At 38.3% G+C, this 144,179-nt stretch overlaps 1 long non-coding RNA gene, 2 other non-coding genes and 1 pseudogene across 3 annotated transcripts; 1 reads left to right on the top strand and 3 right to left on the bottom strand.

Moving 5' to 3' along the window:
• Nucleotides 1-54,953: 54,953 nt before the first annotated feature.
• On the bottom strand, nt 54,954-103,487 carry LOC143434788 (uncharacterized). Its single transcript, XR_013104546.1, has 3 exons — nt 103,377-103,487; nt 73,983-74,013; nt 54,954-55,408 (listed from the first exon to the last, which is right to left on the bottom strand). It is a non-coding gene; the product is annotated as an uncharacterized LOC143434788 (long non-coding RNA).
• Nucleotides 103,488-105,969: 2,482 nt separating this feature from the next.
• On the top strand, nt 105,970-107,009 carry LOC117722268 (protein arginine N-methyltransferase 1 pseudogene; annotated as a pseudogene).
• A 12,909-nt stretch (nt 107,010-119,918) lies between these two features.
• LOC117722822 (U7 small nuclear RNA) lies at nt 119,919-119,980 on the bottom strand. Its single transcript, XR_004608588.1, has one exon. It is a non-coding gene; the product is annotated as a U7 small nuclear RNA (small nuclear RNA).
• Nucleotides 119,981-119,993: 13 nt separating this feature from the next.
• Nucleotides 119,994-120,056, bottom strand: LOC117722823 (U7 small nuclear RNA). Its single transcript, XR_004608589.1, has one exon. It is a non-coding gene; the product is annotated as a U7 small nuclear RNA (small nuclear RNA).
• Nucleotides 120,057-144,179: the final 24,123 nt, after the last annotated feature.

Genomic DNA, 144,179 nt, shown 5'->3' with positions numbered 1-144,179 from the left:
GCACAATCACGGTATAAGTAAAACTGGCTTAAAATTTAAAAAAAAATCTATGTAAGCAAGAAAATATTTGCTATCATATTTAATGCTTTGATATTTTTTATTCTATAATTTTTCTGTAAATATATTTTTTAGAAAATCCACTACTCACCATGTAGTTTTGAATATGTTTGCAATTCAAATTTTATCATCAATTTGTTCCTTATTATAATGCCATTGAATATGAAAATGTTATAATTTGGATGCATAATATAATACATGTACAGATTCTTCCCAGTGAGGACAAATACTTTCTTTCACAATTGGTGTTTTTTCATATTATAACACAGGTTGGAATGGAAGGCCTTTTGTGTCAGGTATTATGCACATTCACAACCCATTCCATAAAAACAAAACTATGTGGCTATCTCAAGAAATGTACCTGTTGGAGCACTACTGAGTATGAAAGAAAGAACAGCAAACCTAGTGGCAAGGAGCCTTTTCATGAGCATAGCGGAGCAATCAATAAAGCTCAAATTCCCCACTGGAGGTTGAAAACCAAAATAAAGAAAGCAAGCAATAAGGAGAACACAGAAGTATTTGTCCTGAGGTAGTAAAAAAATTTAAAGTACAACAAAAGTTCAGTAGAGTCCCTGGAACAAATTGATAGTCTATAGGTAAAACATTAGTTGAGATGACGCTGTTAAGAATGGTATAGGATATAGCTCTTTAAAGAATAACATTTCTCAAATGGCAAGCTCTTCATCTGACTTTCTAAATTGAATGTCATCTCACTTAGACCCAATGGATGAGTTTGTTTTATTTCTTCATTTATCCTTGCATCTCTACCACAAGTTCTTACCATCTGAGAGTGACGTGTTTCTATTCTTTATAAACTAAACAATAACATGACTATAATCTTCAAGTAGTTTAGAAGCATATGAAGTGATAATTTTATCATTGCCATACATAGTAATCTTTTTATTTATTTATTTTTTTATTAGATCTTTCATTTACACTTCAGATACCATCCCGTTTCCCCATCCCCCCCCCTTAGAAAACCCCTATCCCATGCCCCCTTTTCCTTTTTGCATTTATACATTTTTAAAGAAATGTTAATCATAGGCTTTATAAGTTTGGTATTGTTCAATCAGAGGTGTAACCCACTACCCAACCTAGATATATCAACTATCTTTGACTGGTGGAGATACAGATGTTCATACATAGTAATCTTAAACACTTACAAATTTAGAGTCTAAAAATAGTCTCATTGTAATAATATTGTAAATTTCTTTGATGACAAAAGACACTAATCTTTTTGTGTTTGCTGGTTATTTGCATTTCTTTTGGTGTGAAATAAGATTTCCTGTTGGTCCAGACTCAATTATTACTTATTCTTAACTAATGACAGAATTGTTTCCTTCTGACAGAATCAACCAGATTATATTTGAAACTTAAAGTGTTTGTTCTTGAGGATTGTCATATATATGATAGATTTATTTTTCCCTCTCCTTTTATCTGAATAGTTTGGGGGATAGAAAAAAAGCATGAATAAGTCTGTTATCATGGATTTGATCCCCAAGTGAACTAATTAGTGTCTTTATGTTCTATGGCCACTTAATGCACTTATTTTCAGGTCAGTTCATTAGAACAGTACCAGGGGAGGGAGGGAGGGTGATTTAATGCAAATCCTTCTTCACAGATAAAAGAGGAGAAGAAGCACAGTCAGAGATGGTGTAAAGGTGAGAGACCTGGAGCCCCGCTTATCCTCCCCTTTCTGTTCCTTCATTTTACCCCTATGGCACTTCCATCAAATCTTCAGTCTTCATGGAACACAATATGAGAGTTACAACACTTTGGAAGAATAGAGTCATTTTCGACATACGGATATTTGAGGATCTAATCTAGTTTGCTCTCACCATATCATTGTAGCTTCAATTCTCCTAGCACAATTTTGGCAGAAAAAAAAAAAAAAAAGAAAAACCACTTATACAAATGATGTAAATCATATTAGATCAGAAAAAGTAAAAGTAAACTTTAAAAATAATTTTAGCATTGGGGTGACGGGAAAGGGAATGAAAATTGACACTTGTCATCTGACAAGTCCATTAGAAAAACAGAGCACAGCCATTTTCAGATGTGAGCATCCTGTACTCTTCAACATTATAAGAAAGATCAACTGGCCTCAAAAGAATATCATTGTTCTCTCACTAAAATATGGCATTACTAATTAGGTGACATTATTAGAGTGATAGATCTCTCTGCCTGGTAAACAAAATGATATATTATTATCCATGCAGGAGACCTTTCTCCCTTGTCTCTATGACTTCTTCCTTTAGTCTTGCTCTAGTTTCATACTACTGACTTTCTAATCTTAATGTCACTCTCATTTACGCCTAATGAACAGGTTAGTTTGATTTCTTTATCTATCCTCTAGCTCTATGTCAAGTTCTTAGTGTTTGAGAGTAACTTGATTCTACTCTTTATAAATTGAATGAGCCAAATATATACCCCCCACACACAATCTTAAGTATGCATATTAGAGGGGTTTTTTTTGTCTTTGCTATAGTGTAAAGGATATGTAAGTTGCCTCTAATTAGTGACTTGGTGCATTTTTCCTTCTTCCTATTCATATAAAGATACTAGTAGCAGTACTAAACACATACATTTCTTGTGAAGATGAAAAGAAATAACACAATTTTAAAAGTAAAAACATTGAGGAATAACTGTGGATTAATAGATGGGAGTGATTATTATCAAAGTAAGTCCTCCACAGCATGCATGATGTTGCATACCTGTAATGATAACACTCAGGAGTGTAAGGGAGAGCTTGTGTTTGAGGCAGACAGGCTACACAGCAAAGCACTGCTTTTGAAAAGACAATAACACAAGACTAAAGGAAAGGAAGAGAAACAACAGTGGAGAAAAGGCCATTAAGATGGAGGGGCATTAAATGAGTCCCAAAACACTGAAATGGATTTGAGTCCCATTCTTGACTATTCAGAGAACTCTGAAAAAGGACCAGGATTATGGACAAATTAAATTGACTGGAGGCTTCTGTCTCTTCTCGTGACAGAGTAATCAATATCACTCCCACATTAACAATCAAAAAATAAAATAAAAATATTAGGTGTTGTAGTAGGTATTAAATAATTGTCTCAGCATTGATTCAGAGAAAAGAAATGAATGAAGTAAGACTGATCCTACCCATGTGTACTAGATTCCAACTTGGGATTTCTAAGTGATGACACCTGTCCTAAAGCAATATTACCCTTGTTTATGTTTGTGAGTGACCAGGCTGAATAAACAAACATTCTAGGATGCCAAAGTGTCCAGAACTTCCAGTAAAGCCAGAAAGCTTACAGACAAGCAGAATTCAAATTTTCAGTTAGGTTTCTGTCTCTAAACTGTGCATAAAAATTTGAGGAAGCCATTGAACCTGGAGAGGAGTCCCTAAACAAGAGCAGGGGTTCCTACAAGACCAGGATCATTCTCTTCATCTGCCAGTCACGATAATGAGATTTCCTGACACATGGACTGTGGCAGAAGGCTTCCTGGGGAGTGGAGCTACATTAACCAATCCTGTACCTTCTCACAGAGATTCCTAATAAGCTTCAAAGGATCGTACTTAGTTGCATTGTGGAACATATTTTACTTGGTAAAGTCATCAAAATAGCAAACCAGCACCAAAAAGTGTAAGATTCACAGTTCAGGTATCAATTAATAGGCATTCAAAGAGGCAGAAAATATGACTTGCAGAGAGATGACAACCCAACTAAAAGAAGCAATGTGTAAATAACACAGACTACAAAACCATACAAAGGTTTGAGAGACATAGAAATGTCTTTTATGTGGTACAGAAGGCAAAACACAGGTACATACTATTTGGAACAGGCGGCCCAAAGCAGAATGAGCTCATTCAGAAGCTAATGATCCCCCACTAACAGGAATATCACCAATAGGTTAGCTGGAGAAAAAATCATAAAAGCTATTTAGTAAGGGCAAGAGTTATAAGAAAATATCTATTGATGAGGAAATATCATGCAAAAGGATTTCTTTGAAATTATTATTCTAAAATTTATAAATGTAAATCAAGAGTTGAAATAAAAAAATGCCTTGTAGTGTGTTTAACACAACAAGAACACATCGCTGCAGGTAAAGAAATATTTAGGAAGAGGAAGATGTTGACATAAACAAAGGATGTGGGGGTAAGATGAAAGTAATGAAGGCATTAGATAAATGTATGTAGAAACTTGTTACAGAACACATTTGACAAAAGTTATGATGCAGGGGGATTAAGATATACATGTACATCATGGACATTAATATAGAACTTAGTACAAGATTAAGCAAAAGGTATAAAGTACAAATGATCACAAAACGGTCTACTTTAAAAATATATATATAATCTAACACAAAACTTGAGGCTAAGGGTATAAGTGATGGGAATAGAATAACGAACATACAAGCAAACATGAGATCTTGGCATTTTGTTCTTGTTTGGTTTTTCTTGTTGTTTTTGAGTCTTATTATGTATTCCAGACTGGCTTCTAGCTCATGGCCGCAGCCTTTTCCTCCAAGCCTCAGCCTCTGTATTGTTAGGATTAGGACTGCATGCTCACAACCACTCTCAGGTTGGTCTTGCTAATGTTGGTTCTAGAATATAGACCAGATTATGAAAATTCACTCTCCTTCACTGTTGTGGCATAATACACTTGCCTAGTTATATTAGGTAGAGGATAACTATTTAAGAATTCTGTCTTTGAGGCTGTAGAGTAGAAATTATGACATGCCATTAGAAAAAGTTAGGAGGGGGAGAAAAATAAAAGGAACAAATGTGTTATTCAAAAATTATATGTATTTTGAGAGCCCTCAAAGCATTGACAACAATTTAGAAATATTTTTTTTTAGTTTTACAAATCAGTATATGTAAATTCTAGACATCTGAACTACAGCAACTGAGCTAGGTCTGACTCAGTGGTCCCTAATGACATAGGTCAGTAGGTTCTCAGAGGCATGCTCTCCAGGGCTCAGGTGGAGTCTGTTTTCACTCATTCTGTTGACAGAATTCTCTGAGCCCAGCACACAAAGAGGCTTCAAGAGGACAGCAACTTCAGCAAATGCTTCATCTCATATGCCTTCTTTGCCCATTTTGCTTACAGTCAGGCATATCCTAAAGGTATGTGAACTTCCTTTTACAGAGCATTTACTGTGTGTCATAGAGCAGTCCCTTGGCACGAAAAAGGAATAACTAACTTATTTATTAGCATTTAAAGGAAACTTTTTGACAGTTATTTGAAACTTGATTGTACATGCTATTGAATTATGGCTATTTTCCCTTCTTTTTCTAACAATAAAGTTTATCCTACCAATTTTGGGGGGGGTAAATTAGATGCTAACAAAGTAGTGATTAAAATTGTCTCTCCGTTAGAGGGAATGAACTATTTTTCTTTTTGCATTGTTTCTCCTCAACATCCTATTCTTCTAAATTATAATGATTATTATAACTATCAAATATGAAGAATAGCCTAAAACATAGACATACCCCTAAATAACAAGCATAAAGAAGATGATGAGGTGTTACAGGTAATAAATTATAAATATATGTAGATAACAGATAATTGATAAAAATATAAGATAAATGGATACATTGTTACATATGGATGATTTGTAAATAGACTTTCAGATTTTTGTCAGATGTGAAAACTGACTATGACACAGCAAAGAATGGTTTGTTTATCTTAGCAGAAGTACTTCAAAAGTGATTATTTTATACATGTGGTTACCAATTCTTACTTAAATAGGTAAACCTTGAACAAAATTGTTTAAACAGTTGTAATAACAGCCTGATTTTGCTCTTGCGTATGCTGATAGAAAACTCTACATGTGAAAGAAAATTTAAAAACTTTGTCATTGACTACATTCTCAAATTATTTTGGTCGTTCAACTGTTAAATAACTTTATATTGTTAAAACACACATACTAAGGGGATGAAGAGAAGTCTCAGCAGTTAAGAGCACTTCCTGTTATTCGAAGGCACCTGAGTTTAGTGACCTGCACCCATGTTTAAGAGCTCACAACCATCTGTACTTCCGGTTCCAGGTGATCCAACACTAGCTTCTACTTTCTGTAGGCACATATTTGGCACACATATATATGCATACATACATAAAAATGAATCTAAATTCATATACATATATATACACATATATAATTTGTGTCCATTGAAAAGTAAATAAAGCCTATGAATCTAAGTATTACAGAAAAACATTAAGTGTCTTTTGGCACAAACTATGTAAGCCACCGATGCTTTTTTATCGTTTTATTTAAATGTATTATTTTAATGATAATAGTAATAATAATAATGTATGTGAGCTGTGGAGGTCAGAAGTCAATATTGAATGTGTTCCTTTTTGACTTTCTGTCTGTTCAGCTATTACATGGGTGGAACAGATACAAGTTGGGACCTCCCAACTAAGCAGCGGTCACTTCAGCAATGGAGTCAGTTTCTGAGAACCACCACCAAAACTATCTAAAAGCCATACATCCTCATCTCCAAGAAGCTGTCCTTCCACACTGTGGAGGAACTTTCTAGATTCATCCTTCTATATTGAATGCCATTGCAACCTATATATGTTCAAGACTCAGACTCAGTTGTTCCTTTCCTCATACTTTAAGAGTCAATTTGAGTCCCCACAAACTCTTCATTCTCTAAATGTTAGAGCTAGAAGAAATCAAGAATTCAGCCAAGTATGTGAAGTGGAGCAGGAGGACAATAAATGAGTATTTAATAGCTATTAATAAAATCATCTTATCCAGTCCCTTTATTTTACAAGGTCAGGAAAGTTGATTAACTTGCAGAAGCTCATATATGCAAAGACGGTCATGAAAATCTATTCTTAGGCTATGATTATTTCTTTGATTCACCTTTAACAACTTCACAAGTTTGTACAAAAGATTTTGATCAAGTAAATTCCCACTTCCCTCTAACTCCTTCAGGTCCCCTTTTAACCTCGTTATCAACCCCATGTACTATTTTCTTTACTCTCTGAGTCCATTCACGCCTGGCCATACATAGGTGACTGGGGGTCATCCACTGGTACGTTGAGTACCTAGCAAGAGTCCTTTGTAAAACTTCTGACTTTTCATACTCCAGGAGGTGTTAACCATTAAACTGCCTCAGTTGTGTGGAGGGTTTGTGAGGTCCTCCTCCATCATGCTGGAATTCTAGATGCCTTGAACTTTGTTACTCATTATGAGCTAATGTCTTACAAAGGGTAAGGTGTGCCTGTATTACAATTAAGATATTCAGCCTTGTTATTTGTGGTATGTGTCTGTGTGTCTGTGTGTGTCTGTGTCTGTATGTCTGTGTCTGTGTCTGTGTGTGTGTGTGTTAACAATGAACAGAATGGAAGATAAGCTAAGGGATATTTGACCAGGTCAACTAACAAGTCTTTCATGAGAAAATGGGTAACCTCCTCTATCTGGAAGGTTTACTTATATTTTTCCCAAGAGCATTAGGAAGAAGCAGAAGATGACAGGCACTAACAAAGAGGTATAAAGCTGAAGAAAACATATGTACAAAATGTGTATTACATAAGACAACAAAGTTAGCTGGTAGTATATGAACATGATTGATAAGGTGAAAATTGCAAAAGACATACTGACCTTGGTAATAAAAATAGACATATATACATATATTTATATACATATGTTTACATGCATATACACATGCATATATACATGAATATATATATATATATGCATACATGTATACACACATACATAGATATACATACATGTATACAAACCTATATAGCTATATAGATGCTGGGAGCCCACTCCTAACAAAAAGTGGCTATCATCTTTGCAGCCATCTTGGGCCATATATTTGCAGGTTGATACTTTTTTACCCTGACAAAAGACTTGTTTTTCTAACATGACTTTTTGCAAGCAGCCTACAACAGCTGAGTACACTGTGACTTGTTGTTTAATGTCCCCAGCTTCAAGGCACACATGATAAAGTATCTCTAGCTGCGCTCCCTTGCTTGTGCGTACATACCCATGATTTTCTTTCAATAAATGGAACTTGATCAAACACTCTGTCTTTGCTCCATTCTTAGCGTTTCTTGACCCTCCATCCCCTCTCTCTCTCTCTCTTGCAGGCCCCATTGACTGACCTGTGGGCCGGGTCAGATATACATCATATACATACATATACATAGAACTACACATATGTATATGTATATTCATTTCACTTCATTATTAATTTTTAATATCTAATCTGGTATCTCTACTTCTCAAAATTCCCCCTATATTTTATCATAAAATGTAGTTTTTTAGTAACAAAAATACTTAAAGATGTTTTTCAAATGTCTAGGTACCAAAACCAAAAGTAGAAACAAAGGGAGACTAAGAAAGATACTCTGAGGCTGAAAGTGAGTCACTCCACTTGTCGTTTTATCGGGACTAAGGTAATGTAGCAGAGATCGGTGTGCAACAACATACTCCTCTATCTTCCCTTCCCATAAATTAAACAGATGAAAAGTTAAAAAGTTAGATGAATTCCAAATCTTCAAAGGTAGTGAAGGTAAAAAGAACATGTTTTTTTGTTCTTTGCCTCTGGCCAAGAAGACTGCAGTCCCGCTGGCACAGGACTACCTACCTGGGAATATTTGACAATTTGAGCACCATTAGAGGCTGAGAAAACGTTCTATCTTCCTGAAAAAGAGATGTTATATTTCCAGCTGATTTTTGAGAAAAGCAGAGGTCTTGAGAAGGAAAAAAAATAGTGCACCGCAGGGGCGTTTAACAAGCTAGTCTAGTTCCCTACTCCTTTGCCACACTGTAAATGTGAACAGAGCAACACACGACATTAAAAAGCTCAGCAAGTCTCCAGATCCTCAGACTCTATGAAACTGGATGAAGCAGTTCTTAGCAGGATTTTAGTGACCTACAGTTCAGCCTCAACACAGGACAGTCCACAGTCAAACTAAGGTTATCAGACCACCACTGTGCCTGCCCAACAAGGGAAAGCAAAGTTATTCTGCAAGGTTCCCAGTTATCCTTGTTCAGAATATCCCTTCTTTGTTTTCTATGTAACTGATACATGGTTGTCAATAGCATAACCTCGAATTTAGAAAACATCATGTGTTGGGTCAATAAAACCATCTGCATGGTCAAAAGGACAGTAATATATATCAGCTAGCCAATAAAATAATAGGTATCAAAATTAACTTAAATTGCTTACAATTATTATGATTATGCAGGGAACTTTAAAACTGATCTATCCATCACAATAGAGTTGATTATTTTAAAAAGAAATATTAAAATATATGTTTTTTTTTATATTTCTCTGTCTGTGTGCATGTATCACAGCATGTATGTGTAAAGGCCAGAGGGCAATTTCAAGTTGCTTTTCTTCTTCCGCCGTTTGAGACTTGTGTCCCAGACTCAGACATGATGCGTAGCAGCAAACACTTTCACTGAGCCATCTTGCTGGCCCCAGACAAAAGTGATAAAATCCCAAATATGATTGTAATGAAGTTAGAAAGATAAAAATGAGTGTGCCGGAATCAAGAAGTATGTTTGAAATATATTAGAATCTCCAAATGCAAACAGCTTCAATGAGAATGAATCTAATACACATGCAAGTGGATGTTAATTCTCACCTTTTACCCTGCTTCAGACACGTTCCCCATTGTTATCTGCTGCAGCAAACTTGTCAGGCTGCAGACTTTTGAGGGTTCTCCTGTTTTTCTTTGCCTCCCTTCTCACCATGGGAATGATGGCACTGAAGGACTATCCACTAAGCCAAATCATCAGCCCCAAATTCACACCCTTTTTCTTCTTTGAAGAGACTCAAAAGAAGGTTAAATTGACTTCTCGATGGAAATATTAAACAAAAGCCAAATATCATTAAAATATTTGTACTCCACTTTTCTGTTTTGTGCAAACTATTAAAAATTCCCATTACCCCTCATGCTCAAGCCTTAATGTATGCACTTGTCTGTGTAATGTTAGGCCTAGAAGCCTGAAAAATATGAAGGAAACCAACTCCTCCTGTTGGATTTCTTTTTAACACTTTAAGTTCATGGAAAGAGAAAATACTCAGTGAAACTCCCAAAGCTGAAGGAGGAAGTCTTCGGCTTCCTTTGTAGATGCTGCTTTTTGATCATTCAGCCCAAGGTCTCTATTTACCTTTCAGATTCCTCTGCTCTTCCTCTATTTGTTTGCCTGCATAACTGAAGAAGGACAGCACAGCATCCTTAAGTTCTGAGGGTTAGTTCTTCAACATCATGTCTCCAGATCTCAAAGTGGTAACAATCGCCGCAGTCTCTTCACCCACTAGAACTATGTAGTGGAATTCATGTGTAATGGATTAAATCTAATGAATCCCCTATGCAGATATCTCCATTGTCTCAACTTCTTCCTGTCTTGATCTATTTTCTGAGAGACAAACCCAATTTGAGTATTCAAATGCCAAGCCTAATAGAAGGTCATGTTTACTACCTGTGTACTGGTGTATCATCCACATCCATCTGGTCAGTTAATAATTTAAGATCATTGCTTTCAGCAACTTGAACCTCAATTCCTTTGTTTCCCTAATTGGTAAAGTGCACAGATGTCACCGTTAGACTATTTTTGTCTGCTGACAATATTAAGTTTTGATGTTGAGCTCTACTGGCAAAATATATCCTTTGACAATTATCATTATGCTACTATTGATTAAAATGAAAGTTTCTACTATTACCTTACTAATATACTATGAAGAATAATAAGTTCTGGGAAGAAGAAAACAATGTGGCCATCGAAAAGAAAGAGAAGAGAATGTTGACTGCTTTTGAAAGAAGTCTTCCGAACTTACTGCTCTAGCATTTTTACCTTTCAGTTTTTTTCCATTAAATTTGTTTAAGAAAAGAAAAAAACCTTGGCCACTCCCACAAGTTCTGTACCACCTTTACCCCAGCATGTCTTGCAAGAAAGACAATTTGTAAGTCAAAGATGACACCCTGGGTGGGTGTCCCAGTTCCTCCCCTGGAAGTCTTGTCTGGTAACAGGAGATGGTTCCAGCTCCATAGTCCCCCTTTACTAGGAGTCACACTCATAGATTACAGAGGCTTTCCATTGCACCAGGATTCTACATTACCCTGGAAATGAACCCCAATTCCAGTTGCCTCTCCCAGTACTCTTTCTCCATCCTCCCACCTGATTCCTCCTGTTCCCATCTCCACTTGCCCCCAGTTCACCCTCTAAATCTACTCTATTTCTCCTTCCAAGAAAGATTCATGAATCCCTTTGAGCACCCCTTGTTACTTAGCCTGGCTGGGTCTGTGGATTGTAACATGATTATTCTTTACTTTATAGCTGATATCTTCTTATATGTGACTACATATCATGTTTGTCTTTCTGTGTCTGGGTTACCTCACTCAGGATGGTTTTGTTTTGCTTTTTAGTTCCTGCCATTCGCCAGCAAATTTCATAATGTCATTTTTTTAAAACAGCTGAGTAATGTTTCATTGTGTAAAGGAACCACAGTATCTTTATTTTTTCATTGTTCAAGGACATCCAGGTTGTTTCTAGTTTCTGGCTACTATGAATAAAGCTGCTAGGAACATAGTGAAACATGTGTCCTTGCCGTAGGATGGAGTGTGCTTTGGGTGTATGCCCAGAAGTGGTATAACTGGGTCTTGAAGTAGATCGAGTCCGTATTTTCTGAGAAACCACCATATTAATTTCCAAAGTGGCTGTAAAAGTTTTGACTCCCTTGCTCCACATTCTCACCAACATAAGCTATCATTTGTATTTTTGATCTTATTGATTCTGACAGGTGTAAGTGATATCTCAGAGCCATTTTGATTTGCATTTTTCTGATGGCTGATAATGTTGAACATTTTAAAGGCTCTCTCAGCCATTTGTTTGTTTATGTCTAGTTTCTTGAGTTCTTTATGTATTTTGGATATTAAACCTCTCTCGGATTTGCAGTTGGTGAAAAGAAAATTCCATCCTATAGGCTACTTTTATCCTATGAATGGTGGCCTTTGACTTATGGTTACATGGGGTATCATTTATTAATTGTCGATCTTGGTAACTGTGCTATCAGTTTTCTAATGAGGAAGTTATCTCCTGTGCCAATGCATTCAAGGCCATTCCTATATTCTCTTCTATCAGGTTCAGTGTATTTGTTTTTATGCTGAGGTCTTTAATCAATTTGGACTTGAGTTTTGTGTAAGATGATCAATAATGGTCTATTTACTCTAGTTACATTATTCTAAATGCAGACATCTGGTCCAACTTGAGACCCATGCAATGAGAAAAGGCCCACACAAGGCACTACCTGGATGGCCGGTAACCAGATACTATATAGCCCAGAGACTTAGTATTGAACCAAATAGGACTAGAAAAACCTCAACAAAATTATTCCTAATAATATCCTGCTGTATTCAAGGACAAGAGCCTAATTTTCATTAGAGAGGCTTCATCCAGCAACTGATAGGAACAGATGCAGAGTGCCATAGCTAAACATTAAGTACTGCTTAATAAATCCAAGGTAGGAAGGATTTTAGGAGGCAGAAGGGTCAAGAACAGCAAAAGAACGTAGTCTACAGAATTAGGGGTTCACGGAGGAGACTGAACTGACATAGGTCCTCTGCATATATGTTATGGTTGTGTAGCTTGGTGTTCTCGGGGAACGCCTATCAATGAGAGTGAGGCTGTCTCTGACTCCTTTGCTACTTTTAGGACATTTTTTCTCCCACTATGTTGCCTTGATATGAAGGGATTTCCAAGTCTTATTGTAACTTGTTATATCATATTTGGTTGATATTCCTGGAAAGCCTGCTCTTGTTTGAATGGAAACATAGGAATAGATTTAGCAGAGTGGGGGTATGCAGGGAAGGACTGGAAGGAGAAGACAGAGAGGAAACTGTAGTCAGGATGAGAGAAGGATAAAAATAAATTAATTTAAAAAAATAAAAAATGATTCCTTAGTGTCAAACATACTAGTATTTGGTTGGTTAAATAATTAACTGTTTCAAACAAGTTTACAGTGTCTCAAGAATATAAAATAAAGTTGCTAGAAACTGAAATTTGTCCAGGTAACACTTTTTTGTTGTTATCATAGCCTATTTCAAGCCTGACAAAATAATTTGGAATTATTTAATACTATATATTTATCATGCTATGTTATGTGTTATCATTTAAGTATGATAGGGTAAGCAAAAATGATATTTTAGCCCGTGCGTGTTACATTCTGTGATGCTTCTTCAAATCTCTTTCTGTGAGTCATCTTTGGTGTGTGGCAAACCTAAACTTTCTATACAATAGCCACTAACCAATTGTTTCAATCTCGCTTCCATCAATGTGCTTAAAAACCCTGACAAAAAGCAACTTAGTGAAGCGAAAGCTTCTTTTACTTCACAATTCCTGGTGTCATCCATCATTGTAAGGAAGTGAGAAGTTAAAACGTTAAGAACTGAAAACAGCTAGCCATATCTCAAGTCAAGAGTAGACAGAAAATGAATGCACATAGGCCTATTATTCAGATCATTTCCAATATTACATACTCTAGGACCCAAACTCAGAGAATGCTGCCACCCACAATGGCCTGGCTTCAATTATGTAATCAACATATAAGCCTATAACATGCCACAGTCTTTTATTGAATTAAGCTGAAATTTTAAACTAGCCGAGCTCTCAGGGATCATCCTCTCCCCATTTTTGCGCACTCTTTCAATGTCTTTCCAGAAAAGAAGATTCTGCTTTATGCTTTCCAGTGTGTTTTTCTGGTGCTAAAATTTCCCTTATGGTTCTCCCACATATCTCTGCTCTAGTGCTTTGGTAGAATCTTACTTTCCCCACAGTGTATGTATTCACAACCAACAGGAGTCCTGGAATATTCCTATGAATTTCAAGGGTGAAAATACAATCCCAGTCTCAGCTGTACTAGATTGCACACAGTCAATCTATGATGGCAATCATTCCAGTGGCCCAAAATAGGAAAGGCTAGTATCTTTTCATCCTTGGTTTGTTCCATCATGTTCTTCCTTCAGGAGAGAAATTGCTATACTTTTAACCATCTTATATCTCCTACTGAATTTTTCTTCACTTTTTTATGTACGTTCATCAACTTCCACCTTGTCTTTTCTCCTACTTTCAGCTTCTTGTACCATCCATAAACATCTTCTGTCTATAAACCATATAGCTCTTAAGGTACAAACTGAGATGTCGCTTGCTAATCTTACACTGCATGTCACAAGCTGAAGAGTAAATACTTCTGTTTTCAGTCATGATGTAGTGTTCTAATTCTTACATGAGAGTGGAGGCAAAGGGCTACGAATGCAGAATTTACAAGAAAGCACTAAATTTGAAAATGAGTATTTCCTTTTTTTAAAGGACAAATCCCTCTTTGTGGTGATCAAATGGGATAGAAATAGGGGAAGTATATACTTAGAGGGCAAGATGATATACATTTCCCGTGTCTCCAAAGTCAAAGTCACCTTCCAAATAAATGGCACATTTAAGGTATACAAAAACCAACCAAACAAAAATAAAACAAAATAAACAAAACTAAACAAACAAAAAATCCATGTCGTGTCATATTTTTAAATTTAAAGCCTTTATTATTCTTTTACATTCAATTTTTTTATTATTACTTTCATTTTTTATTTATTCACTTTACATTCTGCTCACTGCTCTTATTCTAGTCACTCCTTCTCACAGTCCTTTCTCCCATTCTCCTTCCCCTTCTTGTCTGAGCAGTTGGGGTACGCTGGGTATCCCCAACGCTGGCACATCAAGTCTCTGTGTGGATAGGCACATCTTCTCTCACTGAAACCAGCAAGACAGACCAGCTAGAAGAACTTATACCATATACAGGCAACAACTCTTGGGATAGCTCCTGCACATCTGCCACATATGTGTGGGTAACGTCAATTTGGGTTCCATGTCAGAATGACCTGATATTAATATATCAAATGATAGGATGTCTGGTGAAAAGGGAACACTTATTCATTACTGTGGCTATGCAAACTTCTATAGCCAATAAGGCAATCAGTGTGAAGTCTCCGTAAAAGGCTAAAACTAGGTTTACATGAAAATTTCATCATTCATGAGCATATAACCAAAATACTCATCCTACTACAGAGATACTTGTTCATCCAAGTTCATTGCTGCTCTGTTCATAATAGCCAGAAATTGGAAACAGGCTAGATGCCTATCAACTGATGAGTGGATAAAGTAGTACATTTCCACAATGAAATATTATTCAGCTGTTCATAAAAATCAATTTATGAAATTTGAAGGCAAATCAATTGAACTAGAAACACCTGTCCATAGCACGATAATGGAGAACAGAAAGACAAACATTTCATGCTTTCTCTTATATGTGGTTGTTAGCTTTTAATAAAGTTTAGGTAGATTTTTAAGAAACTAGGAGAAGAGGGGTTCTTCTAAGGAAGGGGAACTATGAGGTCATAAAAGGATAAAGATGAAATTAGAGTTGGATGATTAAATGGGGAAAGCATTGGAAGAGCAGAATTGAGAAGGAAACATGGCATAGGATAACTAACACTAAAGGCCTTTCTAAAATTCAAGCCACATGGAAACCTACCACTGTCCAAGCTTCTTAAAATGTAGAAATACATGAAAGGCGTTTAAATGAAGTCATCATATAACAGGGAGTATAATACCCTAATTAGACATTATATGCAAACTAGCAAAAACTACAATATCTAAAATGAGGTATTGGCCAAATGCTTATCATATTCAACTCCAACCACTATAGGATATTTCCAACCCTACTAGTTATCCTTGACAACCTAATGGTAAGATGCTCACCCACAGATGAAGACACCATGTAGTATGACTTCTAGCATGGAGAAACAGAGTTGATAATCAGCTAGAAGCTTCATCTATACTAGCTAGCATTCACAGTCCTAGAGCTATAGTCATGATATGCCTGAAAGATATTCTCCTGTTTCAAAAATTCAACCCTTTCATGAAGAATGATTGAAACATGTCCATGTGTATATATAAAAAATAATTTATTTTTATTCTGGTCCATCTAGCAGCATGTCTATCAACTAGGTACTTCCTAAAACTTTCCCTTTGGCAATCAACAAATAAAAATTAATTAATAAATGTCCATTGTTTTGCATTTTCTAATTATCAATTTTTAGAGGCATAAATGTTACTGATTGGTCAATAAATAAATAATCAAGTGACTTAGCAGTCTCTCCCATGAAAATGCTGATGAAATACATGTGCATAGAGAGGTCATTGGGGCCAGCTTTCTTTTTTGCAACTTTTAATCTCTGCTTCTATGGTATCTCTTTCGTTATTCAGCCTAGTTCTTCCAGTCTTTGTTCTTGCAGTAGCTTTCACATTCTTCCTCCAGGGAGTTTCCCTCTCAACTTTATAGCAACCCAATAGACTTGAGAAAATAAGGGGAAAAAAGAGGAAGAGGATTGTACCAATTCAAGAAGTAGTTATTCCAGAAAAGATGTCTGAAATTGTATGCTGTGACACTAGGTGTAATGAGGTCCCAGAAGGAAGTAGAAGGGTTATATATAAACATTGCCATATGTCTTCTTTTACATGTGAGTTACTTTTGTGGTATTGAAGAACTGCAGAATAGACTGTTACACATGCGGTTAGCCTTGAAGACACTAATGAATCCTCAGGTGGTGCTGAACACCTTCAACTTGTGCTCACTGAACTGCAGGGCAAATATGATAGCATGTGGCTGTCCATCGGTAGTTTAATGATTTGACTCGTCAAAACACTACTAAGGTTCTCACAGTCCATAGGCCTTCAAGGTAGACAATGGAAAGTAATCTGAAAGCCCTGGGAAATCCCAACAAGCTCTTGGCAAGGGCCTTAGACAGAGTTAACACACCAAAAAAAGTACACCTAAAAGTAATTTCTGAATGTTTACTTTTGGAACCACACAGAACATTAAAGGTGGGGGGAGGGTACGAGAATAACAAATTGAAATATGCCAAGCATGGTTTTGTATTATGATTCATATCAGTACATGAAGTCACATAGCTATAGATACAGATATATAGATATATTTACATACTCAATTCATAGAAAGTATTTATTAATTTTGCCTTCTGTGTGCTACAAAGATGTTACATTAAAATTCACTTGGGTTTTAAGCTAGGAAGGATGAAGTACCTAACTAGTTTGGGTGTTTAAGTAATCAATGCTGTGAGGCTGTAATTTAGAAATTATTTTCCATAAAATGTACTTAAGACTAGAAAGATGTAGATATATATGAACCTTGAATTAAATTTTTTGATTTAAAAATGAAAACTAGGCTATTGATTTGTATATGTAGCCCCATTGTGACTATGAAGGCAAATATATTAAAATCTGCCTACCATATTGTTTACCTTCAGTAAATGAGATGTTATTATTTTAATTTGTTTCACCTCTGAGTATTCAACAATTTTATTGTATAAATTTAAAAGTAATAGTGTCTGACATTCTTGATGCAAAGAGTATGCCACACACACAGACACACAAAAGAAACGTTTGGACTACTGTGTATAAAATAGCAGCACAATAACCTTGACATTGCATCTGTTGTGTACTGATATTCTATACTACAAAAGACCCTCCAATTCAAATCCAAATTAGGTCATATACATTTTGAGGTTCTGTGGCTATTTAAACTACCAGGGATTTTCACTCAAAAGACTTCTGTATTGTGTCAATAAGCATAATCTACACAGTGTAAAATCCCAGGGGGAAACACAACTGCAAACATTGCCCAGCTCAACTTAGCTTGAGTTAAAATGAGATCCATGTGGGAGGCAGTGCAACTTGGAACACTCACAAACAATACAGGGTGCATCTTTAATGCAAGGAAGGGCTCACTGGGAGCAGAAGGCATGAAAGCCTGAAACACCAAAACTGATGTTGGGAGCAAAGCTGCCCTGTGAAAATAGGAGCAGATTTGTGTTGCAGAAACATATCTAGGGAAGAGTACATCCCAATTTGCCCTTGAATTAAAACATGTTGATTGAGTGCATATCAGTGCTAGCTCTTAAATGCATTATCAGTTACATTTTAGGGTTCCTTATAAAGAATCTGTGACAGATTCTAACAACTGGATCCATCAATGTTGCATTCCAGAAATATTAATTAAATGTTTCCACCTTTTAGGAGGCTTCGCTAGATCCTGATTAGTCCTGACAGATCATTATTTTCAGCAGAAGATGGTCAAGATCCAGCAATGAGCCCTGAGATGCAATCAGGCACCAATGTATGCTGGAATTAATAATTATACTAAATTGGGTGCAATGAATAATTTATAGTGTAAATTCTCATGCAATTTACTATGGTAACCCAAAGGAAGAGTTTGGCTGTATTTTAACAAAGCAGGAGTTACCAGGAAAAGAACAGTAGATAATATACCAGAGAACACACTTAAGAAGGGAAAGACAGAGCTGATGAGGTACAAAAAGCTGAAAATACGAAATGCTCTCATCATTGTCATTATTAATTTACCTCCATTATTCCTTGGGAGGTACAAAGGCCTCAAACAGGCTGTAGAAAATTCACTCCTTACTCTTGAAAGGGTAACAAAGCCAAAAACAAAATAATAATGCAAGCCAAGGATGCTTTTCAATTCCCTAAGGTACTGGTGAGTGTGTTGGCTTGTTGGTTGTATTCTGAAAAACAGAATAAAAAAACATGTTCAAGGTCCTGCTTTTTCTCTGTTTTTTTTTCTTGATAGAAAAGATAAAATAGATCAGATATTATAGATGACTGGATCGCTGCAGAGAAGGGGATTCCTGAAGAAACTGTACCATGCATATAGTAAATATACAGCCATTTGCTTTCACCATATATTGAGCATGACTTTGTATAATGTATAATGTTTTTATCAATTATTAAAACAGCAGAAAAGAAAACTTAAGCAAGCTCTGAGAAATCTAGCAGTTTCACTTAGGTAGAAATTAGAAAGAATGATTCCTGATTAGTGCAGTGTCTAGAGTTTGTACAATGTTCCAGTGCCTCATTGTTATATACCAATATATAGTATGCATTTAATGATACATATTTAACATAGATAATTAGGTTCAATATTTTTTGTGAGTGTGCATGTATGTGCATGTTCATGCATGTGCAAGTGTACATGAGCACACGTGTGTGTGTGTGTGTGTGTGTGTGTGTGTGTGTGTGTGTGTATTCTGGGGACTACTTTGGGTGTCATTATTCCAGCAGCCTCCACAAGGTTTATTACTGATCTGAAACTCTGAAACTTGCCAACTATGTTAGGTGGCTGGACAGTGAGTTTCAGGGACTGGCCTATCTCTTCCTTGTCAGCCTTGGGATTGTAAGTGTGTACCATTTTGTCTAGAGTTTTCTTAACATACAGCCTATAGATAAGACTTGGGTACCCATGCTTGTAAGACAAACACACTATGCAATCATCTTCCGAGCCTAATGGTTTTTGAATTTTTCTTTACTTTTGCCCTTGAAAACTTTGCTATTAGATATTACTTAATAAAAATAAAATAATCACATATTTATAACTGATGTCTAACAACAGTATCCAGATTTGATATATGTATATATACATATATGATTTTTCATATTCATTGTTGTCTATACTATTTGTAACATTTCCTTTTGTACCCATTGTCTGATATCCAAGCCTAAAATAAACCACAGCATTTTGTTTTAAGAAATACTTCTTTTTGGTGGTAAGAACTCAAACAAATCAGAGCAGTTTGAAGATTTGGCAAGTGGGTTATTTAACTTCTGACTTCACACATAGGGATTCTGTTGCCAATCTTTGATGACTAGAAACAGCAAGCTATAGGCAAGCACCAAACACTAAGCTGAATATGTGAATCACTCGTGGCAAGTCTTCTTATCTGCACCAGAGGTCAGAAAATATGTAAACTATATAAATCTCCACAATAATGAAATTATGAACTTAGAAATTTTGAGAAATTGACCCATATTTCCATAGCAAGGGAGTTATAAGACCGAATTTAAATTCAGGTCAGTCTGCTCTCATACTTCACTGATAGTGATGTGCTCCCCTTACAGACTGAGGCAGGATAAGGCACTCTCTTATCTTTTTAGACTGTTCTCATACATACCAACATCCTTCCCATGGGATAACTAATGTCCTCAATTTAGAACAATATTTGTTTGACAGACAGTTTTCATCTAATGAAGACCAATTACTTCTGGGAGCTGTTATCATTCCCCTTTACCTTATTGTGCATCTAGGGGGTGAAGACAGCATTTGATATGATAAAGGAATAGAACACAAAGAAAAATAAAAAATAGGGTGAATTTTTTTTGGTGGTCTGATACAAAAATAAATTTTCCTAATTACCTATTCTCGTGCCCAATCCTCACCTTGGGATCAGTCTGGGTGACAGCTGAATGAGTATAAATCTTGAGTACCTTGAGTGCAGCTGCCTGGGGACACCCTAACTTCATTACTGATCATCAGAACATCTGAATTTCAAAGCAGTGGTCCAGCTTGGTGGTAAAAGTATCCCAATCAATGTCAATCCCTCCTAGTTTTTCTACAAGTAGCATTCTGTCAAAAAAAGTTGGTAAAAGAAAGTGGATTTCCTTTCTAAGTTGTTCCTCCTTTGGAGAAATAAGGTTCTGCATGTTTAGGGTCCCTGATTTCTAAACCTTCTCTTTTAAAGATTAAATCTCTAACTTAGTAATTATTTGATAAAACTTTGTAGCAATGATGATGATATCCATGGTACTATCTCTTAAGTATTATAGTCTTCACAGATGAAAGTAGAAAAGAATGCCACATATTTAAAATAAGACAATCCCACATAAATGTTGCCTCTTTATAGTTGACTAAATAAGGATATGCATTCACTTTTAAGGATTTCTATTCACAAAATCAGATGTGTTTTTAATCAGCCATAATCATTTCAATAAAAAAAAAAACCAGAAAATAGAAAATGATACTGACTTTTCTTCAAAAGTAATTGACTTAGCTGCTCTATGGCTTTCAAGGAAGATTATTAGTATAAACAATAAATCACCAATCTCACAGATGGAGAACAAGCCAGAGAATAGCTATCCAATCATATATTATGAAAAAAGATGGTTTTGCAACAGTTTTAACTATTCTGCAACAGATTGTGCCCTAAAGCAGTGAGTATCCTATACTCAAGAGGTTATTTCTCTCTTTTTTCCTAAGTAAATACATAAATTGACAGACACATATACACAGAAATTCATAATCATTCTATATCATTCCTAGGTTTGTGAAAACAGGGTTTTTGCTAAGGTTAGATAATAGAAAGTCAGTACAAAGCCAAAATCTATCATGGGTTGTTACCAGTTGAGAGCGTATACCACACAAAAGGCATCCTTACAAAAAGCTTGGTGGGGATGAGGTATAGAAAACAGTGCTGTCAGATTATGAAGATGGGGATGGGGCCAGATATCCTCAAGTTTTATTTCATATCCTGGCATTACATGAATTCTGTCCAGCAAATGTGTAGCTTTTCTGTCGGAAAATATTTAATAAAAAATGCACAATATTAAAAAAAAATCACTCAGGCAGAGTGATTTCTGTCTGAAATGAAAACTTCCTGATCCCATGAAGTTTCACAAGGGATTGAGGGTATAGCTATCTCATTTTTAAATAGCCTAAGCACTCATTTGTTCCTGTCACAAGGTTTTTTGGATATTTTTCTAAAACAGAGAGATAGAAACCCAGCGTATTTTATTCTTCTACTCCTAAGGGGTGACCTATTTGGGAAAAAGGACAACTCTTTCGTAAGCTTTCTCTTTACACTCTGAGAATACTCCTGTCTATCTCTGTGATACCCAAAGGCTGACAGGAAATTATGTCTTCCTTGGGAGCTTGAGAGGCTAGAGCTGGACTGTGCTATTTTGCTGGTGCTTATTCATTTCTGTCTTTCTTGATAAAGTTATGTGCTCAACCATTCAGTAAAAATAATAATCATATCTGTGTTAAAGACATAATGGTGAATGTTAAGTGATATTAATCTCAAAAACCGCATCCAAAGTGAGAGAGACAGAAAAATCACAGTCCTTCCAGCCCCTCTCTTAGAATATTTATCTGTAGGAAAACTGATGTGCCATCTCTTCTGAGACAAAGCAACACACAACAAAGACATTCTGGCATGGGTTAAAAAAGCTATCTTAAATCATAGAATATCCTGAACTGTGTTCATTTCTTCAATGGCTAACACTTTGGTCATCATAATGAAGATAGTTTTTAAACTTTAAGTATGAACTTAAGCAAAAAGAATGAAATCCAGATCACCTCGTCTTTGCTCAGGTTTTTAGGTTTATTTCCAATGAAAGCCCAAGAATGTTCTACTTGAACCATCTGCTTTGTTATGTCAGATTAAATATGATGATGTCTAGCATGTTCTTCTGTGCATTGTTACCTTAGAAACCTCGACAACTGGCACATGGTTGACAAGAGAAAGGTCTCACATTCTTGTGATTCTTCATCATAACTATTATATAAGTTTTTTCCTCATCATTTGATGAAATGTCTGCCAAATTTTTTAAGAAAGAAGAAGTTAATTTAGACTCACAATTTGAGGTTATAGTTGTTACTCATGGTGGGGAAGCCATGCCTTAAGGAACATGAGACCAACACTTTGTCTCCACAGTCAGGAAGCAAGAAGAAATGAATTCTGGTGCTCAGATGGCTTCCTTTCTGTTTCCTTTGTCATCAGAGACTCTAGCTCATAAGACAATGCCCACACTCAGGATAGACTGTTCTTCCTCAGATAGGCTTCTCTGGAAACACCTTCATAGATGTAACCTATAATGTGTCTCCTAGGTGATTCTAAATCCATTCATTTTGTCACTGACTATTAACCATAAAAGTTAAATGTTTGGATACCACCTTTCATCCTTAATACCTGACAGTATTTTGACAGACATATTACTAATTGGCGAATATATGAAGAAGTCTGTAAAAGGACAAACTTGAACTTGAAGAGGTAAAAGCCTCAAAGTTTTGAGAAATGACATAGAATTCATTAGGAAGGACCAAATTGGTGAAAATGCTGAGGTGTCACTGTCATCAGGAGGAAAAATCCACAGTCAATGCAATGAAGTCTAATGGTGACACAGATCTTCTGAGGCTTTAAAATAAATAACAAAAATGTGGAAATAAAAGCAGAATATGGGTAAACAAGTGATGGAGTATCACATAGACTTCAGAAAAAAAAAATGTTTTCTTCTCCTAGGCAATTATGAGCTATCAGCAAATGGGGGAAACCAAAGAATAGGTGTGAACCAACAGGCATCATTTCAATTCAGAACAGGATATGTTTATGTGGTTTCAAGGAACCTGGTTCTTCTTCAAAAGATTAAATACCTTAATTTTGCCTCTTAAAACCTAAGGGCTTTACACATACATACATATTATGGCATATAGATGAGTAACTAGATTATTGGTTAACATTTGAATTTCTTGTCTCTTTGCCTTTATCTTCTAACTGCTGAAATTCAAGGCGCATACCATCATGCCAGTTTTATGTGGTTCTGGGAATCAAATTCAAGCCTTTATGCATTGAGAAAAGCACTGTACCAACTGAATTATATCCCTAGCATCATCCTGAAGTTCCATGTCTATTAGGCACCAACATTGACAGAGCATAGGGGATGAAAGGGAGTTAACATTTTCAGTTGAAAAATGTTTACTAAATGCCAGGTCCCATGTTCTTCTATCCCAAATGCATCTGAATCTTCTGGAGTGGACTAGGATCATAATTTGTTTATCCCTGTCTCTCTCTTTTTTTTTTTATCTCATTTGCCCATCACATTAACTTTCTGCACATGTTGTAGAGCCAGACTGCCTTGGTGTGAAACCTAGTGCTCTTCCACTTACCATCCTCAGTTTCTTTGGCCATAAGTTGGGGGGAGTAATCAATGCTATCCCATAAGTTCTTATGAAGACTGGATAATCATTGTAGAACATACAACCCAGGGCCTCGCAGATAGAAGATGCCCAGTGAATGCAAATAAAGCATTTATTAATTTGAAAAATAAAAAATAGTAACTAAACCTTAACTCTATCCAATTGCTGAAAAATAGTATTCCAAATTTAATTTTTTAGTGCCGGAATAACAGAAAGCTAGAGAAAGAACTTATAGCATATTTTTAGTAAATTCCATTGCCTTCATTTGCAGTGAATCATAATAATTGAGGCTGTCATTATGTTTGACCCATAAAGAGTAACCTTGATGCTTATTTGTTATGTATTCAGTTTTGTCTGCCTTAACTCAATCTTAAATATTAATGGGAAGAAGAAAATCTACAAAATCCCTCAAGCTACACTGTAGGAGTCTGATGCATTATAGCTAGTGGCAATGAAAATAATCATCATTCCTGTGCTAATTTCTTAAGACAGCAACAAACACTGAGGCAAATAATTTAAAGAATGCTAGAAAGAAAATTGACAATTTGCATATGCAAAGCATGCAGCTTAGATTCTTGGAGACACCTTTCTGGAGTTAGCATATTTAACAATGTGGGACAAGTAAGCAGTGAAACACAGGGAAAGATTTCTTGGTTGGGTTGGGTAAGAATGGTGGTAATGTCAACAGTACCCAGCTAGAAAGCTCTTCAAAGCTAAGGCTGGTTTACTTAGGATTGGTGTGTCTAGTTTTTTAAAGGAAAGTCTTCACCAAAAGACATTTTAAATCCAGGTCTTTTCTCCATCAATTGCTAAATGAATAGCTTTAACCAACTTCTTGACTATTTCAAGGGAATGAAATGGTGCCTCTATTGTATAATCTTGAGAGAATTAATTCGTGTGATCTTTGAAAAGTGCTTAAATCATAATATGTGCTTAATATATATCAGCTCTTTTTATTTTGGCCACAGTAGAGCTGACTTAAAGGCATACCAATAGGTATTCATAATCGTCAGATAAAAGTTTAAATTGCTAGAATTTATGTTGAAAATGAAAAGCCAGAAGTGGCTCTAACATTGAGTAAGTGACATTTAAACAACCAATCAAATAATCTCATAATATTTATGGAAGGAACATCATAGAGCCATTATTTGAAGATCTATATTAAATTCTCATGGGTAGAAAAGAACAGAAAACTATACCCAATGTCCTCGATTGAATCCAGCATAGTACCTACACTGGCACGTGCATGTGCGCGCGCACACACACACACACACACACACACACACACACACAGAGAGAGAGAGAGAGAGAGAGAGAGAGAGAGAGAGAGAGAGAGAGAAAGAGAGAGAGCTGTTTATCTTTGTAATAATATTTACAAAAGAATGACTCTAGAAGAGTTATTACATATATTCAAAATATCACCAGAAAAGACTGAAGTAACTAAAGGATATTTTGCAACTTTCAGATAATTTCAATGATCATATTATAAATTTCTATAATCTAAATCAAATGTTTCTTTTATTTATTGATCAGAAAAAGAAAGGTAAAAAATAAAAATTTACCAAAGACAACTAGTGGATCCTTAAAAATCTCATAATCTTATCTCACAGATAGATAGAACTGGCACATCATGTAAGTAAAAATTAGAATTTAAAGACTATCATACTATGTTTTCATAAATATTAAAGACCATTTACACTAACCTTGTCTTTTCTCTTGCCATTCTACTCACAAGAACTAGGAAACTGAAACAACCCAGATATCCTTCAGTTGATAAGTTGATAATGAACATGTAGCATACATACACAGTGAAATACTATTTAGCCATAAAAATTGAAATCATGAAATGTGCAGAAAAATCGATAGAATTAAAAGATACACTGATTGATATAACCATGTCTCAAAGGGACAAACTCTGCTTGTTCTCTTTTACTTGTGGGTCCTAGCTGTGAATGTTACAATTGTATTATATAAGCTGAAGATGAGAAAGAAGCCAGAAAATGGACTGCGAGAAGAAAAAAAGGTGAGAGCAAGATTATAAGAAACACAATGAGGTGGGTAATGAGAATATTGGAGGTAGGTTAATTTAAGAGGAGGTAAGAAGGTTAATATAAGGAAAAAGGAATAGGAGACATAAATAAAAGGAAGAAGGTTTTAAATACCCATAGGGAAGGATATTCTTTTACTAGCTTAATACACATACACACACATGTGATATGTATACACATATATATGAGATATATAGATATATATCATAGATGATAGATGGAAGATAGGTAAAAAGAAATAAAGAAAGATAGGTAGATAGATAGATAGATAGATAGATAGATAGATAGATAGGACTGACTGAGGTCACATGGGATAATGGTGCTTCTCCAAAGAGCTATGCATTATCTAAAAAATGCCAATGTGAAGCATGGGAAACTTCCCATGGAGTTATTGGTCAAAGGAAAACTAGACTCTCCCAAAACAGCCCAGGATATTGTCATTGCCCTTGGATGCCTTTCTTATTTTGAAAACTTCTGCACGCACCATTCATTATGTTTTCTCCTCAGAAGGAACCTGATTAACCTACTGAGTTTTCCATCTGCCAATCTGATATCTGTATGAAGTGGGAGTTTTGCAACCAAATGTATAAAGTGAGGACATGACCACTCCAAGACATGGTTGAGGAGAAACATTTTGTTGTAGATATGAGGAAGAGCACAGTCAATGGTATCTGGAAGAGTACAGAACTGGGAGAGAAATAGGAGACTCACATGGAAAATAGGCTGAAATAGCTGGGAGTGGGGAAGCAATCAGAGGAGAGACCAAGAGAGAGTCAAGGTTCATTTTGATTTGCATTTCCCTAATGACTAAGGATGTTGAACGTTTCTTTGGGTGCTTTTCGGCCATTCGAGTTTCCTCAGCTGAGAATTCTCTGTTTAGCTCTGTTCCTCATTTTTTAATAGGGTTATTTGATTCACTGGAGTATAACTTCTTGAGTTCTTTGTGAATATTGGATATTATCTATCTGTCAGATGTAGGATTGGTAAAGATCTTTTCCCAATCTGTTGCAGTTTTGTCCTATTGACAGTGTCCTTTGCCTTACAGAAGCTTTGCAATTTTATGAGATCTCATTTATCAAATTTTGATCTTAGAGCTTAAGTCATTGGTGTTCTGTTCAGGAAATTTTCCACTGTGCCCATGTGTTTGAGGCTATTCCCCACTTTCTCTTCTATTAGATTCAGTGTATCTGGATTTATGTGGAGATCCTTGATCTACTTGATCTTGAGCTTTGTACAAGGAGATAAGAATGGATAAATTCTCACTCTTCTATATGTTGAGCACCAGTTGAATCATCACCATTTGCTGAAAATGTTGTCTGTTATCCCCTGAATGGTTTTAGCTCCTTTGTCAAAGATCAAGTGATCATAGGTGTGTGGGGTCATTTCTGGGTCTTCAATTCTATTCCATTGATCTACCCTGTCACTATACCATGTGGTTTTAATCACTATTGCTCTGTAGTGCAGCTTGAAGTCAGGGATGGTGATTCCCCCAGAAGGTCTTTTATTGTCGAGAATAGTTTTTGGTATCCTGGGTCTTTTGTTATTCAAAATGAATTTGAGAATTGCTCTTTCTAATCCTATGAAGAATTGAATTGGAATTTTGATGAGGATTGCATTGAATCTGTGATTCCACCAGTCAGAATGGCTAAGATCAAAAACTCAGGTGACAGCAGATGCTGGTGAGGATGTGGAGAAAGTGGAACACTCCTCCATTGTTGGTAGGATTGCAAGCTGGTACAACCAGTATGGAAAGCAGTCTGGCTGTTCCTCAGAAAATTAGACATAGTACTACCTGAGGACCCAGGTATACCACTCCTGGGCATATACCCAGAAGATGCTCCAAAATTTAATAAGGACACATGCTCTACTATGTTCATAACAGCCTTATTTATGATAGCCAGAAGCTGGAAACAATCCAGATGTCCCTTAACAGAGGAATGGATACAGGCAATGTGGTACATTTACAGAATGGGATACTACTCAGCTATTAAAAACAATGACAACATGAAATTCACAGGCAAATGGAAGGAACTTGAAATTATCATCCTGAGTGAGATAACCCAGTCACAAAGAACACTCATGGTATGTACTCAGTGATAAGTAGATATTAGTCCAAAAGCTCGGAATACCCAAGATACAAGTCACAGAACATATGAAGCTCAAGTAGAAGGAAGACCAAAGTGTAGATGTTTCAGTCCTTCTTAGAAGGGAGAAAAAATACTCACAAGAGAAAATCTGGAAACAAAATGTGGAGCAGAGACTGAAGGAAAGGTCATCCAGAGACTGCTCCACCTGGGAATCCATCCCACATACAGTGGCCAAAGGGGTTGCTACTGCAGATGCCAGGAAGTGCTTGCTGACAGGAGCCTGATATGGTTGTCTCCTGAGTCTCTGCCAGAACCTGACAAATACAGAGGCGGATGCTGTCAGCCAACCATAGGACTGAGTGCAGGTTCCTCGATGGAGGAGTTGGAGAAGGGTCTGAAGAGGCTGAGGAGGTTTGGAGCCCCAGCGAGACCTTCTGGAGCTCCCGGGAACTGGACCACCAACTAAAGAGTACACATGTAGGGACCCATGGCCTTATTGCACATCAGTGGGAGGAGTGGCCCTTGATCCTATGGGGGTTTGATGCCCCAGTGTAGGGTAATGACATGACATGAAGGAAGAAGTGGGTGGGATGGGGAGCACCATCATAGAGGCAGGGGAGGAGATGGGATACGGGGTTTCTGGAGGGGAGACCTGGAAAGGGGATAACATTTGAAATGTAAATAAAGAAAATATCCAGTAAAAGGAAAAAATGAATTTCAGTGTATACAGTGAGAGACAGACAGACAGAGACAGAGACAGAGACAGAGACAGAGACAGAGAGAGCCAAGAAAGCATATGGTCAAAATGGCAGCATTATATAGGGACAAGAAGATAGTGGAAGGGAAACCTATGAATGAGGTAAGTTTGGAATGGGGATGCAAATAGAAGGGAGATGAGCCAGGATGGCAGCATGGATTTTATTATAGGTACTTGAGATGCTGAGAGAGTTTGGAAGCCACTGTGTTCTTTAGTATTCCAATAGGCACAACAGTTAGCCATTTGTCCCAGTTTCTTTTGAAGCTGCCATTCCAGGCATGACAAAATCTCCTCGGTAACTCCTTCTGAGCTGACATTAGGGCATCTTTGTCAGGGTCTGGGAAGGCTAGAATGCTGCTCAAGGCCAGGAAGGAAAAGAGAAGAGCAGGCCCAGGATATGTAGGACCACCTGGGGCTAGTGAAGTGATGGCAGCTTTGAGCAGTCTGGAAGTGTTGGTTCACACTGGTACAAGCATGCAGGCTGAGGCTGGTTGGAATTTTGTCAGATGGATCTAGTTTACATATGGTTTCAGCAAGTCCACTGCTCATTCATTTTAATTTGGAGGTGTTTGCAGTCTTAAGTTGATTGCAAATCTGCCTGGACAGATAAGGAGTAGAGACAGGAAGATAGTTAAAGAGATTAGAGGGAATTCATCTTGTGTGTACACATGAAACTCCTCAGCCCATTTTCCTGGTTGTTGGGGAAAGCAGAGGAGCCCCAGAGCAAGGAGAGAGGGCCTTCTCATGGTTCTTGTAAGAGGTAAATCAAAGTCTCAACTCCCTGAAGGTTTCATAATTTTTTTTCAAGTTTACAAAAAAGATAAAAGTTTTATATGTGTTGGCATTAAGTGAATAAAGTGGGAAGTTAGGTACCAGATGTATAACGTGAGGACCACTCTAAGGTATGATTGAGTAGAAGGTTCTTGTAGATATGGGGAAAAGTACAGCCAGAGGCATCTGGAAGAGGCCAGAGTAGGCAGAGAAAGTAGAAGACATAATATAGCCAGCAGATCAAATTGATCCACAGAAGAGGAGAAAGGAGGAGCAAGAGATAAAGAGAAAAGAGAGGTAGCAAGGAAAACCAAGACAGACAGAGAGAGAGAGAGAGAGAGAGAGAGAGAGAGAGAGAGAGAGAGAGAGAGAGAGAAACCAAGAGAGACGTGACCAAAATGACATGGTTACATAGGAAATAGAAGCTAGCGGAAGGGAAGCCCATGAGCTAGAAAAGTTTAGGGTAGGATATGTGGGGTGAGAAGAGCTGAGAGTAGACAGATGACACCATGGTCCCTGTAATAGTTACATGTGATGATTAGAGATCGTGGAGACAAGCATGTTCTTTGTTTCACCAAAAGTCATCACTGTTAGACATTTGTTCCCAGACTTTTGTTCTGGACCTGACATTATCCAAGGAAAAAATAGCAATGATTCTTTCTCAGTTACCTCAGAGGACACAAACAAATGTGAAGTGGATATTTATAGTTGTTATGTTTTTGCTTTGCTGGAAGTTGAACCTACGATCATGGGCATGCTAAGCAAATACCCACCACTGACCTAAATTCATCAAGTCCTCTTTATTGTTTTTGAGATAGGATCTCTTAAATTTAACTCCCACCTGCCTAGCACCCTCAGGTGGTAGGAAAATGGGCATGTTCCATTATACCAGTTGTTCTTATCATTTGGCTTCTGGCTCTGAGGAAAAATCTACCGCAAAAATGAAGTCTTGAGAGTATAGACCATGTAAAACATCTACAGCAGAATCTGAAACCACTCCATCAATAATGGAAGAGCAATGGTATCTACATAATGGGTCAACAGCCATTTGAGAAAGGGGACCAGAAAGAAGGAAGAGGGCTAAAAGAATACTTTTTAATGCAATTATGTTGAAAAGTTTGACTATCATTTCTTCCTGTCTGTCACGGGAAAAAACTGCGAGAGACTGAAAATCACATGCAAAACTGAGAAGAATTGAATCTGAGGTGTCTGATTTTGATTTGGCTGGCCCATGCTGCTGTACAAAAATAGCCTGAGGCATTAATCTGTCAGGTCCATTATTATGCCTATTTCTGAGATTTATACATTGGTTTATAGTCACGATAGACATTTATTGAGTGCTGATCACCTGCCAGGCTTGGTGCTGCGCACCTCAGTAGTGATGGTCCCAACCCAGTGGGTTTTCAATCTAATAAGACAGGCAAGGCAATTAAGACACAGGCTCAAAGGCAGAGAATGACTAATGCATGCGGAGGAGAAGGAATGGTTTTCTTTGCCTTTTCTACACCTTGTGTAGCCTACTGTGGTGTCTTTGTTCAAGAAAGCTAAGGAAGTATTTTATAGACCAAGCAAGTGTGAAAATGGATGTCAGCTGCATGCTCAGATCACCTGCTCACTTTGGAATTTTTGACATTGATGCAAGTAGTAGATTTTCAGATGTTTTGCTGGTCCGATTCAATCAGTCATGTGAAATTTTACTTTCTTACCTTCTTTGTTTCTTCATAAGTCATTTTATTCTCCAGTAAACCATTCGTCTTTTTCTCTTTTTTCTTTTCTATTGTAATTATTTAAACCCTCACTACCAAATACTTCATTTTAACTCTTTCCTCTTTTTTAACTGCTGGCAGCAATTCCCTCTTCCCTGGAACCATATTGGAAGGCTCTTTATGTATTTAATGATGGGCTTAGTGAATAAACAGGTGTGGTCGCTGTCCTGGAATCACACAATAATTACCAACAGAAAATCCTAACTATTCATCTATTCATAACACACAGACACACACACACACAGACACACACACACATATATGTATATATATATATATATATATATATATATATAAAATAATTGTATAATATGTAATACATATATGTGCTAGAAATAACAACAATATGTGAATGAATATAATAATTTAAAAGTGTATACTAATTAAACTTTAAACTGAAATAAAATGTGACTGATAACAGAGCCATGGGAAGTTACATATTTTGTCTCATTGTGTGTATCACATTGCAGTCAAGCATTGACATCTGATGCCACATTTCCCATGGTTCTTTGTCCTTAACAGTGTAACCCAAAGCTCTAAAGTCATTCTTGCAGTAGTTTCCCTTCTTCAACATAATACTCACTAATAGTGACATGGGTCTTTCAATGTGTGAGCTTCTGCTTACAGAGGAAGCATTCTATTGTGGATGATGAGGTGAGCAACTCAGGGGCTAATGTGAGATGCATGAGTGGCAGATACTACTTGAAGACTGTCAGAGCCTCTTGAGACTTGTCCCATGTGGTGGTAATTAACTTTTAATGTAAGCCTGGAGGGCAAAACACTTAAGAGTTACCCAGTTTTCTCCAACGGAATAAATAGGTAAATGCTGACATGTGTTTATCAATAGCTGAAGCACTTAGAATAGATAACTATTGTTATGAGGAGAAAGAGCTTAACTTTCCATTCTATTCTTTCTATTTGTCTCTCTCTTACATTATAGTGAAATGGGTGTCTAATCATTAGAATGGTGTGAAATGAGGTCATAGTTTCAAAAGGTTAAGTGGAAACCAGCAGGTAGGAATCTGCTTGCTGCCATTCCCATTTGTGTGTTTAAAATAACAGAATCTCTTCCTCATTCTGGAAGTGGATCCAGAAGCTTCCTTTTTATTATATTGGGAGTAGAAGAAAATCACAGTGCAACCAATTTGCTACACCAATATTAGATGATAAATTCTGTTCTTGATTGGGTCCAGAACTTCCCTGACTCATTCATTGGTTTATTTCCAAGCTATGTCCATTTTATCAAGGATGCTAGGAAATAATTATTTCACAACTATGACAGAACCAAGGAAGCCCAGTCATAATCAATGCAATGAGTAAGGTACCTATTAAAAGATTATTTACTAGACAGTGTTGGATGTCGGGAAAATAAAGATCTGAGGTGAAGTTGGAATTGCAGATAAAGTAGTACTAACTATGTCCAACTAAAAGTACTACACCCATGGCACAATCTACAGGAGAGGATGGCCTCTGTGGATCTGTAGAGAATATCTAGTTTCCAGACTGGGACAACAGGTAAAATGCAGTCTTACTTATAGTGCAGAGAGAGAGACAAGCTGTGACTCACCAGGTCCCTCAGTCTGTCTGAGGGCAAATATTTGTTGAGAGTAGTGAGTCTGGGTTCTCTTCTGCCTCTGAGATCTTTGGCAAATCTCTTCCCTGATTTTAACCTGAGACTATAATATTGAGAAAAGGAAAATCTGGCATCGAGAAATAAGCAGTGCAAAGCCCTGCTGAGTTTGGAATTGACTGGACTGACCTGAGATGAAATAAAATGCAGAAAGCCAAAAGCCAATGATAGGGAGGAACAAACTTTTCTTCTCATAAACTCAGATGCCTTTTCTTTAAGGGTATTTGCATTACTTTTGTCAGTACTCAATTCCTGATTTTTTTTTTTTGCCTAAACCAAGCAACTCACTTTATACCACAATGCCTCTGATGTTGTCAACTGGCCATGGTTCTTTAGCAAGTAAATTTCATTTCAGGGCTAGTAGCACTGCACTATGGTATTCATTTGGTAACTGCTATTATAGAACATGGTGATTTTAAAATGTGGTTTAGAGTAACATCTGTAGTCAACACTTCTTTCTCTCTCTCTTCACTGTGCACCAACCAGCAAGACACTTCTCCCCAGGCCAATTGTCTCAGTCACTCTGTTTATTAAAGCAGCCTCTCTTTGAATAAGACTGATCACTACAGTAAGCCTATGTAGTATTCCCTGCTTCCATGTAAGTGGAACCACTGTTATGCTCTCTCCTGAAGGACATGTACTTGAGGTGATAGATATAGGAAGTAAACATATTTCTAATTGCATTACAGGTGGTATGGGAAAAGACTAGCTCCATTTCTACCCATCTATCTTGGAGCCATGGACTTAGTGAGAGAAGAAACAGTGTCCCACATTAGTCTCTAAGTCAGAATAAATATTTCTTATGTGAGAATATTTCTTTGATGGTGACAATGTGTTACATTCTAGGTGATACCATACTCAAACCTAAAATTATTTATCACCTTTATTGAAAATAGATCACAATACAGATGCAGATACTCACACCCAACCATCAGACTGAGACCAGGGACCCCAATGGAAGAGCTAGGGGAAGTACCTGAAGGATCTGAAGGGGATTGCAACTTCAGAGGAAGAACAATGTCAACTAACTGGACCAGCCAGAGCTCCCAGAGACTAAACCACTAACCAATGAGTATGCATGGAGGAATCTGTGGCTCCAGATATACATGTAGCAGAGGATAACCTTGTCAGACATTAATTGGAGGAGAGGCCCTTGGTCCTGTAGAGGTTTCATGTCCCAGCAAAGAAAGATGCTAGAGCAGTGAGGCAGAAGTGGGTGAGTGAGTGGAGGAGCACCCTCATAGAGGCAAACTGGAGTGGGGAGAGGGTGGATATGGGATAGGGGGTATGTGGAAGGGTAGCCAGGAAGGGGGTATTATTTGAAATGTAAACAAAATAAAATGATTAATAATATTAGAAATGAAAATAGATCTCCTTCTCATATAATATATCCTGATTATAATTTCCCCTCTCAACTTTCCCAGTTTCTCTCCCACCTCCTCTCCATTCCCCTCTGGATCCACTCCCTTTCCATGTCTTATTAGAAAATAACAGGCTTCTCTAATTATTTTCTAATTATTCTGGGAGATAACAACCAAGGACAAACTAAAATACAATAAGGTGAAGCAAAAACTACCATATCATACCGAAAATGGACACTGCGACTCAATAGAAGGAAAAGAGATCCCAGAACAGGCACAAGAGTCAGAGACCCCCTCACTCTCACATTCAGAAGTCCTATAAAAATACTAAGCTAAAACCTACAATGTACACTCAGAGGACCTGGTGCAGACCTTTGCAGGCCTGGTGCTCAGCATCTGCGAGCCCATATTTACCTTGCTGAGTTGATTCAAATGCCTTGTTCTCTTGATGTCCTCTTTCCCATCTGGCACCTAACATTCATCATCCCATCATTCTTGCAAAGTCATCAGAATTAAGTTGGTAGAAACTACCTTGCCAGGACAATTGAATTACAGAATCCCAGTTTATTCTAGTGTTTCATTGATTGTAAAGCAGCTCTTATTCAAAAATCAATGCGTGGAGCTCTAGAGTGAATATGCCACTCTGACTGTCCTCAGACAGGGATCTGTGGTTAGAGCTGATAAATCAAGAGGCAGAGTGAATTTTGTTCCCACAAAAGCAAAAATGTATCATAAACCAACCTGCATTTGATGGCAGCTTTTCTCCTTTGTGACAGAAAATCTATACCTATTACTTTTTCTGACTAAAAGGACTTACGAAAGATGATGGCTACAGTCTTGCATCTCCTTCCAATGCTTATTAGTTCCTTTTTTATATAAAGACTAATGGTCTGACACTTTCTCAATTTATGGGTAAATCTGTGAAAGTAAGTCATTAATAATTTCCACACTAGCACATTTTTTCAGTCACTTTCTTCATGAGCAACAGTTCCAATATTTCTTCTTCTAATGTCAACAAATGTGAAGATGATATTTTCATTTCGTTGTTCCTATGATAAAATGTCCCAACAAAAAAAGAAGCTCAAGAGGAAAGGGGGTGTGTTTCAGATTATATTCCATCATTGTGAGAAATCCAAGCTATGAACTTTAAAAAAAAACTCGTCATATCATATTAGTGATTAAAAGAAGAGAAAAGTGAGTGAAATTTTGTTTGCTTGCCTATGCTCAGCTCTGTTCACTCATACAATTCATGAACTCCTCTTAGAGGATTTTTGCTGTCCACTGTGGGATGGAACCTAACACATCGGTTAACTTGGTTAAGATAACATAGAGAGAGAGAGGGGCGGGCATATCAACACCTCATTGTAGACAATCTTTCATTGAAACTCTTTTTCCATGTAAATATAGGTTGTGTCCAGTTAAAGTTAACCAGTGATGGAAAACACTCACCTAACCATGAATATAAAGAACATTTCTACTTTTAAAATTACTTTTAGAGCTATGAACATAGTTCAATGGTACTTCATTTGTAGGACATTCAAGGACCCAAGTTCAATCTCATGTACTTCAAATACACACACACACACACACACACACACACAAACCACACAACACACCCTCTTTAAAATAAAAACACCTTTCAAAAACGTAGTAAAAGCTAAGGACTTTTCTCTACAGAGGAAAAATTCTTGAATTGAATAGAAAATAGTCAATAAGTTTACAGGATTTATAGATATATTGAATGTTATGGGTACAACTCTGAAAGTGGGATCCAGTATATAAAAGAAGAAATCCATTCATCTTTTAAGCCTCACTGTACAAATGGGTGCATTGTTTGAGATTAAGTTTTCAGATACCTCTGACACATAGCTTTCGTAAACAATGATATCTGTTTCACCTGTGGGAATTCTACAGACTCTAAAAAGATATAAGGAGTGACAATACACAAGCAGTTCCCAAAGAAATACAATGCAGTCATGACTTTTAAAATTATGAACACATTCCTACATTATGAGAAACCCTTTGTGACACTGAATTGAGAACAGAACAGAACAGCTACTTAACAAGGGTTCAGGCAAAAGAGAAAAAAATTGAAAACTCACTATTTATGTTCTTGGGTATGAATTAAGGTCATGTTTCTCAATGGAGCAGTAGTAGCAGTAAACCAGACATTTATTACAGGTAAAGATTTTTGAACCAACATGTGGTTGTAATTATTTAAAAAAAAACACAATGGCTTAAACATCACAAAAATTTCATGCTTCTATTTTCTTTTCTTTATTGTTATGGGATTTATCTGGTTTGTTTTTCACATGGCCCTTTTTGACACACAGTTTTGTAATTCCAAACAAACAGTTTGGAAATTCAGGTATGTGCCGACAAGCACACTTTTGTTATATTTTGAATATTCTTAAAACATCTTGTGCTAAAGGCCATTGAGATACAATTGTAAGGTCTCTGTTAGCTTATTAGTTTTGTGGCCAAAAACTTGATGAAAAAGTAAAGTGTAGACATAAAAGTCAGCCCAGCATTTCTCTGAACTGCTATACTTAGTTGTCAATTTTTTTCTAGTTTAAATTCTGTAATTTCATGTAGGAAATGGAATCATAAGAACTGTGCTAGCATAAGTAACTCACAAGCCACTTAGAAGTTACTTCATAATTACATTATATTCTTGCAACTCTCTACAAAATAAGTTGGTTATATGTTCCTAAAATTTCAAATGTCAATGACCAGGGACCTGCCTGAGGTTATACCACATACTGGTAGCTACACAGATCTGAGGTTTCAGACCCCAACATTCTGCTCTTCCACACCTACATACGAAGACTAAATGCACAGTAAATTATTGATTTGAAGCTATACTGCTACCTTAATGAGAAAAGTGAGTGTTATAAAATTTTATGGATTTAGTCATTCTGACCTAGTTTTTGGTATAATACCTTATACTTTTCTGACACTTCATTATGTTGAACGTGATATGAGACAATTTTCTCACTTGAGCCCAAGAGGCTCAGAAAGGAGACATGAGATTCTCCAAAGAGAAACTGGTCCAAGAAAATCAGTTGCATCATAGGACTGAGATTCAAGCAAGGATCTATCATCCACCTTGACATTATGCCCTAGACATTATTTAAAATGCCCATGCATATTAGTCACATGTTAAAAAAAATAATTTCATGTTAAAATTAAAGAAATAGCTTTGCTGATTCTATCTGCATTATATCATCAGCAAACTGAATGCGTTCCTCAAACTCTTTCATTACTAGTTAATTCATTCTTAAAATTGAGGCTATACCTAGGCACGGTGCGCCTATAAAATTCTGAAAACATAAAACATATATAAAATTCTGAAACAGTGGAGGCAAAGGAAGAATTGCAAAACTCGGGCCAGCATTAAGGTACATGTTAAGAACTTGCTTGAAGATAAAAGGCTGCCCATAATAAAGCTGGTAACAGTACCAGTGTTGTTACATATATGAATAGCCCATATTAACGTTGGTAACAGTACCAATGCTGTTACATGTCAGAATATGTCAAAGCAGTGGCAGTTCATAACAAAGGCTCAGCATTTGGGTTAGATACCCACTTGACTATATTTAGTTGATAGTCATTCAGTTTCCTTACCTAGAAAGTAAGAGCAAAACTTTTTATGATTTTCATAAGAATAAACATGGAATAAACATGTAAACATACAAAAAAGCAGTTGTACTATGCACTTTGTATGCATTTACTAAATATGTGTATTTTCTTGGTTTTCTGACATGCATGGTTTGTGAAAAATAAGAAACTATAATATATAAATGAATGCATTGATTACATATGAAATAAATAAATGATTGTGTGTATATATCTCTGTTTGTTTCCTATTGCTTTTCTAAACATCATGAACAAAGCAACTTAGAGGGAAAGCCTACTCTTAATTAACATTTCCACACTGTAATCATTATTGAGTCAAGGCCATCCTTGAGGGAAGTCAGGGCTGGAATTACATACAGCAGGATGCTGGAGGCCGGAGAGATGGCTTGGCAGTGAGCAGTAGTTGCTACTTTAGCAGAGAACCTAATTCAGTTCCGTGTGTGTGTGTGTGTGTGTGTTGGGTATGTGTACACACACATACACATACATACATAATAATCTTTCAAAGAAAATATACAATCTAATAAAGCTGTTGTTATCTAAGCTGGAATGATTTCTCCCACTGAATGTTAATAACACTGTGGTATATGCATGTCAGACTTAACTAATGGATCATAAAGATATCAGCATACATTTCATTTCAGCTGATATCATAATATTGTGTTAGCTTCTTGGGGGTGGAGACCGATTTAATCATTTCGTGATATTTAATCAAACTCATCATTTAATATTAAGATGAATAATTTGTTAACTTATCCTGTCAGAGTCATATGATGTGGATTAGTATACTGTACTAATATAATGTACTAAGAAATGGTAAATATAGAGGAATATTAAGCCAGTCTCAGTAACATTTTAGAAATTATACACTTATTTCTGCTATTTTAACCATTATTCTAACATCTATAAGTAATTTGAAATGAAGATACATTGCTTCATTTCTATGAGTGCTGGGATGAGAAGTGCAGCAACTTGCATACAGTAGTTTTATAGGTTAATTATTTTTTAAAAGACATATTTTGTCTTGTCATGTTTGAGTTTTGACCATAATAAGCATGTTTCAATGTAGCATATGTGGTACTTCCTAAAGATGGCTTTTATTTTGAATATAACCAACAATAAGAAGAAACACTTTTGCATAATGCAGTAATATATTTAATCAAAATATTTTCCCATAATAATGACCCACTACTGGAAAACATAAAGACAGTGAGAGACTCTGATACACTGGTCTGACATCAATTATCTTCATCAAACCTCTCTCCACAATGTTCAGGAATCAGTGCATAAGAGGAAATGCACAGGAGGAACAGCCTTGAGTGGTAGCTGACTTCAGGGAGCCAGCATCTTCCATACACAACAAGAATGATACACATATGAACTCATAGAGACAATGTCCCGCACAGACACAAACAAGATAAAATCCCAGCACTGTAAAAACATAGATACAAAATCTGATCCTTAACTGAAGAGCAATTTGCCCTTGATATCTTCTGGAAAAGGGATATTTGTTTGTCCAATGGGGTGTCACTGGACATATCAAGCACAATACAGAGCCTATACCCAGGAGTAGTTGGTCAATACAAAACATTTACCATGATTTTTTTTTTGGGGGGGGGGGGGTTCGTTTCATTTTGTTTTGCTTTGTTTTGTTTTTTGGCTATTATACTTTTTTGATCTTATTATTGTTATTGTTGTTCTGTTTGATTTTGATTTTTATGTTGTGATTTTTTTTTTATTTCTTTGAAACAAAATTGGAGGGCATGATGCTTGGTAGATGGGGAGGTGGTGGAGGATCTAGGAAGTGTTTGGGGAATAGGGTGAACATGATCAACATACAATGTATGAAGAGTGTTTTAAATTAAAGCAAGATTGAATTTTATGCCAAACCCCAAATCTTCTTAGCTCTGTGTAAAGCAATCATACATTATAGTAATTTGATTTTAAAATAATCTGTTTATGTTGTTTTTGGTTCATAGATTAATATTTTTTAACAACTCAATGCTGTTCCAATATCTGAAATATATCAGGTAACAAGGCATACAGACCCATAGCATGATTCATAGGTTGTTAGAATATCATCATATAGATCATCAGATTCTTTTTAATATCGCAGTCTGACATCATGGGAAGACCTACAAAATCAACTAACCTGGGCCCCGAGTGGCTCACAGAAACAGAAAAACCAACCAAAGAACATGCACAGTCTGGATCTAGATCCTGTACATAACTGTGGATGTGCAGTTGGTCTTCATGTGGGTCCTTTAAGAAATGGAGAGGGGGATGTCTCTGACTCTGTTGCCTGCCATTGGATTCCCTTCCCCTACTTGGACTGTCTGGTTGAGTCTCAGTGGGAGAGGATGTACTTAGTCCTTCTGGTACTAGATGTCCCTGATTGGTGTAGTACACAAGGGAGGGTTTTTCCTTCCCTGAGAAGAGGAGGGGGTAACAGGGTAAGAAACTTGTAAGGGAATGACTTGGAAAAGAGGAGGGAGGGGGGAGGGGCTGCAACTGGTAAGGTGAATAAAAAATTATAGAAAGAAAAATGCACAGGGGTCTGGAAATGTCAACAGTGTATGTAGAATTGAATTGTCATTCAGATGAACAGTTTTCATTTTATAACTTTATTTTTGGAAGAACTAAGGACAAAATAAAGCATCTTCATTTCTCATTGGCATCATATTTAAATGGATGTCTCCCTTCTGTCCCATCTTTTACACACATAATTAAATAAACATATTTGTGGATATACATAGATAACTGATAAGCTGTTAGGAAAGAAAAAAACTAACTGTAAGGTAAGTTAAATACAAATATCCCAATAGAAGAAGAACCCTAAAGACTTCTGGACACAGAAGTAGCTGGCATGTGTCATGATTTATAGATAATTCTTTGGAAAAGGAAGGCAGTTAGATAGATTTTTCTCCTAATTATAAGAAAAAAAATTTTCCTTAAAGTCCTCTACAATGATGGTAAAAGGCATGAGATTCTAGAGGATATATGTTTTGCATAAAAGGCACCTGGGCTCTATAGTATCACATGATCATCACCTAAGCATTACTGGATATACACAGAGTTGTTTAGTGTTTACTCAAATCTGTTCCTTAGGTTTTGAAATGATACCTTAAGTTAGTTGCTGCCCAGTTTCTGCTTGCTAAAATATTAAAATATTGAGAGATGAAAATACATTTTATTTTGGCAGCCAAAAGAAAGTTGTAGATAATAGAATTTAGATGCTGTTTCTTTCATAGGCTATTATTCATAAAGTGTGCTCCATATATAGCCACATGCCATTCCTTTAAAAGTAAAAATTAAAACAGAAAATAAGCTCTGCCTTCAAGTTAACTTTAACATTTCTGTACTGTTATTGGGAATGTATAGTTTAGATGCCACTACGTCACAAAATGTTACAAAATAAACCACTTTATCTAAGCCTTTCCCACATTAAATGAATGATAGAAACGTCATTGGCAGGGAATCCCTGTGAACATTCTACATTTATTTAGAAAGGGTACCTTAAGCAGTTTCAGATAAATGTGGTCGGGCTCTGCGATCTACTCCTGTACAATTTATAAGCATCTATAGTGGTATGAAGAACGGCTGGCTTCTGATTTGCAAAGCATATGCTCCTGTATCAAATAATGCTCCTTCTAGAACCCCAAAGGCATCAAGCATCCCGATCTGGCCACCCTATGGTGGGAATCACACCACAGATTGTTGTATTGCATTAAGACAACTCTGTCTCACTTCCTCTCATATGATTAAGAACACTCGTTGGCTTCCTTCCACACGCTGCTCCCATTCGCAGATGAGCATTAGAGAGAATTTGAAAATGGAAGGCCTTTATGTCTGCCATGAACAGGGTCAATTCGCTGTGGCAGCTATGAGCTAGTGACATAGACTTATATTGACACAACCCACTTTCCTGCAGCAGAATCACAAGGTGAAAGCACCCGGGGCTCTTCTGCCGTTTTCAATAAGATACGAATTTTTCTCTTCCTTGTATTAAGCAGAGATCTGTCATCTTGACTTGTACACTAAATGGTCCATTCTGACTGCCTTGTTTGTGTCCAATCCCAGCCAAGGATCCAGAAACATGTGTTAACATTTGGCATGTTTGGGGGCTAGTTGGAAGGGCCTGAGGCAAGACTCCCTGGTGCCTGCTGGAGGCTAGTCAATAATCATTAGCCCTTCAAGTGGAGAATGCCCAACATAAACTGTATTTATTTATTAAAAAAAAAAATCTTTAAGCCACAGGGAAAGCCATTTTAGAAAATGCAGTTTCTCAGCAGTAAGTAAATTATAATAAAGATGCATTTGTGGTGGAGTGAGAGACTGACAGAGGGGGCGCTGTTCTCAATAAAAAGAATAGGAACAGGAGGTCATCAAAATAAATGAGGATATGCATGGCAACACCAACCCATCTTTGTCTTTATGTTCTCCATAGTCAACATTGCAAGATCACCACTCAAAAGCAAAGGGTCCATTCAGAATGCTTTTCTTCTAGCATAGCACAAAGCATTGTGTTGGTGCAATTGACAAGTTAAACAAAATGCACATCTGATTATTACATTTTCTCTTACAACTTGAGACTGCTATTATTAATAAAAATAGAGAAAAAAAGAAAGAGACACAACCATCTCACAAATAGCATCTATATTTCATTTATATGCAGGACCTTCCCCCTTTATGTTAGTGGTGGAAAAAAATGAAGAATTGTATAAAGAGTTTATTATACAAAAAAGCCACATTTCTTCTTCTTAATTGTTTCTCTAAAATTGACATCCCTCTTTACATTTTAGTCTTCAATCCAACAGTACATTATGTAGAAGTCAAATAAATCTTGTAGTGAGTTCAGGAGCACATGGGATTCACCCATCCTTTAACTAAGCAAAGCTGTACAGATACCTACATTGAATAAATCAGTAATCTATCCTGTTGTATAGTGGAGATACTTACTAATGCAATCATTTTCTTAAAATGTATTTCCTTTAAAGTATATGGAGTTTTAGAAACTTCAAATCTTATGTCTTTATAAAAATTATGTTTTCACTAAATCCTTTATTTTAAAAGTATTTATTGTAGCTGGGGAGATATGTCAGTGGTTAGCTGTACTTACCATGACATCATGGTAACCTTAATAGGAAGGTTCAGATCTCTAACACCCATAAAAATGCTAAGTGACAGAGGGACTGGTGTCATACTTGTAATTTCAATGCCTGGGAGGTAAAAACAAGGAATTCTCAGAATAAGGTAGCTAGATTAGGTGACTGGGCTATTTCTGTGTTCAAATAAAAAAGTATACTTCAATATATGAGGTTCAATGCAATTGATGAACTCACTTGATATCAATTTCTGGCCTATACAAACACATACAGACACACAAACGTTGCACCCCAATACACAATACATTCTAGCTCAAATACACACACACACACACACACACACACACACACACACACCCCACACAACATTCTTGTTAACTTCAGCTTTCAACTTGATACAGCCTAGATACATCTGAAAGATGCTTAAATAGAGGATTGCCAAGAGCAAGTTGGCCTATGACAATCGAGAAGTTGTCTCAATTCATAATTGATGTTTATAATTGATGTTATACCCTTTTATGCATAGCACAATTCCATATATATTTCTATATAAGAAAACTAGCTGAACAAAAGGCAGTGAGGAACCCATAGAGTGAACCAGTCTATTGGTTCTGTTTTGAGCTCCTGGATAAACTCCTGCACTGACTTCTTCCAATAATAGATTGATATCAGTAAGCATAAGAAAAATAACACTTCATGGACCTAAGATAATTTTGATGAGAAATTCTTATCATAACAACAGAATGAAGCTAGAACATCACACACACACACACCTCACACACACCTCACACACATATTCACACAAAAACAATGAAAGAAAAATTGAAAGCATTTCCTAAAAAGTAAGGCTTTACTCATATCTAATGTGAGATGCTAACAAGAGGGAAATAATGTGATGAAGATACAGGAAATGTGTAGGGCTTATAAGGGTGTAAGACCTGAATAGACACAGGAATACGTAAAATTGCCACTAAGCTGAAGCTAAAGCTACAGTGAGGCCAGTCATTATTCATTTAAAAAAAAAAAAAAGAATACAGAAGCTATCTGGGAAGGAAATTCATAGTATTCTGAAGCCATGTCTGGCTGATGTAAACCAAGGAATTGAAAGATGGGACGATGCAAAGCAAAGCAGAAAGTATAGTTACCAGGACAAGGTAGTATGATTCGGAAGGCAAGGGTGTGGCAAAAACACAAGTCAACTCAGAAACTTTGTTCCTCCATTATCCTAACATTAGTAGTTAGGAAGTGTAAATCCGGTGAAAATAAAGAAAAACGTAGCAATCCAAACTTTGATGTAAATATTATTTCAAACCCAGTAACTGCCCCTTATACTGTTAAACTATTCAACTTCTCTCTAGACTCTTGGTTTTCCTTTTCTAAAAAACTATGAAAATCCAACTTAACATTCTAACTACCATATAATGAAATGATAGTGTATAGGTTAAGTAAATAAGTTATAGTGATTAGAGTTCAGTTGACATTCAGCAATGGATATATCAGGTATTATTAATTTGATCCTGGATTGTTACAAATGTACTCTATATTATTATCATTTATAGCACTTTATAGCTATCACAAAATAAGAAGGAATCTATTACACCACAACTGACATTTAAGGATACCTTTCTGTTTCATTTCCTCACTTTTCTTCATGTTGTTGAGACTATATATACTGGCAGTCACTGTTATTGTAGAGACATACATGTATTTAACATCATGGTCTATGACATTTAAAAGCACAATACAAGGATCATTCAACACAATAGTACTTCTAATCTTCTTGTTGGTATCAAAGAAAGCCACCATGTCTTACTTTTTTTTTTAAACAGGAGTTTTTAAAAAGATATACTACTCCATCCTAATTTAGAGCTAGCCTTTTTTAGAAAGAAAGAAGCAGTTTGATTGAATACATTGATTTAAAAAATACACAAAAAGTTCTAGTATGATTTATTTCATTTATCTTCTATTGAATTGTAGAAAGTATTATTTCAAAATGCATGATAAGTAAACTATACCTGGCTTCTTTTGGCACTACACTTTAACCTAATTTTATATTGATATTTCAAGTACACCTTTCTTCCATGGATATTTAGATTTCTCCTCCAATATAGTTTACATTTACAATGACCTTTCCTATTTAGGGACAAATTGCAAATACATAATAAAAGTATAATAAACATTTTCTTATTTACATGATGTTCTAACCAATCATCATTTCTAAATTTGAATGAATATTCCTCCCACAGTATAAAATTCAGCCTTTTCCTATAGCTCCTTTTAAACACACAACCATGCACACAGAGAGACTTCATATTTACACATGCACACATAGACTAAACTATATGAACTATGAAGCAATAAGTCAAAACCTTAACTCTACCTGGACCAATTAAAATGCTGACAGTGTGGATATGTTTTGTTGGTTTACTCTCTCATGAAATTTCAAGGAAAGACTAAACTGTAGCACATTTATAATTTAGTGGGTTTTTTTCCTCAGATTAGAAATTCTTTTCCCACATGTCAAGATAGGTTTGCTAATGGAACAAGAGGAAAAAGAGAGGATCTTCTCATGGGTACTAATCTGGTGACCTGCTACAGATAATGCCTCTTGAAATTTGTGGCATTTGTCTAAGAAAAACAACTATTTCTGGAAATAAGAGTGTGATAAAAGAGAGAAATACTAAAGATTTGAAACACACATCAAAACCCTTTAGTTGTACCAAGAGAGTACTTTTCTTTTGTAAAAGAAATTACACTAATTAAATTAAAATTCTCCAAAAGGTGAGAGAAGCAGAATGGGATAGGGAGATGGTTCTGTAGAGAAGATAATTGTTGGGAGAGTTGAGAACACAAGTTTGAGTTCCCAAAGCACAGGAAAAAAAATCTAGGTATGTCTGTATATGTCTATGACCCTTCAAAAGGAGGTCAGAGACAGGCAAATTCCAAGAGATCTCTAGCAGGCAACCTAGCAGATACGGTACAGATCTGGTACAGTAAAAGGTGCTGTATCAAGAAAATAAAGTTTAGAGTAATAAGAGACACTTAACATTCTACTTTGACTTATGTATACATGAGCATGGGTGTCTAAACTTTAAAAGGTACATGTAGACCATACAACATATATAAACAACACACACACATACACAGAGGTGGGGGAAGGGAGGGGGAGGAAAAGAGAGGGGAAGAGGGAGGGAGAGGGGGAGAGGGAGAGAGAGAGAGAGCATGTCCAGTATATAGAAAGAACTTAAGAAATTAAACTCCAGAGAAACAAATAACCCTATTAAAAACTGGGGTACAGAGATAAACAACGGATTTTCAACTGAGGAATACTGAATGGCTGAGAAGCACCTAAAGAAGTGCTCAACATCCTTAGTCATCAGGGAAATGCAAATCAAAACAACCCTGAGATTCCACCTCACACCAGTCAGAATAGCTAAGATCAAAAACTTCAGAAGACAGCAGATGCTGGTAAGGATGTGGAGAAAGAGGAACACTCCTCCATTGTTGGTGGGATTGCAAGATGGTACAACCACTCTGGAAATCAGTCTGATAGTTCCTCATAAAATTGAACATAGTATTACCTGAGAACCCAGCTATACCACTCCTAGGCATATACCCCCAAAATTCTCCAACAGATAACAAGGACACATGCTCCACTATGTTCATAGCAGCTTTCTATATAATAGCCAGAAGCTGTAAAGAATCCAGATTTTCTTCAACAGAGAAATGGATACAGAAAATGTGCTATATTTACATAGTGGAGTACTACTCAGCTATTAAAAACAATGAAATCATGAAATTCTTAGGCAAATAGATGGAACTAGAAAAAAAAATCAAAAACCATCATGCTAAGTGAGGTAACCCGATAATAAAAAAAACACACATGGTATGCACTTACTGATAAGTGGATATTAGCCCACATGCACAGAGTTCTCAAGATAAAATTCATAGATCACATGAAGTTCAAGAAGGTAGACCAAAGTGTGAGTGCTTTGGTCCTTATTAAAAGGGGGAACAAAATACTTATGGGAACTAATATGGAGACAAAGTGTGGAGCAGAGACTGAGGCAAAGGCAATCCAAAGACTGCCCCCCTACCTGAGTTTTCATCCCATATACAGTCACCAAATCCAGACACTATTGTGGATGCCAAGAACTGCATGCTGACAGGAGCCTGATATAGCTGTCTCTTGAAAGGCTCTGCCAGAGCCTGACAAATACAGAAGAGGATGCTTTCAGCCAACCACTGGACTGAGCATGGGATCCCCAATGTGGCCCCCAAAGAAGAAGTTAGAGAAAGGACTGAAGGAGCTGAAGGGGTTTGCAACCCTATAGAAAGAACAATAATGTCATCTAACCAGACCCCTCAAGAGCTCCCAGGGACTAAACCACCAACCAAGGAGTACACATGGAGGGACCCATGACTTAGCTGCATATGTAGCAGAAGATGGCCTTGTAGGGTATCAATGAGAAGAGAGGTCCTTGGGCCTGTGAAGGCTTGATGACCCAGAGTAGGGGAATTTGAGGGCAGGAAGATGGGCATAGGTGGGTGGGGGAAAACACTCTCATAGAAGCAGGGGTGGGGATATGGGATAGGGTGTTTCCAGAGGCAGGGAACCAGTAAAAGTGGTAACATTTTAAATGTAAAGAAAGAAAACACCCAATAAAAAAAATAAAAAAGTCACAGACACACAAAATACTCAAAGGATACCCAGAAATTCTGGAAGATGCATGAGAGAGATCTTCAAAAAAGACACAATCAATGTCTTCAAATTGAACATGCAAATATCTTATGGACAATGTTTGAGGAAGGCAAGAGTGTGAAACTAGAGTTTATGTTTAAATCCAAAATGATATTACTGCTCTTTGTAAATTTTGAGGTCTAGATCTAGACTAGTAAAGGTCTCAAAGTCCTCATAATGTCCTCAAGTTTTTAATTCTTCCCTAGATTGATATTATTGGTTTGGGGTTTTTTTGTTTGGTTGGTTGGTTGGTTTTGGATCTGAATAGTTTTTCTTCTGTTATATCGTGTCCCTTCAGATCTACACTGAAACACCTTTTCTTACTATAATCTATTCCTGGGAAGATAGTCTAATTATATTCCTCCAGGTGAGTTTTATCTCCTGCCTTTGCTGGGAAGAGTTTGCATATCAAAGATTTGAACAGATATTTTAGCTTTATTAGACTATTCACCATATATATGCTAAGACCTCAACTTACTTTTTGGTTTCTTCCTTCTGAAAATATTTGTGGAAACTTCCTTTGTGTTGTCATTCCCTGATTTTCTTAGATTGAGCCCAGAACCAATTATGAAGCATCCAAGAACTCTAAATACCCAATACTCTAAAGAAAGCAAAATCAGATTATTATTCAAATCAAATAAACCAAAGCAAAGATATTGATGTCTCTATTCTTATAATTAGTTATCTGATCAATAGACATTTCTTTCATTCTCTTGGTTTTCTGCCAGCCATAACCTCATGCAGTGACTCTGTTTTCTTGTTCTCACAAGAAAACCAGGAAATTAGCAGTGTGTGTATGTGTAAGCTACAAGAAAGTTATAATACCATTATCAATAAAGATTCTGTTGATGTCGGGAACACTGTGAGGAAATTTGTTCTTTAAGTCATTTCTTTCTATGTTCTTCAATAAAATAGAAATTTTCAGAGTTCGATAAACATTATAGTCATTGCAATGGCAGGCTCTTTTTGTTTTTTGTTTGTTTGTTTTTGTTTTGTTTTGTTTTGTTTTGTTGGAGACTACAAGTGATCATAGACAATAAATAAAAGAACAAATGTAAATCACTGTTCTAAGACAATTTTCAAAAATCCAAAAAGGAAGCTTATGTTTGTGGTATGTTGTTTATCAATCCCTGTTTAAATAGTTTGTTCATGGGCTTTGAATATTACAAATGCTTGCCTATTGCTTCTTACTTAATTGCGGTCCCTACATAACCTAAATGTCTCTTTGTAAAAATTAGAGAAAAGTGAAACATTTGCTTTTTGAAGTAACAATGTGAAGAAACTAACTTTGGTGAGAATGCGTTCAGACAATTAGTTCTTCTACATAAGTGAATTTAATAACTATGCTTCCTAGCAGTCAGTGACAATAAAAAATGGACAAGAATTTGGGAGGGTGATGTGGGGCTGTGGGATATGGGAGGAGTTAGGGGAGGAAGGTAGTTGGGTATGATCAATACACATAAAAACACTATATGAGACTCTCTAAGGTAAATTAAAACATTATACTATAACTGATAAAATATTCCTCTTGAGATTCTCAAAAAGAAAAAAAAGAAAAAAGAAAAGCCACCTCTACTCTAGGAAAAATGGACATGTGACTTGGTTATGTTGTTTGATTTAAACTTGGTGACAGATTCCAGCCTGAATGTCAGCTCCCAGTTGCTACATTTGCAAGGTACAGAAGCAGAGCCAAGTAAAAACGGCAAGAGTAGCTTAGATTTTGACTTTCTTCATGATTATCACAAGTTTCTTTTCTATGTCAGCTAACAAACTACCCATCTACCAATCAGTGTGAATCCCACTCTCAGAAAAAAAAAAAAAAAAAAAAAAAAAAAAAAAAAAAAAAACCTATAGTGCTTCTTTCTGTTATTATCCATTGTTCCTTTTTAATTATAATAAATTTTTATTCATTGACTGATGGTTATAATGTTCTATTTGCTAGATTATTATATGTTATATTTTATAATCGTTTGGGTTTTTCATTTACATGTCTCATATTCAGCCAAGAGTCTGAAAACATCTGTCTAGAGTGGGAATTGATTCCCAGACTGGGAACAGACATTAGGTGACAGGTCTACTCTAGACTACAGCAGGTATAGCCATAAGTTTGAGAGTATCCACTCATAAAAATTTTTGTGTTACTCTGAAATTTGATGCTATAGGTCATGCTGACTTCTTCATCTTGGTTTGCCCAGAATTTTGATACTCTGAAAAGTCTTCTTATATGTGAGGAAACTGTTCCATGAAATCTCATTCAATTTCCTCTGAACTCTCATTGTGACGACTTGGCATGATGCTGCAACCTTTAAGGTTTATCAATATATTATTCTACTAAGAATCTAATCAAAACACACTGAAAATGTGAAAGGTAACACATTTACCAAAATTTCTTGACCTATATCATGTTCTCTGATACTACACTAAAAGCTGGGACATTTCTTAAGCATGATACACAGGTAATATTTTCTTTCTCGTTTTATTTCATGCTGGTTTGGCCTGGAAGCCAAGTCAGTATAATGAGTATGATCTCTCCAATAGAAATAACAGTAATCTATACAAAAGGAAGCTTTAGGGCTCATAACCACAAAATTCTTAAACATGAAGCCATATTACTAATTTGGTCCTGAAAGGACAAGTATTCCAAGTTTAAATTGTTGGTAGAGAAGTTATTTATAGTGGAGTGTTCTAATACAAAAAATCAAGTTGATAAATGATTCATGGTAACTAAAATTATCAGTGTTTCAAGTGTTACTCAAAAATTCACCTAGAGTTGTTAATATATTCATGAGAAAAATGAAAATTCTTTTAAAGTTGTAACCAAAGTAGAATTAAACTGTTCAGCGTCATCTTAGGATGAGTATGAGAGCAGTCAGCTTTAGGAAGAACCCAGCAGCCTGAATGGCAGAACATAGAGTTTCATTTAAAACAGTGAAGCAGAGTTTCTCTTTGGGTTTACAGGAGGAATATTAAGAGTTAAAAAGGATGTGTACATGTATCTTCCTTTGTTGATGGTCTGTGAAATTCTGCTTTAGATCCACTGCACAATGATTTCTCCATCTTCCCATCCCCATGCACACATTCCTACTGGGGACCCAATATGTACAGGATCTGGAAGAGGTATTGCTCCAGTTTGTTTCTACTCCCATGATAATTTGCTTGTGTGTGTGTGTGTGTGTGTGTGTGTGTGTGTGATGCTTCCAAAGCATCAGTGTAGGGTTGAAGCTACAGCCCACCCACTGAGACAAAGTGTTCATTTCTTGACTGAGCATATGACTGACACTTGGAGAAACGTGCCAAGAAGCAAAAAGAGCTCTAAGCTTGGAAAAACAAAGAACTATTTAGCCTTGAGGGAAAAAAATCTTTCGAATAATAACACTTAAAATGGTATCTACTACATAAGATTCAAAGACAGGTAATACATAGTTACATCACCTTTCCATCTATTCTATCCTTTACAATTCGTTCATTCCTGCATTTATACCATCAAGCTAGATGTCAACATACTAAGCTTTTTGGGTCTTAGTGATTGGATGATGAAAAGAGATGAAGCTTGGTCTGATGAATATCACATACACAGAAGACATGCAAATCAAAATCCTCCTGTTTTATGTTAAATTTTAGATCAGTGGTTCTCAATGTGTGAGACATGACCCCCTTGGCAAATCTCTATCTTCAAAACCATTTACATTACAATTAAAAAGAGTAGAGAAATTGCAGCTATGAAATAACAATAAAAATAACTTAATGGTTGGGGGTCACCCCAACACGAAAAACTATATAGACCAGAGCACTGAAAAGACTGAGAACCACTGTTTTAGAGTATTACAGGTCCTGTCACAGACTTGAAGTATTTAAATCATTAAGACTCAGCCCTACCTTAACAGGTTGAGTCCTACCCACTGACTGCAGTAAGGAAAATAAGCCTTCAATAGCCATACTTGCTCAACTACCTAAATTATGTCTGCATCACTTCCTGTCATTGTTAAACACACTGGACTGTTGTAACTGGACTGTTGTAACTGAATGTCACAAGCCTATGGAGTCTCCTATGCTTTAGCTGTTAGATACACATATTTTCTCATTTAGAAGATAGATGAGAAAGAAAGAAACAAATACAATGAGAAGATAATTAAAGATAGTCATCTTAATATGAACAAAGGGCTCAAACGCATTGATAACGAGAAAATTAGCAGTAGGAAATTAAGTTCTGCAAGCATAATGGATTTTTAGAAAATCTGATGTTTAGACTGAAGTTGCCTCCATAGATAAAACTGACCTGAGAAAGGTGAGCAGGGACATTGTCCTGCTTAGAAGAAATGCCATGAGGAATGTATAAAAAGCCACGAGGAGTTAAATCATCTTGGGAATGAAAATTAGGCCAGTGTGGTTTAGGACAGGAAGCTAAGAAAAAGCAGTAAAAAAAAAAAAATGCTGAAACATGGGGCTCAGACCAGATCCTTCCAAGCCTTGTAGGCTATGACAATATTGTTCTGTACATTAATCTGTCAGGTTCTTATATATGGCTTTCCAGATAGAGAACAACCAATTAGATTGCAAAGGCCAAGTGAATACAGCCAAATATTACAAATAAGGCTAACAAAAGCTAAAATGTATACCCAATAATTCAATGGTGGCCATGTGTAACCACACAGTTGCAAGAAGGATTGAATCCTGTGAGGTCTCCTATGAAGAAAAGTATATAAATCTATGTAAAGGTTTTATCAATTTACTTATAAATTAGTAAATGTACTAATAAATTAGTAAATTTCTGACTTTTTCTAGAACATTATTAAAATGTCTATAAAACTGAAGTGCTTGTGCATCCACCTGTAGTAGCAGCAAGAAGAAATATACTCATTTGATCTAGGGACAAATCCATAAAGTAAAGTCTATAGATGAAAATGCACTGTATCTGAATGCATGCAACCATTCAACTTGAATATTTCTGTTAAACAATTAAAGTCAAACAAAGATAAGGTACTATCTTAGAGAATAAGAACACGTGTTGCTCTCAGAGGACTCAGCTTTAGTTCAAAGTACCTACTTGGCTCACCATAATCTATAACTTCTATTCCAGGGGATTCAGTACCTTCTTCTGATCCCTACACATATCAGACATGTCCATACTATACATATATAGGCAAAATACTTAACATAAAATAAAATATATATATTTAAAAAGTTAAAACCAGAAGAATTTTAGAATGGTTTTGGCAAGAAGATTCACTGTGTAAAGATTCTGTGGGTAAGCATGAAGACCTGAGTTTGGTCCCTAAAACCACATGGTAGAAGGAGAGAACCACTTCCTACAAGCTGTCCTCTGATCTCCACAAACATGCTGTAGAAATCACTCTCAAATAACAACAATTTTAATAATGTTTTTAAAGACCTTAGGAGCTGGGCAATAGTGTCACATATCTTTAATCTCAGAACTTAAGAGTCAGATGCAGAGGCAGATACCGGGAGAAGGGAGGAGGAGGAGAAGGAAGAGGAGAAGGGGGAGGAGGAGGAGGAAGAAGAGAAGTGGGAGGAGGGGGAGGAGGAGAAGGGGGAGGAGGAGAAGGGGAGGAGGAGGAGGAGGAGAGCAACAACAACAGAAGAAAGGAAGGGAGGGAGAGAAGGAAAGGAAAGGAAAGGAAAGGAAAGGAAAGGAAAGGAAAGGAAAGGAAAGGAAAGGAAAGGAAAAAGGAAAGGAAAAAGGAAAGGAAAAAGGAAAGGAAAAAGGAAAGGAAAAAGGAAAGGAAAAAGGAAAGGAAAAGGGAAGGGAAGAAGAAGGGAAGGGAAAAAGAAGGGAAAGGAAGAAGAAGAAGGGAAGGGAAGAAGAAGGGAAGGGAAGAGGGGAAGGGAAGAAGGGAAGGGAAGAAGGGAAGGGAAGGGATGAAGAAGGAGAGAGGCAGAGAAATAGGGAGACAGAGATAGAGACAAATAAAACATGCCCTTTAGCTAGTCTCTCACAGGTTTGTGAGGCAACCTTTACTTAAAACCAAACTCAGGATGGATTTGGTTTTAAAGTGGGAAGCATGGATTAAAGAGAAAAAGGAATAGTTTCAACTTGTATGGACCAGAAAATATTTTACTTTTGGTTCATCTCTAGGCAACTTATAGACAAATACATATTTAACTACATTTGTGAACTGTTATTACTATTTAGTGAGCAGAATTCTATTTTTTTTTTCAGTTCTCAGATCAATTCATTCAATTTCTTCTTGGAGATTAATCATCTTTTAGATTAACTGTAACCAATTCTTTAATGAGCATGTGCTTTTCTAGGTGCCCTCCCCTTGAAATCAGCTAGGTGGTGGTCAGGGAATGAAGATTAATTTTAATATTTGCCTTAGGGAAGCAATTCAGTAGGCAGATTCATCTTTAAATTCTAGGTCTTGCTAAACCAATTATGAAATATTAATGGCTTCCAGATTATCTCAAATCAAAAACTTGTTAACTACAGGATCATCCCATTTAAAAATAACTTCTTAAAAATAAATGAACTTTTGTCTTATTTATAGGATCACTGTATCTCTGAGATACAATAGAAATACTTCTGGATAGAATATGTATGTACTGTTTCTTTTTGAGTCACGCATGAAATTCAGTGAGCACATGCATAATAAAGGGTGTTCATCTAGACCAAATATGTATTAATTAATACTTTTTTCTTTTTCATTTATGTGCACTAAGATAGATTACACTGGCTGATATTTGTTGCATGTAAGTGCCAGTAAACAGAACTGTTAAACAATTTGGAAGTGATTGATCCAAAACAGAGTGTACCCATTTGATTTATTCACAAAGAAACCATATTGAAGACAAAAATAAAAATAAGAAAATACCTCAATATTCCAAGGACAACTATATTTTCAAGCTGTACTTTCAGAGAACATGAATGTAAACACCAAGTAATCTTTGGTCCATGTATGAACTACCTAATTATTGTATTTGCTTTTGTGGTTACAAAGTAAGACAATGACTTCAAGTTCTCATGTTTATTTTGAAAAGAGAAAATTTATTCAAATGATCTCAATGAACATTGGACAACAAATGCTTGCTGATGGTCATTTATTTGGAAATTTATAAAACAAACACAATATTAAAATTTTTCATGTGTCCTTAATATTCTCTTTATATGGATTCACTCCAAAAGCGTAGGTATTTTTACAGAATAATTCTATCAATTTATGATGTTAGCTTGATCTAGTAATTGCCAAATGCATCAGTAGCTAATTTACTCTTCACGACAAGTGTTTTTTTCTATATAAATTGAAGACAAGATTTCAGGAAGTGGTAGCAATGAATAGTTTATAACTGTTAGAGGGACTGTAGTCAGTGCTAAAAATAACTCGTTGAATTGATTTGTGTAAGACCCACTTTGAGATTTTATCCTTCTTCTTCTAAGAGTTAGGTGTGAATTATTCAATTCTTCATAGGCAATATTCACAATAAATATCTCAAAATGTTAACAGTTTAGACTTTGCTAGTATCTACTGTTAGTGTGAGTAGGGGTCTGTGGCTCTGGTTCTGCTCTGGAATAATAAGTGAGTTCCCTTCCAGTCAGTTATCTTCTTCATTCTGAGCAGTCCTTTTGTTTGACACATGTCTTCTTTTGTCTAAGTGAAAACATAAAATAGTTGTAAAATGTCAGATACTTCTTAAATGCCTTTGTATACACATGTGATACACACACACACACACACACATATATATATCCATACATGCATGTTTGTATGTGTATAATATATGTATTTCCATGTGATTCTATGTATGCACATGTTTGTATGTGCTCATTCCTATATTCCTGTATGTAAACTAAGGACTGACCTTAGATGGTTTCTGTAACTGATACCCACCACACACATACACACACAAACACATATAAATCAGTGTATTGGTGGTTTTCCTTCATGTGTATCTGTATATTATGTACATGTCTTGTACTCATAGAATTGAGGAAAGGGCGCCTTGTCCTCTGGAACAGAAATTAGAGACAGTGGTGAGCTGGCATGTGGGTGCTGAGAACCAAACTCTGGTCCTAGGGAAAAGCAAACATTGCTCCTAACTGCTAAGCAATGTTGGAAACCCTCTAACTTTTATTATTACTATTATTGTTATTACTATTATTATTACTATTAATTATTATTATTGTTGTTATTATTATTGTTATTATTATTATTATGAGACATAGCTTTTTACTGAGCATGGGACCAGTTAGGCTGGTATGGCTAACTGGTCAGCTCAAGAGGTGCACATGTCTCTGCTGTCACAGTACTGCAGTTATAGATATGCACCACTAAACTGTGTGGGGTGCTGTGGACGCAAACTCACGTTTATTTGACAGAGACTTTCCTGACTCCAAAACCATAAAAATCTTTTTTTAGTTTATGGCCACTAAACAAAATATAAGACCAACAACCATGTCAGAGAGACTCTGTATTCTCTCAGTGTATGTTACATAGAGGTGAATATGAATCAAAATTCACTTTTTTGTTAGGGGGAAGAAGGACAGAATAGTGTTAAGGAAGCTTTTACAGAACTGAGACTGAAATTTTTCACTGCATAAAGACATAATTTGAATGAGACACAAGTAAAAAATATTTATTTTAAAAAATCAGGAAAATTTGAAAACATTTTCTAAATGAAAAATAGTGAGAATTTAATCTCTTTAGACATATTACAGGAAAATGAGTATGGTGAAAGAACAAATCCTTACATCCCCATGATCTCTTAATCAATGCTTTGTAGAGAGAGAAGTGGAAATAAAATGAAAATACAGATGACAAGAACATTAGGTACATATGGCAATAAAGCTACAAGCATCAGCCATCCATTTGTTCTTTCTAACAAAGCTTTTCCTGTAGAGAGGGCATCAGTTTCTGAAAATATAACAAAGGAACCATTATCAAAGATAAAACAATATTTACATCCAATCAATGTGAGTAATTGTCCAGAAAGGACAATGAACCAATAAACTCTGAGAGTGAATCAATTCCATCTGAAACTGAGAATCAATCAAATGATTAGACCATCAGTGAATTGTTGGATATCTCAGCAGCCTAGAACCTCCTGCTCTAGAATGCAAATTTATACCAGATAATCGGATGGTCTTTTCAAGTAATGAGACCCAATCAATTAACAATTTACTAAAATAATGCTGCAGTCAATAGATGGTAGGGGATCTGAAAAGGCAGCCTTGAGATTGAAAATACTAGAAATGTGTTAGCCTCAAGCAGTTAACATATCTATTGTAGAAGGGACTTATATCATCTGAAAGGTTGTACTATTCATGGCAAGCTGTTGTATTGACTAGAAGACCTGGAGCTAATTTATGCCAGAGACACCCTCAAAGAAGCAAATTCAATGTTCTCTTGTAAAAAAAAAAAAAAAAAAAAAAAAAAAAAAGAAAGAAAGAAGAAAAGAAAAGAAAAAGAAAAAACAACAAAAAACAAACAAACAAACAAACAAAAACCTCTATGTTCCTTGGAAGGGTTGAGCATTCCAACACCTGGTTAGTTTATAGACATTTAAGTGCCCAAATCCCTGACTTCTAGCAATTACAAAGCTGAAATATGGCAGGCTTCATCACACCTGTGTCTGTTGATGAACAACAGAGTCAACACGAAAACCCTCTTTCAGCTGAAACATACTAAATCCTGTCCTTAATGAAGGTAAACTTTTAATAATTAACTTAGCTTTCTGTCTATGTTGATCAGATCATAAAAAAAAAAAAAAAATACCTGAAGCCTGGTTCAGAAAGTTGCTGGTTAAGACAGCAACTTGGTGGTTGTTCATTTTTACATTAGAAGTAAATGCTGTCTATAAAATGTCCCTGTCTACAACCTAAGAAGGTAAACACAGGTATTCAGACTAGTGCCTTGTGGAGATGGAAACAACTGTGACTCTCTATATGGGAAGAGAATAAAAAACAGGATATTTATGTGTGTGTTAGGGAGAAAACTTATAGGAAGTGTGGATGTGTGTACATATTTATATAATAATTTGGTTTATTTGATTTGATATCAGTTGTTAGTAACAAACCAAAAGCATGGTAAGGACAGGACTATTAGCCTTCTCCACTCGTTTTCTAACAATCATTTTGGGGGAAGGAATGGGTAATGTTCATGTACCACATAGAAATTATGAAAGCAATAAAGGCAGGTATCTGGCTATTCTTTTGCTTCAGGACCTTTTTTCTTCTATGGAATATGTCATCCCTTGAGTTGTGGGAGAGGACTGAATGGAGTAGATGATACACTTTGGCTTCCCATAAAGGTGGACCATGCTTCTAGCAAACCATGCACTCAACCAAATCCTCTCTGGAAAATAAAGATGATGACATACAAGAAGACAATTAGTGACTGAAAATCCAGCACATCTTCTGTGACTCATCTTTTCTGTATAAACTACATAAAATTTTCTGTTGAAACTGAATTTACTAAGAGGCACATAAAATTTTCTGCTGAAACTGAATTTACTAAGAGGCACACTAAACACACTCAGTAAGTAGATTGAAGGTTGTAGCATTCATGGATCTTCGAAGTGTACACAGTAGATGAGGTAGGATGTGATATGGTCAGAGGCCATACTTAAGAGATGTTATATAGAGGCATCCTAAATTGAAAATATTTATTCTCTAATTTCTTCTTTGCCAATGTAAAGCTAAGGGAAATTAGAATTTACTTAATTTGGGGGAGGATTTAGGAAAGAACCACAGACAGAATAAGCGAGTGCTGTGCCAGCTGCTTCACAGTGTAACTATCCGAATCTTTTAATCTCCAGCCACAGAGAGCTATGCCAAGTGTAGCAGCAAACTAAGACTCACAGGTAAGAATAAGTAAAACTGTAACAATATTTTTTTTCTATGAATGATATGCCGTCAGCACCCACCTTTGCCAATCAACATCTTCAAGCTAGAGTTTAGCAATTCAATGTTTATGAAAATAAAATATGTTCATGAGGAAACAGTTATTGATGCTATACTGTGGGATCCAAATATTGATATTGCTAATATTTGATGCTATAACCACCAGTTTTCATTTCTACTTAAATTCTGAAGCCAGGGTAATTTGTTAAAGTCATGAAAGTCAGTTTAAATGATAAATATTTTTCTAAATATAAGTTTCTTAAAAGGCACAAAGCAGTACATAGTCAGTTACCTGCAAATGAATCCTTTCTTCTTCCTTTCTCTTGATTGATTTGATTCAACTTCCTGATCCCACAAGAAGTACTATTCTTCTTATCCTGATCCTGCTCTTTTTTCTACTTCACAATACACTTCAAAGTATCATAAATACGTAAAGGAAAGTTAAGCTGTGTGCATTTTTTCTTATGACAGTATTAATACTAATGTTGGCCATTTATTGATTATTACTCATTTATTTCACATTGTGGTTTTTAGTTCATTACTCATAATTATTACAAAGTTCCACAAGAGGGCTACGGAGAGTCTAAAGCACAAATTAGCAAATTGAACAGATTATGCTATGTCAGGACAAAATATCTATCAGTTACTAAAGCAGTCAATGTTTCAATATAATTAAAATAGACCTTCATTTTTTCTTTTTATTTTTCTATTTTTGCTACAATTTTAGATCCAATGGTTTTTTTATAGTGCTTTTATTTATATTTTGGATTTTTTACATGATATATTCTTATCTTATACTTTCTTCTCCTTTTCCATGCTGGGTTTTGTCTAGTTTGAGGTCTTGCAGATTTTGTGCATGTTGCCACAGTTACTTGGAGTTCATAAAACATATTTGTCCTATTGTGTCTGGAAAATGTTCCCCTGAAGTCATTTACCACTCTTTGTCTTTTATCTGTCTGCTCTTTCTATCCTCAAAATCGCTAAGCCTTTCAGGTAGTACTGTGGTATAGACATCATATTTTAAATAGCTAATCACACCAACATATTTTTTCTGTGTACATTGTTCAGTTGAGTCTACTCAAGAAATTATCTGTTGCAATAAAAAGCATCCCTATGAATGTTGAGTAAGTCACTGATTTACTGGTATAACTATAAGTCAGTAGGAGCCATTTACTTGCTATGATCTTTTGGGAGAAAACTAGTAGTTTGTTTTCTCCTGGGTCTGTGACCTATCTAGATTTGGTTTATCCTTCATCCATATTTCCTCTGTGTCTGACAGCTTACTCAGCCTGCAGTGGATGCTGATATCATTTTATTTCTTGTGCAGGACTAGTGTTTTGAAGGGAGTCTCAGCCACTCACTCTGCTTCTCCCTATTCTAGATCTGAACATTATGAAACACAGTGGTATCACTATTGCTGAAAAGGACCTATTTACAAATGAACATTAAGAAGACTACAAGGATCTCATAACTGAGTCCTAGAACCATTTACCCCAAGATACTAGCAAGGCTGAGAAATAGCTGCATTCATCAACCTATCTTAGGGAGAGAATTCAAAATCAATGGAGAAGTATAGAAGGAAGGAAATACAACTCATAAACCTGGCTTTTACCCAGTATTTCCCATCAAGTATTTTCTTTATCTTCCCAGTTACAAAATAAATAACAAGACACAGGATTAGCCTACCATTTACAGAAATAAGAAACATCAAGAATAGGGAAGAAATGTTCCAAAATAATGTTATGTGGCATACATCAATAACTTAGATCTGAGCATTATCTTTACATTTAATAACAAAATATTGGATCAGCTTTATTCACCAATACTGATAAAAGAGCTCAGATTAGGAGGAGATGTTCACCACAGCACCGTGATTCACAGGAGAATAACTGTGAGAGAATAGAAAACATGTGTCCCAGTTTGTGAGTGAGGGGATTCTCACACAAATAAAACGTGGAAACAAATTTCACTGGCTACTTCAAAGGTTTAAAAATTAATGAATTCATCTAAAGAGATTATATAACATTTGTTTTGACTATTGACAGATAGTGCGTTTTAAGTTAATGAAATCCAAGAAATTTAAATTACATTTTGAACTACTTTAAAAATTAGAATAACAATAAGGAATTTTATTATAGAGATATATATCCATAGATATATGTATATATATATATATGTGTGTATATATATATACACATATATATCCATAGATATATGTGTATATATATATGTATCTATGGATATATATCCATATATCCATATATGGATATATATGCCATTATATTTCATTATGTTTTTCCCTATGCAAAATTTAAAAATTAGAATAACAATAATGAATTTTATTATGGATATATATATGCCATTATATTTCATTATATTTTTCCCTATACAAAATGCCCTTCTTCATCTCCCTCCCAAGTCTGTCTTGCTGATCCCCATGACAATAGTCCTCTTTTCTGCTTTCATATGTCATGAATTCCAGTACCTCTTTTCATTCCCTCATGAATTTATTTTCCTTCCTGTTTAAGGATGGTGTTTAGCTTTGATCCTAGTACTCGGAAAGCAGAGGCAAGCAGGTCTCTATGAGTTTGAGGCCAGCTTAAGCTATAGAGTGAGTTTCAGGACAACTAACATGACACAGTGAAACCCCGTTGCAGGATATTTGATCATACTTTAAACACCAAGATTGTGTTATTTACTAAAAATTAAAAAAAAAAAAAAAAAAAACAACTGTTTCTAGTTGTGGTATGGTCCAGCCATTAGCATATACATTCTCTGACTAAAATTTGGACAGACTCTTTTTTTTTTTTTTTTTCCGAGACAGGGTTTCTCTGTATAGCCCTGGCTGTCCTGGAACTCACTCTGTAGACCAGGCTGGCCTCGAACTCAGAAATCCTCCTGCCTCTGCCTCCCAAGTGCTGGGATTAAAGGCGTGTGCCACCACCGCCCGGCTGGACAGACTCTTAGTGCACACATTTAATCCCAAACAATGAAGGTAAAGTTAGTTTGTAGAAGAAAGCACCCATGTTTGAAAGTGGTGTCTAACTGGCAGGCAAAGTGAAATATAAAAAAAAAACATTTGACATAATAGTATTTGCCCAACTCTCCAGAGAAGAGAAAGGAAACAGAGACTACTAGTGGTTAAGGGATAACCACTGAGAAAAACAGGGAAGAGAGAGAGGAGGGAGAGAGGGAGAGAGACAGAGTGAGACAGAGCAATTGAGAGGAAGAGTGAGAGAGCAAGTGGGGCAGTATTTCTGGGACAGTTGTACACAGATGGGTTGCCTAGAGAGCACAAGCTAGACACAAGTAAGACAGAATTGGCCAGAAAATGAGAAGAAGCCAGAAAATTAGAAGAGATTGCTAGAGTCAGTTTGAGGCCAAGCAGAGAATTCAGAGACTGGGATAGAAGCTAGATTGAATCAGTCAGCTGGGAGAGAAGTTTGAGCTGCAAGAGCTGAGTTGAACCAGCCAGCCAGAATTCAGAAACAACAAGAAACGATGAGCTTATTCAGCAGTAAATCTTAGAGGCTGGAACATTTTTGGCCATAGATAAGACTATATGGAGCCTAGAAGCTTCCAGGACTAGGCCTAGGTTATTAGACTGAGGCAGGAAGCCTCCTCAGATGACAGCTATATCAGGAAAATAAAAGTTATTATTTCAAAACCCTGTCTCAAAACAACAACAAATCCTATTCTTCCCCCTTATGCTTCCTTTCTACACACAGACACACACTCAGACACAAACACAGACATGGGGAGGAGAGAGAGAGAGAGAGAGAGAGAGAGAGAGAGAGAGAGAGAGAATTGTCTTCTACAAAGTATGTAGCAAAATAGAAAAAAGAGAAATGCTAAAGTATGAGTCAGAGATTTAGGTAAATATTTTTTTGCATCAATTGTCTGTGCATCCCTGGAAGACATGAAGTTTTTCCGCCATGCCATTATATAGATAACAATTATAAGGAGCCAAACAGAAAGAGCTCTGACTGGGAACCATTCCTGTGTTCTTGGGGAAAATGCTGCATAGACCTCAGGGTAACTGGTTTCCCGAGGAGCATGCAGTGAGTCAATGGCAGAGCTAGGATTAGAATCCAGATGTTCTTGCTCTTAGTTCAGTTTATTCCTTTAAGTAATCTCTGTGGTCCCTTTAAGCTAAATTCTATGATTATAATGGGTACTTCTTCAGTACTTTTTATCCCTAAATATGATTAGAGCATATGTTTCTACTCTACCCATCACTCCACATTTCAAGAACAGAAGCAAACTCTCGGAGGGTGGCCATCATTCACTGTGCACAAAGAAGTACGCTGAGGCATTGAGAGAGCACATGCCATTCCTAATTTTCTGCTTTATAATATGCCTCTAAGAGCATATTTATTCTTGGAAGAAAGGGAGAGCTAACCTTAAACTGAACTCTGCATCGTATTTCAAGCTCTCTACCAATATGCAGTTAAAGATAGTACCTCTGTAAAACAAAACAAAACAAAAAAACCACTTGGCTTTCTTTGTGATATTCATTCAAGGTTTCATTTTAAGAAAAAAAGGACAAACTTCAAGGCAGTCAGTTTTATAAATGTTTGGATCATGATCTGATCTAGTCTCTAACAAATAAATGTTAGTGAATGCATGCTATCACTTTCAGCAAAATTGTAGAATGTCCTTTTAATCTATGTGCTAAATATATTTTTTCACTAATTTTCAAAGCTTACACAATATCAGTGTGGGTTTGTGTACTGTAACAAATTATTAACAATGTCCTGTTCCAATATATGAACTACATATTATCTCTTCACTTTTACACCCAGGAAGAATCTGTGAAAAGCAGCTGTCCTGAATCTTGAGGAAGAGCACATTTGTGTGTCTGTCACATAATTATTACTTATAAATTTCAACCAACCCTAAACATTATTTTTATAAAAAGAATGATTAAAGATCAGGAGGATAATTTTCTTCTGTTTTGTAAGTGTACCACACAAAAGTCACAGGAGCATCAACATAAGCTCTTTCAATGTTTCCTTTTCTTTTTCTTTTTTTTTTAATTTTGCTTTCTAGTGCAAGAGAAGCCTCAGAGGCTCACAGTGGTCAGCAACTTCTCACCTGGGCAAGATCAACTGCCTCTTCTAATCCTGGGCACAGGCTCCAGATTATACACTGGCATGTAACATCTCATGACAGGAGCCTGAGTTATCCAGTGCCTCTATGCCTCCCCTGTGGGGTCAGGGTTCCCCTTTCCCCTTTCAATTCAGTTCTCCTTGTTATCTGTGTAACACTTAGCAAAGGATAGCAGACTAAACCAAGTGTAGAGATAATGAAATATAAATTAGTAGGTTTTCTAGCCTTTATCCAAAGCCTTGTCAGAGTGCATTATCTGAAAGATGGAGTTCAGAGCAAGTCAGTGAAATTTCCCCTTATCAGAAACTGAGTGTGAAGTGTGGTAATGTTGCTAAGTGAAGAACAAAAATCTTTCTCTTTTGCATCCCATGACTGCTCCAGGCAACATTCTTGGAAACCTCTGACTAGGAAGAAACAGAAGACCCTGAGATATATACAGTGTGACAAGCCAGGAGGCTATGCTTCTCCAGTAACCATCCTATGAACGGCAGTCGCCTGTGGCAGTGACATTACCACACTTTGCTCAACTTCAGAAAGGGAAATTTAACTGACGACTGCTATGAATTGAAGCCACAGCCTAAACCAGATAATACACCCTGACAATACTGTCAGGCAAAAAAGGATGTGTTCCCATTGATTTCATCGCATTAGAGACATGTTACCCTGAGCAGTGCGTGTTCAAGGATATATTGTGCACACTGTGGGAATATCAAAGAGAATGCACACTGGTTTAGGCAGAAACAGGCCTCCAAGAGAGGAGACTCTCAGGAGTGGTCAGCCTGAAATATGCTACATTTGGCAAAGCAGCAAAAACAATAATATTGGTGCATTTTTAACTTGATGCACACTGGGTTTATTTTAGACAGGAAGTCAAATGTATAGTATCGTTGGCACAGGAAATTATTCTGCTTGCTAGCAAGGGGCAAATGTAAAGAGGAACCCAGCCACAAACTGATCTGCCCTGTTGGCCCTTCTGCAAAATATTCCACTGCAATGCTGCCACAAAGTTTTGTGGAAGTGAGCAACCAATTTGATTTGACTGAAGATTCATTCCACAAGATGGAGTGCATGATTGACCAAGAAAATGAGACTACATACTCTAGAAACCTAGGGTGGGGGAAGAAATTAGTAGGTTTTCTAGCCTTTATCCAAAGCCTTTGTCAGAGTGCATTATCTGAAAGATGGAGTTCAGAGCAAGTCAGTGAAATTTTTCCTTATCAGAGACTGAGTGTGAAGTGTGGTAATGTTGCTAAGTGAAGAACAAAAATCTTTCTCTTTTGTACTAGTATTCTTAAAAAAACAAACAAAACAAAACAAAAAAACAAACTACTACCAAAAAACAACAACAAAACTATAGAATAGCAATAAAATGACACCAATAACACACCACTATATATTGATTACTGCCTTGCTCAGCTATCATCAGAGAAGCTTCCTCCTGAAGCAGATGGGAACAAATACAGAGATTCACAGACAGACATTATGCAAAGTGAGAGACCTTGGAACATTCAGCCCTACATGGGGTATCTCCATCAAATCCTTCTCCATGGGACTCAATGAACCCCTAGAAAGAGGAGGCAGAAAGAATATGTCTTAGTCATTGTTCTAGTTCTGTGCAGAGCTGCTACAACCACAGCAGTTCTAAGCATTTAATTGGGGGCTTGCTTACAGATTCAGAGACTTTGTCCATTATCATCATGGCATGGTGTATGGTAGGCAGGCAGGTATGATGCTGGAAAAGTAGCTAAGGGAACACATCCTTATCCTTAGGCTGAGAGAGAACCATTGTGCTAGGTGTGAGCTTTCAAAAACCTCAAACCCTATACCCAGTGACAAATTTCCTTCTCCATCAAGACCACACATCCTAATCCTTGTAATCCTATAAAAGTTTTCCACTCCTTTGTAACTGAGTATTCAAATATATGATCCTATGGAGGACATTCTTATTCAAACAACCACAAAGTGTAAGTAAGAGCCAAAGGGGATAGAGGACACCAAGAAAAGAAAAATGAAACGCTCTATGTCTCCAAGAATGACATACACATGAATTCAGAGACAGAGACCCGTCTGTGCCAGATGGGATCCAAGAGCTTAAAGAACTGAATGCATTCACCAGAACCTGTCTCCAATCAATAACTTTGCAAATCAAAATTTTCTTCCAAGTGAATTTCACTGGGGTACCAAAGAGGGTAAACTACATGCTCAGCACTAGAAAGCCAACAGAAAAGAAACTCAATAGCATCTCTGGAGCTTTCTTGTCTCATAATGTCTTGTCAGGGCTTTTTAAAAATTACATACATATATAATTAATACACACACACACACACACACACACACACACACACACATATATATATATATATATATATATATATATATATATATATATATGCATATATAATTTAAATGTGTGTGTTTGGTTTGTTGTGTGAGTGGTGGGGCCGGGTTACTCATACATGCACACACACACACACACACACAAATGAAATCTCAGTGTGAAAACAAGTGTGTCTTTTGTCTTTGATTCATGTATCTTCTCTTGGGCTCCTTTCCTTCTGATTCCTTTGGCCAATTGTGATGTGTTAATTTTTGTTTTATCTTATATTTTATTTTATTATTATCCAATAGAAGCCTGTTTCTTTTGTAGTGAGAAACAGAAGTAGATCCATGTGGAAGAGGAGGGACAGAGGATCAGGGAGGATTAACCGTAGAGGGAGGAGAAACTGAAATCGGGATATATTGGGGAAGAAAAATATCTACTTTCCCTTGCTTTTGTTTTGTTTGGTTTTTGTTTGTTTGCTTTTGTTTGTTTTCTCAAGACAGAGTTTCTCTGTGTAGCCCTGGCTGTCCTGGAAGTTACTCTGTAGACCAGGCTGGCCTTGAACTCAGAGATACATCCACCTTTGCCTCCTGATAGCTGGAATTAAAGGCATATGTCATTACCTTCTCACAAAGAACTTCTCATACTTGACCTGTAATGGAATTGAGCCTTGGAGTTATTAACACCACACTGTTCTCCACTGAACTGACTGGACACCTTCTTTTTTCAACAAAAGGGAAAAATAGGTATTGTAACCTTTCTGGGATTAACTGAATTAAGTTCTTTATTTACTTTAAAGATTCCCTTTCACATATGTATTTTTTAATAGAGTGGAAGTGGTAAAGCTAACAAGGGGAGGAGAAGATGAAGAAAGGGAAAATACACTGTTAAAAGCAATCTACGCCTCCAGGAAATGTTTGTAGAAATAGTTTTTTTAAGTACTTTTATAGCATTTTACAAATGAGGACATGTATTTTCACTATAATAGATCATCAGTACTTTGTACATTATCACTCATATATCACTCATTATCACTCATATAAAGCAATGTCTATGTTTTATATATTTGGCAAAAACATAAAACATTAACACAACATCACAAAGGGAAAAATACAAAAATTGCATGATTTATTTCTTAAGAAGTCATAGAGATTATTTCAAAGCATGATTTCAATATCCCATGAATATATGTTCTCAGAAGAGCAAAGAAAGAAATGGAATAGAAGAGAAATATGATTATATTCTTACAAGGTCAAAAAATGTTAATTCCAGAACATCATAAGATGCAAGTTCACAAATCCAATGCACTGATACTTTCACTCAAAGGCAAGTGTTAAACAATCACTATTTCAGTCTTGCTAGACTTTCCTGTCCCATGTCTTTTATCTTAAATTCTTCCATATACTAGTGTGAATGAGCATTTACCTCTCCTATCACTCTTATCCCAGTACTTCCCACTTCTGAGTACTTTTTGTCTGAATAGTCTGAATTTTGAACTTCTATAGCTCACCTTTAGATCTTTAATGGCATGATAATGAAATGACTATAATCTGCTATATAAAAGGGCAAATGGCCCACTGACCAAGGATACTGGAAGGAATAGGACATCAGTTTCTCTTTGATATTTTGGCCCATTTTTCCTTACCATTTGTGCTGCTTTAAAAAAAAAAAAATCAATTTTCCACATTTATCTCTTTGTTCAGTATTGAAAACCTAACATTGTTCTTTTTCATATTCTTGCCTGCTTTTTCTTTTATGTGCTTTGATTTCTAAATTTTTGAGTGCGTTGTCTCTGTAGTTAACACTGTATCGATCTTTCTTAAAAACTCTGTGTGTGCATTTTTAAACATTTGGAGTGTGGCTTATATTAGAGTTTCTTTTTATGCCTTTTCTCCCAGGCTTTATATTGTTTCCTCGCACCTCCAGACTTTTAACAAATTCGTTTCTACAAGTGGTTTGAAATTTTCAGTTCTACACAAATGAGGACATTTGCCACTAACTTTGAGCCAGCAGATTAGAATGTTAAGTCACACACTAAGACCTTCCTCCTCATCTCCAGTCTGCCATTCCCTGTAACCACATTCCTGTGAAGATGAAATTTTGTTCTCACTTCTCATTTTCGACCTTTGGATTGTACCTAAGCAGGGGACAACACTTTTATATGATATTGTCTAGTGGTTGGCTATTTCAGGAGTGGAGTGACAAACAGGTAAATTGAGCCCTGTCCTACTCTCTGCCTTCCATGAGCTCTCTAGTCCTCCTGCCATGCAATGATGCCAGAATTAACAACACCAAGCATGATCACCATGCTCTTGGGCTTCCCAGTCTACTTGACTGTATCGAATGCTTTTGCTTACACACTACCTTATCTGTTGTGTTCTTTGTACAGAAAATAGTTCAGGACAATAATGAAGCTAACCCTATAGACAAATGGCCAAGTTGGTTACTCATTTCAAAAACTGTGACCACCAAACCACAACCTGACACAGTTGATTCCATGATTTCTCCTCTCCTCGAAAACAAAAATCTCCTCTAGCTTCAAAGGAGTTTTCAACTGTAGCTTATGCAAGCACCTCAAAGAGTTAGTGCGGCCATGCCTTTCCTAAGTGTTTGACTGCAAGCACCAGGGCTTTGACTCCTCTCCTCAATTAAAATAAAAATAATTTTAAAACAAACGACTTGTAAACAGCAGAAAAAAAAAAACATTAGTTGTTCCAAAGACAATAGACATATTAATAATATAAATACCTATAATTTAAATACTTAAGACTCAAGGCACCAGAGACAATTGGATACGAGACTTCATTTGCGGTTGTTGTTTTTTTTTTTTTTTTTTTTTTTTTTTTCATGTTCCTTGACAGTTTGTAGATGGTGCTAGAACCAGGGCAAGGGAGATGTGGGGGCTTCAGGCCCTAGCCAGGTAACTAGCTATGAGAAGACAATTACTGTAGTGTCCTAAAGGACTCTAAACCAGGCCTGTATTCAGCTAATTTCACACTTCAGCCATAAAGCAGTAGCCGCATGGTGCTCAAAGCAGAGGTCAGAGATTCAGTTCTTTTCTTTGCTGCTCACTGCCTCCCTTGGCTTTCTTCCATTAAGTGAAACCAACGAAGTTACAAAAAGAAGAATGGGGGAATGTGTTATTTTGCCTTTCACTGAACCATAACAGGGGAAAATTTCAAACAAAAATCAATATAAACTTGCTTCTATCTGTAAAATCATCCATTTGTTGCTAATCAGCCTGTAGGATCAACTTAGAAAGGTGTCAGGAATTTAGTAGGTTACATAATTTCCATATAGGAAATAATAACCGTAATAGGGATGCCCTATTGACAAACAACTTTCCTTACTTGGTTTAATAAGAACAGTGGTGGAAGCAAACTCCTCAATTTGTTCTATCTGTTATATATCTGTTGTTGTCTTTCCCGCCTCCTCCCCCCCTTTTTCTTTTCCACAGATCAACAAGATAAACCTAACTGCCTAGCTACAGCAAAAGGATGAAAGGAGCTCCTTTGTGAACTGAAGTTTCAGTTGAGATGCCTTATACTGGCTGATGTTCTGAAATTAGCATGAAACAGCACCAGAGGAAACAGAGGGATTCTTCCCTGTTGTACAAAGGACCCTGTGAACTTTCCAAATGCCTGAGATCTCATTACTGACAGCGGGTTTTTTTTGCCCTCCAAGTTTTCACATAGTGACCTATGGCTTCCACCGGAGCCAAGATGCAGATTTTCTCTCTAGTGAAATAGCATGAACAGAGTGAAGAGCATCGTCTTTAAGGAAGCAAGCTGTGCACCACCGACATAATTAGGAGAGCCGGCTAGCTAGGAGAGCAGTGGCCATCTAATGAGCTAGCGAGGATAAGGTGGAAAATGAGAGTATGGTTATGTCGCAGAAGCACTGTTTGAGTTTTCCTTTAGGTAGGCTCAAAACAAAAATATTAAGCCTGCTGAAACCCTTCCAGAGTTTGGGGATTAAAAGCTCTAAGGAAGCTTATGCCACTGTGGAAAGGGAAGAGAGAGGAGCAGCTGCCGTCAGTAGCTAGTTCTGATTATTGCTCTTTTGACCCACATTCACTTCACAAAGCAGCATCAGTGTCAGCAGGAAAGAGTCTCAGAAAATATTTTTAATGATTTCAGTAGAGAACACAGGATTTTAGGCAGGCCATGTGCTATATCTTCACCAAAGTTCAAGAAAGAGTTTTGAAACAAGGATCTAATTTCAAAGGAGAAGCCATCACAAGAACCAGGACTCTGAAGTCAGTGTTTGGTAAAGCTTCCCTAATCATGCAGGAATCCCATAGCAACTGTGAGAATGTGGGCATCTAACAAAACGTCTTTGACTTTCCAGTTCTTTATCGACATAAAGATAATAGTAGTAATTCCTGTTCCAAATAAATGTTTTGTGAAAGCTAGATATAATAATGCATGCAAAACAGTTTTGTATTGGCTAATAACAATAAATGATGACTATCTTTGTTAATAACAGTCTAAATGCCTAAAGTAGGCAGTAAGAGAAATATTTAAGAAAACAAATCTTTTGATTTATTGGATATGCATGGAACAGAAATGGGAAGTAAAGACTTTTTGCTAGATTTGGTCCTAGAAGGCAAGTAGATAAAATCCTAAGTCAAATAGAGAGTATCACACATTGAATGGGCAAGATGATGAAGAGTTAAAGTTAGGGAATCTGGAATTCCTAGTTTATTCCAAAGCAGAACAACCAAGATCCTAATCTAAGAATGGAAATTACTAACAAAGGAGGCAAAAAAAAAAAAAAAAAAAAAGGAAAGGGGGAAAAATGCTGTCAGAACATGTATAGTATCTGGTGATTTTAGTAATATGAAAACAGGGGTTGGTGCTAAAAATGAAAGAAACGTCAGTTAACAGAAAAATAAAAAATAAAAAGAGCCACCAGAACTACTTGAGAAAGAAGAGAAATCAAATCTGGGGAAACAAAGAGTTCATATGTAGAAGCCTTGCTAGTATAGAAAGGGTTTCCTGTTGATGAATAGATTTTCTTTGACTCTTAGGAGTAGATTTGAAGTCTAGTTCATTGGTACAAGTCTGTAATCTCAGCATTTGAGAGGCTGGGATTGGAGGATTGCCATGATTTTTCAGCCAACACAGGCTATATGATGAGATTCTGTCCCAAACAAACAAATAAGAAACCAAAAACAAGTGAAATTAAGTGGCTAAAGAAAGGAGCATGTAATATCTAAAGATACCAAGGAAAAGAAGCAATGACTTAGACAGTTCTCTGAGTCACTCTACACAGGGGCTAAGACCTAGACTGTGTATTTCTTTTTATTTTATTCTCTGAGAATAATTGTGCCTCCTGCACTTGGATGTCCCTGTTTTCATGCATCTAAGCATCTGCCTGACTGTACGCAAAACAACCTTCATTATTCTCTTTCTCTGAGTCTTAATCCTGTGCTAGATGCAGGAGATAGCAAACTAAGTTCTCCAGTATAATCCCAAACATTGTATTTGCTTCTGCTCTACCAGGGAGTTTCTCATTTAACCTTAAACATTCATTTATGGTAGACACTTTTACAAAGATCAATGTAACAATGCCTAACCATAAGAGTATCTAGTTCCAGAATTTATTCCTAACCTTCACAAGTATCTTCTCTCTCTCCCTCTCTCTATAGATATAGATATAGATGTAAATAGATATAGATATAGATATAGATATAGATATAGTAGAGATAGAGATAGAGACAGAGATAGAGACAGAGATAGAGATAGAGATATAGAACATGTATAGTATCTGGTGATTTTAGTAATATGAAAACAGGGGGTGCTAAAAATGAAAGAAACATCAGTTAACAGAAAAAAGAAAGAGCCACCAGAACTCTTTCTTTTTTCAGAACCAGTATTACACACACACACACAAATATATATATATATATATATATATATATATATATATATATATATATATATATAATTGATAAGCAATACTACATGAGATATTTTTACTAGCAATGCATGTACATGTATGGGCATTCATTCAGAGCATATGTGTGTAAGTATGGATTATGTATTTATGTCTAGTTAATTGTAAGCTCCTTAGAGACAGAAAATTTAGCAGCTATTCACTGAGTTTTATTATGCTTCTTCTAATAACTTTGCCTCACCTGAAGATTTAATTTGGGGATATCGCAGATGCAAATTCTTTCATCCTTTAGGACATCCCTCTTCTCAATGATTTTCTGGTCTCCTGGCTTCTATGGAGCCTTCATATTAAGCACATGGAGCTATATATTCAAAATTAGCATTCACCTATGGCAGTCCAAATACTGAGAAACCTCTACACTGATTCCCATGAGACCTCTACCAATCTACACTCTTTCCAGATGTTCACATAATCTCAGCAGCACCTGATGTCTGCTGATTGATAATAATCATTATGAATGGAGTAAGATAGAATTTAAAAGTATATGACTTGAGCCTTTCTCTTTCATCTTTCAATATAACTTTCTTGTTCTGTATATTTAATATCTTAACTACAATTATAATGTGGAGTGTTTCTTTTCTAATCCTATGTAGTACCCCGTCTCTTCTCATTTTAGAAAATTTTCTTCTATGATTTTATTGAAAATATTTTCTATACTCTTGGCAAGGGATTCTTCTTATATATCTATAACAAATAATTTTCTTACCACAATGTTCACAATCTTGTATGTTTAACTTATACATTTAAACTTTGCAATTGTCTTTAACTGAATCATCTCATTTCTCTACATAGTCTGTCACCTACATGATCCATTCTATTGATGAGGCTTCCCACTGTGATTTTTATTTAATTTTGTATTTTTTCCTTTTCAGTATACTTTCAATTTAGTTTGTTCTAATTAGTTTTCTTTGATGAATCCTATTTTCACATCACGAGATGGTTTCTTTATTTTACCTAGCTGTTTGATTTTTTTATAGACCATTCAGAAGATTATCTATGTCTCTTTGAAATTGTTCACTCTTTAATACATGTCATCTTTGAGAATTTTAACACATTTATAATCATTCTTTAAAATTCTCTCTTTAGAATTTTTTTTCAAAGTCCCGTCATTACCATAATTGCCCCGAGTGTTAAAAAAAAAAAAAAAAAATGTGTCCTAGAGGCAAGAAGCCTGGGTCCACATATCTGTTTAGGTCCATTGTGGAAGTATGCATGGGAAACAGAATGTTAAAGAACATTTTACCTTTTCCTTGTCAGAATCCAGTCTTAGCGGGGTGCTAGATATGTATCCCAGAGCCAGGATGTGTGTGTGTGTGTGTGTGTGTGTGTGTGTGTGTGTGTGTGTGTGTGTTAGTATGTATGAACCTCAGCACATTTGAGTGACAAACATCAGGGATTTTATTCTTTACCTCCACCATGCAAGTCTGAAATTAAACTCAAGCATCAAGTTTGCCTTAAAGCACCTCTAACCCCTTAACCCATTGTCCCATGTGTTTAACTTCCAGACATTCCATTGACAGATTGAACATTAGAAGATTATGTGAACACAAGGAGGATTCTGTGTAAATTCTAAACTACAATCCATTATAAATATAAATAGAAATTTTGGTATCTGCCATGTTAAGATTAGTGTAGCATGAGCTAGCCAACTATAACTATAGACAGTAATTATAGAAATTAAATCATTAAATGTCTAAAGATGGTCCAGAACTAATGATGGTAACTTAAAACATCATATCTATCAAAACAAAGTGGAAGATAAATTCATACAATCTATGACAGCTACAAACAGAATAATGATAGAAAAATCAAAATCTGAATGAATGTAGACAAACTTAGCCTTGCCTAAATTTCTAGGGAAAACAGTAAATGGTACAACCAGCCTGAAAAACAGTTTAAAAGTTCCTTCAAAACCTCAACAAAAACTTACCATATTCTCTAGCAATTCCACACCAAGAAAGCTAAAAGGGGAAAACAAAAACACACATCAACACATAGACTTACTAATCATATCAACATTATCTACAGAAAGCCCAATTTAGAAATATCAACAATCTATAATTTAGTAGATAAAGCAAATATAAACTGTAAATTGAAGAAATATTTAGAGAAATAACTATGCTATCCATACACGAATGAACATACATACACACATCATGCTATGTAGTTCAGGTCAAAAGCAACAAATAAATATATATTATATATTTATATATGTATATAAATATATTATATAATTCTACTTGTGTGATATTCCATCCTAATATGCAAATTTATAGAAATTATGAATCTAACTGATACATTACTAATTTAATTTTTATATTTCCCCTTTTTATTGAAAATAGTGCAATGTACCCTGATTATAATTTACCCCCTCCACTTTTTCTCCACCTCCCTTCCTATCTGGCTATACTCCCTTTCTGTCTCTTATTAGAAAATACCAGGCATCTAATTGATAACAACAGAGTAAAAGAAAATATCATAAAATGAAACAAAAACCATCACATTGAAGTTGGAAGAGGCAAACTAACAGAAGGAAAGAAGCCCAAGAGAAGACAAAAGAATCAGAAAATTCATTTACACCCAGAAGTCCCTTAAACATACTAAACTAATAACTGTGCACAAATGACCTGGTGCACTCATTCAAGCCCTGTAATTGCTGCCCCACTCTCTGTGAATTCCTATATAAGCTTTGTTCAATTGAGTTAAAGGGCCTTCTTCTTTTTCTGTCCTCCATCCCTCTGGTTATTACATTCTTTCTGCCCCCTCATCCATGGTTCCCTGATCTGTGAGGCAAGGATCTTAATATCTTAATGTCAGCATCTCATTTAGAGCTGTGCATTTTAAGATTCTCTCTCTCTCTCTCTCTCTCTCTCTCTCTCTCTCTCTCTCTCTCTCTCTCTCTCTCTCTCTCTCTCTGTGTGTGTGTGTGTGTGTGTGTGTATAGATCTTTGTATTTGTTCCCATCTGCTTCAGAGACATTTTTCTGATGTCTGGCACTGATCTATCACTGGAAGCCATTTTATTACTTTAAAAAAATACTCAATTTACATCCCAATATCAGCCCCCTCCTTCCAGTAGGTAGCCCCTCATACAGATCATCTCCCCATTCCCCCACTTCTCTTCTGAGAATGGGGAGGCCCCTCTCTGTATCAACCCCCACCCCCGCCCGCATCAAACGTGTGCTTGCTCTTTTGTTGGTGGTTCAGTCTCTGGGAGCCCCCAAGCGTTTAGTTTAGCTTATTCTGTTGATCTTTCTATAGAGTCCTTGTCATCTTTGGTTCCCTGAGTCTGTTCACCAACTCTTTCACAAGATTCCCAAACTCCATCTAATATTTGGCTGTTGGTCTCTGCATCTCTTTACATTGTATGCTGGGTGGAGCCTCTTAGAAGACAGTTATGCCAGGATCCTGTCTGCATGCAGAACAGAATATCACTAATAGTGTCACGAATTTTTTCTTGACCATGACACGGCTCTCAATTTGGGCCAGTCATTGGTTGGCCATCCCTCAGTTTCTGCTCTATCTTTGTCCCTGCACTTCTTGTTGGTAGGGCACATTTTGGGTCGAATGTTGTGTGGATGGCTTGCTATTTTTATCCTTCTACTGGAGATCCTATCTGGCTACAGGAAGTGGTTACTTCAGGATCCAAATCTCTCACCTCTAGGAGTCTCAGCTAGAGTTTACCCCAGAGACAACCTGTATCTGTATCACTATTTCTTAAGAACAGTAGAATTTCCTTTTACCTTCAGTCTCTGGGCTAGTCTGACACTTGATCACTCAATGTTACGTTTGGGTTCCGTCTTGTGGAGTGAGATCTAACTCAAGTCCGACATTGTTTAGTTACTCCCATAAGTTTTGTGGCACCATTGCTTTAGCACATCTTGCAGGACAACATTGGTAAATAAAAGGGTTTGGGGTTGGCTTGATGTTTATGTTTCTCTTTGGAAAACTTACAGAGTACCTTCCTTTACCAAAGTCACTGGTACATAAGGGTGAAGGCTTTATGTAGGCACCAGCTTGACATCTCCATGTTCAATGACTTGTGTGAGTGTTGCCTTCAGTAAAGGGCCCTTGCTCTCAGTTTGTTGAAAGCAACATATGTAGTGGGTTTGGCTTAATGGTACTTATATTATGTTAATTTGTGTCCCCAAAATTGTATGAGAGTCCACAAGTAAGATACCTAGAAACCCTGACACTAATTGGTTCTGATTAGTAAATAAAGTTGCTAGTAGCCAGTGGCTGGGCAGGACAGACAGATGTGGGACTTTTAGGATTCTTGGCCTAGGGAGAAGGAGAGTGAGAAGGAGATCGGCTATGCTGGAAGAAGGAGTGAAAAGATGCCATACCTGAGAAGGTGCAAAACAGAAAGCAAAGCTGCCATGTAGGAGCCAGGGGATATGGGCCAAAGAGGACTGCACAAATAGTTCCAGGGCGGCAAAGATGGAATATAGGATTTAATAAGGAATAACTCAGGAATATTGGAGGGAGATAGATTAGCCATGTGGAAGATAGGAAGTGGCTCATTCACAAGGTATATAAAAATATATAGACTGTGTCTGTGTCACTCAGGAACCCAGAACATTGGGCCTGGTAGCAAGGAAGGCTGCTGCCACTGGAATCTATGTAAGTATTTAATTGGGCACTACTACAAACATATTGACTTGACATCACCCTAGGTTTTTTGTGGATTTGCATGGGACTCTTTTGGCCAAAAATTTAATTGGATGTAACCCAGTCCTTGTACTAAAAGCATTGGTTGGGACTTAGTCTCCCGCATTATTTGGAGACATCATTCTGATTGCCTTCATATGGCACAGGAAGTATCCACTAAACTAGGTTTCCATACCACCGGTCAAATGCCCTTCCATTCTGGCCATCTTCACCCACATTACCTCTCTCAACCTCATCTCCTTTCTCTCTCCTCACCTGATTCTTCCTATCCTGTCTCCCACCACAATGCCCAGTCTACCCATATAATCCATTCTATTTCTTCTTCCCAGAGAGTTCTTCTCATCCTTTCCCTTATACCTAACCTCTCTGGGCCTATGGATTCTAGCTTGGTTATCATTTGCTTAATGGTTGAAATTCATACATAAGTTAATACAAACCATAATTATCTTTATGGGTCTAGGTTAAGAAATGCTATATAAGAGTCAGAACTAATCATAAACACACCTGAAAAATAACTTTACAACTAATAGAAACATTCTAATACTCTGAAAATACGAAACTAGCTGAATTAGTCTGAAAAAAAAAAAAAAAAAAAGAGTACTAAAATCCAAAACTGTGGTGAGTGGATACTATATCACACCTACGACATTTAAGTAAAATTGTGAAATGAAATCTTGATCCAGCACTTGAGAGGCTGAGAGCGGATGATTGAATGTTCAAGAATAGTTTGTGCTAAATAGAAAGACCCTGTTTAAAAGAAAAAATGATAAAAGAAACTAAAACATATCATAGAAATGGCAGTTCTGAAACACTGAGAGTGTTACTTATGCTGAGTTTTAATTTTACAGAGAGAGAAAGAGAACAACCACATTGGTAGAAAATAGAACAACCACATATGTAAAAATCTGTCATTTCTTTTACTTCCTAAAACATTCATTTAATTGGAAATGATTTTCAATTTGAAAAACAGGATAAAGACAAACTAATGATCAAAGCAACATGTGGCCTGCAAAGTAAGAAAAATAAGGATGATGAATTTAAGAAATCTATGAAAAAATACAACTTTAGGACTGTTCTGTCCAACCACATTAAATAATATATAAAGATCAAGTACCATGGGGATTGAAGAAAATATATTGGTGTTGGCAGTTGGACTCTAATTATTGAAGTTCAACTCAAGAAAGTAAAAAAAAATAATAATAATAAAGATAAAAGCATAAAAATAATTAAAGGGAAAATGTAGAGTTGTAAATTAAGGAGCTAGGGCTTAGTGGAAAACAGATTTATTATGAAGTTTAAGATTTAAATTTCTCTTAAAGAGAATAAAGAAAAATAACATAACAACAGACACAGAGAAATAATACATTCGTCAATATTCAAGAATAGAGAATTATATTATTAGTAATAGCAATAAAATCTAATATTATAGAAAAATATAAATTTTCAAAACAGACTGAAGATAGTATTTAAAAAACTATAGTTGTCATGTAAAACATGTAAAATTTTTCAGTTGCCTTTAAAATTATCATGGGCTAAGGTTATGCCGTTAGAATATTTAAGCGAATCTTACAAAGAAACTATGATTTTGAGCCTCAATAAACTAATTTTTCAAATTAAGATGGACTAGTATTCAATACAGTTATTACAAGGATTTAACCAAATGGCATTTATGTCTGAGGCAAGAGAGCTGACTCTGCCCATAAAAGTACTTGCTGAAAATTCATGGAAACTTAGGTTCAAGTCCCAGCATCCATGTTGTAAAAAATTAAAAAACAAGTTGGCCAAGGCTATGAGTGCACCTGAAACCTCAGCCCTTTTTGGTAAGTGGGCAGATATAGGAAATCTCTGGAGACTTTTGGACACCAGCTTATTTTCATATTCAGTGAGGAACCCTGCCTCAAAGGATAAGAGGAGATTAAAGAAGAAGGAAATTCAGTATTTCCAGGCATGTGTATTGCAAACACACATAAACATATACATGAGCATATACACTGGCTTATGATATAATTCCCGCCCAACACACACACACACACACACACACACACACACACACACACACACACAAACACATCTTTTCAGGTCAATAGGAATCTAGGTAGTGCCATTATATGGTCATTTGTTGAAAGGTACTTGTATTATATTAATATTGCTTATATTAATATAACATAAATGTATATGATAGGATTGATGCATGATTACTCATCTTAGTCAAATGATTGTGATTATTTTTAATTTAAAACATTTTTATAATGTAAGGGTTCCAACCTTTTAAAAAACAATATTTGAATTTAGACAATTGGTATGAGGCTATGTCATGCCATCAAAATAAATGGTTAGAAACTTAAATTACTTGTTATGGAAGCTTCAATTTTAGTGCATTTGGTAGTATTCAAGGACAAATAAGTTTATTCTGAAAAATCTAATCTCAAATATCTCTACTACTCTGTAATTTTGTAGCCTTAAGAAGTTATGCAAGGTACTTAAAAATGCGTACAAGTCTGATTTAAAGCTCCAATGGCAAATAAATTATAGAAAAATTCAATAAGTATCAAAATTTCATTCATGATTAGAACACTGAACAAATAAACCAAAATCCCTGACTGATTTGAGTGTTAAGTTTAAAGCAGGATAATGCATAAGTGTCCTCCTAATTTATCTGTATTAATCAAATCAACTTTAGGAAATAATCAGAATCGTGTTTAGAAAGCTTATGGAAAACAAATGAACAAGAACAAATCAAAATTCACAGAAGGGACTCTCCAATCACAAAGTTGAAGAAATTATTAAAAACAAATGTCGAAATAATGAGAACTATTGAGACACAAAAGTTTCATGCTTAACTTTATCAGCAACTCCAGAAAAAGTTTTGTATCTAATGAGGCAGGAATTCCTCTGATACTTGCAGGGACTTCCAACTTAGTACCCATGTTCACAGTAAAGCAGGGTGTGCTGTGTTTGTTTCATATAAATTTCTTGATAATGATGGTTATAAACTAAGAGAAATTACAGCTAATCTAGAGTTAATCTTCAGAAAGAGACCCATAGAGTTTTGCTACTGTTTAGCATTAATTCAGGAAGATGAGGGTCAGAATAAAATAGGTCTTAATATATACAAAATTTACTGTTAAGGAGAGACATCTACTAGAAACCCCAGCTGAAGCACTCACTAGCTCTGTGGCTCCACATTTTAGTCAATTCCTTAGAGACTTTATCCCTTTGTTCTCAAAATAAGGAAGATATCTTTCTCAGGACCTGGCTATTGAATATATAGTCCTCAGATCTCTCTAGTCACTCCACACGTAAAGTTAGATATATGTATTTCCACATTGTGAATAAAACAAAAATAAAAAAGTGTGCTTATATTTCCAAGTACCAGTGTTCCTAAACGTGTTATTATGAAGTGATTATTCATAAAAAATATACTGTGGACTGTTTAAATTCTTTTCAAATGACTGTTTTATCTCAACAAATATGAACAAGCACTATTTCCTGAGATGAAAAACGCATTGTGTCTGCAAATTTACATATGTGTGTGTGTTTGTGTGTGTGTTTGATCATAAAAGAGAACACCAGCTCTTCTTTACTTTTCAAATGCCTTCAAATTTGATATTTTCAAGCGCAGAGTCAAGGAATATGCTAGCTATTTAGGGAAATTCAATACATTACTACATAAATCTCAGGTTTCCATACACTGGATTTCTTTAAATACTATATGAAACATGTGGCCTCTTAAAATAACAAAAGAGTCAAATACCAAAATGCCTTGAACTTGAAGGAAGACCAGTATTAGCTGAAGCACTGAGTTCCTGTCAGGGATTTAGAGACCATCAGGAGTACTGGATAAATTAACCTTCTTTTCTCATATGTGAGTTCTTGCATTTAGTAAGTCAGATTTTGTCTAGGTCAAGTTCCTTAGCATAACTTCACAGAATGTACAAAGGAAAGGAAAAAAAAAAATAGAAGCCTATTTTGTATTTATGCACCCAAAAAGGTCCTCAACATATTTGTTCTTTATAATTCAAATGTGCAATGCAAAACATAGCTGAAGATGATGGTTGCTATCTTCATGCAAGTTTGCTCTCCTTCATTGTCCTGAACTCTAATTTGGATGCCTGCTAAATTTGATCTTGCCATTATTTAACTGCTCGGAGCATATTTATTATGATTTTAGTGCATCAATTTGTTTCATTTCCCTTTTCAAGCCAGGCTTGAAAATCAAACCAGAATTAATTAATGTTTTAGAGATGTCAGTGTGATCAAATATGGGAAGAGAGGGGAAGTCAATAAAATCTGACAATATTTATAAATAGGGAGAAGTGGGTAAATAGTAGAGAAATAATAAAGACAGACACATCCATCCCTGTTCCATATGTTGTATATCACCTCTAGCAATTTCCCACACTGCAGTCTAAGATGGTGGTAAGCACTGGGTTTCCTCAGAGACCACAGATCTTCACTGGTTCTCACCTCTCCTTCACCAGACCACATTTAGAAAAACAGAAGCATTCAACGGCAACCAAAGGCTCACTTGGACTGCCTGTTTCTTCTCCTCCAGGCCTGATGTCTAGGCAGATTTTTTCCCTAGCCTATGGAAATGTTTTAGCATTAACTTGATAATGGTTTCTTTTCACACTCTCCTACTATAAAAGGAATTCACAGAAATTGGTGGGTGTTATCAGTGACATTTTCATGGGTGTTGAGAAATGAAGATTACAATAAATTTCACACGAAGTTCTCCAACGTATTTAGCTCACTGAGTGTTTCACATTAGGAACAGTCTAACTCTGTCAACTAAAAACATTTTAAATTTCTTTATCTTAAGCTCTAGACTCAAATCTTTATACTGATGCTGTGACCATATACTTTAACATTGGTTTTTTTTATATGCAAACTGTACATCGTACCCACTAATACCCATATGCTTGGTGGCTAATCCTAATGTCTGCATGTCATATATCCTTATAATACATAATATAAATATTTAAGTAGTAGAAATGTGTATACCAAGACACATTAGTGTTGTACATTTAAACATTTACATACTGGGTCTTCCTTTGTACAGCCAGCAGAGGTGACTGGCACACATGGTCCCTGGAGTCCCATTGTCTATATTTGGCTCCCAAATCTCAGGAGCCAGCTTCCCTGTGGAAACATTTAAGGAGGGTCCCAAAACTAACCAGGTTGGAACCTGCCCAACCACCCATCCAAGTTGGATCTGCCTACCACCCCAGCTAGTCTGCTAGGGACAGCCAGGAGAGGTGAAATGTCACATGAGATTACTGGGGCCACCATGTCTAGGTCTGATCTGACTTCCTGATCTGGAGGAGCCCTGCGGGATCCTGGGAGTGTCCTGTTCCCCTGTGGGAGCCTTTGGGGGCCTTAAAACTAACCACATTGTAACCCTGCCCCACTATCCACCCTAGTTGGATCATCCCACTACACCAGCTGCATCTGACTGGGACATAACCTGCAGAGTAGGGTCCACTCAGACTCATGAAAAAAATGAAAAATATATGTGAACATGAATACTAATCATTATAGGAACATGCACTATTGGCCCTAAGTCAATCCATTAAAACAGGGCAAGTGAGAGGGGTACCATAGCAATGGCAGCAGGGAGTTAGGAGAAGGCTTGGGTTCTGCAGATTCCATCTGATATCAGATGGGTTACACTGTCATGCAGCTGCCCAAATGCACTTCTCACTTACTTCTGTGAGATGAGTTCTGTGCCCCCCAATCTGGTGTTGAACCTCAAAATAAAACAATACAAACTGAATCTAATAGAAGAGAAAATGGGAAACAGTCTTGAATACATTGGCACAGGAGGAGAACGATGGTCATGTTTGTTTCTTTACATGTATGTTTGTAGACTATATGTTTGGAGTGCCCACAGAGGCCAGAAAAGGGTACTGGATCCTTTTGTTCTAGAGTGACAGATGATTGTTAATCATGTGAGTTCTGGAGATTGAGCTCATGTACTATTAAAGAACAGCTAATGATCTTAACCACTGAGCAGTCTTTCCAGCCCAATCTTGCACATTCAGATTCAGTTGTTTTGTCCAACATGAATGTCTCTTAAAAGATAATTTATGTACTTCTCTTTAAAGCCTGAGGGAATGCTTGTCATACCCTTACTGACTATTTAGGATATTCAGGTGGACCCAGTGTATATTGTGAGAATATAAAGCCTAAATGAATTATTGTGGAAAATCAGGAACTTCTTGAAATTTAAGATCCAGAAATTCCCATCAGGTGGAGCAAGTCTATTAGTCACTTCACAGTGGCATAAACAATAAAAACTTTATTTTCTCACAGTTCTAAAGGATGAAAGGCTAAGATCAAATATCAACATTGTTGAATTCCTATAAGTAAGGGCTCTCTATGTCACCAGTCAGATTCTTCTGGTTTCTTACACAGAGAGAGATGAGTAGGAGAGAGTAGTAATTTCATAAAGTCAGTAATCCCATCTTGAAGGTCCCATCTTTATGACATCACTGGGAACTAATTATCAACCAAATGTTCCATCTACCAAGTTCACCATCCTGAGAATGAAAGGTTCAACACCAGTTTGGGGGGCACAGAACTCATCTCACAAGAATAAGTTAGAAGTGTGTTGCCGGCGCCCGTAATCAGCTTGAAGAAGTTAAAGAAGAGTCAGCGCCCCTATTCCCTGGGCTTGGGGACTAAGGTGGTTAATATTGGTCTGTCTTTCTAGGGAAAAGTAGTGGTTTTGTTGGAACAGGGAGGATCAGCTAGGACTCATTGCATAGCCATAACCTATTGGTAGAAATCTGTATAATTAATATCAAGATGAAGGTATAATTTCTTAAATGGTACAAAATTTACTTTGATTTCAAATTTAAAGTTTTCATTGGTATGAGTTTCTTATTGATATAAAAGTGAGATGAATATTGATACTCTCATGGGCATTGTGCATGTATAACACATTTAGGAATACAAGGCTTCTTTAACTTTTTTTAACTGATTTGGGATGGTTAGCCTATGAGTTAAGGGACTATAGCAAATTCATGGCTTTGAGTTTATTGTTAGGGTGTTTTCCATATTTTATTTAGAAATAGCTGAGAGGAATTAACATACAACAGTTACCTTACATGGATAGTTGGTTTTCAAAACGTCAGAAGTCCATAGAATTGACATTACAAATATTTCTATATTAATGTTCATTTTGATTAGAGACCTGTCTGCTCCTGACAGCTTCCTGTCATGGATTCTAAGAAGAAATTGAGCATCCTTGGAGTTACACCAGTTGTGCGGTGACAGCCACTAGGCAAGAATTGCCTCTTTCCATCTACAGACAAATTACTGTCCAGAAAAGGACACACTTGCAGAATAGTCAACTAATTATATCTGCCTAGACAGAGTAATCAGCCCTTAATAATTCTGCATCACTGATGTCTGTCAGATGATTCTGAGCCAGAAGGCTGAAGATTTGATGCTCCAACGTTCGGTAGTATAGGGGCTTTCCAGGTGTTCAGCGGTCTCTATAAATTGGCTGTTTTAGAAGCTATGCTTAGTGCTTCCCATAATTTCAGTTAACTCAGTCATTCTGGATTTCTGACGGGGGTGAAGACCTATAGTCTCATAGCCAATCCTGGCTATTTACTTTGAGAGAACAGATCTGAATGGATGGTTTTCAGCTGACATTCATTCTAAAGCCAAGAAAAAAGCCAGGTTCAAAACTAAGTGCTTTATTTAGGCCAGATGACAGAGGTTCTGGTTAGTTCAACAAAATGATGGACTGGGTATTAGGACTATCTTGTACCTCACCGGTACAATTAGGAATAACTATGCTCTAATTGCATTTTGAGAGAAAAGTTTTATTTTAACAGGAAGGGTGAAGCTAGGTGATGAGAGAGAGAAAGAAAGAGAAAAAGGGGGGGGCATGGAGGCAGATGTTCATTTGTCTCCACCAGTCAAAAATAGTTTATATATCTAGGTTGGGTGTTGGGTTACACTTCTGATTGAGCATTACCAAACTTATAAAGCCTTTGATTAACATTTTTAAAAAATGTATAAACGCAAAAAGGAGGAGGGGGAATAGGATAGGCTTTCTAGGGAGGGGAAATAGGGAAAGGGGATGGCATCTGAAATGTAAATAAAATATAAAATAAATAAATAAATAAATAAATAAACAAATAAATAAACAAAAATAAATAAATAAATATTCAGAAGAAGAAGAAGAAGAAGAAGAAGAAGAAGAAGAAGAAGAAGAAGAAGAAGAGTGTTGCTGGACAGTGGTGGTGCATGCCTTTAATCCCAGCACTTGGGAAGCAGAGGCAGGCGGATTTCTGAGTTCAAGGACAGCCTGGACTACAGAGTGAGTTCCAGTACAACCAGGGCTACACAGAGAAACCCTGTCTCAAAAAAAAAACCAAACCAAAACAAACAAACAAACAAACAAAAAAGTGTGTTTGGGTAGTTGCAATATTAGATGGAATCTGCAGAACCCAAGATTTCTCCCAACTTCCTGTTGCTGTCCTGTGACATTTACTATGCCCATTTTACCTGGATAAGCCAGGGTTAATAGTGTATGTTGCTGCAATGGTTAGTATTCTTGTTCACCTTTTTCTCTCTGTATTCATGAATCTGGGGTCCTTCTAAGTTTTGGAATCTCTCACTTTGTAATTTACACTTAAGAAGCTTACTTTTCAGTTTGATAGTCTATGTCTTTTTATTGGAGAATTGAATCCACTGATATTAAGGGATATTAAGGAAAAATGATTGTTGCTTCCTGTTATTTTTTTTATTAGAGGTGGAATTATGTTTGTGTAACTATCTTCTTTTGGGGTTGTTGGAAGACTACTTTCTTGCTTTTTCTAGGTTGTAGTTTCCCTCCTTGTGTTGGAGTTTTCCATCCATTATCCTTTGAAGTGCTAGATTTGTGGGAAGATATTGTGTAAATTTGGTTTTGTCATGGAATATCTTGGTTTCTCCATCAATAGTGACTGAGAGTTTTGCTGGGTATAGTAGTCTGGGCTGGCATTTGTGATCTCTTAGGGTCTGTATAATATCAGTCCAGGATCTTCTGGCTTTTATAGTCTCTGGTGAGAAGTCAGGTGTAATTCTTATAGGTCTGCCTTTATATGTTACTTTGCCTTTTGCCCTTACTGCTTTTAGTATCTTTTCTTTGTTTTGTATATTTGATGTTTTGATTATTATGTGACAGGAGGTATTTTATCATCCTGAGTGAGGTAACCCAATCACAAAAGAACACACATGGTATTTACTCACTGATAAGTGGATATTAGCCCAAAAGCTTGAAATAGCCAAAATTCAACTCATAGACCACATGAAGCTCATGAAGAAGGAAGACCAAGTGTGGATGCCTTGGTCCTACTTGGAAACAGTGACAGAATGCTCAAGGAAGCAAATATGGAGACAAAGTGTGGGACAGAAACTCAAGGAGGGACCGTCTGGATACCATTCTACCTTGGTATCCATCCCATGTCACCAAAGATAGACGCTGATATGGATGTCAGGAAGTACATGCTGACAGGAACCTGATGTAGCTGTCTCCTGGGAAGTCTGCCAGAGTCTGACATATCTAGAGGCAGATGCTTGCAGCTACCCATTGATCTGATCAAGGGTTCCCAATGGAGAAGTTAGAGGACTGAAGGAGCTGAAAGGGTTGGTGGACCTAAGAGGAGAGTAACAGTGCCAACCCACCATAGCTCCCCAGGGTCTAAACTACCAGCCTGGCAGTACATAGGGAGGGATCCATGACTCCAGCTGTATACTTAGGGGAGGATGGCCTTGTCGGGCATGGGTGGGAGAGGAGATCCCTGGTCCCATGAAGGTAGAACACTGAGTGGAGAGGAATTCGAGGGTGAGGAGGGGGAGTGGGGGATAAGTGGGGGCACACCCTTGTGGAGGCAGGAGGAGGGGGGATGGGATAGGGGGTTCCTAGGTGGTTGGGGAATGGGATGAGGGGATAATATCTGAAATGTAAACATAATATTCAATAAAAATATGAAAAAAGCTTACTTTTCAAATATGCATGCAAATCAATACCCAGAACACTACATAGAAAGGGAAACAAGAGAAAATGTTATGGATGACTATGAAATGGTCTAATTTAAGCCCATTACCCTTGATATTTACTCAAAGTTATGACTCCTTCATGCTATACCTGTTTACATTAGATCCTATCCACAGGAAAACCCCAGCCATCTTTTAAACTGCCTTCCAAGTCTGAAATATATCTGATTTATTTTTGTAAGTTTCTCATCCTAATAATCCTAACAGGCTATTTGAAATGAGGATAAACTATCAGGCACAGCTTTCCTATGTCATATTAATATCCATTATATATCAATGTTGATTTCTTTTGACAAGATTTTTTTATTAAAAGAGTTTGAATCCTTCCAGTCTGCACCTGTCCCTGGAGCAGCCATAAGGCTTTAGCTCTGCACCCAATTGCCCAAAACCCAGAGGAGGCTGGACTCCCAGGAGTTCTAAAACTTCCAGGAGTGTAGGTGAGTAGGCCACAACTCTGCCCCCAAACAGGGAGTAATTCAGGACCTGCAGGACCCAGGAACTCCCTCAAGGCCATTGGCATGAGACCCTTCCTGTCTGCACCTGGGCCTGGAGCAGCCATAAGGCTTCAGCTGTGCACCCAATTCCCTAAAATCCAGAGGAGGCTGGACTACCCGGATCTCTAACACATAAGAACACAGAATAATAGGATCATAGGATCTCAGGAGCTTGGCCACACCAGGATTTCAGGATCCCAGAAGCATCCTGACTCCCAAGAGCTATCACAACCAGGGTCTCAGGATCACAGGATCACAGAGACAGCTGGACTTTGAGGAGTTCTGACACAACCAAGATAACAGGACAGACAGGCTCCAGTCAGAGATAGTGAGTGAAGGTAGCACTAGAAATAACCAGATGGTGAAATGCAAGCACAAGAACATAAGCAACAGAAACCAAGGTTACTTGACATCATCAGACCCGTGTTCTCCCACCATAGCAAGACCTGAATACCCGATGATACCAGAAAAGCAAGATTCAGATATAAAATCACTTCTCATGATAATGATAGAACACTTTAAGAAGGACATAAATAAAGTCTTCAAAGAAATACAAGAGAAGCCCTCCTCCAGTCTGAGGCCTGCGGGTGAGTGCACCCCAGATTCTGCCAGACACATTCTGGGGGATCCATAGAACCCATAGCCAGCTCTAGCACGCCCCTTCCGCTGCTCGCCCCTCCTCGGGTCTGAGGCCTGCGGGTGAGTGCACCCCGGATTCCGCCAGACACATTCTGGGGGATCCACAGATCCCGCAACCAGCTTTAGGTAGGAAAACCCACATACTACCCTGAGCTCATAGCTGGGTGCCCTGAGTGCTCAGAATCCAGCAGATACCCCTCCCCCCCCCCCGCACCCATGCTGGCTAGCACCCCCCTTTTGCCCATCTCCCGGGTCTGAGGCCCGGACCAGACCTCTACCAGGTCTGCAGTTGTGTGGACCCCGGATCCTGCCTGAGACATACTGGAAGGTCCACTCAACCCAGAGCCACAGAGGAACAACTGAACTCAGAGTGTCAGACAACATATCCTGAGATATACAAGAGGAGACACTGCACCCAGAACAGCAGACATCTAGCTGGACTGCTACCTTGGAGGCACCATACCCTGAGGCATCCTAGAGATACCACTGTAATCAGGGCAGCTGGAAAAAATCACAGAGACATCTGGACTCCTAGAAGACCAAACACAAGCGAGACAACTGGAAAGACAGGCTTCAATCAGAGACAGAAGTACAGGTAGCACTAGAATTAACCAGATGGCAAAAGGCAGGCACAAGAACGTAAGCAACAGAAACCAAAGTTACATGGCATCATCAGAACCCAGTTCCCCCATCATAGCAAGCCCTGAACACCCCATCACACCAGAAAAGCAGGAATCAGAATTAAAATCACTTCTCATGATGATGATAGAGGACTTTAAGAAAGACATAAATAACACTCTCAAAGAACAGATAGAAACCCTTAGAGAGGAAACACAAAAATCCCTTAAGGAATTGCAAGAAAATGCAACCAAACAGGAGAAGAAATTAAACAAAACCATGCAGGATCTAAAAATGGAAGTAGAAACAATAAAGAAATCACAAAGGGAGAACACCCTGGAGATAGAAAACTTAAAAAAACGATCAGGAGTCATAGACCCAAGTATTACCAACAGAATACAAGAGATGGAAGAGAGAATCTCATGTGCAGAAGATACCATGGAAAACATTGACACAACTGTCAAAGAAAATGCAAAATACAAAAAGCTACTAACCCAAAATATACAAGAAATCCAAGACACAATGAGAAGGCCAAACCTAAGGATAATAGGAATAGATGAGGGGGAAGACCCCCAACTTAAAGGACCAGTAAATATCCTCAACAAAATTATAGAGGAAAACTTCCCTAACCTAAAGAAAGAGATGTCCATAAATATACAAGAAGCCTACAGAACTCCAAATAGTTTAGACCAGAAAAGAAATACTTCCCGCCACATAATAGTCAAAACATCAAATGTACAAAACAAAGAAAAAATACTAACAGCAGTAAGGGAAAAAGGCAAAGTAACATATAAAGGCAGACCTATAAGAATTACACCAGACTTCTCACCAGAGACCATAAAAGCCAGAAGATCCTGGACCAATATCATACAGACCATAAAAGAACATAAATGTCAGCCCAGACTACTATACCCAGCAAAACTGTCAATCATTATTGATGAAGAAACCAAAATATTCCATGACAAATCCAAATTTACACAGTATCTCAACACAAACCCAGCACTTCAAAGGATAATTGGTGGAAAACTCCATCACAAGGAGGGAAACTACAACCTAGAAAAAGCAGGAAAGTAATCTTCCAAAAACTGTAAAAGAAGGTAGCTACACAAACATATCTCCACTGCCAATAACAAAAATAACAGGAAACAACACTCATTTTTTCCTTAATATCTCTTAATATCAATGGACTCAATTCTCCAGTAAAAAGACATAGACTATCAGACCGGATACATAAACAGGATCCAACATTTTGCTGCATACAGGAAACGCACCTTTGTGAAAAAGACAGACACTACCTCAGAGTAAAAGATTGGAAAACAATCTTCCAAGCAAATGGTCCCAAGAAACAAGCTGGAGTAGCGATTCTAATATCAAATAAAATCAGTTTTCAACCAGAAGTAATCAAAAAAGATAAAGAAGGACACTTCATATTCATGAAAGGAAAAATGTACCAAGAGGAACTTGCAATTCTCAACATCTATGCCCCAAATTTAAGGGCACCCACATACATAAAAGACACTTTACTAAAACTTAAAGCATACATTGCACCCTACACAATAATAGTGGGAGATTTCAACACCCCACTCTCAGCTATGGACAGATCATGGAAACAGAAACTAAATCGAGACACAATGAAACTAACAGAAGTTATGAACCAATTGGACTTAACTGACATCTATAGAACATTTCATCCTAAAACAAAAGAATATACCTTCTTCTCAGCACCTCATGGTACCTTCTCGAAAATAGACCATATAATTGGTCACAAAACAGGCCTCAACAGATACAAAAAGATTGAAATAATCCCCAGTACCTTATCAGACCACCATGGATTAAGACTTGTCTTTGACATGGACAAAAACAACAGAAAACCGACATTCACTTGGCAACTGAACAATGCTCAACTCAATGATGACTTGGTCAAGGAAGAAATTAAGAAAGAAATTAAAGACTTTTTAGATTTAAATGAAAATGAGGACACATCATATCAAAACATGTGGGACTCATTGAAAGCAGTACTAAGAGGAAAAATCATAGCTCTAAGTGCTCACAAAAAGAAAGTAGAAAGAGCATACATTAACAACTTGACAGCAAACCTGAAAGCATTAGAACAAAAAGAAGGTAGTATACCCAAGAGGAGTAGACGGCAGGAAATAATCAAACTCAGGGCTGAAATCAACCAAGTCGAAACAAAAAGAACTATACAAAATATCAACAAAACCAGGAGCTGGTTCTTCGAGAAAATCAACAAGATAGACAAACCCTTAGCGAGACTAACCAAAGGTCACAGAGACAGCATTCAAATTAATAAAATCAGAACTGAAAAGGGAGACATAACAACAGAAACAGAGGAAATTAAAAAAATTATCAGATCCTACTACAAAGGAATTAGAAAATTAGAAAATCTGGAGGAAATGGACAATTTTCTAGATAGATACCAGGTACCAAAGTTAAACGAGGAGCAGATAAACCATCTAAACAGTCCCATAATGCCTAAAGAAATAGACACAGTCATTAAAAATCTTCCCACCAAAAAATGTCCGGGGCCAGATGGTTTCAGTGCAGAATTCTTTCAGACCTTCAAGGAAGACCTAATACCAATCCTCTTCAAGCTATTCCATCGAATAGAAACAGAAGGAACACTACCCAATTCATTCTATGAAGCTACCATTACACTATTACCTAAACCACAGAAAGACCCAACAAAGAAAGAGAACTACAGACCAATCTCTCTTATGAATATTGATGCAAAAATACTCAATAAAATTCTCGCAAACCGAATCCAACAACACATCAAAACAATTATCCATCAAGATCAAGTAGGCTTTATCCCAGGAATGCAGGGATGGTTCAATATTCGGAAATCCATCAATGTAATCCACTACATAAATAAACTCAAAGAGAAAAACCACATGGTCATCTCACTAGACACTGAGAAAGCATTTGACAAAATTCAACATCCCTTCATGTTAAAAGTCTTGGAAAGATCAGGAATACAAGGCCCATATCTAAACATAGTAAAAGCAATATACAGCAAGCCAGTAGCCAACATCAAACTAAATGGAGAGAAACTTGAAGCAATCCCACTAAGATCAGGGACTAGGCAAGGATGCCCACTCTCACCTTACCTATTCAATATAGTACTGGAAGTCCTAGCTAGAGCAATTAGACAACAAAAGGAAGTCAAAGGGATACAGATAGGAAAGGAAGAAGTCAAAATTTCACTATTTGCAGATGATATGATAGTATACTTAAGTGAACCTAAAACTTCCACCAGAGAACTCCTAAACCTGATAAACAACTTTAGCAATGTGGCTGGATATAAAATCAACTCAAACAAATCAGTAGCCTTCCTCTATTCAAAGGATAAACAGGCAGAGAAAGAAATCAGGGAAATGACACCTTTCACAATAGCCACGAATAAAATAAATTATCTTGGAGTGAATCTAACAAAGCAAGTGAAAGATCTGTATGACAAGAACCTCAAGTCTCTGAAGAAAGAAATTGAAGAAGATCTCAGAAGATGGAAAGATCTCCCATGCTCCTGGATTGGCAGGATTAATTTAGTAAAAATGGCTATCCTGCCAAAAGCAATCTACAGATTCAATGCAATACCCATCAAAATTCCAAATCAATTCTTCATAGAGATAGAAAGAGCAATTTACAAATTCATTTGGAATAACAAAAAACCTAGGATAGCGAGAACTATTCTCAACAATAAAGGAACCTCTGGGGGAATCACCATTCCGGACCTCAAACTGTACTACAGAGCAGTAGTGATAAAAACTGCTTGGTATTGGTACAGAGACAGACAGGACGATCAATGGAACAGAATTGAAGACCCAGAAATGAACCCCCATACCTATGGTCACTTGATCTTTGACAAGGGAGCTAAATTCATCCAGTGGAAAAAGGACAGCATTTTCAACAAGTGGTGCTGGCTCAACTGGAGGCCAACATGTAGAAGAATGCAAATTAATCCATTCTTATCCCCTTGCACAAAGCTCAACTCCAAGTGGATAAAGGACCTTCACATAAAGCCAGGTACACTGAAACTATTAGAAGAGAAGTTGGGGAAGACCCTCGAATACCTAGGCACAGAGGAAAAGTTCCTGAACAGAACACCAATGGCTTATGCTCTAAGATCAAGAATCGACAAATGGGACCTCATCAAATTGCAAAGCTTCTGTAAGGCAAAGGACACTGTCAACAAGACAAAACGGCAACCAACAGATTGGGAAAAGATCATTACCAATCCTACATCCGATAGGGGGCTAATATCGAATATTTACAAAGAACTCAAGAAATTAGATGCCAAACAACAAAATAACCCCATTAAAAAATGGGGTACAGAGCTAAACAAAGAATTCTCAACTGAGGAAACTCGAATGGCCGAGAAGCACCTTAAGAAATGCTCAACATCCTTAGTCATCAGGGAAATGCAAATCAAAACAACACTGAGATACCACCTCACACCAGTCAGAATGGCTAAGATCAAAAACTCAGGTGATAGTAGATGCTGGCGAGGATGTGAAGAAAGAGGAACACTCCTGCATTGTTGGTGGGGTTGCAAGCTGGTACAACCACTTTGGAAGTCAGTCTGGCGGTTCCTCAGAAAATTGGACATAGCACTACCTGAGGACCCAGCTATACCACTTCTGGGCATATACCCAGAAAATGCCCCAACAAATAACAAAGACATATGCTCCACTATGTTCATAGCAGCCCTATTTATAATTGCCAGAAGCTGGAAAGAACCCAGATGCCCTTCAACAGAGGAATGGATACAAAAAATGTGGTACATTTACACAATGGAATATTACTCAGCTATTAAAAATAATGAATTCGAGAAATTCTTAGGTAAATGGATGGAACTAGAAAATATCATCCTGAGTAAGGTAACCCAATCACAAAAGAACACACATGGTATTTATTCACTGATAAGCGGAGATTAGCCCAAAAATTTGAAACAACAAAGATTCAACTACCAGACGACATGAAGCTCATGAAGAAGAAAGAACAAGTGAGGATGCCTAGGTCTTTCTTAGAAGGAGTAACTAAATACCCAAGGGAGCAAATATGGAGACAAAGTGTGGGTCAGAATCTGAAGGGGGGGTTGTAGGGAGACCATTCCATCTGGGTATTCATTCCATGGGCAGTCATCAAAAATAGACGCTGATAGGGATGTCAGGATGGGAAAGCTGACAGCAGCCTGATAAGGCTGTCTCCTTATAGGTCTCCCAGAGTCTGACATACCCAGAGACAGATACCCACAGCTATCCATTAATCCAATCAAAGGTTCCCAATGGAGGAGCTAGAGAGTAAATTGAAGGAACCTGAAGGGCTGGTGGCCCGGTGAGGAGAGCAATAATACCAACCAGCCAGAGCTCCCCAGGGTCTAAACCACCAGCCTAGGAGCACATATAGAGAGACACATGACTCCAGCAGTATATGTAGGGGAGGATGGCCTTGTTGGACATAGGTGGGAGACAAGGTCAATGGTACCTTGAAGGCTGAGCACTGGGGGGGGGGGGGTGGCGGGGGGAATCTGAGGGTGGGGAGGGGGCTGGGGGTAGGTGGATAAACACCTTCATAGAAGCAGGAGGAGGGGGGATGGGATAAGGGGTTCCTGGGTGGTGGGGGAAATATGGTATGGGGATAAAATTTGAAATGTAAATATTATATCCAATAAAAGAGGGGAAAAAATAGAAAAGCGAGTAGAACCAACAATCTTAATAAAATGTCAGCCCTCTTAAAAAAAAAAAAAAACTATCCTGATACTAAAATTTGTTTTGAGAATTGTATATTGCAGAATGATCAGCCTTGGTGTATCTACTCAACAAGCAAGCTGGGCAGACATGCTCAAACCTCTGAGGTCCGGGAATTCCATCTGGAGGCAGCGAAGACACAGCATCAGAGGATTGTCAATGTGCTCTCCCCCCAACTCCTCTTCTAATATCTCAACGCCCATAATCAGCTTGAAGAAGCTAATGAAGAGTCAGCGCCCCTATTCCCTGGGCTAGGGGACTAAGGTGGTAAATGTTGGGCTGTCTCTCTAGGGAAAAGTAGTGGTTTTGTCAGAATAGAGAGAATTAGCTAGGGTTTATTGCATAGCCATAACCTATTAGTAGAAATCTGTATAATTAATATCAAGATGAAGATATAAATTCTTAAATGGCACCAATTTACTTTGTTTACAAATTTTAAGGTTTTCATTGGCATGAGCTTCTTAATGATATAAGAGTGAGACAAATATTGCTACTCTCATAGGCATTGTACCAGTATAACACATTTAGGAATACAAAGCTTAGACCCAGTCCTTCTTTAACTCTTTTTAACTGATTTGAGATGGTCAGCCTGTGAGTTAAGGGACTATAGCAAATTCATGACTTGGAGTTTATTATAAGGGTATTCTCTATGTTTTATGTAGAAATAGCTGAGTGGAGTTAACAGGCAACAGTCCAGATTACCTTACATGGATAGCTGGCTTTCAAAACATCAGAAATCCTTAGAATTGACATGACAAACATTTTAGTATTAATGTTCATTTTCATTAGAGACCTGTCTGCTCCAGACAGCTTCCTATGTTAAATTCTAAGAAGAAATTGAGCATCCTTGGAGTTACTCCAGTTGTGGTGAGACAGCCACTAGGCAAGAATTGCCACTTTCCTTCTACAGACAAATTACTGTCCAGAAAAGGACACACTTGCAGAATAGTCGACTGATTATATCTGCCTAGACAGAGTAATCAGCCCTTAATAATTCTGCAGCACTAAGGTCTGTCAGAAGATCCTGGACCAGAAGGCAGAAGAACAGATGCTCCAACGTTTTGAAGTAGAGCGAGTGTCCAGGTGGTCAGAGGTCTCTATAAATTGGCTAAATTTTAGAAACTACAATTTGTGCTTCCCACAATCATAGTTAACTCAGTCATTCTGGATTTCTGATGGGGTTGAAAACAAATAGCTATTGACCTTAAGAGAAAAGATTTGAGTGGATGGTCGTCAGCTGACATTCATCCTAAAGCCAGGTTCAGAACTAAATGTTCTAGTTAGAATAGATGACAGAGGAGCTGGTTAGTCAACAAAAGGACGGACTGGGTATTAGGACTATCCTGTACCTCACTGGTACAAATTGGCATAATTATGCTCTAATTGTATTTTGAGAGAAAAGTTTCATTTTAACAGGAAGGGTGATGTGTAGGAGGAGATAAGGTAGGAGGAGTACTGAGAGGAAGAAAAGGAGTAAGAAGAGGAGAAGAAGAAGGAGAGGAGAAGCTAGGTGATGAAAGAGAGAAAGAGGAGGGAGACAGGGAGGCAGATATTCATGTATCTCCACCAGTCAAAGATAGTTGTTATATCTAGGTTGGTCAGTGGGTTACACCTCTGATTGAACAATTCCAAACTTATAAAGCCTATGATTAACATTCTTTTTAAAAAAATGTATAAATGCAAAAAGGAAAAGGGGGCATGGGATATGGGTTTCCTAAGGGGGTGGGGGGGAATGGGGATAGGGGATGCCATCTGAAGTGTAAATAAAATATCTAATAAAAAAAAAAAAAGAAATACAAGAGAACACATGTAAACAGGCAAAAGCCCTTAAAGGGGAAACACAAAAATACCTTAAAGAATTACAAGAAAACACAACCAAACAGGTGAAGGAATTGAACAAAGTGATATAGGACATAAAAATAGAAGTAGAAACAATAAAGAAATCACAAAGGTAGATTACCCAGGAGATAGAAAACCTAGGAAAGAGATCAGGAGACATGGGTGCAAGCATCACTAACAGAATACAAGAGGAAAAGAGAATCTCAGGTTCAGAAGATACCATAGAAAACAGTGACACAACGGGCAAAGAAGAAAAAAAAAAAAAAAAACCCTAACCCAAAACATCCAGGAAATACAGGACACGATGAGAAGACCAAAGGATTATAAGTGATTATAAGTGAAGATACCCAAATTAAAAAGCCAGTAAATATCTTCAACAAAATTATAGAAGAAAACTTCCCTAACCTTTGAAAGAGATGACTATCAACATACAAGAAGCCTACAGAATTCCAAATAGACTAGATCAGAAAAGAAATTTCCCCTGTCACATAATAATCAAAACACCAAATGCACAAACAAAAAAAAAAAAGAATATTAAAAGGAGTAAGGGAAAAGGGTAAAGTAACATATAAAAGCAGACCTATTCGAATTACACCAGAACTTCCCATTATATGACTATAAAAGCCAGAAGATTCTGAACAGATGACATACAGACCCTACGAGAACACAAATGCCAGCCCAGGCTACTATACCCAGCAAAACTCTCAATTACCATAGATGGAGAAAGCAAGATATTCCATGACAAAACCAAATTCACACAATATCTTTCCACAAATCCAGCCCTATAAAAGATAATAGAGGGAACCCACCAACACAAGGAAGGAAATTATACCCTAGAAAAATCAAGAAAGTCATCTTCTAACAAATCCAAAAGAAAATAGCCACACAAACATAACTCCAACTTTAATAACAAAAATAGCAGGAAGCAACAATCACTTCTCCTTAATATCTTTTAACAACAATGGACTCAATTCTCCAATAAAAACACATAGACTAATGGACTGGATACGTAAACAGGACCCAACATTTTGCTGTGTACAGGAAACATACCTCAGTGACAAAGACACTACCTCAGAATAAATAGCTGAAAAACAAGTTTTTCAAGCAAATGGTCCCAAGAAACAAGCTGAAGTAGCCAATCTAATATTGAATAAAATTGACTTTCAACCAGAAGTTATCAAGAAAGTTGAGAATAGACACTTCGTACTCATCAAAGGAAGAATCAACCAAGATAAAATCTCAGTTCTGAACATCTATGCACCAAATGCAGGGGCACCCACATTCATAAAAGAAACTTTATTAAAACTCAAAGCACACATTGCATCTCACACAATAATAGTGGGAGACTTCAACACCCCACTCTCAACAATGGACAGATCATGGAAACAGAAAGTAAACAGAGACACAGTAAAACTAAGAGAAGTTATAAACCAAATGGATTTAGCAGATATTTATAGAAATTTCATCCAAAAACAAAAGAATGTATCTTCTTCTCAGCACCTCATAGTACCATCTCCAAAACTGACCACATAATTGGTCACAAAACAGGCCTAAACATATAAAAGAAAATTGAAATGATCCCATGCATCCTATCAGATCACCACAAACTAAGGCTAGTCTTCAATGATGATAAAATCAATGGGAAGTCCACATACAAGTGGAAACTGAACAATGCTCTACTCAATGATAACTTGGTCAAGGACAAAATAAAGAAAGAAATTAAAGACTTTTTAGAGCCTAATGAAAATGAGGGCACATCATACCAAAACTTTGTGTTGGACATATGAAAGCAGTTTTAAGAGGAAATCTCATGGCTCTAAGTGCCTACAAAACAAAAACAAACTGAAGTGAGCATACACTAGCAGCTTGACAGCACACGTGAAAGCTCTAGAACAAAAAGAAGCAAATGTACCCAAGAAGGGTAAACTGTAGGAAATAATCAAACTCAGGGCTAAAATCAAGTGGAAACAAAAAGAACTATACAAAGAATCAACAAAACTAGGAGCTGGTTCTTTGAGAAAATCAACAAGATAGATAAAACCTTAGCCAGGCTAACCAGAGAGCAGAAAGACAGTATTCAAATTAATAAAATCGGAACTGAAAAGGGAGACATGACAACAGAAACACTAAGGAAATTCAAGCAACATTCTTTCTCAGAAAGTGTGTCTTAAGTCAGAATCTATATCCTCTGCAATGTGGATATTAACATTAAGAGGTCTTGTCTTTTATGCCAATCCTAATGATATCATGCAGAAGGGCATTCCAGTAGCAAATTACAAAAAAAAAAAAAAAAGTTAAAAAAAAAGTAAAAACAAAATGGCAGCAGACACTACAAATACTGACCTAAGATGAAAACCTTTGAAACAGAGTTTCAGCTATCCATAAAAGCGTTTACTTAAATATAATATACTTTGTTTTTTAAATTCTATTAAAACTACTTTTACAAATAAGAGTTTTCTTTCAAACATTGACACATTTTTCTCATTGGAATTGGTGAAGAGAACTTTCTAAGAAGTGAATGAGTGAAGACTTTGAATGGGTGGGCAACTCAGAAATTGGCTGCAATGAAGCAAATTACAATAACTTCAATAACAGGTTTATTACCAGATGAACAAAAATAATAAGTTGTTCTCTGCCTTATTAATCAGTATTGTATGTACATAAGAGAACATATTGTGAAATTCTACACAAAAAGACAAATTGAACTGTTTTCCTTAGTAAGTCAGTTATACATCTCACATGCTTTTTTCCCCCCCACCCTGTTAAATATCTACTCCTGCCCCTGTCATTTCACATCTGGTATTCTAAAAACCCATTCCTTACCACCTGTCTTAGCATTCTCTTCAATCTGTCCAAAATGTTACAGCTAAAAATCATCTTTCAAATATCTTCTTTAACTATGTCACTTTTTTCCTAAAGAACACTTTTCAGTGTTATCTTAGGTTTTAAAGCAACATTTTAGTTATGTCTTGTCAGCTTTCGATAAAATGACTTGACCTAAAAGCAAATGTGTTTAATTTTTTTTTTCATAGATAACAATTCATTGGGCAAGGCAAATTAAAACAAATCAAACTAACAATATATTGTGCATATTCATATCTTTTGAAACAAATCGAAGAATGGCTGGTGAAATGAATCAGTATATAATGAGACACAGCACCAATCCTGATGACCTGAGTTTGATTGCCAGGACTCACAGGGTAAAAACAGAACTAATGTATGCAACTTGTCCTATGACCTCAACAAGGACTTTGTGGCATACAAGCACCTACCTGCATAAATACAAGTGCAACATAGTAAGTAAATAAATCAACAAATAAATATAATAACATTTTCTATAAACTTTTATCTCATTTATTGGTTGCCTTCTACCCTCTGTTAAATGTTATTCTTATTTTAAGCTGAAAAAAAGTCACAGTGTGCAAGCACTTTGGAAGACAATTTGTCAGTTTTTCAGGAAATTGGGAATAGTTCTAACGTAATACCTAGCTACACCACTCCTGGGCATACACGCATAAGGTGCTTGACAACACAAAAAGAACAATTGTTCCACTATGTAATAGCCAGAAATTATTATAAAAAACCTTGATGTCCCTCAACTGAAGAATGGATACAGAAAATGTGGTATCAGAAACGATGACATCATGAAATTTCTGGCAAAAAATATGGGACTAGAAAATACCATCCTGAGTGAGGTAACCTGGTGATAAACAGGGAGCAGAATGTAAGGCACTGTCCAGCCAATGACTGACCCAGTTTGAGTCTCATGCCATGAGAGAGAGTCAACCCCTGACACTTAATAATATTCTGCTATGCTTACAGACAGGAGCCTAGCATAACTGCCATTTGAGTGGCTAAACCCAGGAGCTTATGAAAACAGATGCAGAGACCCACAGACAAACATTAGGTGTATCTTGGGGGATATTGTGAAGAAGAGAAGGATTTAAAGAACCAGAAATGTTAAGGACTCCACAATAAAACCTACTGAATCAACTATCCTGGGCACATGGATGCTCACAGAGACTGAACCACCAATCAGAGAGTATGAATGAGATAAACCTAGTCCCCCTACACATACATAAGAGATATCCAGCTTGTTCCTCGTGTGAGACCTCTAACAGCAGAAGCAGGAGCTATCTCTGTTACCTGCCTTTGGATCCCTTGCCTCTAACTAAACAGTTTTGCCTATTCTCAATAGAGAAGATGTACCCAGTCTTCCTATTCCTTGGTATCAAGGTGGGTTGATATTCATTGTAGGCTTCCTCTTCTCTGAGGAGAAAGGGAGTGGGTATAGGGGGAAGTGAGGAGAGAGGGAGGGAGGCACAGCTGTGATTGGGATGTAAAATAAATTAATTAATTAATGAAAAGGAAAGGGAAGGGAAAGGAAGGGAAGGGGAGGGGAGGGGAGGGGCAGGGGAGGGGAGGGGAGGGGAGGGGAGGGGAAGGAAAGGAAAGAAGGAAAGGAAAGGAAAGAAAAGGAAAGGAAAGGAAAGGAAAGGAAAGGAAAGGAAAGGAAAGGAAAGGAAAGGAAAGGAAAGGAAAGGAAAGGAGACACAGTTTGACAATCTGAAAGAAAATTATTCAGGATAGAAATGATCACCAGAATTACTCTCCTCAATAATTAGTACTGTGCATTTTCCAGTAAGATATAATGGTGTTCTGAACATACTACAAATACCATAAAACCAGCTGAGCTATATTTTTCTAGTACATCTCACACTGAGCCCAGGAAATTAAATAAATCAATATTATTAATTTTCTCAGGAATGTATCATTCTTTATTAGAACTAATGATTAGGACACAGGGAGTCTGCTAGACATTATGTAAGTATTATGACATAGAAATATTTATTTCTTGAATTTAATATCCTGGCTACAGCCTTTCTTCCATATCCCATTCTTTTGTCTCACCTGCAAACACAGAGCAATCTCTCCCTGGATACAAGCTAGAACTATGACTAAAATCAGGTAGGTGATTTTCTTTCTTCCCACCCTTCAGTCTAATTTCCCCAGTCCTATGCCCAGCTTTGTAGCTGACCAACTGCTATGCCCGTTCCTTCTTCTCTACCCACATTCTGAAGAGACTAGGCGTATTCTCTTAGAATCTTCCTTCCTCATCCCATCCTTTGAGCTCAGCACCGACGTCCAAGGTATTCTCTCCCTGGAAATCTGCTGGTCAAACTGGACAATAAATCAAATAAATGATCTTCACTATCCTTCCCATCCTCTAATACCAATTCCCCAGACTTATTTTCAGCTTTGTAGCAAAATACCTACAGGGGTATGTCTCCCCTTTCTTCTTCCATTCTCTAAGGAATCCACAAATCCTTATGAAAAAAAATAGATATTTTTTCACTTCTGTGGACTCTTACAGCTTCCATCTTTCTAACACATCTCAATATCTGCTTGTCAGCTCCCAATACCTAAGAACAAGATCTACCTGAGACCTCCAGTAGCCACAACTGACAAGGACTCAAAAGTAGTTTCTACAAGACAGTGCACATCTACCATATGTTCCTAAGTTCAGAGAAGGCAAATGAAACCAAGCAAGAAAACATCCATCCAACAATGACACTACCAGATGTCAATACCTTGAATTCAATTGTCCAAAACACAAATGCCTAGATACTAACATAAAAACACACACAATAAAAGCCACAATAATATGTGTCTACTTGAGCCTGCAACCATACAAGACTATAATCTGAGAACTGCAACATAGCTGAAGCAAAATTTAAGGACTTCAAACTATTATGAATATGCTCAGAGACCAAGAACATGTGAAGAAGATATGAATTAAAAAATCACATCAAAAGGATATAAATAAACTCATTAATGAAATTTATGAAAGCATAAACACTGGGATGATATGAAAAAACTGCTCAAGAGATAAAAATGTGAAAATGGAATTAATATAGAACTAATTTTCTTTATGAACTTAGACGCAAAATGTCTCAATAAAATACTTGCAAACCAAACTTAAGAACGCATAAAAAATATTATGGTCAAATATTATGGAAGGCTTCATCCCAGGAGTTCAGGGATGGCTCAACATATGTTAATTGGTAAATGTAATCTACCAAATAAAGGAACAGAAATACAAAAATCACATGATCATATGAACTCTTAGCTCCTCTAGCCTCCAGATCTGCCTGCAGGATGCCATGCTTCCCAACATGACTAGAGCAGACTAAACCTCTAAAACTGTAAGCCAGCCCCAGTGAAATGTTTTCCCTTTTGAAGAGTCGCCATGGTAATGCTGTCGTTTCACAACATTAACCCACACACTAATACAAAAATCGATATTAGGAACTGGGATGTTGCTGTGATAGACCTGACTATGCTATTGTTTGGAGAAATATGGATTTTGGAACATTAAGTTAGGAAAGCAGTGAAATGTGTTAAGTTCTGCCTAATGAGTCATACCAGTAGAAGCAATGGAAGACAATGGTGATGAAAAATTCATACTATCAAAGCCATGCAATTTATTCTTATGCAATGTAACAACAAATACAGTTTTGTTTAAAATGTATGATGCAAGAATTTGGTAGAGCCTTTCTTGATAAATGAGCATAAAATCAATCTTTGATTATGAAAACTCCATTCTACCCATTTCTCATTACCTAAATGCACACTAAATAATATGATCTGAATAATAAGATTAGATAGAGGATTTTCCAAGTGTGGTTTTAAGGAGTCTAATTTTTGATGGGCTCAATATCCATTTGGAACATATGGGTTCATTATTTTAATCCAAATTTGTCTTTTTCGAGTTTAAATAAATTGGCTTTGAAACATGAATTTAGAAAGGCAAAAAAGACTAATTAAAGAGCATCCTAAGATTTCTCGCCCCTGGAGAAACATATGGATGTTATTTAAAATCAATTCAGGGAGAAAAAGAAAAAGACAGGTTGAAATTTCTTAAGTCAGGCATGTCTTTGCAGTACCACACACAGTGTGATTATCTGATGTGCCTCAGATGTAAATCACTCTAACAATACATTCACTGGCTAGAGGCTGTCAGCAAATAAATGGAGTTTTTAAGAAGGCACTGGAAAGTTCCCAGGTCCAAGTAACTGGGAATACTCAAGAATAGGGAAAAACAAACAGTAACAATGTAGAATTTAGCCAAAAATCCAACGAGTACCTTCTGCAGTGAGAAATCCTATCATTTACACCATTAAAGTCTCGACCAACCCCCCCCTTCTTACTATATACATCACTACAATCTACATACCTGCTTCATCCCAAAGTTATTATGCTGAACTCCAGATGATAGTGCTATGAAATGAAGGAGAATTTCGGGGAGCAATTAGGTCCTCAGGTCAGAGTTTTCACGAACAATATTAGGGTCTCTGTAAAAAGAGAGGGTGGTTTATTTTCCTCTCTAATACATGGAACACAGTGCAAAAACATAAGTCTATGAGGATGGCAAGTCATTGCCACGGATGCTGCCTCATACTAATGTTGGCATCCATAGCCTTTCTAACAGAATAAATGCATTTCTCCTTTTTTTATAATGCCCAGGGTGTATATCATTCATCTAGAATAGCCTAAAGAGACTCAAACAATCATAGTGAGTACTTATGACAACATCCAGAAGGTCTCACGGCTCATAATAGTGCTTGCTTTTGATTGGAGATTCTTGTTGAGTAAGAGGATAATCTTACTGTGATCTCTGTTTATATATGAGAAGTGATGTAAATGCTGCAATAATCTCTTAATGAAAAATATTAAAATCCATATTAACGTTTGAAACTGTCTTAAAAATCTCCCTCCCCCCAAGTTCTTTGCCTCTTTTGCTCCAATTTTGCTCAGATTTGTGTTCTCTCAGATTTCCATAAAGCGCATCCTCCCATAACATTTAATGCCACCTGCTAATATATTAGAAGCTGAGTATTTCTGTATGTCATTTGATTCAGTTTATGCAAATTGATCATGACATCTTCAAGGCAGTGCTGGTTGGAACATCATAGTTTTCCTCTCCCACCAAAGTATTTTGGAAGTAGATGCTCTGAAATGATATAGTGACTCCATACTCATCATGAGACAGGAGTCTACCCTTCCATTACAGTATCAAGGGTATCTCATAAACTAAGGTGGCTGCAAAAACTCCAACCATTCACACTTGCAAACTACTAACCTGGAAAAAATGAAATGTCCAGAATAATGTTTGTTCCTTCCCTTTTGTATATGTATTGTAAACCATATACAAAACTTTTAGGTTAAAAGGGCAAGCATGGGCTAGAGGGATGGCTTAGCACATAAAAGTGCTTGCTGTGCAATCATGAGGGCTGACTTCTCATTCCAGCACCCAAATAACAAGCAGGACATCCAATACAAATAGCTCTATCCATGGGAGATCCAGCAGCTATTTCTGCCCTTCGTGGGTTTATACATGCACATACGACATGATATACACATGTGCACATGTATACTCACAATATACAGGAAGTACAGACATAAATAAAATAAGGCACATAATTAAGAAGTCTTCACCTGCATTTTATTTGTTAGTCATAATTAAGTAACCCAGTTCCCCCTAGTTTCTGGTTAAAAATGTATAATCGAATTTGAACAATAATATTTCCAGGCTGAAAATTATGGTTTTGACACTAGAAAGGAAAGAATGAGTGGCTAATGAAAGAGTGAGGTGCAATATACCACTTCATCTTAATATTATTCTGTCAGTATTCTGTGCGTGTTGTCTTTTTCTCATAAATAAAATTGGCTAAGAAATTGAATACTACATCTTTATTACACAAACTCTTTAGAAGTAGGGACTCTCCTTGTATGTTCATTCTTTGTCGGCTTTCTGAAAACCACACCTGCATTGTTCTGGGAACTTTCTCCTCTGTCAGTCTGAGCCACATATTTTGCTGAAATCTACCTTCAATTCCAGGGCTCAGTGTATCTCTTGCTGGTGTCATAATATGTAAGTAATTCATGTCTTACTGGAGCAGACTTTATCCAACAGAACACAAAGACTCTCAACAGAGGTTTCAGGATAGAGGGGAAAACATCTTGATAACATAGCCTTGTAACCTATGGGCAATGGGGCAGATGTTCTAAGCATTAAGTTTATATATACAGTGAGATACTGCTTCAGGTACACACAACAGAATCTGTCCTAATTGGTTAAATAGAAATTTACATGAATTTATAATAGAATTTACAATCTACATACAAAGTAGTTAGAAGAGCTGTAGACATCAGATGTCTCAGTATTTAGAAATGTTTCCCAGGATAACTCAGGGTATCTGACCCATAAGATGCTGCTTTCTCTCTTAAGAGAAAGCCACGTGTAGTGGTTAGTTTCTGTGAATGTGACATGGGCTAGGGTCTTCTGGGAAGAGGGAGCATGAATTGAGGAATTTTCTCTACTGGACTGGTCTGTGGGCATATCTAAGAGGCATTTTGTTAATTATTGATTGATATGGGAAGTCCCAGATAACTGTGAGTAGTGCCACTCCTGGGCAAGTGGTCCTAGGTTGTATAAAAAAGCAAGCTGAGCAAGCCATGTGAAGTTAGCATTAAGCAGTGATTCTCCATTGCTTTTGTTTGAGTTCCTGCCACCAGCTTCCTGCTTGAGTTCTGAATTTCTCAATTATGGATTATGACATACTCTATGCCTCTACTTAACCTTTATGAAAAGTAGAAAGCATATTGGCTAGGTAATCACACATTACAAGCATATGATTGTCTTCCCTATATTTTCTCATACATCAAGTTGAGATTTCCTTTACAGAATTGTATCTGAGAAAAGAGAAAGGTGGGGGGACTGTCTCAGAGGCCAGAGTTCTTCGGTGAAGATGGTGGCAGTGGAGGCCATGATCTGAATCATGGAGGTTTCCTGTGGCCAAGCAGAAAGTATTGAGAAGCTCAACGCTGAAGACATGACATCCAAAGACTACTATTTTGACTCCTATGCTCACTTTGGTATCCACAAGAAGATGCTAAAGGATGAGGTGCTTACCCTCAGATACCACAACTCCATGTTTCACAGTTACCATCTCTTCCATGACAAGGGATGCTAGATGGTGTCTCAGGCACTGGCATTCTCTGCACGTTTGCTGCCATGGCAGGGGCTGGCAAGTTTATTGGGATTGAGTGTTCCAGTGTCTCCAATTATGCTGTAAAGATTATCAAAGCCAACAAGTTAAACCATGTGGTGGCCATCATCAGGTGCAAGGTGGAGGAGGTGGAGCTGCCTGTGGAGAAGGTAGACATCATCATCAGCAAGTGGATGGGTTACTGCCTCTTCTATGAGTTCATGCTCAACACCATGCTGCATGCTTGTGACAAGTGGCTGCCACCCAATGGCCTCATCTTCCCAGACCGTGCCATTCTGTATGTGACAGCCATTGAGGACCGGCAGTATAAAGACTACAAGATCCACTGGTGGGAGAATGTATATGGTTTTGATAAGTCCTTCAATAAAGATGGGGCCATCAAGGAGCACCTGGTAGATGTGGTGAACCAAAAACAGCTGGTCACCAATACCTGCCTCATAAAGAAGATGGATATCTACACAGTCAAGGTGGAGGACCTGACCCTCACGTCCCCCTTTTGCTTGCAAGTGAAGAGTAATGACTATGTGCATGCACTGGTGGTGCACTTCAACAATGAGTTTACTGGATGCCACAAGAGGACTGCCTTCTCTACTAGTTCTGAGTCCCTGTACACACACTGGAAGCAGACTGTGTTCTACATGCAGGATTACCTAACAGTGAAGACTGGTGCAGAATGAGGCCTCATTAGAATGAAGCTTAACGCCAAGACTAATCATGACTTGGACTTTACCCTTTACCTACACTTCAAGGGTCAACTGTGCAAGCTCTCTTGTTCCACCAACTACTGGATGCACTGAGGAGGTGCCAGGATGGCCCTCTTGCAGAAGAAAACACAGGGACCAGGCTTGGGGAATGGGAGAGTATATCATGACTGTGTTTTTCATAACTTATGTTTTTATATGATTACATTTATGCCAATAAATTCTCAGCTGACCATGCTTTTTTCAAAAAAAGAAAGAAATTCTATCTGAGCTAGAAGTATTTTAGACTTATATCTGGACACTACGTGACTTAAGAGAGCAGGGGACTTATTTCCCTGGAGACAATGACTGCTGCATACACCATTATGTGATCAAATATATGGAAGAAGTGTTTCCCGGGAATACAGGTGAGAAAGTTTCCCTCTCTTTTGTGGAACAGGTATTGTTAGCCACGTTATACATACTCCGTTTTTCCCAACAGTAAATGGGGTGATTTTCTTTCATTTTGGGATCCCTGAAAAACCTGACTTTAGATTCAAAAGTGACATATGATTAAAAACAGTGAGTTGTGCCTAAATCCTTGCAGAAACTCACTCAAACAATTTTTTTCTAGGCTTGCTTATAATTGTATATTTCAAATACTCATGTTTATATATCATTTAAACTATTTTTATAGAGGAAAATTCTACCACTTATGTCCCTAGAAAGGAAAAGGTGAAGTGTAACTGTGGGGAGAAATCTTTTCAAATATTTTCACACTGTGAGCCTATTATAAGTGCAAGAAGATTAAAGATACAACATAAAGGTGTGTATTTAAATGACTACAAATAACTATTTAACTAGATCTGCCTAGGGATATCACTAGTCCCCAAATGATCAAAGGCTATTGCTACAGGCAAGGTCCAAAACCACCTGCTTCTGTAAAGAACCTCAGATGACAGCACTGATTTTATACGCATATATTGCTACCTCTTGAAACAGTGATTTAAAAATATATATCAACACTCACAGAAGGCAAACAGATTAAGAGTTAAGTCTGATTCTACCAACACATTGTTTTGCCTTGTATAGAAATGTGATAATTTTTTAGACCTTTTAATTTGACATTATCTGCAGGAAGAACAAAATTTAAATTGTTGGAAATCAAAGGATCATCTTTCCACTCACAAAGGAAAACCCCAAGAGAGTATTGTCCCCTATTAACTCATTCAGCTACTAGATTAGAATGTACCAAGAACAACTTGTGAGCATGAGACCTACAACACATTCAGAAAACATAAGAGTTTGTTACATTATCATTAACTTTGTTTTAGACTTATTTGCCCCAGAGGAACAGAGGCTAGGTATACAGGACAAAGACATGAAATAGAGGAAGAGGGAGAAGGAGGAGAGAACAAGGGAGAGAAGAGAAGAGGGGCAAGGGAGAGGGCAAAGGAGTTTTTTGTTGAGTCCAGGGAACTGTCTCTGAATAGAGAGGAAACAAACATGACACATAGGAAAATGGCAGTTTACAAAGGCAAAAGAGGAAACCCTGTGTTAGGATGAGGTTTAATTTTGATTGGACAAGTGCTTTTGATTTCTGCACTTCAATACTTTGATAGCAGGACCTAGGTAGTATAAGCATCAGAAAATAACTGATGGGAGACCTGGATCCAGATAGGATGCAAAACCAAATAGCATTTATTTTACAGAAATAACCAGCATTCTCCAAAATGGTGACCCCAGAAAAAGGCACACAGACTTTCTTATAGGAACAAGGTGAATTCTCTAAAAGAATTAGGTAATCTCTAATGTGACTGGTAGTAGCCAAAGCAGTGACATTAGCATAACTTTGATTGACTACTATGCTAGTTATGCTATATTTAGAGAGTGGTTAGGTAATCTAAAATTTCATTGGTGGGTGCTGGGGAGGTCAAAAGGGCCAGATGGTCAGTGGTCTTCATTCCTATGTCATGAACATTAAACTACAGGATAAGATAAGACTGTCTAGCACTGATGGCCCATCCTGGAATAATATATTTTTCCATTATTGTGGTTATCTCCACAAGAATTATTCTTGTGAGTCTTCTTTTGGAGGGGACTTTAACCCTTTGACCTTGTTTCTCGATTTTGTGGTCTGTTCTTGGAGCTGGTCCCTTATGACTGAATTTCTGGGACTTATGTTCCTGGAGCAGGTGACTTATGGCCTTCTTTTCAAAATCAGACCTGGCCCTTAAATAGAGACAAACTGGGTTCATGTCATCCTTTCATTAGTCAAACTGAGGAGGTGGGGGTGGTCAAATAAGGGAATAAGGTTTGGTGGCTAGCTCTAAGAATGTAATCTAACAGTTTTTAGCAAGGCAGAAGGAATAGAAGAGAAGGGCAAGGCCTGCCAGAATCATGTTTACCGTGCTGTGCTCAGGCTGCCTAGAGTCCCTTCATTTGTTAACTTTCCAGTTCCCCAAAGCAAATTCAAGTATGTCATTTTATTTCTCATATCTACCTGAAGTTCTTTTCATGAGATGACAGCACCAAGTAGCTATTGAAAGAGTTTTGAAGCAACTAGGAATCCTGGAGATTCAAGGACCAAGGATTCTTCAAAGACATGCAAAGGACTGCATGCAAGACATTTGGTAGGTGGTGGGGTGTGAATGGCCACCTTTGGGCAGGAAAGAGAGAGAGAGAGAGAGAGACAGAGACAGAGACAGAGACAGAGACAGAGACAGGTAGCAGTATATTTCCCCCACTACATTTTACAATAAAGTCGGTAATTTGGGAGGAGCTAATGTGGGAGGAGTAAGGAGAGGAAGAAGAGGAGGAAAAGGAAGAGCTAGGAAGGAGCAGAGATATAGAAACCATGGAGAGCCACACATGTATCGAGAGAAGTCCTGGGTAACAACTTATATCTAGGTTAGTTAACTGGGTAACACCTCCAATTTTGTGGGCATCTTGCTATTTGAGCATTACCAAATATATAAAACCTTTGGATAATCTTTAAGCATTAGAGTCTTATTTCTACTAGGTATCACATAGATGGCAGGATGCTCTGGGCTCAGCCAAGCATTATGGAGACAGTATAGTAGACTGGCAGAACCATCTCCCATGCTGGTGTCTCATGGGTGCCGGCATGAGCCACAGTCAGAGTTGAGCAGTGGTGGGATGGTGGAAGCACATCACTGCTCTTGGCCTCAGCTCTTGCCTAGTAGGGAATGTGGTGACCCCGTAACAACAGAGAGAGAGAGAGAGAGAGAGAGAGAGAGAGAGAGAGAGAGAGAGAGCGAGACCATGCTAACACAGAAAGGGGGATATGGAGCATGTACATACATGACTGTGGAAACATATTGTCTTAGAGTTTTACTGCTGTGATCAGACACCATGACCAAGGCAACTTTTATAAGGACAACATTTAATTGGGGCTTGCTTACAAGTTCAGAAGTTTAATCCATTATCACCAAGGCCGGAGCATGGCAGCATCCAGGCAGGCAGGAGGAGCTGAGAGTTCTACATCTTCATCTGAAGGCAAATAGGAGAAGACTGGCACCTACATGGTTAGGAGGAGGGTCTCATTGCCCACACCCATATGACACACTTCCTCCAGCAAGGCCAAACTTCCTAATAGGGCCAGTCCCTGGGCCAAGCATTTTCAAACCACCATAAGTATCAAATTAGTGAGGCTATGTCACATTGGCTTTTCATAATGAAGTCTTATATTGGCCTCTAATGATGACAGTTGAAGCCTGAGTGAGGAAGCACCTGGTTCTGGAATGTGAGCAGTTATAGCATTCTTCCCTTTTGTTTGTTATTAAAAACAAAAAAAAAAAAATGGGAAGGGATGATGGGTGAGGTAGGAGTGAGAGTGCCATGCTCTTTAAGCTGCTTCCTGCTGTCTGGGGTTATCAGCATCTTTAGGGACCCAAGAGAGGTAGAATGCTGGCCAAAGCTGGGAAGAGCAAGCTGTTTTACTCATGGTCCATTCTCAGCATGACGATACTTGACTAGTGAAGTACAGACAGCACTGGAACAGTTTTTGGTCTCTAACTAACTGGAAATCTGCTGCCACAAATACATATTAGAGACAGAACATAAAGTTAAGGAGTTTAGGGGAATTTTTATTCTTAGGTGTACATTTGAAATTTGGGGCCCATGGTTCTAGTAGTTGGAGAAGGAGAGTCACAAGACCTGGGAAATTAAAGGAAGATCTCATCTTAAGTATGTGGGGAGATTTAGGCTATTGATTCATAGGAGGACTTCTCTGTGGTCCACTTGACTTGTCCGAGGAAGATTCAAGTTGATTTGGTGAAGCTTAAAAGAAAGAAAATTTTTATGTTATAATAGTTTTAGATATGTTAGCCTTACCACTATTTGTAATCTGTACTAAAAACCATGCTGTAAAAAAGGCAGTAGACTCATGCCTTTGAATCACAGTAAAAGCTTGGGGACCCAAAGATGAATTTGGGTTCAAAGCATGAACATTCTTTCCTCTATCCAGAAGACTAGGTGAATATAGATTAGACAGATTACTTTAGCACAATAAGAAGCACTTTAAATCCATACTTAGAAGACAACCAAAGAAAATTTGAAACCTCAAGCTTATGCTTATAATAGCAGTATTTACCAAGCTAGATTAATAGTTTGCCAGAACTCCATTGATGAATGTTGAAACTCTGAACTTTTGAAGTCTTAATAAAACAGCAGAGAGAAAAAAAACAGAAACATTTTTTTATTTTTACATATACCTTAAACCACTTTCCTATATGTTTACAAGTTGCATTTACATACCTTAAACACTTCCTTAGACTTTTACAATTTACTTAAACTTCCACATCCTCAGACCTTTGTAATTTGTATTTATATGCCTTGGAACCTTTTCTTAGACCCTAAGAACATACATAAACTTTAAATCAGTCATTTATTATAAGTAAATAAATCCAGTCATTTATTATAAGACACAGAAGGTAAATTGCTGACAGCAGACATTGTAAAAACAAGTTTCTTTAAATAAAACAATAGTGAAAAGTTACTTTGAAATCTGTTTTGTGAAATTATCTCTTTTCTGAGTCAAGTTACACATTAAACCATTTCTCTTTCTTTTGGAGCTTTCCAGTGACTTTTGAGGCCTGATGTTTACTCATGAAGGGAACTGAGAAGTCAGATAAGGCCTTGGTGGAGGAGCTGGTGGGCTTGCTGCTATTAAACTGGCACATTTACCATTCACCAACTCATCAATACAGTCAGAGACTTGAGAAGGATAAATTTCATCACAGTAAGTTGTAATTATATATCAAGTACCCCCTGAATCTATTAAAGATGACAAAGACTTACTGACTACCTAGAAAACCACCCTAGGTTCCTCTGTGCTAATTTGGATTTTGTTGGGGGAAGAAGTCCCAGAGCAGCATCAGTCTTTAGTCACCAAGCCCAGATCTTCCAGACATTTCTATGGAGGAGGATCTTGGGAGACTGTACTACCTTGTCTAGGCAAAGCAGAGCAATCAACTCCCCAGTATCCTGCTTGTCCACAGTTAAGACAGGGTTCTGGCCACATGTAACATGAAGGGTAGTTTTTACTTCGTGTCCAGCTTTGCCACATTTAAAGCAAGGTCCTGGGGGACAGTTAAGTGCCCCATCATCTTCGTTGGGGAAGATCTTAGAGCTGCCGCTAGGCGCTGGCACTTCTCTCTATCACAGAAAAATTTCTGTCTTCCCCTGCTCTTCCCTTCCATTAAACACCTGAAATTCCACATTCAACATATCTCTGTAAAGTTCTGAGGAGCATCATCTGTAAAGTATATGTAAGCTAAACAGAGTTGCTTGTTTTTAGTTACTCATTTTCGGCTTAACTTTGAAAACATGCAGGAGGAAAAATAAAGCTCATTCCAGTATTTAATCACATTAGGAGTTAGCATGACTTATAGGATAGGTCTGAACACTTTTTAAAGATTAAAGAATTTGACCGTTTATAAAGTCACTGGCTATTAACTTGTTTCTTAATTATCTTTAACAGTATACAATCACTTAGTAGTTTTTGTAAGATTACCACTTCACATTTCATCCTTGTGAGGTTTAGCCTTTAAAAAGTAACAATTCTTAAGTGAAACTCTTTCAGTTTCAAATGAAAATTTTAATCATAAATACAGTCCATAGGGAGACTCAGAACTTTGTGATGTCAAATTAAAATTTTAATCATAAATACAGTCCATAGGGAGACTCAGAACTTTGTGATGTTTTTATAATGTATCATTATAGAATATCACTTTTGGGGGGGGGCTTGGCTTAATTTCTCCAAATAGCTCAAGCTTTAAAAAGTGAGCAAAGACAAAAAGAAGCTAGACAAATATTACTGTGAACCTGGGTAGACCTTAGGAATTCATAAAACTTATTTATCAAATATAACTTTTTTTTAAACATATGTTGTTACTTATCTAAATTTCCTAGAAGTCTGGTATTGAGCAGTTGGCAATGATATAAGTAGTTAGGTGTGACTGTCTAAGTCAGCTGTTGATAATCTGAGTAGACCTTTATAACTAAAGGACACCAGTAGGCCTGAGAATGGCAAGCACAGACTCAAGCATAGCAAACATGTTGCCAATAGGTTTTGCTTTTACCCTCCTCCCATTTGCTAACCTGTTCGTCAAGTTACATCCTTAAAGCTAGACGCCAAGGTCTAGATACTTATTTTGCCACTTACTCATTCCTGAAACTGATCACAAAGATCCTTGACCACCAAGGTCCAGCAACCAAATCTAATGTCCAACCAGAACTTAGCAAAACACTCTAGCTCATTCTAAGACAGACAAGACTTCCCACTTTTTTTCTCTTAAAACTAACAGTTGTAAAGTAATGTGCTACTGTCTCTACATGATTCAGATTGAGCCACCTTGTCTTTTTGCCTTGCTTAGAACAGGATCTCTTTCCATTTGGTTTGTGTTTAGAAATTGGTCTCTAGAGTAATCTGTGTCTAATCTGTGATCTAAGGGAATGCACCCTAAAGTATGTTCAATAACCCTCAATAACCTTAAATTTTTATCATCCTTTCACAGTATATTCTAAACCAGAGTGGAGTCACATACACAGCAAATATATCTTGAAATTTTTATCATCATACAAAAATCCATACCAATTCAAAATATTTTGGAGACTTGTTGCCTCCTTAGTCTAAAAAAGGTAATACAATGAATGACAAACAGGGAGCTCATTAGGACTAAAGTTTTACAATTATTGTTCTATGCCATGTGGTCATCTTAAGATGATGTTTAAGTCATATGGCATGTTCTCTTGAACAATAGTAAATGTGACTACCAGTCACATGATTGCTTCCAACTTGGTGATGTCATTAGCCAAGATGTAGGAGCCACACAGTTGCTATTTAAAGCATGCAATATTTTAGTAGACCTATATGGGTTTTTTGTTTTGTAAATGAGTTAAATCCAAGTTACATACACACATACACAGAGTTGAATTACATACACATATTGTAAGTTGTAGCAAATAAAGATAATCTCTGTATACATTTTAGTTAAAAGCCTTTTCTTTAAGATTAAAGCCAAATTTTGTTACAGAGTTTATAGATTTCAAGCAATACCCAATGAACTTAAAGGTTGTGAGATGTGAGATAGAGTTTACAGCATAGTCTTAGGAAATTTTGGGAGAGTGTAGAGAAATCATAGAGACAAAAGTTTTTTTTCTTTTAAGTGTAGGAAGCAGAACCTTAGAGATAATAGACTTTTGAAAGTGTAAAGCAGAGAAGAGTAAGTTTAGACATAAAAGATTTGGCATCATTCACAAACACTCAATCTATTTGTGAAAGGGCACTTATTATGATTAGTGAGAATTTGGAAATCAAGTGAGCCAATATTTTAGGCCACTGGTGGATCTAACAAAATTCCACTGGAGTGAATTTCTATAAGCTGTAAGACAGAAATGAAAGAGAGTAAACAGTGTCCCAAACAAGCTCAGGCTTGGAGAAGTTTCAGGAGATAATGAGGGTTGAGTTGTGAGACAGGATGTCCAAGGTCTCAGAGGCCCAGAAGGATGTGGCAAAGCTGCTGGACTTAGCAGGCAGCTCCTAGGACAAAAAAAAAAAAAAAAAAAAAAAAAAAAAAAATGGTTGAGAACAGAAGCAAAAGGCAATGCCCACATGGGTGTAGCAGGCCAGAAACAATGAAAGCTGCAGGAGCCAGAGAGTCATGTAGATGCCTATGTGGAGCCCATAGTAGATCAGAGCCCAGAGAGATGAGAGGCAAATGGTTAAAAAGGAGGAAAGCAACAGCTGAAGAATAAGATGCTAGAATTGGGAATCAAATCTTGTGGGTGTCAGAATGCAACAAAAACAAATGGTCTAATCACACCTTAGAAGAGGATGCTGTAGCTTTAGTCTCTGCACTTGGAAGGCAGAGGCAGGTAGACCTCTGACTTTGAGGCCAGCCTGGTCTGCAGAGTGAGTTCCTGGACAGCCCAGGCTACACAGAGAAACCCTATCACAAAACAAAACAAAACAAAACAAAACAAAACAAAACAAAACAAAACAAAACAAAAACCCCACACATAGACACACACACATGCAAGTGCACCCCCTTCACCCTTGCCCCATAAATACAATGAGGAAGGAGCAGTGGGTTACAGCAGCCAGCCAGGGGTGTGCTGCCCATAAAAGGCCCCGTCCTTCATTTTGTAACTTACAAATCCATCAAACCTAATTGTAAGACAAAACATTTACATGGGTGTGGTGTGGGTTGGGAGTTGGAGGCAGACATAGACCAGACAAAAACAAACAGATCTTGGAGCAGAGGAAAAAAAACTGTTATCAGAGAACAGCTTTCTAGTTGCTTGCAATATTTGTACAGGTCCTAATTAATACTGGGATCTAGTGTGTGCTTAGTCAGGCATATTTAGATTGATTAAGAAACATTGAGGCCAGATTTTATTTCAAAAGTGAATACATTTAGGAACCTTCATGTCTGGTTCCAGATGTCAAGGCTGGAAGTTTTTTAAACGGCATTCCTTGACATTCTTTGGTGGGACAAGAAGATATGGACAATAGGGTTCCCATAAGTGACAAAGAAGAAGGTCCTCAGACTGCAATCTAGGGTATCCCTTAGACTCAGGGAAGACCAAACAAGGAAGATACAAGCCATTCAGTGGGTCATCACTGTACTCAACAAGGGTCAAAACTAACAGTCTGAGAAGACTTGATACCTGGTACCAAGGCTTTCAAGAAAAGCTAAAGCATAAAAAACAAAGCACAAAAACAAAGTCTCATCCAAGGGTTGGAAATAGGATGGGTACTTCTGCCTTTAAGAGTACTAGAGACTCAGGGAAGCATTTACACCTACCAAGAGGGATCACTTACCAATTGCTGCTAATGGATAAAAGGCCAAGCAGTTGGTGTGTGAGAAGGAATATCAGTTATGGGTGGGACAGGTAGGTATAGTCTAAGTGTGGCTCAAAACCCAAGGGGGAACACAGGTACCAGGAAGGCCTCTGAGTCAAAGCATCAATGAAACAGTTTTGTGGCAATTGGGTATCCTGGTGATTGAAGGGCCAAGGATCACATCATGCAAAGGACTACACACAAAAGATTTATTGATGGTAGGAAGCTGCATACATGAAAGTCCACCTCAAGTGAGGGTGAAAGAAAGACAATAGATGGAGTAAGGGAAGAATGGGGAGACGGCATGATGGCCTGGGGTTTATAAAGGGGAGTATGGAGCATGTGCATGTGTGAAGATGAAGACATGTTGTATTAGTTGACATGTCACATTGTCCTCTACTGCTGGTGACAACTGAAGGCCAGGTAGGGAAGCCACTAGGTCTAGAATGTCCGCAGTTCTTTTTTTTTTTAATTGGATATTATATTTACATTTCAGATTTTATCCCCTTATCCCATTCTTCTTACCACCCAGGAACCTCCTATCCCATCCCCCCTCCTCATGCTTTTATGAGGATTTGCCCCCACTTACCTCTCCACTCCCACCTCCCCACCCTCAAATCCCCCCCCCCCCACTTGGTGTTCAGCCTTCATGGGACCAAGGATCTCCTCTCCCACTTATGCCTGACAAGGCTATCCTCCCCTGCATATACAGCTGGAGTCATGGGTCCCTCCCTATGTGCTCCTAGGCTGGTGGTTTAGACCCTGGGGAGCTCTGGTTGGTTGGTATTGTTGCTCTCCTCATGAGACCACCAACCCTTTCAGCTCCTTCAGTCTTCTCTCTAACTTCTCCATTGGGAAATCCTTGATCAGATCAGTGGTTAGCTGTGAGCATCTGCCTCTGAATATGTCAGACTCTGGCAGACCTCTAAGGAGACAGCTATATCAGGCTTTTGTCAACATGCACTTCCTGGCATCCACATCATCATCTACCTTTGGTGACTGCACATGGGATGGATACCCAGGTGGAATGGTTTCCACATGGTCCTTCCTTCAGTTTCTGTCCCACACTTTGTCTCCATATTTGCTTTCATGAGTATTTTGTTACTCCTTCTAAGTAGGACTGAGGCATCCACACTTGGTCTTCCTTTTTCATAAGCTTCATGTGGTTTGTGAGTTGAATCTTGGCTATTTCAAGCTTTTGGGTTAATATCCACTTATCAGTGAGTAAATACCATGTGTGTTCTTTTGTGACTGGGTTACCTCACTCAGGATGATATTTTCTAGTTCCATCCATTTACCTAAGAATTTCTCAAATTCATTATTTTTAATAGCTGAGTAATACTCCCTTGTGTAAATGTACCACATTTTTTGTATGCATTCCTCTGTTGAAGGACATCTGGGTTCTTTTTAGCTTCTGGTTATTATAAATAAGGCTGCTATGAACATAGCATATGTTCTTGTTATAGTCTACAGTTCTAAGAGCTATACTGTTTTTTGTTTTGCAGTCACCTCATATCCTAGTTTTGTTTCTGTTGCTGTGATAAACACTATGACCAAAAGTGATTCAGGGGAGGAAAGGGTTTACTTACACTTCTAGGAAACAGTCTATCACTAAGGAAAATCAGAACAGAAACACAAATCAAGAACCTGTAGTCAGGAACTGAATAAGAAATCACAAAGAAAAGCTTTTTACTGTCTTATTTTCATGGCTCAGCCACCTTTTTTTTTTTTTTATAGAGGCCTGGTCTACCTTCCTAGGGATAACACTGACCATGTTTTCTGTTATCTAATATTCTGGCATTAAACACCTGTCAACTGAAAATTGTAGAACCAGAGATTTGGTTCATTAATAAATATTTACTCTTTGTGTATAAATTGTTTCTCCTTAATTTGTAACCCATTTCTCATTTTCAAATTAAGTAGACCAAGTAATTATTTATATTTAATAAATATAAAGAGAAAGAATTAAAATGCCATACCATGTTACCAAAAGTAAAGGTAAGTACTTTATAAAGGTTGCATGATCTATGTATGATATATGTAAATGATGTAGCACATATTCTAGTTACCTCTATATTCATACCTGTTACTAAGTTGTAATGTATTTCTTCCTGGGGTATGTTGATTAGTTTTTGTCAACTTGACACAAACAATAATCACCTAGAAAGAGGGAACCTCACTTGGAGAACTGTCTTCCTCAGATTAGCCTATGGGTACTGCGGTGGTGGCAAACACCAGCCTCAGCTTGGTTGTAGGTCTTGAGGAAAATGTGTTTGGGAGCAGCAGATAAATAATTCTGAGTCAGTGATGGATGCAAACTGAAAGCTCTGTGCTCTGCTTGAGATAGCTCTCTTCTTGAAGTAGTTCTCTGTCTACACCAAAACTCATTTATTTTGCATAAGCTACTTCCTTAAGAATTGCAAATCAATTCATTTACCCCAGGTTACCATTTCATCATTCCTAAGTCAGCATTTTATGACCTTAGCCCCTTGATTGTAAAGACAAAGCCACATGGCTAAAGCTTCAGAGTTCTGCTGCTTGCTGGAGCTGCAGTATGGCCTCATTGTTCTTCTACATTATCACCAGCTTTCTGTTTTCCAACTTTTGCACTGCCTAAGCTTGACTGCCCTGGAACTTGCTCTGTAGACAAACCTTGAACTCAGAGATCTTCAAGGCTCTGTCTCCTGAATGCTGGGATTAACAGCATGTACCACACCACCACACCATGCCTGTACCCAAGCTTTTCTTTACATAGAACTTGCTCTTTCCCAGGCTGGCCTTGAACTCAGAAATCTGCTTCATTTATCTCCTAGGCCTAAACTTTTCATGTCCACTATTCCTCAATATCAATATCAAATGCCTATGTTTCCCAATATCAAGATGTGGATCACAAGTGTGCCCCCCATTTCTGGGTGGTAGTTCATTCCAGATTAAAAGTCCAAACTATTCCTTGTTCAACTGCAAACACAATCAATAAGCTTAGCTGGGTGGGATGTTGCCCTGAGATCACCACTCCCAAAGTCATTTTAGCCCCTCATATGCTCATACATTTCATATTGCATCCTTATTATTTGTATAATTGAAAAAAATCCTGTAAAGAACAGTTCTTACATTGATTTATATATTATTGAAACTTATACTTTCAGAGTTCTTTCTCACAGTCTTAAGGGCTGTCTTGTCCTAAAGGTCATGGTGCTACCATTTTTTTTTTTTTTTTTTTTTTTTTTTTTTTTGAAGAACACCAAACTCTCCATTCCTGGAACCATGCTGTTTGTGGTTATCATGGAGTCATTAATGTTGGCAGGGAGACCATTCCCTGAAGGAGGAACATACTGTAAAATATATACATTATTATATAAACAAGCCTTATCCTATGCCTACAGCAACTGTCAGCATTAGAGGAAACCCATGTCCTGCTGGCTCTTCTCCAGGGGTACCAAGGACCAGCCTTAGCTTGGTAAGGGGTACCGAGGAAGGGGTTTTGGGGAGCAGCAGGAGAAATGACTCAAAGTCAATGATAGGATACAAACTGACAGCTCTGGAATCTGCTTGAGATAGGTCACTAGACAGCTTTCCTCATGTCTCATGGGTTTTTCCAAATCTAAAAATCTGCTAGAAGGATTCTGAAAGAACTGTAATAGCTCTCTGGATAGCTTTGGGGTTTTCTGACCAAAGTCAGAAAACCTGCTATAAAAATTCTAAAAGAGCTGTGTTAGGTCTCTAGACAGCTTTTGGATTTTCTGACCAAGTCAGAAAACCTGCTAGATAAAATTCTAAAAGAACTGTATTAACTCTCTAGATTATTCAACTCTTACAGACCAAAGCCCAGTCTTCGATTTGCATATCAATTCTATCATTTACCCAGGTTCCCTTTTGATTATCCTATGAATTAGCATTTTATGACCTGACCCCCTCAAGTCTTAAGAAAAGATAGCAAGTAGATTTTTTTTCTAACATAGCAAGTTTTAAGTAGTTTACTGGGCATAGTGCTTATGGTTGTCAAATCTAGACATAAATTTTTACATGAGACAGTTAAATTCCTGTTTTTCAATTCCTTTACTGCCTAAGCTTGGCTGTCCTGTAACATGCTGTGTAAACAGACCTTGAGCTCAGAGATAGCCCTACCTTTGTTTACACAAACAATAAATTTAGCTATGTGGGATCCCACCCTGAGATCATCACTCTCTCACTTCCCAGAGTTTCTTTATTACTTGTACCATGAGCCTTGTTCTTTTGTTTGTTTGTTTGTTTTTAAACTATTATTTTCCCTATACTGGCTTATTAGGGCAGCTGCCTCTGTTTTTTCAGGATCATGAAGTTCCTCATAAAATTCATATTGTATGCTCACATTTCATATAGTCAAGAAAACCTGTTTATATATTCTTGAACTCATGTTTTCGGAATTCTTTCCCACAGCATTAAGGACTGTCCTGAAGGTCACAGTATTATCATTTTGCTGTGAAACATTAGACACATTCTTGATCATGGAGAATAATGCAGGTTTATACTTCTATTCTAATCCATTTTTATGAGTCAAATTTCTTATTTATTTCAGGATTTTCTTTCCACAATTCTTTCTATGAACTCTGTGCAAATTTATATCACTATCCTGGACTGTGATTCATAATGTTAACTCCTTTTGCTCTTTGATAATGATGAACACATTTAGACAAATAGGATAACCAAAGGAAATTTAGGTATCTGTGTATCTATGTGTCTGATAAAATCTCTCTCTCTCTCTATTCTCTTTCACACACACACACACACAGAGAGAGAGAGAGAGAGAGAGAGAGAGAGAGAGAGAAACAGAAGAGAGATACACACATGCACTTGACTACTACTACATTTTATACTACATTTTATTTTTTTTTTCTTAAAAATATATTAGCCAGTGTTTTTTGTTTTTGTTAATGGCCTCTTTTTCTTTGTTTTAATTGTGTGTATGTGTGTCTTCCTAAATATATAAATTCAACTTCCTCAGTCCATGTAATGTTACACACACACACACACACACACACACACACACACACACACATATATATATATATATATATATATATATATATATATATATATCATAGTCTCAGAGCTGATCCTCTTAGAACTAGATAATCAATTGGGTGGGGCTATTATTTAAGGAAGACCAAAGATTCATCCCATAGGCTCTCACCATTCCCCAGTTGTCTATGGTTCTTTGCCTGGGGTTAAAGCCTTAGAGGCTTCTCACTTTTCCAAGTTAACATATACATTGGCAATGGTATTTTTCAGGCTGTCATTGTTCAGGGTGTCCACAGATAGCATGTTGATGAGACTTCAAGTGTATAACCTTCCTTACGTTTTAAGAAGAGACAATCTCCCAGACAGCTGTCCCTCTGGTACAGTCTTTTCCACACATCTTCTGCAATGATACCTGAGCCTTATATACAAGAACTGTGTTGTAGATATATCAGCTGTGTATTTCAGACATAGGAACTAGAGTGCTTAAACTGGATCTGACAAGAAAGCCTCTTCATGAAGAAATAGCTTTCCTAGTACCAGAAAACACCATATAAGTTTCCAAGGGAGAAAGGCAAACAATAGTCCTGTCAACTATAATGTTTGTGAACCAGAGCAATAAAGAGTGTGGCACCATAATCCTAAGAGCATAATAGTGGCACTCTATTAATAGTTACCAATAGCTCTCTAATTGGACTGAAGACTTTCCACCAAGAGAGAGACCATGCTTAAAGTAGGAAAATGAGCCAACTATCCAGAGATGGTGAAGTCATGGATCTTGGAGAAGAACCTACAGCCAACACCTTACTAAACCAGCATACTTACTTACTGAATTTTAAATATGTGTTCTTATACCCATAGGTAAGTGTAGTTCTAACCATTGTTTCTTACTTTGACATTAAGGTGGGATTTTTTTATACTGTTTTTACAAATTTTTTACAACTAATGATTTAGGGGGTCATGAGTTTATTTTCACTGTACCTAACATTCCTTAAATAGTCAAAAGTTGACAAGGCAGAGAAAATAAAAGTATAGATCAAGCGAGATCTTAACTTCTTTTATCATGCTTAAAGGAAATGCTATATTGTATGTGGAAAATTACTAAATAGAATAATTGTTCAAATGTCATGCTCCAAACATATTATGTTGTAAACATATTTTGTTGCAAACCAAAAATTAATATATGTTTAAACTTGATTAGCCTGGGAATATACATATTTAACAAAAAAAAATGTGCTGGAGTTTCATTAAGAATGGGATGATATGCGTTAAAAAAAGCGATGCATTTCTGTATTAGGTTGGTAAGGCTATGTGTACAATCTTACCCATTCTTGGCTTGCCAGCCTGTTAATTTAATAGCTCTTTCTGGGTGTCCATTTTCAGGTTGAAGCCATGTATTTGGCTGCCAGCATGTTGATGTTGTTAAAGACAAGCTTTAACATGATGAACAAAAAATATTCTTAGGACAAAAAAAGCTAGCATGATCAAACTATATATGTCATTCTTGAAGCTTGACCAAAATACAAATACTGACCTCAGGCCATGGGTAATTTTATCAGTAGTATCTACCACATCAACACTCAGAAGCCAGCATTCTTTAAATTCATAAGCTCACTATGCAAAGCATTGCTTTTGATCATGCATATTCCATGACAGGTAAGGAAGACATTCTTAGCAGAACGACCTAAAACAGGCTCAGTCTTGTTTATGAAATAAAAAAGAAGAGGGAAAGAACTTTTGGGGCTGCTTGGCAAGAATCTGACATGGGCCAAGGACAAGGAAATGGGCTGCTTGGCAGGAAGATTACATTGGTCAAGGACAAGGAAGTAGGCTTCAGGCAGGAATCTGACATTAGGATAGAACAAAGAAGTAATTTCAGGCAGGAATCTAAATCTTAGGCTACAACAAAGAAGTAATTTCAGGCAGGAATCTAAATTTTAGGCTACAACGAGGAAGTAGGATTCAGACATGAAAATGACATTGGGCTAGGCCAGAAAAGTTGGATCAGATATTTTAGTCATCCTGATAAGCCCTTAGAAACAGTGATCATGGGAGTGTTCATGTAATTGGGTTTAATGCTTTGCTTTTTCTTTGACTATTTGTGTTTATTATCTTGATTGTTACTTGCCTATTTGCATCTGTTGTAGTACTAGTTCCTCAACCTAGAACTGACCTTAATTCTTGCATGTAATTAAAATAGTATAAAAGCAAAGAGGAGGAGAGGGAATGGGATGGGGGTTCTGGGGAGGGAAAATAGGGAAAGGGGATGACATCTGAAATGTAAATAAATAAAATATCCAATAAAAATGCTTGATATAATCTAAACAAACAAACAAACAAAAAATGGGATCCTATATTTGAATGCTTAGTTACCAGGAAGTGGAACTGTTTGAAAGGACTAGAAGAATTAGGAGGTGTGGACTTTTTGTAGTAAGTATATGGCTAAGGTTGACCTTCAAAATTTCAAAAGCCATACCTGGTCTAATCTCTCCCCCCCTCCTCTCCCCCTCCCTCTCCCCCTCCCTCTCTCCCTCTTCCTCCCACTTCTCTCTCTGGGGGGGGGAGGGGGCTGTGTGTGTGTGTGTGTGTGTGTGTATGTGTGCCTCCTACCTGTAAATCAGAACATAGTCCTCAGAAACTTCTTAAACACAGTACCTACTTCTGTGACACCATGATCCACTCCATGGTGATAATGGACTAACAGTCTAAAACTGTAATCAATCCCCCAATTCAGAGCTTTCTTTTATAAAAGTTTCCCTGGTCATGGTATCTCTTCACAGCAATATACAGTGACTAAAACAGAAAGTGGTAATTGCTCTTTTTAAAAAATCTTAAGGTGATAAACAGGACTTAGTTCACTTTTTTTCTCTGAACAAGATCTACTATACAGACTTGATAATTGACTAAAGGACTGAAATTCAATGCTCACAAACTTAAAGGCAGATATTTAAGGCATTTAAATGAAATATCTTGTAAATTGTCTAGCAAATAATGCTAAATCATGTTATTGTTTAAAATATAAAACCTTACATTGAACACATTTATAGAAAATATTTTGTTTTAAGTATCTTGGTGGGAATGGATGCATTGGATAAAAGGAGTTCACAGAAATATTTCCTAGAGTTTTAACCTTCAGGGAAAAAAAAAAAAAAAAAGATTAATTTACTGTCTGTTTATATTAACAAGAAAATATTACTTCTAACACTTGCAATTTTTTTTTCTTAAAATATAGTTGTAAAAACTTCTATTGCAATGAAAATAGTATGGGAGTGATGTCTTAATTTGCTAAGGACTAAAGGTTTGTGTAACTCAATGTAACCACTGTAGTAAGATAAGGAATTCCCACCCACAATGTTGAAACTATAATATAGGCCTGTAGCTGAGACAATTGTACATTTCAGAGACACTACAGAGATGCCTGACTCTATTACCTAAAATGTTTTTTAATCTTTTCTTGCATTAAAATCTAATCTTGTGTTCCTAATATTCATTTCATAGAATACTTCCAACATACAAAAATCTCCAATATACCCACCATCTGGAATTAAGATGTTCATAATTTAGAATAGTTTTTCAAGAAATGAACCATCACAGGTAACAGTAAGCAACTTGTTCCTGGTCTAGTGTAAATAAATGAAAGATTAATTATGTCTTGATAATTTACTACATAATGTATAAATGATCATGAATCACAAATAATATTTATATGATTTTAAGCTACAAAAGTTATATGAGAACTATTTTCTGTACCTGACAATTTGTAATTTTTAAAATTGTGTTTCTGCTTTAGCTGGGTCGGTAAAGTGTTTACTTGGTATCCATGAGGACCTGAGTCCTTAGCACCCAAGAAATAACCCAAGCATTCTGTTGTGTACTTGTGATTCATATATAGGGATGCAGAGGCAGGCAGAGTGATAGAGTTAGTAGGCCAGGCAGCCAAGCCTAGTGTTCCCTCCCCAGTTCAGTGAGAAGCCTTGTCTCATAAATAATGGAAACCAAAAACTGAGTTCCTGAGGAATAATACAAGACATTTTTCTCAGTCCTTCATACATAGTTACATGCACACACTCACACATGCACAGACACAATACAGTCAAATAGACCCACAGACATGCTTATTCCATGTGCTTCAAATTATAGATTTGTTCAGTTTATATCTATCATTTTAGCTTCAGCTCTCTCTTTTCTGTGACTTTTTATTGCCGATTTATCCCCTTTTCTGCCTTATATTATTTTCTTTTCTTCTTTCCTTCCACTAATTTGGTGAATAATTCTAGTACTTCTAAGTGGTGACCCTGAAATTTTAAATACTTTTAACATGTTTACTAACCTAAATTCCATATTTTCTTTAAAAAAAAAAAAAAACCTTTGTATACACACACACATATATAAAATGCTCATTCCATATATATATATATATATATATATATATATATATATATATATATCACAAACCATGAAGAATCCAGATATAGTCTGTTGTTAAGGTTTTTGCTTTGTATATATTCACTGTTCTCTTAAAAGACAGTGTTGTGGAATGAAGATGTAATGCCAACAATGACCTTCTCTTTACATATCTTTGTATCTTGAGCACTAATTCTGTAGGAGAGAGGTTTGCATTTACTACAAGATTTTGGCTTTGTATGTGTAGGTGCTGTGCATGCAAGTATGCCTATAGAAATGTGTGGCCATGAATGTGCACTTGTATGTGCACATGACTGTAGAGACTAGAGGTTGGCATACAATGTCTTCCTCCATCACTCTTCACCTTCTTTATAGAGTCTTATACTCTGGTGAGACTGAGATCAGTTTTGGCTGTTCCCTTTGCTTTGGAATTTCCCTGTGTTTGCGCTCAGGCTCAAGAGTCCAGCACAGCCACCTCTTGGGCTTGAGTCTTGGAAATCTGAAACATACACCTCATGCTTGGGCTGCAAGTGTTTTAAATGCTAAACCATTCCCCACCAGAGATATGAGAGATATGAGTTTTGGGTCTCTCTCTCTCTCTCTCTCTCTCTCTCTCTCTCTCTCTCTCTCTCTCTCTCTCTCTTTCTCTCTCAATGATGATGATGTGTTTGATTTCTATTGCCCATAAAAAAATGTTATATTGTCTCTAGGATTTCTCAGATTTTCAGTGATGCATTCTGTGCTTGTTAAATATATTGCTTTGAAACTGATGTGTTTCAGTACTCTGGAACTCCTGGGTTTCTGAATTTATAAAAACCTTCAATCTCTATTTCTAAGAATTGGCTCTTGCTTTGTTTGAGGCTTACCTGTGAAAAACACCTTAGACATGTGCTGGGGCTTGTTCTTATCACTATGAATACCCCGTCTTTTTGATAACTTCAATCCTTCTACATTAGCCTCTTGAGTCTTGGAATCATTTTTACTTTTTCATTCCTACTTTATTTTCCTATAATCCCAGTGCATATTTGAAGTCTTTCAATTTGCTCATAGACTCTTCAGAGTGATGGGTTAATATGTTCCTCAGCTAGTCAATGTGTTGCATTTCTTAATGTTTTAATATTTGCTTAGAGTGTCCTAATTTTTTTCCACACAGCTTATTTGTGGGTTCTATGTTTTCAGCTTTTTTTTTCAATGCATAATTCATATGGGTCTTTCACATTTGTGTCTTTAAAATAACACCTGGTGTTCTGCACATCAGTCTGCTCTCTTTCTCTTGTGAAACATTTCTGAAATATGTTTGATGAGTTTTTAGTCTTTCTAGTTATCAGCCAAATTTATTAGCCTTGGAAAAACTCAAGTCTGTCATCCTATAAAATGCTACAGGTATTTAGATCACAATGTGGAAATCCTCAAAGTGCAAAAAATGTGAGATATTTTATCCCCGTTAAAGTTACCCCAAAGAGAGTTTATGCACTGCACACTGTTGTAAACATAAGGTGATTAAATGCATGTCACAAGGTTTTGTCTTGTTTTTCTCTTGTTACGGGAGTGAAGTCTTGATTGCCCTGATTAGTGAAAGTAGGCTAGACAGAAAGCTTGTGTGTTTGCTTTGGTCAGGTGTCCGGGGGCATCATGGAAGAGGCTAGCTCTACATTGATTTCCTATCCTGGATTGATATCTGTCTTTGTTGTTCAGGTATCTGGGTCTTTCATCTTTTTTCTTTCCTTTTCTTCTGTTTCTCACTTAGGGGAGAGTTTCTTTTCCACTAATTAGAGTTCTATGTATAGACAAGCTTCAAAGGTTTTCTAGTCCCTGTTCTACCAAGTGCTTTCAAATTCATATGGAGAGTCAGACTTCATCTCATGGCTTTATGCAGGCCTGGAGCCTCATCATCTACTGCCGCGAGGATGCCAGTTTTTCAGCCTTCTGATGTTACAGCCACTGAATGCTCACCACCAGCCCTCGGCCCAACCACTAAAGCAGTAGCTTGTATTCTCTTTATTTTCACATTTTACAGTCTTGAGGATTGAATTCAGTGCCTCTAGCCCACTAGGCAAATGCTGTAGCCCTAAGCCAACTCCCCAACTCTATTTGTGGTATTAATGTTCTTGCTTTGAAGTTTGGGATCATTTTCTCTTCTTCTTTTCTTATTAATTTTCAGGAAAATATATATTCTTCTTGCAGTTTATCCAAAATGAATATGTCTTTACAGTGGTGTTGCAATATATATTTAGTGAACCATAATTTGAGCAACACAGGTTTTGTCATCTTTTCCCCAGGAGTGAAGTATGATAATTTTTTAACATATTTGTGTGTGTGAATGTGCACATTTGCACACCAGTGTCTGTTCATCTGCATACACATACACAGCCTGCCTGTAGAAGTGCTCTGCTTCCATCTTTTGTATCATGAGATCAAACTTGGATCATTTGACTTTGTGGCAAGTACCTTTATCTGGTGCCTTAGTTTGGTTTTGTATCTATAATAAACAATGATCAAAAGCAATCTGTAGAGGAAAGGTATTACTTAATCATACTAAATATATCAAGGAACCTAAGACATGAACTCAACTCAAGAGCTTAGAGCAGAAGCTATGAAGGAAGACTGGTTTCTCACATGCTTCCAGGTTCAAATTCAGCTACGTTTCTTACATAGCACAGGACCAAATGTCTAAGAAAGGTACCACCCATAATGGGCAGGGACCTTCTAAATCAATTATCAATCAAGAAGTTGTCTTTACAAACATGGGCAATCTGATTAGGCAGTTTCTCAATCAAGCTTCCCTCTTCCCAGGTAAATCTCAGTTTTTCTGAAGGTGATAGCCAAAGATAACTATGATACATGCTAAGCTATTCTACTGCTCCATAAAGTGTTTTGACTATTTCTTGTAGGTATAAAATGGCTGGGGAACCGCAGGGTTCCTCACACCAGTCTGTGGTAGTTGGCTGCGAACACCCTGGGTTCCTCCAGCTGGAGGTTAGGCCTGGCTGCTCACTAAAGGCCTCTCCACGGCTCGAGACCCTGCCCCAACACACAAGGAAGTCCATGGGTTTCTAAAACTGGTTATTTGGCATGGCAGATGGTGGATGGATCTGGATGCAAACCCCCTAAGGGCAGACCTACCTTAAATAGGAAGGGAAAGGGGGAGGGGCTGGGGAGGAATGCTTAATTGGCTTCACCCTCTGGCCTTCAGGTAACTCATTAGTATGTAAATCTCTCTAGGGCCTGGGGCCTGTTTATCTTGCCTTCTACCTGTGTATGTGACTTAAGGGCTCAGGTTGAATGGAGATTAAACCTCATGTCATGCCGACATCCCACTCTCTTTTCTTTCATAAAAGGAGGGCCAACTCTGTGTTAATGAAAGATATGGACCACATGGAGTAGTCTGGAATCTCGGAGCATGGGAAGATGTATGCAGTCCCTGACAGGCAATGTCCTGTTGGGTCCCTGGCTAACTCAAACCCAGCCCTCTACCAGGAAGACCAAGCCATCTCTTCACAGCCCAACATCTCACTCTTTTTTAGTGAAAATTTTGGATGAGGGAGTTAAAAGAAAACACTATGAAGGCCATAGGGTAGGGCACAGTTAAGCCACAGGGTAGGGGTGTAAGGCTCGGGAAGCCCCCAAAGGGGACCCCACTTGAGTCACAGGATGGCGCGCACCCAAAGGACACACGGAAGACCAACTTGCTGCAAGAACACGAGGTAGTTTAATGGTGGAACGTTCCGGGCCGACACGTGTCTCAATGTGGGAGACAGGGGCATCGACCTCGTGGCTCCAGGGTTTAGGGTTAATATAAGCTCAGGGTGGGGAAAAGGAGAAACTTTCGCGCGGGTGCACACGATTGGTTGTTTTCCAATTTGAACGTCTGGCCAAACTGGTCCATGGGGGCAGGGAGCAGTTCCTGCAGGCAGATGTTTATCTCTTATCTTCATTCCTGGGATGCCTCGGTAGCCCATTGTCCTGTAACTCTGCATTCTTTGTTTAAGGATTAACTGGCCTCTGGTTGGCAAACCAGAGGGGCAACTTTAGCTACTCAGGCTAGGGAAAAAGAATCTATAATTCATGGGACCCATAAAATTTTCTTTTAGGGGGAGCTGGGAGTGGGGGTTAGGAAGGCAAGGGATCATTGAAACAATTAAACACAGGTTGTGCAGTTTGAGGGTAATAACATCTGATTAATCTAGATAGACATGTTTTTCTTACTAACATGTAACTTTAGCTATGTGACTTTGGCAAAAGAGTTTGTAGCTGGAAGGTCTAGATCTGTCTTCTGTAGGAGTGTCTCTCGGTCTGGCATGTGTCTCTGGAGTCTTCAGTGTGTGTCTCTGTATCTCAGCATGTGTGTCTGGGTCTCAACATGCATCTCTGGGGTCTTCAGTCAGAAGAGGTTGCAGGTGGGTTCCAGGAGATGGCGTTGTCTCTGCTGGACTTGTGGGAGCACCTCTAGGATAATCACAACAGGGAAGCAGCACCCCGGCAGGGGGATGTCTGCAAAGGGTGTGTAGTAAGCATTAGGCTACTTGGGAGTAAGCACATAATGGTCTGTGGTTGAGATCCTAGAAAAGCAAAGGTGTTTGAGGAAATTTAGTCTTAGAAGGCACCTTTGCGTCTGCTTTGGATGGCTGAAGAAGAAAAACATCATGTTAATTATGTATCTGGGGTAGGCAGCAACAGTTTGTCGGTAAATGGGAACTAGTTGTTAATTAAGAGCTGAAAAATGTTGATCAGCGTGTTGATTTAACCTGTGCAAGTTGTGTTGTTTTAAGAAGATGTCCGACCGCAGCTCAGAATAAAAGAAAATTTTATGGGTCCCATGAATTATAGATTCTTTTTCCCTAGCCTGAGTAGCTAAAGTTGCCCCTCTGGTTTGCCAACCAGAGGCCAGTTAATCCTTAAACAAAGAATGCAGAGTTACAGGACAATGGGCTACCGAGGCATCCCAGGAATGCATCCCAGGAATGAAGATCCTGATAAGGAACTGCTCCCCGCCCCCATGGACCGGTTTGACCAGATGTTCAAAAATTGGAAAACAACCAATCGTATGCACCCGCGCAAAAGTTTCTCCTCTTCCCCATCCCGAGCTTATATAAACCCTAAACCCTGGAGCCACGAGGTCGATGCCCCTGTCTCCCACATTGAGACACGTGTCGGCCCGGAACGTTCCGCCATTAAACTACCTCGTGTTCTTGCATCAAGTTGGTCTTCCGTGTGTCCTTTGGGTGCGCGCCATCCCGTGACTCGAGTAGGGTCCCCTTTGGGGGCTTCCCGAGCCTTTCATCTTGGTGCATGGGCCGGGAAGCTCGTCCGGGGTTTGCGTGATCACCTAGGACCTCTGAAGACCTCTTGGAGGTGGGTTTAAGTCTGTGTGTCTGTGTGTCTGTGTGTCTGTGAGTGAGGTGTATTTGAGTGCGGTGTTTGGGTGTGGATTCTGGTTTCTGGCTCTGATTTAGGTTCTGACAGCTGCCGTTGTGAGACCGTGAGGTCCAATGGCCTGAGGCTGAAAAATCTGGGAGACGTCCCAAGTGGTAGGGAGTCAGGATAGCCTGACTGCCCATTTTTTGAATGAAGGAGACGAAGCACTCCTCCTATAGGGGAAGGTAAGAGGACCTGCCCCATCGGAACTTGCATTTGGCTGACTATATAAGACTAAACGTGGGCGAGTGTGTTTGGCGGTGATAGGGGTTTGTGTTCTTATCCTGTTTTTGTGATAGGGTTTTGCGTTCTTATTTGTTTTTGTGCTAGGGTCTTGTGTTCTTATCCTGTTTTTGTGATAGGGTTTTGTGTTCTTACCCTGTTTTTGTGCTAGGGTCTTGTGTTCCTATCCGGATTTTGCGTTTTCTGGTGGACGAGATGGGACAGGCTGTGACAACCCCCTTGTCTTTGTCTATGGACCATTGGTCGGATGTTAGGGACAGAGGACGTTTATTGTCAGTAGTTGTAAAAAAGGGGCCTTGGCAGACCCTTTGCACCTCTGAGTGGCCAACTTTCAATGTGGGATGGCCACCTCGAGGGACTTTTGATTTACCCACCATTAGAGCCGTTAGGGCAGTTGTTTTTCAGGAAGGATCAGGGTCGCATCCAGACCATCAACCATACATCACCGTGTGGGAAAACTTGGCTCGCTATCCACCCCCATGGGTCGAGCCTTTCCTCCCACCTCGCCAACCAAGCTCCCGGGTCTTGGCTGTGCGAGAGGGCTCCACAGAAGGAAGACCGAAACCACGTCAGAATGAAGGCGAGCCCAGCACCCCGCCGGTGTCCGTTTCAAAGATATACCCTGATATAGAAGAACCCCCTGAATGGCCCACTCCCCTGCCCCCACCTTACCCCTCAGCTCCCCAACCTGCACCCCTGCCCTCAGCCCCCGAACTGGCCCCAGCCTCCGGGGCCACAGGGGGGCCCTCAGCAGGTACTAGGAGCCGACGTGGAGCCACTCCTGTAGGACCTGACTCCACCGTGGCACTGCCCCTTAGGGCCGTTGGGCCGCCCCCAACTGGCGAGAACGAGCTGCAGCTTCTGCAGTATTGGCCTTTTTCCTCCTCTGATCTCTATAATTGGAAAGTTAACCATCCCCCTTTTTCAGAAAATCCTGCAGGACTCACAGGCCTGATAGAGTCCCTGATGTTTTCCCACCAACCCACGTGGGATGATTGTCAGCAGCTCCTACAGACACTGTTCACTACCGAAGAGAGGGAGAGGATTCTCCTTGAGGCTCGGAAAAATATCCGAGATAATCAAGGACGCCCCGCCACTCAGGCTGCTATAGATGAGGGGTTTCCCTTGACCCGTCCTCCGTGGGATTACCACACGGCAACAGGTAGGGAACAGCTGTCCATTTACCGCCGGGCTCTCGTGGCTGGTCTCAGGGGTGCAGCGAGAAAACCCACCAATTTGGCAAAGGTAAGAGAGGTTATGCAAGGAGCGACTGAACCCCCCTCTGTGTTCCTAGAGAGGCTCATGGAGGCTTACCGTAGGTACACTCCTTTTGACCCTATGTCAGAGGGGCAGCGAGCTTCTGTAATCATGGCTTTCATTGGGCAGTCCGCCCCGGACATTAGAAGGAGGTTACAGCATATTGAGGGATTGCAAGATTATACTATCAGAGATGTGGTGAAGGAGGCTGAGAAAGTGTATCATAAGAGAGAGACAGAGGAAGAGAAACAGGAGAGAGAAAAGAAAGAAAGGGCTGAGGATGAAGATAGAAGGGAAAAGAGACAAGAAGAGAACCTAACTAGGATACTGGCCGCAGTGGTAGGAGAAGGAAGGCGTCAGGGAACTGGTAGGGCTAGACAGACAGGGAACCTGGGTGACGGCAGAAGGCAGGGGCCAAGGAGACCCAAAAGAGACCAGCTGTTACTAGAGAGAGATCAGTGTGCATACTGCAAAGAGAAGGGCCATTGGGCCCGAGAGTGTCCTAAAAAGAAAGAGACCAAAGTGCTGTCCTTAGATAATGAAGATTAGGGAAGTCGGGGTTTGGTTCCCCTCTCCGAGCCTAGGGTAACTCTGAAAATAGAGGGGAACCCTATAGATTTCTTGGTGGACACGGGAGCAGAATATTCTGTGCTTAAAAAACCTCTGGGAAAGATACAAGATAAAAAGACGCTGGTGATTGGGGCTACAGGACAAAAACCGTATCCGTGGACTACTTCTCGTACAGTGGATCTTGGAAGAAACCAGGTATCCCACTCATTTTTAGTAATACCAGAGTGCCCTACGCCCTTACTGGGCAGAGACTTGTTAACCAAATTAAAGGCCCAGATAAAATTTGCCCCCTCTGGACCGGAACTGTCATGGGGAATTGAGACACCCCATACGTTAATATTGTCCCTTCAGCTAGAAGAAGAATACCGGCTATACCAAGAGAGAGAGAAGCCCCCCGAGGAGCTTCAGGAATGGTTACTTCGATTTCCTCAGGCGTGGGCTGAGACAGGGGGCACGGGAATGGCTAGACAGGCCCCCCCTGTGGTGATTGAGCTCAAGTCTGAAGCCACCCCCATTGGGGTCCGACAGTACCCCATGAGCAAGGAAACCAGAGAGGGCATACGCCCCCACATTAAGAGACTGTTAGAACAGGGGATTTTAGTCCCTTGCAGGTCCCCTTGGAACACCCCCTTATTGCCAGTAAAAAAACCGGGGACAAACGACTATCGTCCGGTACAGGATCTTAGGGAAGTCAACAAGAGGGTACAAGATGTCCACCCTACAGTGCCCAACCCCTACAACTTGCTCAGTACATTGCCACCCACTCGAACCTGGTATACCGTCTTAGATTTAAAAGATGCCTTCTTCTGTCTGAGGTTACATCCAAACAGCCAGCCCCTGTTTGCTTTCGAGTGGCGGGACCCTGAGAGTGGGAGAACTGGACAACTCACGTGGACAAGGTTACCCCAAGGATTCAAAAACTCCCCAACACTGTTAGATGAAGCTCTACACCGGGACCTTGCCCCCTTCCGCGCTAATAACCCGCAGGTGACTCTTATCATTTATATTGATGACATTTTGCTGGCCACAGAGACCCGAGAAGATTGTGAACTGGGGACTCAGAAGATCCTGGCTGAGTTAGGTGAGTTGGGGTATCGGGTCTCTGCTAAGAAAGCACAGCTATGTCGAACTGAGGTGACATACTTGGGATATACCCTAAAAAATGGACAGCGGTGGCTCACAGAAGCCAGAAAACGAACAGTCACACAAATCCCAACCCCAACCACCCCTCGCCAGGTAAGGGAATTCCTGGGGACCGCGGGATTTTGTAGGCTTTGGATTCCAGGATTCGCCACTTTGGCAGCCCCATTATATCCCTTGACTGTAGTGAGCCGCTGTGGCTGCACACGTGCGTTTTTCCAACATGGCGCTGGCCACATGTTTCCCCAGCAATAAACAATCATTCTGCGCAGCTGCTAGGCAGAAAGAGCGCCAAACCACTGGCCTATCCCGAGGCGTAATACTGGGTAGTGAGCAAGCAGCCATTCAGAAGTGAATACGTCACTCTAGGGTGTATTTAAGGGACCCTCTTCCGGTTTCTTGGGTCTTTCCGCTTTATCGTGTGCGGTAGTAAAAAGTTCCTCGTGGCAGTAAACCCGTATCGCCTCCTGTCCTTATTCGCGGGCGAAAAGGGATTTTGGGGGCGCGCGTTACATCTGGTGCCGATTAACCCGGGAAATTTTAAGGCGCTGCGGGAGACCACCCAAGCTTGGGGACGGGTTACAAACTGCGGAACGCGAGGTGCATCCTGGAAGGTATGCTTGGCGTGGAGACCTTTGTTGCGACCGAATTTTCATTCACTGCCGCTGCTGTAGTAGCTGGCCTTGTGTGGTTTTCGTTGACAGTCTATTTTTGTTGTGAGGAACTAGCTCGAGGCACAGCTAATAGGAGTGGAGAGGTTTCAAAAAAGGTCTGCTCTAAGCTATCAGAACCAGGATGTGGCAACAGGTGCTCAGCCATAGGGTTGGGAAAAGAGAAACAGACGAAGAAGTCTGGAGAGAGACTGGCCAGAGAGTTTGGTTATAGGAAAGAATGTTCAGGAGGGATACAGGCCACTGCAGGGCCTGTTAAAGCTAGGAAACCTTCAACGGCTGGTGAAGAGAAGCGGGAACCCCCGCACCCAATTAAGGAGCCTGCTTCCATACACCTTAGCAGCTCCGAGGAAGATCTAACACAAGGAAAGGAAGAGGGCCTGGGGCAGGAACCAGCTGCCTGTACTAAGGCTGGCGGTTCCAAAGTAAGACTAAGAAAGCCTTTGAATTCCTCAGCCCCACTCTTGCCTCCAACTTACGATTCGGGCGGAGGCCCTAACTCATTCCTCAGCCCGGCGGATCAGAGGCAGCTACAGCTTGCATTTCCGGTCTTTGAAGCGGCAGAAGGCGCCCGAGTTTATGCTCCCGTAGATTATAGACAGGTCAAAGAATTAGCGGAAGCAGTGCGCGCATATGGAATTGGAGCTAACTTTACTGTAGCCCAAGTAGAGAGGTTAGCTACAGCCGCCATGACTCCAGGAGATTGGCAGAACACAGTGAAGGCGGTACTTAACAATATGGGCCAATACCTAGAGTGGAAGGCCTTGTGGCATGAGGCGTTACAAGCACAAGCTAGGATTAATGCAAATACTGAGGGACAGGAATTATGGACTTTTGATATGCTAGCGGGAGTTGGCGTACACGCGAATGACCAGACCGCTCATCCTTGGCAGGTCTACGCGCAGACAGCAGCAGCTGCGATAAAGGCGTGGAAGTCCCTCCCTAGGAAGGAAGGCAGTAACCTTTATTTGTCCAAGATAATTCAGGCAGCTAATGAGTCGTTCTCTGACTTTGTGGCGCGGATGACCGAGGCAGCGGGTAGAATCTTTGGGGATCCAGAACAGTCGATGCCGCTAATAGAACAGATGGTTTTTGAAAACGCCACGGCGGAATGCCGTGCCGCTATTGCGCCGCGGAGAGCTAAGGGGTTACAAGATTGGTTAAGAGTGTGCCGAGGATTGGGAGGTCCTCTTACTAACGCAGGGCTCGCAGCGGCGAACTTAGAAATGGCGGCAATGCTGCTTAAGGGTCAGAATCGTGGAACCTTCCCGTCAAAACATATGGCCCGGTGCTATGCCTGTGGGAAGGCCGGACATAGAAAAAGGGAGTGCCCAAATAATCAAATACCAACGAAACTGTGCACTAGGTGTGGAAAAGGCTATCATTTGGCTCAAAATTGCCGTTCTATTAGGGATATAAAAGGTCAAATTCTCCCCCCAAATCTGTCAGCCATTAAGGAGGAAAAATTTTCAAAAAACGGATATGCGGGCCCGAGATCCCAGGGCCCCAAAAGATATGGGACACTGCAGAACACTCAGGAGACTCTGTTCGCTGCAGAGCCACAAGGGGTTCCGCAGGACTGGACCTGTGCTCCACCTCCCGAGTCTTATTAATGCCACACATGGGGGTGCAGCCGATCCCGGTCGATTACAGAGGCCCCCTGCCAGAGAGAAGCGTTGGTCTTATATTAGGCCGTTCCTCTCTCACCTTAAAAGGGCTTGTGGTACACCCCGGTGTAATAGATCAGGATTATACCGGAGAACTTCAAGTTCTCTGTTCTAGCCCACAAGGTGTATTCTCTATCTCCCCTGGAGATAGGATCGCTCAATTGATTGTTCTTCCAAGCTTACATGATTGTTTTCCATCCACTGAGAAGCTTAGAGGTTCTCAGGGGCTTGGTTCCTCAGGAACTGACTTCGCTCATCTGGTGGTTGATTTTAAAACTAGACCCACCTTACAGTTAGCAATAGAGGGGAAGAAATTTACCGGAATTCTGGACTCAGGAGCGGATAAAAGTATCATTTCCACTAATTGGTGGCCTAAGGCATGGCCTGTAGAGAAATCATCTCACTCCCTACAAGGATTGGGATATGAAGCCAGCCCTGCAGTCAGCTCCCGCTCGTTGACTTGGAAGGCAGCAGAGGGTCAGACAGGAAGTTTTATACCTTATGTGCTTCCCCTCCCCGTCAACCTCTGGGGAAGGGACATTTTACAGGGCCTAGGGCTAGTTCTGACCAGTGAATACTCCCCACAAGCTGTAAACATTATGAAAAGCATGGGATTTAAAGAAGGGAAAGGTCTTGGCAGGAACGAACAAGGAAGGTTAGATCCTGTCTCACAAGAATCAAACGCAGGAAGGCAAGGACTGGGTTTTTCCTAGCTGCCACTGAGGGCTCTATACCCATACCCTGGCTCACAGAGGAGGCCGTCTGGGTACCTCAGTGGTCATTATCCTCTGAGAAATTGGAAGCTGCTACAAAACTAATTAAAGAACAAGTGCAGCTCGGTCATTTAGAACCTTCTACCTCCCCCTGGAATACACCTATATTTGTTATTAAAAAAAATCCGGGAAATGGAGGCTTTTACATGATTTAAGAGCGGTCAATGCACAGATGCGACTATTTGGCTCTGTGCAACGAGGTTTGCCTCTACTCTCTGCCTTGCCTAAGCAGTGGAAAATTATAATTATAGATATTAAAGATTGTTTTTTCTCTATTCCCTTATGTCCACAAGATAGGCCAAGATTTGCGTTTACATTACCTACTGTTAATCGTTTTGAACCTGATAAGAGATATCAGTGGAAAGTCCTGCCTCAGGGCATGGCCAACAGCCCTACCATATGTCAGCTGTATGTTCAAATGGCCCTCGAGCCAATTAAGAAGCAATTTCCTTCGCTGTTGCTGGCTCATTATACAGATGATATTATTATGTGTCATAAGGATTTAGGTACTTTACAGACCTCATACCCCTTATTATTAAAAACCTTAGAACAGTGGGGTCTACATGTTGCTACTGAGAAAGTTCAATTTTCAGAGATTGGTTCCTTTTTAGGGACAGTTATCTATCCAGAAAAGATAATTCCTCAGAAATTGGAGATTCGTAGAGACCATTTACATACTTTAAATGATTTTCAGAAATTATTAGGTGATATAAATTGGTTAAGACCGTTTTTAAAAATTCCCTCGGCCGAGCTGAAACCTTTATTTGATATTTTAGAAGGAGATGCTCATATTTCCTCACCAAGGGCCTTAACACCAGCTGCGAGCCGTGCTCTGCAAGTAGTAGAAAACGCTTTGCAAGACGCCCAGTTGAAACGCATAGATGAAACCAAAACCTTTGACTTATGTGTTTTTAAAACTAGACACTTACCAACTGCTGTATTATGGCAGGAGGGGCCCTTGTTATGGGTCCACCCTAATGCGTCTCCTGCAAAGATCATTGAAAGGTATCCAGATGCAGTTGCTCAGCTTGCCCTTCAAGGGCTAAAAGCGGCTATTACTCATTTTGGAAGAGAGCCTAAGGTTTTAATAGTGCCTTATACTGCTCACCAAGTCCAAATATTAACGGCGACCTCTGATGTGTGGGCAGTGCTGGTTACTTCCTTCAATGGTCAAATAGATAATCATTATCCTAAGCATCCCATCTTACAATTTGCTTTAACTCAAGCTATCATATTTCCACGTATTGTGTCTCAGGAGCCGCTCCCAGATGGAATGGTAGTTTATACGGATGGGTCAAAAACAGGAATAGGTGCCTATGTGGTTAATGATAAAGTTACATCCAAACAATATCATGAAACCTCACCTCAAATGGTGGAATGCTTAGTGGTGTCAGAGGTTCTGGAAATATTTCCAGGTCCCTTAAATATTGTTTCAGATTCCTTCTATGTGGTTAATGCAGTAAAAGCATTGGAAGTTGCTGGGTTAATTAAGACATCTAGCAGACTTGTAGAAGTTTTTCAAAAGATTCAGCTTACCCTGGCTAAGCGTAGATCCCCGGTCTTTATAACTCATATTAGGGCTCACTCAGGCTTACCGGGACCTATGTCCCGTGGCAATGACCTGGCAGATCGAGCCACAAGGTTAATTGCAATTGCCCTTTCACCAAAGTTAGATTTGGCTAAAGCTTTTCACAAAAGGTTTCATGTGACAGCTGAGACATTAAGATGTCGATTTAACATCTCTAGAAGGGAGGCCAGAGATATTGTTACTCAATGCCAAAACTGCTGTCATTTCCTACCTGTTCCCCATACAGGAGTTAACCCTCGGGGAATCAGGCCCTTACAAATCTGGCAAATGGATGTTACCCACATCCCATCCTTTGGTAAATTACAATATTTGCATGTTTCTATTGATACTTGTTCTGGAGTTATATTTGCCTCTCCTTTGACCGGAGAAAAGGCGGCCCATGTTATTCAACATTGCCTCGAAGCTTGGAGTGCTTGGGGAAAGCCTAAAATCCTTAAAACGGACAATGGGCCAGCCTACACTTCTCAAAAATTTAAACAATTTTGTCGCCATATGGAAGTGACACACCTGACGGGTCTTCCTTATAACCCCCAGGGACAGGGCATCATTGAGCGTGCTCACCGCACCCTTAAAACTTATTTGATAAAACAAAAGGGAGAAGTTGAGGAAGCTCTGCCCACGGTGCCACGAGCTACTATTTCTCTGGCACTTTTTACCCTCAACTTTCTGAATTTGGACAGTCAAGGCAATACAGCGGCTGATCGACATTGCCTGGAACCAACTAGGCCAAAAGAAATGGTAAAATGGAAAGATGTTTTGACTGGTCTATGGAAAGGCCCGGATCCTATTTTAATAAGATCCCGGGGAGCGGTCTGTGTGTTTCCACAGGGGGAAGACAATCCATTTTGGCTGCCAGAGCGACTGACGCGGCGACTCGCGGTTCCTGAAAAAGACCCCCCGAAGGATTCATCTGCAGACGCTCTCAGCTCCCATTTGGACTCTCCAAAATCGGGTTCCTAGTATATACAGTAAATTTAGATGGTTAACCTATCTGCTTCTCAAAAACCTATGCCCTTGCCTTCTTAAAAGGCGTTGCTGCTGCTAACTTGTACCAATGTAACTCGCTTTATATTACAGTGCTGGTCTGCTTTTCTATAAGCAGGTCTAATAGCCAGTTTACCACTCTGATCCCTATCCCCGTTCAGACGTCTGAGACCTTGATTTTATCCTGACAAGAAAGGAGATTCTAATATAACTGCAGCCCTTATCGCTGCTATTACCATCCCTACAAATTGCAGCTGTAACAGCTGACTCAGACATGGTTAATCAAATCACAGCAGCTACTGTTGCTAATCAAATTTCAGAAAAAACCTCTGAGGCTTTTGACCCTCCCACAGAAAGTGGATGTGTTGGTCAATCAGAGAGTTTATTCGCTCCAAGCACATTTGATACAGCTCGCAGATGTGGCTCAAATGAGCTGTGTCTCAATGACCCCATATCCAGGTATTTCACCTCTGAGATTTGTGAATGATACATTTATTTAAAGCCATAATCTTTCTGCTTACTTAAAAGGAAAGTGGAATGGGAAGTTGGACCAGATACAGCCGTGATTACAAGCTCGGATTTCCAGCGGATGAAACCTGCTGCCCGTGGAGATTTTACTTCTTAAAAATAAATTTCTTCTGCCTTTTCTTTCCTTCTTTCTTTCTTTCCAAAGAGCCGGAATAGGCCTGCGTGATACACTTCTAGGATGTGAACTAGTATTCATAGATGGATGGTTTGTAAGCTCAAGCCCAGCAAAAACGTGACAAGGTAGCTCTAAGCCTAAGCACGCGCAGCCTTGGGGCAAGCATCCTCCCTGAAATTTGATGATCTAGGCTAGAAATAGCCTATGACAGAGACATTCTCAGTCTATGCACCCCAAGAGCTCGGCTCATTTGCACTGGGTAGATGAGAAGTCTTGTCCAGTCAGCTCTTGCCTAAATAATTGTGATACCAGATAATAGGTTGACAGCCCTTGCACTCCTGGGAGCTATATATATACTCCATTGCACAGGGATGGGTGTCAATTCTCTTTATATTTCCTTAGCCCATGCACCCAGAGGACTCGTTTCCATGGCACCTGGAAGGGTAAGGAAAAAATCTTCGGGCTATAAGCTCTTGATCGCTTACTCCCCCCCAAGATGGAGTTTGCTTGATCGGGTTTGAGTTCGAATCTTATTTGGTACTACATTTAATAGGCAAAAGGCTGTTTCATATTAATAATTTAAACAGGGAGAGATGTAGTGAGCCGCTGTGGCTGCACACGTGCGTTTTTCCAACATGGCGCTGGCCACATGTTTCCCCAGCAATAAACAATCATTCTGCGCAGCTGCTAGGCAGAAAGAGCGCCAAACCACTGGCCTATCCCGAGGCGTAATACTGGGTAGTGAGCAAGCAGCCATTCAGAAGTGAATACGTCACTCTAGGGTGTATTTAAGGGACCCTCTTCCGGTTTCTTGGGTCTTTCCGCTTTATCGTGTGCGGTAGTAAAAAGTTCCTCGTGGCAGTAAACCCGTATCGCCTCCTGTCCTTATTCGCGGGCGAAAAGGGATTTTGGGGGCACGCGTTACACTTGACAAAAGAAAAAGGGAAGTTCATCTGGACAAAAGAACACCAGGTGGCTTTCGAAACTCTTAAAAAGACACTGCTACAGGCCCCTGCCCTAGCACTGCCAGATTTAAGCAAGCCTTTTACCCTATATATTGATGAGAGAAAGGGGGTTGCCAGAGGGGTCCTCACCCAAGCTCTAGGACCTTGGAAGCGTCCGGTGGCTTATCTGTCAAAAAAACTAGATCCTGTGGCTAGCGGATGGCCCTCTTGCCTGCGAGCGATAGCTGCAACAGCCACACTGATAAAAGATGCTGATAAGCTAACTCTGGGCCAGAAAGTGACAGTAGTGGCCCCCCATGCTCTCAAAAACATCATCAGACAACCGCCAGACCTCTGGATAACCAACGCTAGAATCACCCATTACCAGAGCTTGTTACTAACAGAGCGAGTGACTTTTGCTCCACCTGCCGTCCTCAACCCCGCTACCCTGCTACCTGAAGCTGATGAGACCCCAGTACATCAGTGTGAGGAGATACTGGCTGAAGAAGCAGGGACCCGGTCAGATTTGACTGACCAGCCGTGGCCTGGGGCGGAGACCTGGTTCACCGACGGAAGTAGCTTCGTGAAAGAAGGTAAGCGAAGGGCTGGGGCAGCGGTAGTAGATGGAAGGACTGTCATTTGGGCTAGCAGCCTGCCGGAAGGAACTTCGGCGCAAAAAGCAGAACTTATTGCTCTGATCCAAGCCCTAAAACTGGCAGAAGGGAAGTCTGTAAACATTTATACTGATAGCCGATACGCTTTTGCAACAGCCCATGTTCATGGGGCAATTTACAGACAGCGTGGGTTGCTGACGTCTGCTGGCAGAGACATTAAAAATAAAAAGGAGATTCTTGATTTACTAGAGGCTATCCACTTGCCACGAAAGGTGGCAATCATCCACTGCCCAAGACACCAGAAGGGGACTGGCCCTATTGAAAAGGGAAACCAGATGGCAGATCAGATGGCTAAAGAGGCGGCACACGGACCAATGACTCTTATAGCCAAAGTGGGGTCCCGCCAGGATGAGAGGGCCCTGGAAAAGAGAGCCCTCACAGAAGAAGAGGGGCTAGAATACCTGACCAGTATGCACCGCCTCACCCACCTGGGGGCCAGAAAAATGATAGAACTATCCAACAAATCCCCTTACCACATTCCTAGGCTCCAAAAGACAGCCGAAGATCTGGTAAGAAACTGCAGGGCGTGTGCCCTCACTAATGCCGGATCCAGCAGGCATAGTGGGGGAAAGCGCCTATGGGGAGATCGACCTGGAACTTATTGGGAGGTCGATTTCACAGAAGTCAAACCTGCCCGATACGGCAACAAATATCTTCTAGTTTTCATAGATGTTTTCTCAGGGTGGGTTGAAGCATTTCCCACTAAGAAAGAAACAGCAAATGTAGTGGCCAAGAAGATACTGGAAGACATCCTTCCCCGATTTGGAGTACCTAAGGTAATTGGGTCAGACAATGGACCTGCCTTCGTCGCCCAGGTAAGTCAGGGACTGGCCAGACAACTGGGGATAAATTGGAAGTTACATTGTGCTTACCGACCCCAGAGCTCAGGACAGGTAGAAAGAATGAATAGAACTATTAAAGAGACCCTTACGAAATTATCAATTGAGGCCGGCGGGATTGACTGGACAGCCCTTCTCTCCCTAGCCCTGTTCTGGGTCCGGAACACACCTGGACCTTTGGGACTAACACCCTTTGAGATACTGTTTGGTGCACCTCCGCCTCTGTTTGAAACCCTAGATAGTGTGACACGCCCTGATGACAATAATTTTATACCTTCCACCCACCTTTTAGCCCGTTTAAAGGCCCTTGAGACGATCAGGAGAGATATTTGGGAACAGCTGAAAGACACTTACACCGCCGGAGATCCTGCAGTTCCCCATCAGTTTGAGATTGGAGACGCCGTGCTGGTGCGGAGACACCGGGCGGGAAATCTCGAGCCGCGCTGGAAAAGACCCTACCTGGTACTGTTGACAACTCCAACCGCCATTAAGGTGGAAGGGATCCCCACCTGGGTTCATGCTTCACATGTCAAAAGGGCCCCTCCTGAAACTAGTCCAGATGAGTGGATTTTGGAAAAGACTAATAATCCTCTTAAGTTGCGTTTATGTCGTAAACGCAACCCTGAGTCAGGACAGCAACCCCCATGCCCCGATGCGACAAACCTGGGAGGTGATTAATGAAGAAGAAAACACTGTGTGGTCAATTTCTGCTATACATCCTCCATGGACTTGGTGGCCAGATCTTACGCCTGATATTTGTAAGTTAGCAGCCGGATTGCTTACCTGGGATCTTCCAGACCACACAGACCTAACTAAACCACCCACTGAAAGACAGTGTGTTCCTAACGGGATAGGAGGCACACTTGGGTGCTCAGGACAATTCTACCGGGCTAATCTCCGGTCCTCAGGATTTTATGTTTGCCCTGGTCAGGGCCACAATCGGAAGCTCCGACACAAGTGTGGGGGGACCTCTGATTTTTATTGCGCTACATGGGGATGTGAAACTACCGGTGAGGCCTACTGGAATCCTACTTCCACATGGGACTTGATTACGGTAAAGAGGAATAGCAGCTATGATAAGTCCAACCAAGGAGAGAGAGATAGTTCTAA

This window comes from Arvicanthis niloticus, chromosome 17, assembly GCF_011762505.2.
Source record: "Arvicanthis niloticus isolate mArvNil1 chromosome 17, mArvNil1.pat.X, whole genome shotgun sequence".
In the NCBI taxonomy this organism is placed as follows: domain Eukaryota; kingdom Metazoa; phylum Chordata; class Mammalia; order Rodentia; family Muridae; genus Arvicanthis; species Arvicanthis niloticus.
The sequence above is the reverse complement of the archived record's forward strand: the minus strand, read 5'-3'. Positions and strand labels throughout refer to the sequence as shown.